This window comes from Morchella importuna (genome assembly GCF_003444635.1).
Source record: "Morchella importuna strain M04M26 chromosome Unknown Morimp01GS006, whole genome shotgun sequence".
Classification (NCBI taxonomy): Eukaryota; Fungi; Ascomycota; class Pezizomycetes; order Pezizales; family Morchellaceae; genus Morchella; species Morchella importuna.
The window spans coordinates 259,486-401,626 of NW_025763403.1; the positions used below are offsets into that span (position 1 = coordinate 259,486).

General features: G+C 47.5%; 21 protein-coding genes across 21 annotated transcripts; 7 read left to right on the top strand and 14 right to left on the bottom strand.

Moving 5' to 3' along the window:
* Positions 1-4,073: 4,073 nt before the first annotated feature.
* Positions 4,074-5,402, bottom strand: LAJ45_02975 (uncharacterized protein; the record flags this gene model as incomplete). The annotated part of the gene is made up of 1 exon (XM_046112566.1): positions 4,074-5,402. One exon carries the CDS (start codon positions 5,400-5,402, stop codon positions 4,074-4,076), a length of 1,329 nt encoding a protein of 442 aa, XP_045974055.1.
* Positions 5,403-5,414: 12 nt separating this feature from the next.
* LAJ45_02976 (uncharacterized protein) lies at positions 5,415-7,078 on the bottom strand (the record flags this gene model as incomplete). Its single annotated transcript, XM_046112567.1, has 2 exons — positions 5,415-6,141; positions 6,330-7,078. The coding sequence occupies 2 exons, from the start codon at positions 7,076-7,078 to the stop codon at positions 5,415-5,417; spliced, it is 1,476 nt and encodes a 491-aa protein (XP_045974056.1).
* A 2,076-nt stretch (positions 7,079-9,154) lies between these two features.
* LAJ45_02977 (uncharacterized protein) lies at positions 9,155-10,501 on the top strand (the record flags this gene model as incomplete). Its single annotated transcript, XM_046112568.1, has 2 exons — positions 9,155-9,229; positions 9,413-10,501. The coding sequence occupies 2 exons, from the start codon at positions 9,155-9,157 to the stop codon at positions 10,499-10,501; spliced, it is 1,164 nt and encodes a 387-aa protein (XP_045974057.1).
* A 601-nt stretch (positions 10,502-11,102) lies between these two features.
* LAJ45_02978 (uncharacterized protein) lies at positions 11,103-11,696 on the top strand (the record flags this gene model as incomplete). Its single annotated transcript, XM_046112569.1, has 2 exons — positions 11,103-11,203; positions 11,270-11,696. The coding sequence occupies 2 exons, from the start codon at positions 11,103-11,105 to the stop codon at positions 11,694-11,696; spliced, it is 528 nt and encodes a 175-aa protein (XP_045974058.1).
* A 1,230-nt stretch (positions 11,697-12,926) lies between these two features.
* Positions 12,927-13,627, top strand: LAJ45_02979 (uncharacterized protein; the record flags this gene model as incomplete). The annotated part of the gene is made up of 3 exons (XM_046112570.1): positions 12,927-13,080; positions 13,196-13,290; positions 13,358-13,627. 3 exons carry the CDS (start codon positions 12,927-12,929, stop codon positions 13,625-13,627), a joined length of 519 nt encoding a protein of 172 aa, XP_045974059.1.
* Positions 13,628-35,118: 21,491 nt separating this feature from the next.
* On the bottom strand, positions 35,119-36,195 carry LAJ45_02980 (uncharacterized protein; the record flags this gene model as incomplete). Its single annotated transcript, XM_046112571.1, has 2 exons — positions 35,119-36,002; positions 36,075-36,195. 2 exons carry the CDS (start codon positions 36,193-36,195, stop codon positions 35,119-35,121), a joined length of 1,005 nt encoding a protein of 334 aa, XP_045974060.1.
* Positions 36,196-40,619: 4,424 nt separating this feature from the next.
* Positions 40,620-41,576, bottom strand: LAJ45_02981 (uncharacterized protein; the record flags this gene model as incomplete). The annotated part of the gene is made up of 1 exon (XM_046112572.1): positions 40,620-41,576. The coding sequence occupies one exon, from the start codon at positions 41,574-41,576 to the stop codon at positions 40,620-40,622; it is 957 nt and encodes a 318-aa protein (XP_045974061.1).
* A 1,354-nt stretch (positions 41,577-42,930) lies between these two features.
* On the bottom strand, positions 42,931-44,148 carry LAJ45_02982 (uncharacterized protein; the record flags this gene model as incomplete). The annotated part of the gene is made up of 2 exons (XM_046112573.1): positions 42,931-43,569; positions 43,630-44,148. The coding sequence occupies 2 exons, from the start codon at positions 44,146-44,148 to the stop codon at positions 42,931-42,933; spliced, it is 1,158 nt and encodes a 385-aa protein (XP_045974062.1).
* Positions 44,149-50,088: 5,940 nt separating this feature from the next.
* Positions 50,089-51,718, bottom strand: LAJ45_02983 (uncharacterized protein; the record flags this gene model as incomplete). The annotated part of the gene is made up of 7 exons (XM_046112574.1): positions 50,089-50,234; positions 50,317-50,351; positions 50,578-50,644; positions 50,700-50,836; positions 50,901-51,123; positions 51,196-51,329; positions 51,387-51,718. The coding sequence occupies 7 exons, from the start codon at positions 51,716-51,718 to the stop codon at positions 50,089-50,091; spliced, it is 1,074 nt and encodes a 357-aa protein (XP_045974063.1).
* Positions 51,719-64,409: 12,691 nt separating this feature from the next.
* On the bottom strand, positions 64,410-65,231 carry LAJ45_02984 (uncharacterized protein; the record flags this gene model as incomplete). Its single annotated transcript, XM_046112575.1, has 1 exon — positions 64,410-65,231. The coding sequence occupies one exon, from the start codon at positions 65,229-65,231 to the stop codon at positions 64,410-64,412; it is 822 nt and encodes a 273-aa protein (XP_045974064.1).
* Positions 65,232-84,044: 18,813 nt separating this feature from the next.
* LAJ45_02986 (uncharacterized protein) lies at positions 84,045-84,674 on the bottom strand (the record flags this gene model as incomplete). The annotated part of the gene is made up of 1 exon (XM_046112576.1): positions 84,045-84,674. The coding sequence occupies one exon, from the start codon at positions 84,672-84,674 to the stop codon at positions 84,045-84,047; it is 630 nt and encodes a 209-aa protein (XP_045974065.1).
* Positions 84,675-84,718: 44 nt separating this feature from the next.
* LAJ45_02987 (uncharacterized protein) lies at positions 84,719-85,960 on the top strand (the record flags this gene model as incomplete). Its single annotated transcript, XM_046112577.1, has 4 exons — positions 84,719-84,744; positions 84,882-84,903; positions 85,020-85,048; positions 85,126-85,960. The coding sequence occupies 4 exons, from the start codon at positions 84,719-84,721 to the stop codon at positions 85,958-85,960; spliced, it is 912 nt and encodes a 303-aa protein (XP_045974066.1).
* A 2,565-nt stretch (positions 85,961-88,525) lies between these two features.
* LAJ45_02988 (uncharacterized protein) lies at positions 88,526-89,729 on the bottom strand (the record flags this gene model as incomplete). Its single annotated transcript, XM_046112578.1, has 2 exons — positions 88,526-89,535; positions 89,591-89,729. 2 exons carry the CDS (start codon positions 89,727-89,729, stop codon positions 88,526-88,528), a joined length of 1,149 nt encoding a protein of 382 aa, XP_045974067.1.
* Positions 89,730-90,675: 946 nt separating this feature from the next.
* Positions 90,676-91,876, bottom strand: LAJ45_02989 (uncharacterized protein; the record flags this gene model as incomplete). The annotated part of the gene is made up of 5 exons (XM_046112579.1): positions 90,676-90,859; positions 90,916-91,467; positions 91,521-91,565; positions 91,624-91,733; positions 91,787-91,876. The coding sequence occupies 5 exons, from the start codon at positions 91,874-91,876 to the stop codon at positions 90,676-90,678; spliced, it is 981 nt and encodes a 326-aa protein (XP_045974068.1).
* Positions 91,877-100,509: 8,633 nt separating this feature from the next.
* LAJ45_02990 (uncharacterized protein) lies at positions 100,510-101,469 on the bottom strand (the record flags this gene model as incomplete). Its single annotated transcript, XM_046112580.1, has 1 exon — positions 100,510-101,469. The coding sequence occupies one exon, from the start codon at positions 101,467-101,469 to the stop codon at positions 100,510-100,512; it is 960 nt and encodes a 319-aa protein (XP_045974069.1).
* A 610-nt stretch (positions 101,470-102,079) lies between these two features.
* On the top strand, positions 102,080-106,423 carry LAJ45_02991 (uncharacterized protein; the record flags this gene model as incomplete). The annotated part of the gene is made up of 4 exons (XM_046112581.1): positions 102,080-102,268; positions 102,328-102,363; positions 102,419-105,235; positions 105,299-106,423. The coding sequence occupies 4 exons, from the start codon at positions 102,080-102,082 to the stop codon at positions 106,421-106,423; spliced, it is 4,167 nt and encodes a 1,388-aa protein (XP_045974070.1).
* Positions 106,424-112,422: 5,999 nt separating this feature from the next.
* LAJ45_02992 (uncharacterized protein) lies at positions 112,423-115,528 on the bottom strand (the record flags this gene model as incomplete). Its single annotated transcript, XM_046112582.1, has 14 exons — positions 112,423-112,741; positions 112,813-113,371; positions 113,451-113,463; positions 113,519-113,558; positions 113,611-113,656; positions 113,709-113,883; positions 113,949-114,004; positions 114,062-114,143; positions 114,198-114,269; positions 114,317-114,597; positions 114,665-114,831; positions 114,900-115,014; positions 115,077-115,359; positions 115,418-115,528. The coding sequence occupies 14 exons, from the start codon at positions 115,526-115,528 to the stop codon at positions 112,423-112,425; spliced, it is 2,319 nt and encodes a 772-aa protein (XP_045974071.1).
* A 3,382-nt stretch (positions 115,529-118,910) lies between these two features.
* On the top strand, positions 118,911-120,527 carry LAJ45_02993 (uncharacterized protein; the record flags this gene model as incomplete). Its single annotated transcript, XM_046112583.1, has 8 exons — positions 118,911-119,180; positions 119,245-119,326; positions 119,389-119,600; positions 119,656-119,848; positions 119,906-120,055; positions 120,130-120,213; positions 120,271-120,413; positions 120,468-120,527. The coding sequence occupies 8 exons, from the start codon at positions 118,911-118,913 to the stop codon at positions 120,525-120,527; spliced, it is 1,194 nt and encodes a 397-aa protein (XP_045974072.1).
* Positions 120,528-126,625: 6,098 nt separating this feature from the next.
* LAJ45_02994 (uncharacterized protein) lies at positions 126,626-128,887 on the top strand (the record flags this gene model as incomplete). Its single annotated transcript, XM_046112584.1, has 1 exon — positions 126,626-128,887. One exon carries the CDS (start codon positions 126,626-126,628, stop codon positions 128,885-128,887), a length of 2,262 nt encoding a protein of 753 aa, XP_045974073.1.
* Positions 128,888-135,613: 6,726 nt separating this feature from the next.
* On the bottom strand, positions 135,614-137,146 carry LAJ45_02995 (uncharacterized protein; the record flags this gene model as incomplete). Its single annotated transcript, XM_046112585.1, has 1 exon — positions 135,614-137,146. One exon carries the CDS (start codon positions 137,144-137,146, stop codon positions 135,614-135,616), a length of 1,533 nt encoding a protein of 510 aa, XP_045974074.1.
* Positions 137,147-140,147: 3,001 nt separating this feature from the next.
* LAJ45_02996 (uncharacterized protein) lies at positions 140,148-140,429 on the bottom strand (the record flags this gene model as incomplete). Its single annotated transcript, XM_046112586.1, has 1 exon — positions 140,148-140,429. The coding sequence occupies one exon, from the start codon at positions 140,427-140,429 to the stop codon at positions 140,148-140,150; it is 282 nt and encodes a 93-aa protein (XP_045974075.1).
* Positions 140,430-142,141: the final 1,712 nt, after the last annotated feature.

Sequence of the window (142,141 nt, forward strand, 5' to 3'; positions counted from 1 at the left end):
AAATTTTCCCATGTCCCGATGCTGGGATCAACCGATAATCGTTCCACGAAGTTTCGCCAGAATTTTGCCGCACTCCCGGTAAGTTCCAGGGATGCCCACAGGATCTTGGTCTGGTCGTCCCACCGGACTTTCCTCTGAAGTTCAATTAAGACTTCCATTTGGTCGATCCAGTGTCGCACATCTTCGTCGGCTTTTCCGGAGAAGGGGATTTTTGCCTGTTTTGGCGTATCACCCAGGGTGGCGCGAGGGGGGTGCATGAGGTCTACCTCTTGCTGCCTGTTACGGCGCCTTCGCTCCTCCCGTCTTCTCTGCCTTCGTTCGCGTGCTCGACGATCGTCCTCTGAATCGGAGGAGCTGGATGAGTCTGAGGGGGATGGGCCTCGTGGTCTTGCGCGGTTTCCGCCGTTGCCGTTATTGCCGTTGCCTCCCCTGCCTCCCTGCTCACTTTGCTGGCTTCCCCTTGCCTCGGAGCGAGGGGGCACGGGGGGTTGGCTCCCTGATCCTTCCGGTCTTTCTCCGGAATTGCTAGGGGGGTTCTGTGGAGGTTGGGGGGGTACTACGCCTCCGCCTCCTGAGCCTTCTGGGGCTGCTGCCGTTCTATTGGCTGCCACCCGCATTTGCTCGATTATCTCCTCCAGGTTCTTCTTCGTGCCTGCGAACTGATCTTCCATCGCAGCTTGTCTGTCCCGTTCCATCCTCTCGAGGGCAGCCATAACCTCCGCGGGTATCTGTACAGGGCCATCTTTGGGGAGTTGCTGAACGAAGTTGGTCAGCGCATTTATGTGCTGATCCTGTCGCTCCTGCCTTTCCTGATGCGCCCTAGTAGCTTCCACGATCTGCCCAAGGACTTGACCGAGGTTGCTGGTAGCGGCGGTGGATTCCGCTCGTAGCTGAGCCATGACCTGGTTGAGCTGATTGTCGCGCTCGGCTCTGTCCCCAGCGAACTTGGCGTGGAGGTCCTCGACGATCTTGTTGGTGTACTCCTGCTGCTGACGGGTGAGTTCCCTGAGGATGGGAATATCCCGCACGTGCATGCTGAGTTCCTCGATCCCGCGGCTGAGCTGTTGTACCACGGGGGCCCCTTGTCGCTGGACTTCTTGCCCAATAAGATCGCCAAAAGGGTTCTCCACCCGCCGTTCCTCTACGTCCATGTTGGTATCCTCGTCGTCGTCCATTACCCGAGGCACCGAGGGCCTCTGAGTAGAGGATCTTTCTCTGATTGGGGTGACGTATGGGGAGAATTCCCGGTGGTCTACCTGCCGCCTCCTCGCCTGCCCATAGGATTCTTCCTGCCTCGTCGATGCGAAGAGGGAGCCTATCGGCACATCTCTCTCTTTCCTGTGGCGCCTCTTCGCCTGGGTTTCCAATATACCTCGATCTCTCAAGGCGATTGACCTCTCCATGTTGTAGTCTTCCTCCGACCGTTGCTGATGAGCCCTTGACATTGCTAAGTTGCTCGAGTTTGAGCTGTGGATGCCTTCTGCACCAGGGTTGGGCAATGAACCAGGGGGCTGGATGAGCAAGTCCGAAAGATCGTTGGGAGAGAGTGATCTTGATTGGGAAGAGTTCTGGGTAGTTGAGGATTTCGGGGTCGTGTTCCTCGAAAGTAGCGGTAGTTCCTGCTTCTGCGAAAAAACCTGTGTAGTGAAGATATCCGCAGTATAGATGTTCGGCGCTTCCTCTTCGAACGATGAAGGATGTAGCGCAAAGGTAGTTATCGATGGCTGCTGTTGCCACTCGGGGGTGCATATAGTACCTTGGTCTTTTCTAATAGACTAAGCGCTTATTCTTCTACCGAGAGCACGGTGACTATCCGCCACTAAGCAAAATACTCAGAGTATTGGTTTAAGCGAGTAGTTGTCTTATCGAGACTTTGGTAGTGTATGCGATAGGTAAAGAGTAAAGTTAGGGATAAGGTACAATATAGTGTTTAATTCCTATAAGCCATACATTTGAAAAAATTACCGCCGATTACAACAGTAACTATGTAAAGCGTACTTAAGAAATAAAATCTGGCTTTGCTCTTCAAGTATTTCAAGGATCTCTAGTGTTTCCAATAGCGTAGAGTAGGTAGTAAATACCTCGCTAAGAAACCCGCCAGGTCCAACTTGCAACTCATCAAACGGATGTTACTCAGAAATCGGCGGTCTCTACAGGTCTTAGCGAGTCGCTGTTCTGTAGTCCCCTATTCCTTTCGGATTCCTGACTTGATGGTTGATGATACCCTCAAGTCTTCGCAGAATCGAGCCCTATTTATACATGTTGGAACCTATGCCAAGGCCCGCTTTCTAATACTAACTGATACAACGATAATAGAATAAGATAACGCTCCCGAAGATAACCCAGATAGAAAAGCGCCCCCGCATAGTTCCGTCCTCCATTCTAATTCCGACACGTAACCATGAACCTTGCAATTGCCAGTCATCGGGTTGTACCATACTATTATCCTAGACCTACTTCCCTAAGTAGAACAGCCTACAGCCGTAAGCCCCACTTCCTATTCTATTCCGGGTGAGGCACCCAACAGTAAGTGTGCCGTCATAATAGTATAACACTAGTGTGGTAACACCGCGTGCTCCCACACTACCCGATACCTTTCTATGCTTGTCCTTTCGTTACCCGACCGTCCTTGCATCACAACCCGTCACTCGTATTCCTCATTGTCCTAAGCCTCTTAGAACAGTGCTCCGTAGTTCCCGTAACAGTGCCAGACGATACATTCCCGCGCCCGACGCCTCCTGAGCACTATTTTCCCTCTCTGGCAGCACCAGGGCGCATAATCGTCTATATACTCCGCCAGGGACTCGCTCCAAGCAGAGCACTCGCTTCATGCAGAGCACTTGCCACAAGCAGAGCCCTCCAACAAAGCAATCGCTCCTAGCAGAGCACTCGCCCAAGCAGAGCACTCGCTCCAAACAGAGCACTCGCTCCAAGCAGTACCGGAGAGTCCTCCTAATGAGCTTTTTTTTTACGCTCGCTAATGCTGCTGTCCACAGAGTGCTCCTAGCGATATCACCTACATCTCCAGAGCACCCAGCAATGCTCTCTCCACGATCTTCTCTAGGCGCATTGCGCACCTTCACGCATCAGGAACGTCCAGGCAATGTGGTGCACGTCCTAAGAGCACCCGGCAATGCTCTCCCCGCCATGACATGCCCGGGGTATGCCTCCTACGTCTGGATAACGATCAACGAATGAGTCTCCGCCCAGTGACTGGCAATGAATCACGGACGCGTCGGGGGTCGCCAGGAGACAGCGTCAGCGCCCTGACAGCACTCATCAGTGCTATCTGCGCCAGGAGAGCATTCTCACCGAGCTGCTCGCCAGACACCGCCGGAGCATATCGCTCACGCCAAGACAGTCTTCGTCAACATGGTTTTCCAGGCACTGCTAAGCCCACGTCTGGAGAGCACTGACCAATGCTCGTAGAGCTACCAAAACATCTTTGATAATACTATTCAAGGTGGGACATCCCCTACTTAGACCCATATGAATCGATACGCTTTCTTCAAAGGCAAGGTAGGCATCGCCATTCTCTCAAACAATATCTCACGTGGGTATTCTTCACGCCGCTGAACGGTCAGTCGCGGAATACTGATACGAGCACTGTCGTGTATACTGGAGATGGCTACCAAACCTTTGATGAACGTGTATGTATCTGTTGATTCGTGAAAGGCATAAGCCTTGAGGTTGAGGCCATGGTACGGCTCGTCTGAAAAGCTCAATGTCCATGCCTAATCAGCAACATGGAATGGAAAAAGGTGCAGGATGACTTTACTGGTCGGAAGACCAATGCCTGCCTACCGCGTCCTCCTGGGGCGAGCTTGCAGGATAGCCAGACTCAGATACTGAGCGGCCGAAACTTACCTCCCTCTTCCAATCCGCATGCTTAGCAGAACGACACGAATTTTGAATTAGAGGGTCCAATTGGGTCTAACATTCCACTCGTAGAGCACTCGCCACTGCCCTCAGAGCATTCACTGAATAGCACCCGGTATTCCTCTCATATCACTGGATAGCACTCGGTAATCCTCTCATATCACTGCATAGCACTCGGGAATGCTTTACAGCATTCAACTGAATTCATTCCACGTACGCAAATCTATCCTAGTATTTACCAGCCAATTGCCAGCATCCACCTCGAACAAATGGGCCATTCCTAATATACTCCGAATATTCACGACCCACATCCTCTTCCTCCTCCTCCTACAGACTTTCAGCAGCCCATGTGAGCTATCAGCGATACCACGATCCTTCGCCTCAAGCAGCTCAACTACACATAGTCTATGTGCGCGCCCTGTGCTATCCCGTACCTTGAACAGAGCCTCCACTCGTCCTGGTAAGCGTCCCCGAAACACTCCCCACTGCTCTGAGGAACCTACCGATACCCATGCCCAATCCTTTCTTATTTTCCCCTTCCTAAAAGATAATGTTCCTGTACACCTGATGTTGTGAACCTCGTATACGTCAGGTCTTTGGAATATTGGTATCGGAACTTGCAAGCATGTGAAAACCTCCACTCGACGCTCCAAAATGCTCTCAGAGCTTCTGGCAAAGCTCTGAGAGCATCCCGCATCCTCAGTATACTCCTTTATCAGGCGATACAGCGTGATATGGCTCATTTGCAGTCTATCTGCCACGTTGAAAAGTCTTTCCGATTTCGAGGAGGGATTGCAAAGACGCTTCAGGGGCAGTCCGCTTTCTACTATTGAGCGTTCATTCGGCGTTTTCCTGCGGTCCTCGATTTTGAAAATGTCGAGCAACTCCTTGAGGTTATCCCGATGGCTCCAGAGGATGTCGTCAGTGCTCTCAGGACCTCCGACGATATCTTTCAGATTTAGAATTCGGATCTCTAACGCCAATCGCCTTCCTCCATAGTCCAGTATCTGCATCGCAGCATCAACCTTATTGGACGCTCTGTAACCTTCTTTTACTTGCCGTACATGGGCAAGCTCACTGACGTCCATGGAGTATTGAGGAATGCTCCCAAAGCGCTCAACGTGCTCCCGGTAGTGCATAAAGATGTGCAATTTGATGAAGTTGAAGTGCGATCTTTCCCGAATCTCCCGGATCTCCTCCAAGCCTCGTTGGGTGCTCTGGGAGCGTTGCTGGGTGCTCTGGGAGGTAGTTACTGCTTTCGTTCGATCTCTCGCATCCTTTAACGTCTTCTTGTACGCCCTGAATTCTAAAAAGATATCCTTGTGTTTATGGAAATCCTCGAGATAGTTCTCCATATAGTTCAGCGTGCTCGTTGTATGACTCCCATATTGCGCCATTAAGTGGAAGTCTATTAGGCTTCGAACACATTTCAACGCTTTTGCGAAGTCGCTCCTGGCAGCCACTCCCGGGTTTCTCAGAGCAGCCGCGAGTGCTCCAAGAACGACCCGCCCCAGATTGCGCATCTCTTTCCCTTGTCATTGGGTGGTAGAACGATATGCTTTGTTTGGTACTGCCAGCCCAGGGTAAGGCGCAATCGAAGCCCAAGCGCTGTCGAACTCCTTCAATCGGTGATGCTTCTTCAAGAAGCCCTGAATCCACTCCATCATGTGCTTCAACATCCCCAGGTAGATATTGTGCAATATGTCCGGTTTATTGAGATCGTACAGATTAACCCTCGGCATACCCCAGAAAGCATTGAAGAGTGTCTTTACTGATCTCGCGACAAGGTATTCCACCGGTCCCAGGTTTCCCGGTTTCTCCCTGAATAGCTTTACCCTCTCCCGGTAATCCTCGTGATCGCGCGTAGGGCTCCGGCGAGTGCTCCCAAGACTGTGGAATTCCACCTCGCATCTTGGGCAAGCACTAGTGCTAATGTTTTGCAAGTTTGAATGCTCGGGTTGGTCAGCGATCCAGCCCGAGAGCACCGGAAAGCATAGTCGTTCGTAGCCATCGGCGCATTTGATTAACTCGCCCTTCTGAGAGCACTCGCGAATGCTTTGAAAGATCTCCCCAAGAGCGCGGTGCAGCGCCATTTGACTCTGACGTCGTAAAACGGAGTTAGCGAGTGTTGTATTCTTCCCGAGCTTCGGTGCCACAGGTAGAAGCCCTAGGAGAATGAATGAATGCCCTATGGGCTTGTTGCGCACCGACGAGTTGATGTTCCCGATGGTAAGATAGATTGGCCAGGCTTTCTTGTCCCCGCTAAAATTTGTCAGATGTGTGCCATCCGATGCTCAGATAATTGGTACGACAGTGGACCCCTCCGGTAACGTATTCTATCGAGAAAGCATTAGCGACATCTCCTGGAGTACTCGGAGTTCAAGTTGAGAGGGCGACGCCTACGGACCTGTATCTCCCACCACCAATCTCCTGTATGCATTTCCCCGTACATTCGCTCGCCGAATTCATTATGCTCCACCACCGGCGAGTACACCAATGACTCCCGGAAGGCACGTTGCCCCAAAAGATATCGGACGACTACCATTGGATCCCGGTAGTAGTAAGAGATCTTCTCCCCCCCAATATTCACCTCCGAATGATTCCAGCTCGACTTTCCCAATATGTCGTTCATTTCCTCCAGCCTCTTGATAAAACCTCGCCCAGTGCTGTAGGAGCACTCGTCACTGCTTGGCGGAGCGTGTAGAAAGAAGCTGTCGATGTTTCCCTGGGAGGCTTTGGACAGTACGAAATACCTTGCCATTCTGAACTCGTATGCTGACCTGAATGGGTGCCATGGGTATCGGAGAAGGCTCTGTGAGCATTCGTCGTAGTCCTCCGAGCGGTAAAGTGGTTCCCCAGCACCCTCATAAACTGTTGTAGATGCCTTATGTCCATTTAAATCGCCGTCTGCCTCTTCCATCACGAAATATGATCCAGATTCTAGGTCCGAATTGTTACCGGAATCTTGGTCAAAACTATCCGACTCCGAAGCGTAATGCGTGTCTGAATAGCAGTCGGGGATGCTCTCTGGGCTTTCATCAGTGTCGTCGGGAGTCTCCGCAGGTTGATCGTGCTCCAGGAGCGAATATTGGTTTCCCAACCATTCATCTGCTTCCAGAGGATGGATCGTTCGAAGATGTCTGTCAAAGTTGGCTGAGGAGCTGTACTTCTTGCTGCAAAAAGGGCAAGACGATTTCATTGAATTCGAGAATTTGCAGTCTGCCAAGGCTGAGGAGGCTCTTTCCTGCAGTGCAGAGTGCTCTAATAGCAATTAGTCACCACATGAGGCTCTCGCTGCCAAGCGGTTGTGCAGAGTGCTCTACAAGCGATTTGTCACCCCATGCGGAGTGCTCGCTATAGAGCGCTCGCCAAATGATTGTGAGCCTTGCGCTCGCACCTCCACCATAGCGAGGCAAATCTTGACGTCATACATCTCCAACCGAATAATGCAAACACAAACCCCAACACAAATACAACAGGAAGAAACAACAATCACCACAATCAGGCCGCCAGCGATGCTACGTTCTACCCTCTGAGCACTCGCACACTCTCTGTGAGCACTCGCGGATGCTATTCAGATCGAGAGACTATTCTCAGCGCCAAATTCAACACCAATATCGACTACGATCTCAAAGGATAGATTCTCTCCGACTCAGCTTCCTAGCGCACAGAGCACCGATACCAACAAGAACACAAACAACAACCCAACACCGGAATGCTGCCGACACCACTATCGATGCTACCATCAGAGCATCCTCGAGTACGCCTAGAGCATTCATCTACGTCATTTCAAATTGAATCAAACCACCAGAGCATTTTCGAGTGCGCCTAGAGCATTCATCTACGTCATCTATGGGAGCAAACATTCAGCACGGTAGGAGCACCCGAGGGTGCTCATACAGCACCCTCGAGTGCTCCTATAGCAATCTCGAGTGCTCGTATAGCATATGGTGGTGCTCTGGGAAGGACGATGATGAGTCTGGTAAAGCTGATTGTACTCGGTATAAGAGCACCCTTCTCCTCCTTCCAGTTCGTGAGATATTCCTAACCATCTTGAATTTCAAGTCCAGCACTACCTATCACTTCAAGCGCTCTGCTATCTAAGCTTTCAAGATTACCTCTTGAAAGCGCATTCAAGTCTCGTTTCAAGTTCAAGCTTTCAAGTTTCGTTTCAAGTTCAAGCTTTCAAGCTATACACTTTGCAATCATATATAAGATGGTATATCTTCCTTAACCCGATTGCTTTCTGAACCATATTCATCACACATTTACAATAGACTCCAAACTCCTCTCAGAGCACTCCCAAGCGCTCACAGAATATCGAAAAACCTCACAAAAGTCGAAAGAGGCGCCATCGAGATCAAGATTCAGACGAATCCAGTATTGATAATATTGGCAGTAGTAGCAGCAGTAGCAGTAGTACCTACAAACGCTCCCGCCGAAAACACAAGAAGCATAGATCTTCCCGTTCCTCACGTCGAAAGTCGCGGAAAACTCTAGAGGCTATCCCGGAAGAGATAGCAGAGACATCCTCGGAGCACTCGCCAGTGCTTTCAAGTCCCCCGCAGCTCCCACCACCTCCCCCTCAGCACTCGCAAGCGCCTCCTAGCGTTGCCCCCCTCAGCCAGAGCCCTAAAAACGCTGAAGGACTCTTCCCAAAGCAGTGGATATCATTGCAATCTGATTCTGACTCCAACGGCGAAGGCTCAGCAGCAGGCCCAGCAACACACTCAGCAAAGCGCCAAGCAGCACGCCCAGCAGCAGGCCCAGCAGGCCCAGCAGCACGCCCAGCAGCACGCTCAGCAACACGCCCAGCAGCAAGCCCAGCAGGCCCATCAGCAAGCCCAGCAGCAAGCCCAGCAGCAAGCCCAGCAGCAAGCCTGGCAGCAAGCTCGGCACCCCGAAGAAGAAGAAGACGGGCACTTTTACGAGTCCCCAGTGATTCCCCAGAACTCGGGAGCTCACCGCCACCACCACCAGCCCCTGTCCGTAGAGCCGTGCTTCCAGTTCGTTCCACTGCTCCAGCAGCAACCGTCAGTGCTTCACAGAGAGCACCAAAGACAGCAACCCGACCCCCTCGCCGGCTACCAATACAGAGTTCAGTTGCTGGCCCCTCCAGAGCATTAGACACTCCTTCACCGGTAGAGCAGAGACGAAGCAGCAGAGCCCGTGCCCCAGAAACACCCCGAGTGCTCAGGTAGGATACACGAGTGCTCCGGAAGCATCTCCCACCGCTCAAGGTCAATTCAGAATGACTCAGGCGAATAAAGCAAAAATGACTTTAGGTTTGCTCAACCTACCTAAAGTGTACACTAACATCCGCAACAGCCTCAAAGCGCAGATACAGAACGTCAGTTGGGTTAATAAAAGCGTTTCCGGGGCAGCAGCGTTCGATGCTCTATGCCTGTATTTGATGAACTTACGCTCCCTCCGCGCTTTCCTGCCTATTTGGACAGGAGTCGATTCCGAAGCCCGTAGAGCACTCGCAGACGCTTTGAAGTGGCTGATTGGTGATGTTGGACAGAAGGAATAGCTATCGAGAGGGCAGGGAAATCGCGAGTACAGAGAAGCTGCCGGCGATAGTGATGATGATGACGACGGTGGACAGCCCGCCCAACGCTCTAGGAAGCGTAAACGGGATCCAGTGTCCGCAGATCTCGATAGACCTTCCATAATGGTCACGGTGGTAGACCCCGATGCTCTAGGAGCATTCTTCAGCGTTGTCCCGCCTCCTACCTATGACTGGAACGATCCGCAAAATGAGCCTTCGTTCATTGGAATTCTGACAAAGATAACGTTTCCAGAGCTCTGCAATTTGATCCTGAAGCACACCGCACCTGGCAGAGCAATCAGGAGTATCTGGGGAGCACTGGATAACGTTCCACCGGCATCCAATCCACCTGTTCGGCCAATGGAGGTCCAAATCACTGATTCGGAAGAGGTCGAAGGTTGGTTGAAGAATAGCGTTGGCAGGCCTAGGAGAATACTGGCGGTGCTCCACAGAGCAGGCGCGGGTGCTAATTTGGGTGGCGCTGAATCACCCCCGCTGAACCGGGCATTCCCTCATATCAAAGAAGACGATTATACCATGATCGATATTCCTGCAGAGGACTCTGATTACGAGGAGGGAAGCCACCGCATCAATGCTAAAGGACTGAGGGTATATTTACCCAGAACTGATGCCAGTAATCAAAGGCTAATCCAGACTCTTGTTAGACGTCGAGATAGACAGCAGGATGCTATCGACGACTTAGACCCCAAATACCTGAGGAAATATCCTTTGGGTGTTGGGGTTGCTGACCCGAACTTTGTACAGGGAGTAATCTGGACGCCTGCCGGGATAGCAGCCAAGAGGGCTGCTGACGCACTCGCGGCTGCTGGTGGTGGAGGCGGTGGTGGAGGCGGTGGTGGTGGTGGAGGCGGTGGTGGTGGTGGAGGCGGTGGTGGTGGTGGAGGCGGTGGCGGTGGTGGTGGTAATCCTTCTCCGGGCGGACCTCCGGGCGGTGCTAATCCTCCTCCGGGCGGACCTCCGGGCGGTGGTAATCCTCCTCCGGGCGGACCTCCGGGCGGTGGTGGTGGTGGTGGTGGTGGCGGCGGTGGTGGTGATGGCGGGCATCATTAGTTTTCTTTGGTATAATCTCGCGTCTGTCTTTCTGCTCAACGAATGCTTACCTCTGGATAGGGGTTTGTATTGTTTTCTGAGCACTTGCGAGTGCTATTGGCATCATTACTCTTCTTTGGTATAATCTCTCGTCTCTCTTTCTGCTCAACGATCGCTTACCTCTGAATAGCGGTATGTCTTGTTTTCTGAGCACTGGCCAGTGCTCCTGGGATTTGGTTCGGTGCTATTTGATGTCTGGATCTCTTTATATGAATAGATGGGTTTCATCGTTTTATATTTTCTTATATTAGATTAGATTAGATTAGATTTGATTACGTTCTTCCATTTCTTCTTAATTGAATTGCAATCGGCTCAAACTTCTACATTGCTATCAGAGCACTCGTTATCGCTTTAGAAAGTGCAGTAAAACGAGTGATTAGAAATGACTCGGATGCGGGTGAGCGGACCGGGATGCGGTGGAGCGGATCGATACCATAGGAGGTTAGCGGTGAAAATTCTTCTCGCTTGGCGACGAAAACTCTGTCGCCAAGCGTTCATTTCTGATCAAAACACGCAGAAGAATGCTCATAGAGCACATTGGATACTCCTGCCAGCAAGCAGAATGCCTCTCAACAAGCGATCCGCAGGTTCTACACCTCTTTCCACAAAGCGACCACGACTCCCAGTACCACCCGAAGAGCATGATGATTCACAGACTGACGGGTCTGAAATACCATTCCGAGCATTGACCGCACTGTCAACTAACACTCGGAGTAGTTAATCGACCAGAACTCGGAGCAGTCAGTCGACCACCGCCCCAATAGTGCGTAAAGGGCTTCTCCGTTCTACCGACACATCGACTGGAAGAAGCAGCCCTAGAAGGGTAGAATTCCATCTCCCCGATGGCAATACTGGCAGCGTTGAAGTGCAAGAGGTGGAGGAAACCGCCGATACCAGCCACTCGGAGTACGACGACTCCTCAGAGAACGCCCAGGAGAGCTCTGAAGAGAATCTGGATGACGTGGAAGAAGAATCTCAAGCTTCCACCCAGCAGAGATCCCAGAGTACGGGGAAGAGGCCTCGTACAGTACAGCCGACTACTGCCAGAGCACTGGGCAATGCTCGGAGGAGACCAACCGGAGCGGTAGCGGAGGTTATTGCTTCCTCCGACGTGTCGGTGGATGTGGTACAGGTTCGACTCCATCCCAGTCATTAATGTTAAGGTCAAAACGCTAACGTTTCAGAGGGGAGCACGTCCGGGTGCAAATGTAGTACGGAGAGCAGCTCCCACTTCGGCACCCAGACAGAACGCATCCCAGTGGGCGCCCACCACATCCTACAAACCCACTCCGGCACCCAGCCAGGAAGCATCTCAAAGATCATCCCCGGCATCTCAGGGGGCATTCTCGGCATCTCAGAGAGCACATCCGATATCCTCACAGCCCATGCCTTCTTCTATACCTGTTTATTCTCGCGATATTGACTACAGCTCTTCTTCACGGCACATCGATTTTTCCTCGATTCGTTCGAGGTACGGCGATTCCTCACCCATTTACCGCCCTTATCGTGCCTCCCCGCCTCTTGAGGGCGTTGGCGAGAGCTCTATGAGCAGTCCCCGGATTCCCTCAAGCCCTCAGGTATATTTACCAGAAGCGCAACCAAGAGTCTACGATATTGCACAGCTTTCGTCGTCAATTAGGGAAGGAAATGCTCCTATAGCAGAAAGCGAGGTTAGTAGTATTCCCGATAGCACTGACGACCGCTTTGAGAGCACAGTTAACATTCATGCGAGCAACCTATCACAGAGATCCCTATTACCTAGCTCGAGGAGTGCAAACGTTCTCTCAATGCAAGCCCAGAGGATTGAGAAGGAGTGCAGCACGCTAATCGGGGACCACACTCTTCTACATGAGCCTTTTCCACCTGCAGCGAGGCTTTCGGTCCTGGTAGTAAACATGTGGGCAGCTGCCAGTCGCAGGGTGGGATGTACGGTAGATCTCGACGAGGTTGTTATCAAACAGGTGAATGCTCTTGAAACGTTGACGAGTGCTCTGGAAGCATAATTGACAACGATAGGTCAGAAGGCTACACTCCCGAGTGCGTTCGCACTTGATGCACGAGGTTAAAGGGCGCCTGGCGGATTCGACCATCTATGGGCTTGGAAAGCTCTCGAGTCCTGAGGCGAAGGCTACTCAAGTAGAGTATCTTTTGAAGAATGATCGCTTCTTGAGTCCTGCGCAGCATTATGAGGTATGATCAATCCCCAGAGAGCATCCGGGGGTGCTAATAGAGCACTCGGGTGTTAATGCTCGGAGAGCACCCGGACACCCGGAATGCTTGGAGAGCATTCGCGAACGCTGCTAACAGATACTAGACCTACCGTCTACGGTTTCTTGCACCAGAGATTATCGACATATTGTACTATAAATACTTTGATGGGGTCAGGATGCGAGGGGTAAAAGACCCCGAGTTCCTTGAGCGGATTACCCCTACCTTTATTTGCCTGATATCGACTGCTATTTGGCATGGCATTCGGGCATGGTCAGCTGGAACATACGTGAAGCCTGACCATTTCCAGTCACAGAATGAGAGTGTTGTTAGTAAGCATCCCCGATCCTCTCACATCCCCTTACAGCTATAGCGAGTGCTTTGAGAGCAGTGACGGGCGCTCCCAGGGCTATAGTGTATCTCCACGCTGACATTGAATACGAGTAGAAACGTTCAACAGGATGAGCAACACATGGAAGGGGAGGAGTAGGCAGAACCAGGAGGCAACGTTGGAGGTGATCAAGGATAACCTCCGGGAAAAGGTGTGCTATAAGGATGGATGCTACAATGGTGGGGTGCTTTTCTACAAACGGAGGCTAACCTTGATAGATCCGAGAGAAGAAGGGCATCACTATCGAGGTGATACCCGAAGATCGATTCAGCGAGGACGATGAAGCGTTAGCGGCGGATCTTGCAGCATTCCGGAATGCTCGAAGAGCACCCCCGAATGCTCCAGGGGATATCTCTGGTTCCGACAACGGTAACGGCCAGGAAGAGGTGGTTCACGCTCAACTTCGGGGCATTGAAGCGGAAGATGAAGGCGAGGGGAGGGATGAAGAGGAGGATCGCGAGGAAGGCGAGGAGGAAGATGATCTATAGCGCACTGGCGAGTGCTTTGGAGAGCAGCGGCGAGTGCTTTGGGGAGATACCTATATACCTGTGTTATATCCGATTGGCGATTTCTAGACGTTTGTAGTGTTAGTATTTAGTAATAGAATTATGGTTCTGGATGCTCTGCAAAGCAGTGCCTACTAAAGCAAACAGTAATATGCCTGATAAAAACAGGGCGCTGAAAGGTAAAATGCGGTGCGTCGGGCGTCGCGGGAGCAGTCGGGAGTGCTCCAGAAACATTAGCGATATGCCCAGGAGTCGTCAGAGAGCTCCAGGAGCGCCCAGGAGATAGGTAGTAGTCTCAGGCGAGAGAGCATTCCGTCGCGTGAGAGTCAGGCGAGAGAGCATTCCGTCGGGAGAGAGTCACGCAAGAGAGCCTTTAGTCGGGATAGCGTCAGGCGAGAGAGCATTCTGTCGGGATAGCGTCAGGAGTAAAAGCATTCCGTCGCGAGAGCGTCCGGGAAGGAGTACACCTCCTGGATAGCGTCAGGCGCGAGCTCACCCCGTCAGGGTGAGCGTATTGCTCTCGGGACGCACTAGCTGCACTAGTGCGCGCCTGGGCGCGCAGGGTAAACTGGTGCTCGCCAAAGCGGAACGCTATGCGCCAGGAGGCGCCAGGAACGTTCCTTGCTTCTCTGGAGAGGCAGTTTGTCTACCGAGCGCCCAGTGCGCCTGGAGCGTCCAGAGCGTCTGGCGGAGGTTACGGGTTTGCTGATGTCAGCGTAAAACAGTTTGTCAGAAAATCACGGACCAGCGTAGAAACTGGGTCCGAAGTGATTGGCAACCCCGAAGAGGAATGGAATCAGTTGGATCAGTGGTACGACATACCGAGCGTAGAGCTGCCTCAGCCACTACAGGGTTGGTATGAACAGGAAAGACGATGGGTTCGGAGGATGGTTCCGGATGAACACCTCCCTGACTCAAACCTTGAGATCTTTGGACCACCGGAGGCTGCTGTCGTAAAAGTAGAGCCTGCCGCGGAATGGAGTCCCGATTCGAATGACCCCACCCACGATGGTCGATGGGTAGTACCGGGCTACGCGGTCAAGCAGGTCATTGAGGAACATCAAGATCGACCCGTAGCGGGGCATCTAGGAAGGGATAAAACCCTTGAGTTGATCGATAGGAACTACTGGTGGCCAGGAATGTCCACGGATGTAGCCAACTTCGTCAAGACTTGCGATGTATGCCAGAGAGCCAAGCAACGTTGGAGACACTTGTCACTCCCTCAACCCCTAGAGTTAGCCACCACACCTTGGACTGATATCTCGATGGATTTCGTAGTGGAAATGCCTAAGGAGAAATCAGGATTCCGCAACGTATTGGTAGTTGTGGACCGTTTTACGAAGATGGCCCACTTCATTCCAATGACGGGAATCAATGCGGAACAGACCGCTAGCGTGTTTGTCAAGGACATTTGGCGTTTCCACGGACTTCCTAGGAGCATCGTCTCAGATAGAGGAACGCAGTTCGTGTCAGCATTCTGGACGGCAATCACGGAAAGATTGGGGATTCGCAGGAGACTCTCCACCTCATTCCATCCACAGACCGATTGCCAAACAGAACGAACCAACCAGCACATGGAAGGTTATATCCGGGCATATACGGCAGGAACAGGCAAGAAATGGAAGGATCTGTTACCTATCTGCGAATACGCCTACAATAATGCGAAGCACATGTCGACGGGACAATCGCCGTTCTACTGCAATTATGGCTTCCACCCCCGAACGGACTGGCCTACGGATGCAGAGATCGAACGATTAGATGCCACGGGAAACAACTACTTGGACGAGATCATCACGGCTCACGAGTTAGTGAGAGACACGCTACAGAAGACTTTCGACAGGATGGCGTCAAAGCCAGGACCAGCAGCACAGCGGTTCACTATCGGTCAGAAGGTCTTGCTGGATACTCGGAACCTAGGAGGATACTCCAAGTGGTCAGACAAGTTCACAGGACCATTTACAGTTTCAGCAGTGGTGGGCAATCGGGCTTACCGTCTCGAACTTCCGGTAGAATGGAAGGTTCACGACGTTTGTCACGAGATGCTGCTGCGACCCTATCGCGAGGACCCAGATCCCACCAGAAAACAGAATACACGAAAGCGACTGGCTACACCCGAGCCACAGGAGGCATTGGCAGATGAGAATTTCCAGCCAACCTCGAACATACGACCCCATACTCGAAGCCAAGGCCCAGCGATCGATAATGACCGGGCTCACAAGCGACAACGGAACAGGCGGGACTAAGCTCGATACCTTTCCCTACTCTATGACTTTTCCCACAGGGTTTTTATCATAGAAGGGTTTTAACGGTCGAGGGCGACGTCTAGGAAGGGGGAGTAGTGTTACAGGAATTACGGAACACTGTTCTAAAAGGCTTAGGACAGTGAGGAATACGAGTGACGGGTTGTGATGCGGGGACGGTCGGGTAACGGAAGGACAAGCATAGAAAGGTATCGGGTAGTGTGGGGGCACGCGGTGTTACCACACTAGCACTATACTATTATGACGGCACGCTTACTATTGGGTGTCTCACCCGGAATAGAATAGGAAGTGGGGCTTACGGCTGTGGGCTGTTCTACTTAGGGAAGTAGGTCTAGGATAATAGTATGGTACAGCCCGATGACTGGCAATTGCAAGGTTCATGGTTACGTGTCGGGATTAGAATGGAGGACGGAACTACGAGGGGGCGCTTTTCTATCTGGGTTATCTTTGGGAGCATTATCTTATTCTATTATCGTCGTATCAGTTAGTATTAGAAAGCGGGCCTTGGCATAGGTTCCAACATGTATAAATAGGGCAGGATTCTGCGAAGACTTGAGGGTATCATCAACCACCAAGTCAAGGGAATCCGGTTTACAATATCATCAGTTTAAACGCTACAGAATTGTCGCTTAGCACTGGCCATTTCCCCAAACAAGTATGCTCCCAGAGCCACGATAATATCAAGTGGCTCCTTATCCTTAGCTACGATACACATTTTAGATTTGTCTGGTGAAGCTGGCGACGACTGGCCTAATGCGCCTTGGAGGCACGCTTCACTACCGAGGGCTAGTTTAATACGGGCTTGGAGACAGAATGCGAGATGATTTCCGCCGAGATGGTTTCGAGATATGGACAAGTGTTCTCCGCTTTTACACTGTTACTTTCCTCACTCAAGGTCACTTAGTTAAAAAAGTGACACTCACCTTCGATTCTGTTTTTTGCAAAGCTCCCGATGAATTATCCTGGAGATCCCGCAGCTTCTAGAGGTCATAAGACTCCAAGGTACTTTTCTAATTCCTTTTCTCTTTTAAGAATACTTCGGCGATGTCCTGCACCCATTGGGTTGTCCGACCTGTAAAACTATGCATCCTGGCTAATCGCTGCAATGCTTTACGCATCGTCCTTTTCTGTGATGGTGTTGACACCTGTTGTCCACGCGATAGGCCTGACCCTTTTTGTATACATGCTCGCCACTTTGGTTCATAGTTGCGACCCAGGGACATAGACTGGTTTACCAGTTGCTGCTTGGCTGTATCGCCCGGCGTATCTTCTACCATTCTCCCCGGTTCATATAGTGGAGACAACGGAGGCGCTGTGGACAGTGCGGACGACTCAGATGAAGACGGCACAGGCGTTGCGAGCGGTAAAGAAGACGCGGGCTCTGTGGGAGCTGCGGGCGCTGCGGGCGGTGGAGACAATCTTACCCCATGTGCCTGCGCATGCAGGATGCAGGGCGGTATGCATTTCACGGAAACAAGACTCGCTAACCTCGGGGCTGTTCTGACGGAGCCAAAAAAGCGCCCTATCCACAAAGGATACGATTCGGGTGACCCAGTGAAAAGAGCACGGGCGGACTTATGGATCGGGTGATCCACTCATAAGTGGGAGCGGAAGATAACTATAGCACCCAGTTCAGAAGAAGTTTTTTTATGTCTGTCCTATTCAGAAGAATACTATCATAACGTATATATGACCCTAGCTAATAAGACTACTGAAGGGCCCCAATACAGGCTAACCTTACTGTTTAGACATCGTTTGAGAGCGTATTCTTTTACTTCTCTGCATGCTCTCATATATTTCTTCGTATGCAACCCACCTTCCATATTCCATTCCATTTTGACTCTGTAGGACTACCCGTGCTGCCGCCTTTGTGATCTCCAAGTCCTCCTTGATAAATTCTACAATTACAGCCAGAGCTATAACTTTAACTCCTAGAGCATAAAAGACTCTGCTATCGTCGCCTTCCTCCTCCATTTGAGTTTCAAGCGTTCTTCTGTGGTTGCCAGCGAAGCCTTCAAAGATAAGTGCGGCAAGGCTTGCGCTGGCTGTATCTACATCAGTAACTAATTCTTTTGAATGTTCTATAGATTCCAGAAAAACTATACCCTCCGCATAATACCCAGTAGGGGCAGAATCCACCTGTCTATTGAGCTGTTCACGCACAACATTCACTCTTCTTCCACTTCTCCTGCTGGTCTTGCCAGGCCTTCTAAAGGATGCCAATAGCGGGTTCTGTCCATAGTTTGAGATAATTTCCCGAATTCTGTTTCTATATCTGTCCTGCTCAATCCGCTCACTTACTGTATCTTCATCTATCTTTGACTTTAGCTCTGCTAATATAGGCCAACCATTCGAACAAGCTTCTCTCAATACTAGCAATTGATCATCCGACATCCAAATTCTACCCTGTGACTGGTAACATTCCTCCTCTGTTATATTCTCTGGAGATCCTAGGAGTAACGGTAAGTAAAAGAATAGTAGTACAAATGATTATTGGAGCCACCTTACGAGCTCCCTGAAACAATGGGTAGGGCGTGAATTATCTCACTCGTTTCAGTGAGCTGTGACTCCTCTTCCAGTTCCAATTCTTCCTCAATAACGTATTTCACCATGTACCCGTAGATCCCTAGATATCCGTGCGCGATTAGTAAAGTGAAACATGACCTTTCGTTATAGTAGTTGATATTCTCATTACCCATTCGCGATCCTCAAACCCTCAACTCTCAACCAAACAAGATCCCACAAGGTCCTACCAGCAACAGAGCTAAGAGCAAGCAGGAGGAGGATTTTGAGAGAAGAATAAGTGATGCGAAAAAAGACCTTTCTTCAGGAAAGTGTCTTTCACTGTCAGAGGCTGCGGAAACTCATAGGGTTGCAGAAAGTACTCTTAGAGATAGGTTGAGTGGTGGGAAGAATCGGAAACAATCACACGCCGACCAACAAAAGCTTACTCTAATAGAGGAAAATGCGATCAAAGCTTGGATTAACAAGCTTGACGTTTGGGGCTTTCCTCCTTGCCAGCAATATCTGAAAGATATGGCGTTGGATTTCATGAGATGTCATGGAGTACCAGAGTGTGACCTAAAACATGGCAAGAACTGGATTACAAGATTTCTATCCCGCCACCCTGACCTAGCTTCCATGTTCTCAACGAGACTTGATAAGCAAAGATCATTTGCTGACAACCGGCTATCCTAAAGGACTTCTACGGAAGGGTAGGACAAACTATTCTTTTGTTGACTTAGCGGTATAATAGGTTTCGTACTGATTATTCTCAACGGTGTGTGTTTACTAGCTTAGGGAGATACTACGGATATTCGTGCTTCTGTCTGAGGATATATATAATATGGATGAGAAAGGCTTCTTGATGGGACGTTCGGCAAGAGTTAAAGTTATTGTTCGCCGGGGCAAGCGCAGCTTTAAAATCGAAGTCGGGAACCGGAAACTTATTACTGTAATTGAGGCAGTATCCGCTGCTGGTGCAGTAATTCCTCCTATGATAATCTACCAAGATGAGGCAAAGTACGCGGGTTGGCATGCTTTGGTCAAAACGGGCGATCAAACCTAATTTAGCCGATCAACAACGGGTTGGACCAATAGCATTATTGGACTCAGCTGGATCAATGATGTTTTTGATGCGTATACTACCCCTAGCTAATATCGGCTTGGTATAATGTCATGCTACCTATCGCTAACCTATGGTGCAACACGCCTGGTCGGAAACGACTATTGATAATAGACGGACATGTCTCCCACTGTACGTGGCAGTTCTTTGCTTATTGCCTGTCCCATGAAATAATAACTTTATGCCTGCTCGCACACTCTATACACCTTCTACAACTGCTTGATGTAGGGCTTTTTGGACCCTTACAGAGACATTATTCCAATTGTCAAGATAATGGGCTTCAAAACGGGAATATCGGCATACACAAATGAACCTTCTATCCACTAATTGTTCAAGCGCGCAAATTGACATTCACCAAAGCCAAAATCCTCGCTGCATTTGAAGCAACCGGCCTTCACCCACTCACCGCAAGAAAAACTATCAAGCCTGCTATATCAAACAAAAAAAGCCGAAATGTTGAGAGATTTGATAGTTCAGCACCTCGAACAACTCGTCATGGGAAAAGTATCTTTATTCATACCCGTCGCACTCTGTCATTAATGAATGACGCTACACCAGGTCGGAGACGTACCAAACTTATGGTAGAAAAGGTTGGTACCAGCGCTGCCAAATCAGCAGCTCAAGTAGTTGTACTAGAGCAGGAACTCAATTACCTCCGGCGGGAAGCAAAAGCAGCTACTGATTCCTTAAAAGTCCATAGCCCCAAATCTTATCAAAAGCATTAGTAGTGTCCAAGCTTTCCAATTGTTGGAACCGGTTGTGATATAAGACAAAACTGCACCGACCACCAAACCAAGCAGCTCAAACTGTACCAACTATACCAACTGTTTATCTTAACAGGTTGAACCGGTTTAACTGCCTAAACTGGGGTTTTATGTCTTGGTATACTCAACATGATAACAGTCCCAAAAATAGCTATACATGTCCTTAAACAGGGGGTTCGAGCTCAGGAACTATGGTGTTCCAGTTCATGAACATGAGTTATATGAACCGTTTAAACCGTCGGTATAACCGGTTTTACAGAATTCTAAACAGTTCAAACCATTTATTACCGGCGATAAAAACTGCACCAACTCTCAAGTTAAATGGTTCAGTTAAACCGGTTTGAACCAGGTAACCGGTAAACCACTGAAAACCTTGGTAGTGTCTGCCGATGATGTAGTTCGACTACGGGAGGATTGGGAACAAAAAGAGAATCTCAAAACCATCAAGCAAGCGGCAAGGTCCCTCAAATCTAGCAGTACCTGTCCGGAACTGTTCTGATCCGTTGACCAAGACGTCGATTTGGTCAAGTGCGCGCACAATTCCCCAAGATTGATGGATAGGGCGATCCTTCCAAAAGGCCCATATTTTGATGAATAGGGCGCTCCATTAAGCAAGCTCGCCTAATCGCTCTATTCCAGTCATCAAGTACACAGATATTACGGATGTCCCGAACTCTATCAGCGCCTATCCATTAAGCTGTCCTGAAAAGGCAACGACTTAAACATAAGAAAGCTTGTAAAAGATATATATCTGGGGTGAGTTTACTAATATATCTCTTTATCCCTCTTATCAAATAATAATTGTGTAAAAATATAATCGCCTATATTAGGATATCAGCGTCGACAGCTTAGGGATATAATACGTATACGTTTCAGGAAAGAGTTGAAATTATTTAAATAAGCGCTGTCTTTGGAATATTAAGTTAGCGGAACTATTTCGCACACCAACTAAGGTTTACAGGCAGGCATGCAATCCTGGCTGGTTCCCAAACGTAGTACTTATTAAACAGCAAACAATCACTATGTAACGTAGTGTTAAACGCATGAGATGTGTCCGATGGTGTTCATTATTTCGAGAGAGGGGCAAAGGGTGGCAAGATTACACAGGTTGGACATTGTAAAATAGCTGCTGTTGCTGTTGGTGCGTACTCTGATGCTATGTCGTTGGCTTGTAATAGTGATGTTTTTGCAAGCCGGAAGACAATTTGCAAAGTGCTTCCACTAACTCTAACACAGTAATCTCCTTGAACGGACTAGCCAGCGAAGAAGTCACATCCTCACTTACTGGCGTGGGCAATTCGCTGATATCAGTGATCGGACGACACTATTCAGTGATATCACTGAGCGGACGAACTCACTGGTTTGACTAGAGCATCAGAACACGGCCAAAGCTGGTAGTAGGATGTCTTTAAGATTACGTACACTTTCATAGTTTTTTCCTATGTCCCTACTATTGTAGTATTCGTATTCGAGTTCTAATGAATCTGATATTTGTTTTTTGTCTCAGCCACTGTATTTCAGCGCACGGGTAGAGGGTGAAATACGTTAGTTCCTGTCCCGAGTTCAAAATTTTCACAGCTTGACTTCCCCCCCGACTTGGAGTGATGACATTTGGCTGTACAGTTCCGCTTTGCCGCCCGACAGCTACACCTATTCCTATTACACTTCCCTCTACAATCACAAATAATACCATTCCCTGCTCATGTCTCTCTTATCCACCGGCTTACAGCTGTTGCCAAAGCGACTACCGCTTTAGGTGAGTCAGAGTTGACTCCTGACGGGATTGTAGATTGAACAGGCTCCAGCTCTCGCGTTGGGTAGTGACGTTTTAGAACCCCATAGGGTGATTGTAATTGATAGCGATCGGGATGAGGCTTTTTCACAATAACACAAAAGAGAGGTGTTGGATCTGTACAAAGTCTGTCTTTGCGGGGTATTTTGACGGCCAGGGTTTCATCAACGTTAAAGCGTACCGCCTTTCTAACTCGATCGGTCATTTTTGACATTGAATCCCTTACCTTTGCCGTATTCTCTTGCACTTCCGTAACCAATTGTCAAACGTCATGCAACTCGTCAGTGGAATCCCAGGTTGATACAAGTGGACTCTGATGGGCCTCAACAGGCTGACCATCAATCATTTCCATATCAATCGATTGGTTTGGGGGACACAAAAACACGGAGCTACTTGAGACTATAGCTGTGAGGGTAGATTGGGTTTCCATTAACTGGTCGTATTGAATTAGAGCATGCTCAATTGGGACTAGAAATGAAAATATTAGTAACTATATCAGCGGAATTCTAAAGCTGAACCTGCTACTTCCCTCGATCCTACAATCCATATTATTTGCTTCCATATGTGCAGAACCTATAGCACTCGCAAAGATTGGATTCTCAGCTTCTTCATAATCAGATATCTGAGGCTCGTCTTATACACAATTACTTAAACGGTCTTGTGGTAGAAAGCCCTCATGCTGAATTCGCTGCTCAAAGACAACCTGAAACGGTGTTTTTTTCGTAGTTGTATGTCGTTGATTATTCATTCCCGAGATACATTCGGGAATTGCCTGCCGCCATGTGTGGGAGCCGTTGTCAATTCCCCAGGCAGCAATCTCCGATCCCAGGAAACTGTTTGCTTGTTCAGTCAAGCCTTGACTTGGTGGATTACGCGCTCAACCATTGATAATTTTGATGCCATGTAAGCGTGCTATATCGATTAGACATCCCTTGAATTCAGTACCATTATCTCATTGCAGTATATGTGGAGGACCGAAATGCGAGATCCATAAAACCAGTACATCCTTCATCTCTTCACCCGTTTTATTCCGAAGAACATATGCAACTGAACACTTGCTGAAATGATACCTCAAATGACAAATCCATCTTTAACCGTCATCTGTATTCCCCCGCATATCAATCAAATCAATCTGAACTCTTTCAAATAGTATTGTCACTTTGATCAGTTGTAGAGGTGGTATAGTCTTTGATATCGCTCGCATTTTGTAGGTCTGGTAGTGCTGGAGTAGGAACTCAACATCGACTCTCTTGACTCCATAAACCGTTGAGTAATTTCCTAGTAAGTATTCGAAACGCCCTTTTGTCCTCCTTGACAGTGTATTAAACAGATTTTATCAAGGTTTTCATGTTCGGGCACTACATGGCTGTAATCCCCTTTACTACTTTCCTCTTTGAAGTACAGCTGACCTTCTCTGATACTAAATGTCTTGCGTGCTCGAGTTCGAAGGTTGTCATGCTCTGATGAAGGTGCAGGAAGTGCTGGATTGAGACAATACAATCAATTTTCTGCATCTCCGTCCGTATACCAACCAGCGAGATGATTTTGTCCTTTAAAAATAACAAGCGGTGTGACACTGAAGCCGCCAGTTGCTGCAATCGATTCGATAACTGTACAAGACTCTCTATTTTTGAATTCTTTGAAGACTGAATCTGATCTTATATTCTGTCATATATGCTTAATATCTTCACCCATGCCTAAAATAAAGATGATCTCATCGAGATTGTAGGTATTGTTTGGTAAAATATTGTAATTTGACATCGAAGCTTTAAACGATTTCCAGAGAGAACCAAATTAGTACTCTGAGAATAGTTTGCTTATTCAAGCTTACCTTGACGAAAAAATCATCCATCATATCCCAACTGACTGCATTTGCACGGCTAGTACATATAGATTTTACTAACAAATACCTGCACTCTTCCTGACGGTCCGAGTCAAGGAATTGGTAGCACCAATCTTTACCAATTATCTTATCAGGGTCACTAGCACGTTGACGTAGTATTGCGTGTGCCAATTTATAAAACTGTTCAACGCTGGCAGGAATATTAAAGTCGTCCAAGAAGAGAAGACGTATAACCAAAACCTGTTCGTCCCCCAGTGTCAATAGTTGTTTATCAATATCGATATCTTTTCTTGTTTTTTGCCCAGGGTTCTTGCAATGTTGCCTCAAAGTCGGCTCGGATATTCCATAAATTTTCGCTAATGAGAGGACAACCGGTTTGTGAAAAGTGGAAGTTTCCAAATGTCTCGTAAAATCTGCATGATAGTGACTCAAAGCTAGAACAAGTCATTCATACTTTGAGTAGCTGCAATTATTATCGACAATCGGTAGTTTACTGGCTAGGCTTGACTCCATTGCAAGATGCCAGTGTATTGATGATCAAGAGGTTACATGCGAAATCTTTGTGTACTAAACGCGTGAATAGTAGTTCTTTCAAAACGTTAATAGTTCTTTGCACTTTCCATAATTTTATTCAATCGCTATGGCCCTTTTTGATTTATTTGTTGCCACAACCGCCACACTCATATCCCTGTTAGTCGTTCAACCCATTTCGTCGTTGCTCTAAAACCGACTGTAGCCTAGTGTGGTAATTGTTGGAAATTCTTGATTGGATTTGTTCTTGCTCTTTACCATAAAAAGCGATACAATTCCTTTACTAAGTGATGCACGGTCCAGGTCGCGAATTTGACAACTTTCATCCGTCCAAGGGATACCCCCTGAAGAGTGAATTGCGGCAAAGTGGCTACGAATAAGCCCTCTTATTGGCCTTTGAATTCACGATTATTCCACTTCCAGATACCGCCGTGTCACCTTTAAGAGTGTCTGCACAGTACGTAGAATAGAGTACCTCGAGTACTAACTCTCCACGATACGTTTACCACTCAATTTAGTGCTCTGTTTTCTAGAAATGGTAAATTTACACGAGTTTAGGACACCACACACCTCGGTTAAGCACAACCGCACCCCGTTATGTAAATTACATATTACCGAAAATTGGCCATCTCCGCCCAGGGATTATCTATCTCTAAAAGGATTGGCTGAAAGGTACCGATCAGCCTCAGAAGTATCCGTTCTTAGCAAGTTTGATCTTGTATGCATAGCCAATATTTCGAGTTTTGGCGGTATCCCTTCGTCTGTCGGAATTAATATGTTGCCCACCCAACAAGAAGGGAATCTGGTGTGGCTTTACTAACAGATCTCGTTATCTCTCTTATCAAATAACAGATCTCTCACACTTCTCAATTATATATCCCGGCAACCAAACCCCGGCATGATGCCATTGTTCTTTGTTTTGTCTTTCTTTTGTGTTACCCGGAATTTTTTTCCATTTTTTCTTAGGCGGGGGTTTCCTTGGGCGTCAACACTGTAAGAGTGCGGTTGGTGGCACACCACAGCCACTATACCTGGGGGAGCTGGAATATATTGGGGATAGGTTTGTAGGCCATAGTTTTTAACGGCATGCCACATTTTGTACTAGAATCAATGAGACTTGGATTATAAAACAAAAAAGCCCTAGAAGGGCAGTACTCTACATGTCCCGCAAAATCGTACAAGACAGCAAGAGATCTGAGATATCTAATTACAAGACAGAGGGACAAGAGTGGAGGCGGGGCTGCATATGCATGCAGATAATCACGCACACGAGCTGAAACACGACGACCGACAAGCCAAATCAAAAGGAAAGAAAAAACACCTATGTATTACCGCTCACGCGCAGGGAAACTCAGTAAAGATGACGATCAAAGTGGGAACAACAATGAGCATGAGTGGTATGTAACATGTGCGAGTTGTTAGCTACAGCTGCCAACAGACAAAGAATTTATTCAACCAGTACCTGGATCGTGTGCACTAAGGGATGCAGTGCCATGATTCGGCCGTAGTACCTAGTCTCTATCCCTTCGTCTGGCACGAAATGCTGACCACCTTTTGTGGGGGCCAAAAGGGTGGCTGGTGCTAACAAATTCTTATCAACTATTACCACTGAATCAATCTCTAGCCAATCTCTCTTTTTTTTATTTCTTTTTTTTGTTGTTTAGTTCATTACTCATTCTGGCCAATCTCTCCTCGGTATTCTCTGCGGCGTTTTTGGTCCCCACAAAAAATGGTCAGCTTGTAAGACGAAGGGATATATATAGCTATGAGCTCTATTACTCTCCTAGCACTCCGTCAACACTCGGAACACTTATCCATTGATCAAGATTACCAGTATCCTACTCCCGCGTTGGGGCCCAACGCAACGATACGTCTACGTCTACGTCTCGGCCATCGCACCTCCACCACCACCTCCACCAGCGCAACCGCCGCCTGCACCAGTTTAAGCACCAAGTCCTCGGGTAATTTCAGGTGATTGCATCTCCGCCATCAACACCCCCGCCGAGGATCCGAGTCATACTACACGACTCGGGATGCGAGTGATATTCTGTGACTAATGGGCGTTTTTTTCTTTTTTTGACTAATGGTCGTATGCCAGCATAAATCCCCCGGACTGAACCTTAGCGGCGACAACCACCACCAGAAAGAACCACCACCAGCAGCGAAAACACCACCTTCACCGGCCACCGCCGCCAATACCATAAGCAGCACCACTACATCGCTAGCAATCGCCACATATGCACACTCCAAAGCCAAGATCACATAAACAACAGCACGCTCACTAGCACCAATGACTGCCAGGTGTGGATAATATACACTAGCACAGCGCAAACACCCAATTGAACAGCCACAGTCGCCACCGCCATGAGGTACACCAGTACGATCCAGCCATCCACCCCACTGTGCCCCCTTAAAGGCGGGCGGCTCATATGGCTGCCCACCACCCACTAGGGCTTTCAACGGTACAAACCGGTTTTTTTTTTTTTTAAACTCATTAATTGCATGCAGACCGCAGTCTATGGCAATATCGCAACCCCAGAACTACCTACATCCACCGCCACTGCCTAACCAAAAAGGAAAAGAAGAACTAGCGTCCTTAAATTACAATTTGTGTCTTCTTGTCCCCGGGTCCCACCAGACATTTTCCGTTGTACCTAGCTATCTCGTTTCTATCTTGTGGCCGTATTTCCTCCGCTTCGATAATTTTGGTTTCTCCTTTTTCTACGCCCTTTATCATGTAGCATTCTTTCGACCTCTCTCTCCCGACCAATCCCCTTTCCCGGGCACCGTACCACATCCATCCCCTGAGCGTCACCTCTTCTTCGTTGTTCTGGTTGTGTATACTCGCGTTCATTATACCCAACTATGCCTTCATGCTTTTTTTACCCATGATTTCAAACTGTATTTCTCGCTCATCCAGGTGTGTTTCTGCTGGTATGGGAGTCTCCGTCGGGGGAGCTTGATCCGATCGGGTGGGGTTTGGTTAAGTGTTTTTTTGTGCCGGTTCATTCTCTTTGCATTTGGGTCTTTCCGGTGTTGGCTCTGGCGATGTTTCTGGCGTCGGTAGCACTGTCTTTGGTGGGAGTGGTGGTATTGGTGGTGGGGGTGGGGGTGTGGGCGCTTCAGGTTGTGGGAGTATGTCGTACTGTATGTTCGGGAGCAGTATGTTTGAGCTCATTATTGATTTGGGCTGGAACAGGCTGTAATAGTCGTTATCTCCAGTTGTTTTAAGCTCTGTGGTATCTTCCATCTCGACGTCTTCTTTTATTTTGATCTCGGGAGTCTTTGTAACTTCGCCTTGGTTTGTTGGTCTAGTTTCTTCTAGTACTCTCGGGGAGGGTACTGCTGTGATTTTGATACTAGCTCATGGACTTGGCGCGTGAGTCCATGGTTTTTCTTCGCTGAGCTGCTGGCGTTCCGCTGTAGTCTCGTAATTTCTTCAGCTTGCTTGAGGTGCAAGTCTGCTGTGGCAGCCATGAGTTTTTGAGTGCTCATGGCTTCTCTCTCTCTCCAGTTGGGTGACATTTGTGCCCGCTATAAACCGGCTGAAAATGAAGACAAAACCGTACCAACTGTTAAATCTCTATCCCCAAGCCGTACCAACTCAACCAACTGTTTACCCTGACAGTTACGAACCGACTTTCCCGATAAACCGCGGTCCTATGTCTTGATAGCTAAATATACGCATATGCATAATGGGTGTTCGAGATCGGGAACTGGGTGTTCGAGATGAGGAACTACATTTCCCAGCTGACTAAGGGCGGTGTTCGAGCTCATGAACAGGGTTCGTGCAAACCGTTTAAACCGCCGGTCTAACTGGTTTTCTAGATTGATACTGGTTCAGTTCAACCGGTTGAAACCGGATAACTGGTAAACCACTGGAAACCCTGCCACCCACCAGCCACCTGTCTCCAACTACGCAGCTAGCTACGCGCCACACACAGTACTGCCGCCGCCGGCACCACAATGACTATAGCAATGGACATCGGGATAAATTGCGTGGGAGGGAGGTATTTCTTTTTTTCTTTGTCTAATTCATTAATTCACGGTGAGGGAGGTAAAATGGGCGGGAGATAAATGAAATGCGCCGGAGAACAATAAAATCGCGTGTGATAAAATTTCAACAGAAGTTCTGTGACGCTCACAAAGACGTACTAACGCTTGCGCCTGGGTACCGGAGCTATATGTACACTCCCACCAGCACCATCCTTTTAGATATTGGCCCAATCTGACCCGGGCCCGTGGGTAACACTCGAGCCCGCTTATCTCTTACCCAACAGTACCCGAATACTAGTTCAGTGGCACAGAAAGTTTAAGGTTTGCGGGGGGGTGGTATAATTAAGGTTTGATCCTGTCCCACACCATCAAGTTCCCGGACATAAAGACAGCTATTGCTACCTAGTGTATTAGTTTAAACATCTGACATATGTCGGAGTGTCTGGGGTTCAACTCCGACCTGTAACGGGTCAGCGGCACACGATATATAATTGAGGGCCTCACGGTGCGTCATATTGTCTACACAGAATGGATAGACGCCATGCCATAAGAGGAAGCGGGTTGTCCGATTACTGTACCATGAACTTATTCCTCTGGAGGTAAGGCGTAAGACTCCAGCTGTTTACCCAAATTAGCCCAACCCCACACTACACATGAGTGGGGTCGCGAAAAGGATAAACGGCTAGCGTAAGTCGATGCAGGTTTTTTGGTACGAACCGAGTGATACCTGGTGATGCTGCTGTGCCGAGCAGGACTTTTTTTTTTTTTTAATTACAGGAGTACCGCCAAAGCTCGAGTAATTGGCTATGCATGCAAGATCAGGATTACTACTAATGGACAGTTCTGATGCTGAGCGTCACTGCCTTGACTGACAAAGACCCCTGTTCGTCGTTCAACCAGCTCCGTCGTTGCCCCCAAGCCGACTGTACCGCAAACAACAGGATCTTGAATGTGGCGGTGGATGTAGGGTAGTTCTGGGGTAATGCGTGTCGCCATAACCGAAAGGTTGCATGCGATCGATGAATTAAACAAAAATGAAAAAATGAAAACCGCCTATGCCAGGAGTACCCCGAGTGCCACTGCCAATACCACAACCATCACACTCCGCGACCACCTCCGCCATCCCTAACAATATATAATATAACCCCCCAAAATGAGCAGGGAGAAATAAAGTACGTTGGATAAAATGAAACTTGCTGCGGAAAGATAAACAAACTGCGGGGAGGGAAATAAGGTGCGCTGCATAAAATTAAACACATTTCCCCCGGGGGGGGGGGGGGGGGGGGAGAAACGAAGTGAGCAGGAGAAAAATAAAAATGCGCGCGAGATAAAGTGGCTTGGATAAAATGAAGTAATTGCGGGGAAATATACGGAAGAAGGATAAAGTGCGCGCGAGTGAAATAAACCAGGGCCTCTGTGTGAATCTTATCACTGAATATGTGAGATCCTCAGGTATCATTACCACAAGATGTGGAGCGTAAAGCCCGGGCGTTAGATAAGAGCCTAGTATCGAACTGTGGCGAATCCTTCAGTTTTTTTTGTGGGCGAAACTTACCGGTCTCTTATTTAACACCTGGATGCGAAACTCCGGCTTTTGCGGTACACCACCACCGCCGACACCAACACCACCACAGCTACTACCCCCATTCCGGCACTACCACCACCAGCACGAACAATACCGCCACCGGTATCAACATTACGGCACCACCACGACCCTGCTACCGCACATTTCCCAGACCACCACCACGATGAACACCACTCCTGCTAGCTACCACTACCATCACCATCTCGCCGCCAACACCCAGCTACCAACACGACAACAGAAATATGTAACAGCTATAGGTTAATGCGATGGGCGGCACCATCTCTACACTTTTTTACGTCTCGATGGAAGTCCAGTGGCGCCTCTTCCCACACCACAGCCCCCGTACCCATCATGTCCACACTTTGTTCACCCCCTCCGATTTCTTCTAGACGCTGCTTCGCCATCCACCACCGACGCCCTCACCTCGGACTATGTCACCGCCAACACCCCTTCCCCACACTATCACTGGGCTGACACCTGCCTCTCCTCCACGCCGTCAAGTCCTGGGACATCCTCGACTATCTCCGCCGCTTTCGCGATGCGGGCCTGTTGGCAAGCTCACCAACTCTTGGATGAAGGATCTGTGACGTTACCGACGAAGAGGGGAAAGGCTGCAGATCTGTAAAGTGACGATCTGTGCCGGGCGACTCGCAAATACCCCGGATTCGCCAATGGACTCCTTGCTCCATACATTGGTGGCGGGACCGGTCCATTGGCGAATGGACTGGATAAATGGTGATGAAATTGAGACTTTAAATTAACTCGAGAATGATCTGGGCTCTGCTAGAGCTCATATGGCCCCAATAAGTGGCTGTAGGGGTCGCTGAAGCTGATAGGGACCACAGGATATCACATATCAGGCGTCAATTATTAATACCGAGCTCTTAAGCTCGCTAAAGATCTTGAAGATGCTAATTCTTTTTGTAAATTTGGTCTTTATGGTCGAGAGGTTTCTAATAATTGTAGAGACCGTTCGGGATTGATATAAATCATTATTAGTTGTGAGTAATGAACTGTTTGTCCTACTAAAACCAGGCCATTCGCGAATAGACTGGTCCAGCCACAGATGTATGAGCCTAGAAGCCCATTCGCGAATACCTCAAGCCCATTCGCGAATTTCTCAAGTCCATTCGCGAATCCGTCATATCCGCCAACGGCCCGGAACAGATCTCTTGACCCCACAGGGTCTCAAGTTACCCGTGCATGCGGGACTTCTAAGTTAACTCTTTGCCCGTGCCGGAGGCCACCCTACGCGAGGGGCGAAGTGCAGTTGAGCGTCTCTAGCCGTGCGGGGGAAGCCACCGCCGATTGCGAAGGGAGCAGGTTTGAACGCGGGGACAGCTGATCTGATCACACACCCAATCCTATTACCCTCCGATGCCTCTCTACTGCCCTCGGGTGGGAAAGCGCCCCGTCGCTCTGGGTCGCATAATCTCTCCGAGTCACCACCGCTAATATAAGTAATCCTGGAAGCATGAAAGATCACTCGCATCGGCAGGTAATGAAATTTCACTCGGCGGCCAGGTCGCCCACCAACTCTCCATTGCGCCCGGAATTCGGTGCAGGCGCAGACAGGTACAGGCAAATGCAGGGAGGTGCAGGAGGTGGTGGTGGTGGTGGAGGTCGTGGGTCATGGGTCGGGGGTAGCCGTTTGGATGGGGTAGCCATTTGTATAGGAACACATACAAATTTAAAAAGACGCTTCGTAAATTCATTAGAATTGAATTAAAAATTCTGTAACTCATTTATCATGATCTCGAGATAAGTTCTGAGCTTCTGCCCACAGGTGGAATTTTTGAGTTGTTTGTTCGGGTCGCTAAGAGTGTAGGTACGGAGCCAAGACTGACGGGAGCAATTTACTGGGATGTCTTATCGATAAGCTAGCGCGTGTTCCTGCATGATAAAGTGCGGGGTTGCGGGATCCCTAACCCTGTCGGGATAGAATCGTTGCTAGCGAGGATCACCCTCACCCACTTCCGCCAACGGGTAGCCTACTCTACATGCATCTCTCTCTACAGCTCCCTCTCCCAGGTACGGCGAGACACGATCAAGGCAACATGTTTGGCACCGAGCGATGGTGCTACCCTTACTGAACGCCAACACCCTTTGTTAGATACTGTGCTGTGTTGGGATATATATACATCTATACTAATACTGACGATGTGCTGTGCTAGCGGCTATAGAGATATGCTACACTCATACCTATTCCGCCTTCTATACCCTACCGCTCTGCGCCATCTGTCAATACTCATAAAAACCGATCTCATCACCGTACCCGGTGGGTAGTCTCGGGGGCCCTGTTGTGCACTGACTGTTTGGAAGATACGGGGGCCGGAGAGACACCCCCCCGCCGGTAGACCTTACGGGAGTAAGAGAGCATTGTATGTATCCTAACCCACAATAGTACCACCACCCGTGAAACATGATAGAAAGTCTCCACCTCGTACACATAGGTAGCCCACTCGCAGTTGGCGTTCGTCGCGCCGTTGGTAAGGACGAGGCCATCCACCACCTTAGCGGGGTCGTTAGCATTGTAGATGTGGATGTCACGTCCAAGCGCGCGATCGCTTGGGTGAGTGTTGGTGTTGGCTGTTGTCCTTCGGGTGTGTGGGGGGTTGGGGGGACGACCTCCTAGCTGCGGCCTGTGGGGGAAGCGGGTGCTTGGGTGGTCGATGGCGAGTGCCAAGCTGGTTGCAGGTTAGTGTGTTGGTCCCAAGGGTAAGGGTTTAGAACGGTATGTACCGGAAAGTGATGCAACGTTTAACCTAGAAACGCGGAAAGGCACTCGGAATTTCAGTTTTTAACATAACACAATGCTTAGGCAGGATGGATGTTTTAGCTATACATATGATATATGAGTCTCTAGAATAGAGTCTGCATTTTTTCAGGTCATTGATTTGGGGTTTTTAGCCTGAAAAAGGACAACTTGTGACAAGAGACAGTAATAAAAGAGAAGCAATAGCGATTCATATTAACTCTTACCATAACTATCATCCCTAGCTCCTAATTTACTATAGATTCGCTCCACATTCTGTTAGCTAGTCTGGTTGTTGAGGAATACGGACTATTTGATCGTTGCATCACTTTCCGGCACCCCCGGGTACATCGCGAGGCTTCGCAAAAAAATACCAGAACATATTAAATTCGGTTCACGAAAAAATCCATGATTGGTGGACGTAGTCCATGGCCACTACTGGGCATCATTCCCGATGAGGGACATCTTTGACTCCACAAGGCCGGTAATTGAATTCTAACTCTGCCCCTCGACGTTCAATAGCTCAAGAAAAGGAACTGTGTGTTTCGATTCCTGGATTTATAGAGCACTTTTGTCTCAGTGAGGAAGACCTCCTGTCAATCACCCCCACTTAAACCACCTTTCTGGAATCGCACCTCATCCTGAATTCAATTCTAAAATCTCGTTGCGAAACATCTCTAATGGTTCCACAATTCTTACATACAAAGTTGATATCCGCAGGCGTATCTCTTAGGCTAGCTACAGGTGCCAGGAAACTACTATGGAATCATATAGGGTCCTCCGGACCCCTACGCAACTTTGCTCACAAATGTTCGGAAACTTGCTTGGTCACTTCACTCCCGCGCTCGTTCTTCAATCCCAAGTATTCGTGTGTCTCACCGTGAACGTGATCGTACCGAGAAGTCTGAGTGGCTGGCGGAATGAGACAAAGTGGCTTGAGCAGTAGGTTGGAACGAAAAAAATGGAGCTGGCGCGAGACGTGTCATGACGAGTTCTGTAGCCCGGCGGCGGCGGTGCTGGGGGCCGCCTATGTGGCCCGGCCGAATACTGGTGATTGCCGATTTATTGCAATTAGCTGATTATTAGGCGCTCAATTGGGCCCTGATTCAGGCGTCGGTTGGTTGACGGTTCGGAGTCTAATTTCTCGAAATAGTACGCACGGCACGATTTCATCGTATTAGATAATTCTCATTTGTAATCATATGACTCCGGCGTGAGTCATTGGAATTAGGTATTAGTCATGGCTATGACTCGGGGATTCTGTACTACCTCTCTTTTGTATAAATACTGGGCATTCCCCCATCAGTTAGTTTCATTATCACGATAAATAAACTCTATTCTCCTCATACATTTCTCTATAATTATCCGTCGATTTGGCGCCGGCGGAGGTGCCAGCGGAGGCGCTGATTTAGTACAGGCACTGGTGCTGGTGGTGGCGGAGGCGGCGGAGGCGGCGGTGGGAGGTGGGGCTTGCGCGCGGTTGCGGATTTGTATGGTTGCGGGCGCAACATTAGTGTATGTACCTATATATCTTAATCTTGGTATTGTGACTTTTGAGTCGAGTAATTGGTATTTGTTTAAATTTGTTTCACTGGCTAGAGTAAAGCGCTAAGGTATTTCTCGCTAGTAGGGCGTCGTATCCCTTAAACTGTCGGAATTTTCACTGCTTTTGAGCGCTATCGATCGCCCCAAGCAGGAAATCAGGACTCCCGGAAGAGGTTGATTCAGGTCACAATGCTTCACGGCTAGATCCAGAGAGGTGCTGATGTACCCAGAGCGGCATCAAATCTTGATGTAGTAATACTGTTGCCCACCATGGCTGAACATTCGTACCTTGAAAACAGAGGAAGGGATACAAGAATTGATTGGCTTAAACAAGGCAGTAACTTGCGAAGTTTACGGCACACCTTTGTATTCTGTGCATATATATATATAGCGAACCCATTTCCCGGACTCTTTTACAGCAAATTCGAAACACTAGCTATAGTGCATAAGTGCACGAGAGAGATTCCCCATTATCAGAAACGCCCAAGACACAGTCATGGTGGATTTACTATACACTCAATACGATATTCACCTTATTATGGCAACGTACCAGCTATATACTGTATTATCCCACCGACCAATCTTAACATACAGGAATCCACCGGACGTAACCCTTTGACTCGCGGTTATTTATTTTTGTGACCTCAAGGCTGGAGAGATGCAACCTTGAGGGCCCCCTATATATATATTCGCCTCGTACGCGCTCACTACAAACAGTACACCTTACGACGTGCGGGGCGGTCCAGCTGCTGCGACTCTCCGGGCGATTGCCAGTACTACTGCCGGGCGGGGACAGAAAACGCGTTTCCCGGAGCTCTGGAGAATGCGGGGTTACTGCCGACAGAGAGCGCCTGTGCGGCGGTGATAAAGGAGCGGGCGGTGGGCCGCTTCCTACCACGGCCCTTCGAACCTCGGAGGTTATTGACCGCGGGCACGAAGGGTGGGTGTACAGCCCCGATACTATGTCCCTGTGCGTGAGGCCCATGTGAAGTATGAGCACTGGACCTCCACCCCATATTCTGAGCGGCCATTTGCATGCCCTGCGAGATCAAACCAAACATTTCGCCAACCCGCCGTTGGTTCTGCTCGTCCGCCTGGCGTTGTCTCCGTTTTTGTTCACGCTGCTTCTGACGTTTCCTTCCCTCCTTGCGTTTCCTCTCAACTTTGTCCATCCTAGTGTTGGCGCCCGCCAAGGCGTTCCCTTGATTCTCGAGTACACCTAGCACTTGGTTCATCCTGGTGTTGGCGTCCATCAAGGCATTCCCGTGATCGTCGAGCATACCCCGCAACTGCTCATGGCGCTGTTGAGCGGTCCAGGCCTTCGCCTCGCGTTGACTCTGGAATTGGTCCATCCTGTTGGTGACGTCCGCCCAGCCATTCCTGTTATCGTTGAGCAAACCAACCACTTGGTCATGCCGCCGTTGATTGTTCTGCTCGTGCTCGGCGTGTTGGCCCTCAGCTAGATGCAGCCTGCTCGACAAGCCGGTAACGGATCCGTAAACGTCCGTCAAGGCACTCTCGCGATCCCTATCACGCTCCTCGAGCCGTGATAGCCTTCTGTTGAAATCCGCCATGCTAGGATCAGTCCCAGGTCCTGATTGTTGAGGGGACTGTTCCGTGTGATGGACGGCGGGTTCTGGCGCCTGGTTGGCTGTGCCGCCTATAACTGGGTGAGTCGGTGTCCCCTAACTGGGAGCGTTGAGCTCCAGTGTGAATTCACTACGGGACCTACCGTTGAGTGGGGGATGAAAGGGAATCTGTCGTCTGAGCTCCAGCTGGGTCAGATTGGGATTGTCGGAGGCAGGGTTTCTTCCGGAGGATGTCGTTTGTCCTAGTAGGCGGTTGAAAGCCATGGCTAGATAATCGTCAAAATTTCAGGTCTGTTGATACTTTTTTGTAGTCAGGATAGGTAAATACACAAAGCACAGATATCAGAAACTTAAAACACTCGCGGGTACTCTCTCCCACAGAAGCACAGTGCCAGCGCAGATTTCCCTTGGCGAACCTAGCTACCCGCCTGAATGTAGGGCTCGGCTCGAAAAGTCATGAAGCCTGACCGGCGAAGCTATGATGCAGGAGCAATACGGGTCAAGAAGGCATAGAGGGCGACACTGTCAACCTTGCCCACACAGTCCAGCGGAACCCCCAACTACCTGTACAGAGTCGAGTACTTCAATATCTAGATTCTAGAGCCGATTAAAGCATTGATTCAGTGTACACAGGCTGTTAAAGTCGCCTCAACTGCCAAAAGTCGAAAGATTGACCAGGATTATCTCGGAAACGACCAACTAAAAGGCATCGATCAGGTTCGATCGTTGATGCGTAGCCAATTCCTCGTATTGCCTTGGTCAAACTGCAAGTTTTTCCGAGATATTCTCACCCTCATTGGCCGCAATACCTATCCGCCAGATGAGTGTACTCTAGGCATTGAGGAATTCGTTGCGGCTCAGCTGGGTCGTAGCCAACCAGAGGCTTTATGCAAATTTTGTCATATACCGCGTTATTCGCCAAATGCCTATGACTCTACCATACATGCAAATGCATCTCTTGATGCATCTGTTTTCAAGTACGGTAGTGCGTAAGTATCTAATATGCGTAAATGCATCAAAGAATGAATCAATCGGAAGACGTCCCGTGGGTGTTCTGAAATATTGTATGCACGTATGGCGCGCCCACTCCTAAAGGTGACAAAAATCGGGCGAAAAGTCAAAGGCTTATAACTTTGCCAAAAAAGAGATTTGAAAAATCGGTAAATAAAAAGTGTAGTACTAGTGATGAACTTTAGCTTTTATTTCCAGATTTTTGATATCTACTTTAGTTAAAAAGTTATAAGAGTTTGAAGTTGCGGATTTTTGTATGTAAAAGGCGCCAAGACTGAGCAAAGTGGAACAGTATTATACCCATTTATACCTCCTCAAAAGTGAATCATCCCCGCGCTCCTCAACCCACTTCTAAAAAGCGGCTACCACTCCCTCTCCCTCAAAAGGGCAAACGGAGTTATTCTGGCAAAACCGAACAAAGCCGACTACTCCCTCCCCACCTCCTACAGAATAATCGTCCTCCTCCAAACCTTCTCCAAAATACTCGAGAAGATCGTCACCCTTCGCCTCGCATCTATCGCCAAGGCGGTAGGTCTCATCCAGCCCCACCAATGCGGATCAGTAGCCGGCCTCTCCACAGCCGATGCAGTCACTACCCTCCTCCACGAGACCAAAGCCATGCAACATGCCAAACCAAAAGTCTCCACTGTAACGGGGGCAGCCTATCTATGTATCGCTAGAATCCAATAGAATAGATGCGGCCGTGCAAGATAGAAATCAGGTGCAGATTTATTCAAAGATACTATCGCTAGAACTCAATAATCTTTAAGGGCTCTGCTACCGATAATGATCTTTCCGAAGATGAGGATCAGGTCAGTTTGGGCGGGAATGATCCTGAGTACTTATACTCCAAAGGATTCTATTCTCTGCTCCTACTTCCTTACTAAGTTCCGGTGCTGCCTCCTAGTGGAAGGGAAGCAATACCATCGCTACCCCGCTTCTCTCTAAGCGTCAGCGAGTGCTTCCGATTCCGAAGGCAATCACCCTTAGTCAAAGCCTTTGTAACACCTGCAGCCTTTGTTGCCACACAACTAGGGGCCTGCATGAATGAGCTGCCGCTCAGGTGTAAGCTTAATCATTGCTGTAGAGCTTCCGCTTATTGTAGACTTCCCAGGCATAGTCTCTTCCACTGCTGGCGGACTTCCAATGCTCAGAGGATGTGGAGGATCGCTGAGCACTCAGAGCTTCACTCTGGCTAGCCTTCTAATCATTGGCGAGGCACAGACTCGTCAGTCATTGCTCCCATGAGTAGATCCTCTTCCTAGCGCTCAGAATGTAGTTACTCTGACAGTTGGTAGCTAACCACACTGCCGGTACTTGCATGTCACTGTGCAACTGGCTTCTAACAATAACTCTCAGCATGTAACCGGGCCCTGTGTGTACTCATACACCAGACAGTTGAAATGGCTCCGTTACATCCACCCTCTTCCTCGACATCAAGGGAGGCTTCGATAATGTCGTCAAACATACCCTTGCCTCCACCCTCGCGGCCAAAGCCACCCCCCCCTACATCATTAACTGGGTCCTCTCGTTTCTCTCAGACAGGCACATCACCCTCCTCTACAAAGGCTCTCCAAGAATCCCAACCCCCGTCCAAGTCGGAGTTCCCCAAGGCTCCCCCATATCGCCTCTACTCTTCGTCATATATATGAACATCCTCCACCTCCACGATCCCTCCTCGGGGCTCACCCTTTCTTACGTTGATGATTTCGCAATAACTGTGGGCTCCCCCAGTTACCAACAGAACATCCACATCCTCGAAGAACACTTCAAGGCGATCACGACTATTACGGCCGCCCAGAACACCACCTTCTCAATCCCCAAGACCGAACTCATGCACTGGCGTACCCCCAAAGACAAGGCGCCGATCTGCACACTCCCCATCACTCTCGATAATCAGGCCTTCCACCCAGGACACCAAGTCAGATGGGTTGGCTTCTGGCTATCCCCAAACTTCAACCCTAACACCCACTTCATCCGCCGGCTAGCCTTTGCCCAGGCCAGCTTCGGAATCCTTCAGAGATTCTCCTCCCCCGCCAAAGGCCTCTCCTCATCCAACTGTAGGAAAATTGCCCTTCTAGCCATACGCCCAATGCTCACATACAGGGCATCTGTCCTAACCCCCACCAGCTCCCTCAAGGACATGAATAAATTCTGGAATTCGGTACTAAGATGGGCCACCGGCTGCTTTAGAGCAACCAACCAGCGTGTCCTCTGGGCCGAAGCACACTGCCCCCCACTCATCAACTACATCCACTACCTGAAAACAAAGTACGCTATTCGCATCCTACTCGCCCACCCCCTCAACAACCCTGTGACAGGACGCTGCCACCCCTCTTTCCCCACCCTGACCCCCGACAGGGTTCCCTCCCACACACGCCTCCTCCGCGGCCGCCCTAACTCACCCAAAAAGTGGAACTCAACGGCAACAAAGGGGGTGGCCCACCTCCCCATCGAAGATCTTTGCCACCTCCTCCAACACCCAGTCACAAGAGGAACAGATCACAAGCTCCTCCCAAAGCTAGCAAAACAACAAATGCTAGACAATTGGGCACACGACTTCCCAACACCCACCTACTACTCCTTCCCCCTCACCACAAGCCCCGAGTTCTTCATGGACTTACATAAATTCACGGCTACCCGAATCCACCAAATGAGAGCCCAAAAAAGCTACCTCAGAGGCCACAAATCCTGGCTCAACCTCCACCTCTCCGATAAGTGTGACAGATGCGGCGAAGGCCCTGAAACCACCGAACATGCCATCCTCCTCTGCCGAGTAAAGGCAACCCAACGCGCCCAACTTCTCCCAGGAATCAAAACCCTTGAAGAGATCTGGAACGACCGCACCAACTCACTAGCTCTAGGAGCTTTCATCACCACCACCAAAACGAACTTCCCCAGAAAGGAACATATCTCCCCCCTCTTGTCCGGATCCGAGATGTCAAGCACGCTCAGCTCCCCCCCCTCCACCACCTAGCCACCGCAAAACCCAACCCAAATCAGGGTACTCCGCACCCACAAAAGACCCTCAAGGGGCAACAGGTTATTTGAAACCAGCAGGAAGATTTCTTATGTCGGACATGGGCCGCCAAAGCGTCGGTTTTTCCTTGCAACCAACCAGTCAGATTGTTAATGTTTTGCTTCTTTTCATTGTTTTCCTTTGTTCATCTGGGGTTGTGGAATTTAGTTTCTAAGTCGGGGAGAGGTATTTTTATGCCATAGTCTAAGACTGCATGCAGAGTTTTGTACCTAGAATCAATTAAAACTACATGATATAAAAAAAAAAAAAAAAAAACCTCCTCAAAACTGAATTGCGGCAGGAATGCAGCAAAGTGGCTAGGAATAAGCCCTCTCATTGGCCTTGGAGTTCATCTTGCAGCCACGATTGTTCCACTTCCAGATACCGCCGTGTCACCTTTAAGAGTACCATACTACTGCAACGGCCCGCCCCGCTCGGCTCAGGCCCCGGGGTGCATCAAAAAGTCGATTGATTGGTTGAATGGCATCATCTGCACCAGAGGCTTTTTTTGTTTTTGTTTTTGTTTAATTCATTAATTGCATGCAGACCGTAGTCTATGGCAATATCACGACTCCAGAACTGCCCTGCTGACCTCTGGCCACACCCACTGCCTAACTAAAAAGAAAAGAAAGAAAAAAATAACAACCAAGCCAACCCGTCACACATTCTCTACTACAATTTGTATTTTATCTCTTTCTTCAAGCCCCATGAATCCGACCAAGTATTTTCCGTTGTACTTTGCTATCTCGTTTCTGTCTTCTGGCCTTAGTTCTTCCGCGTCAATAACACATATGTTGTTCTTCTTCACCGCCCTAATGCCGTATTCCGCGGCCGATTTCTCTCTTCCAACCAGTGTGTTTCCTCCACTATGGCGGAACCAAGTCCATCCTCTCAGCGTCATTATTGTCGTCTCGCTATAATCTCGCCGTTCGTTGTACCCATCTACCTCTCTCTTGTTTTCCTTGATCCGCCAGCATTCCTGGGCTGCGATGTGGATGTGCATGCAACCTGCCTTATCCGAGGGTGTTACGACCGGTATGGGAGTCTCAGTTGGGGTGTTTGTTCCAATTGTGGGGGGACCCGCCCTCTTTTTCAGGGCTTCAGGTGGTACTTCTGGCGTTTGTTTTGGTTCTGGTGTCGCTGTTGAGTCGATGGTGTTGGTGGTGTTGATGGTGGTGGTGGTGGTTGTGGTATCAGTGGTGGTGAGGGTATGGGTTTGAGTTCTTTTGGCTCTGGTAGTATGTCGTATTCCATGTCTGGCTGCGGTGTTGTTTTTGTTAACTTGGGTTGGAACAAGCTGTAGTAGCTGTCGTCCTCGTTCGTTTGTAGCTCTGTAACGTCTTCCATTTCGGTGTCTTCCTTGGTCGTAGTGGTGGGGGGTTTTTGTATATCTTCGTCTTGATTTGTTGGTCTGCTCTCTTCTGGTATCCTCGGGGGAGGGTACTGTAGTAGTTTTGACACTAGTTCCAGGACTTGACACATGAGTCCATGGTTCTTTTTTGCCAAGCTGCTGACGTTTCGCCGTAATCGTATAATCTCTTCGTCCTACTTGAGTTACAGGCCTGCAGTGGCAGCTATGAGTTTCTGGGTACTCATGGCTTCTTTCTCTCTTCATTTGGCTGACGTTTGTGCTCGTGGTTGTTGATATCTCATGGTTGACGCCGAAGAGATACTAGGGGGAGGATTCTGGCCGGCCGGAACCCTAAAGAGGGGTATCCTCGTGGTGTTGTGAAAAATATGTAGCGATCGCTGATTGGTCGCTTCGTCCAGCACGTCGGTTGTCGAGGTGAGAGTTTTTTGCTTCCATACAAGTAATTGTAATCTCTGAATATAGAGATGCATGGGGAAACACACTACGATGTCGTTATTCATCCAAAATGAATACAAAAGCCGTATTTGGTAAACACAGAGCTCCACCAACCATGGAAATGAATCATTCGATTCGTGTCCCACCAAGCTAATTTCGGGCAACGAATCAATTGATTCATTTCCCGAGGACGCTTGTGGGGGAGGCACAAAAGATTCGTTTCCATTGATGTCTTTTCTTGACGCCTTTCCTTGATGCTTTTCTTGATGCCTTTTCTTGATGCTTCTCTTGATGCCTTTTTCGCTGCCATTTTTGGTGCTCTTTCCGCTGCTGGACCGGGGAATGGAAATATATTCTCTCAGAGCCAATGTCATATTTCAAATGTGCAGCGCGTGATATATCAATCAGCGGGGTAGCTATAGGCGATAAGAGATGCCCCCAGGTTCAACCCCGACCCTTGTATTCTTTTTATTTGTTAATATAAAGTTATATAGTAATGTGTTTATTAAAGTAGCAAGTGGAACTTAAGATTCGTTTCCGGATTCGTTTCCCCATAGTAAAAAAGATTCATTTCCATGTTAAAGGATATTTCATCTCACAAACACATTCCCGATGGTTCATTTCACACTGAATCTTTACTTGCATAAATGATAGGTACCTATAGTTCTATGGGCTACCCAAATGCTGAATTCTTCCTGTGGGCCATGGCGGATGTCTTCAACGTGTTCCTTCTCCTAAAGAAAGCGAATATCCCATCGGGAATGCAGTTGACAATTATAAGGAGAAAAAGGCATCAGGGTGGATGTATGTAGCAGAGCCTTGGCGTTCCGATTATGGGGAATCTGATGAGTATGAGTCTCAGGATGAACTGTAAAATATAGATTAAAAATTCTTTTATTGTTCACCCTACTCTATACAACTATATTGTATTATTTGATATATTTCGATCGGTTTTTTTTTTCTTACTGCGGCCGTTTGCGCCATGGGGCGGCGCGGTGCCTCGCCGTTGCACTCCCCCCCCCCCCCCCGCGGGCGAAGTGGTCTCTGAAAGGGTCGTAGGTTGATGACATCTGCCCAACGCTATATAATACCCACCCCCCCCCCCCCGGATCCAGTCCGGAAAGCCAGCACCCCCCCCCTTCCACACTCACAAGGTACCTAATCAATCAAACACCCCCCGCGACAGGGCCCCACGCATCGTCACCCCCCTTGTGGCGCGCGCAGGTGTACTCTCATCCGCCCAGCTGCTGCCATCACTCTCCTCGCTCTCACCGGCATGGTTCCCCGCCAGCGGCGGCACAGGGGAGAAGAACCTACTCGCATAGCGAGCGGTCCCTGTCGGCGCCGAGGCACCGAAAACGGCAGGGGAAGTGGGGGCGCCGAACGCGCCCCCCGGCGACATGGGCGGCGTGCTCCCCGGTGTTCCCGCGAACGTGCTCGCCTGCGAGGCGGTGTCGCGGGTGGGGGCGCGGGCCGAGGTGCGGCCGCGGGTGCTCGAGCTCTGGGGCTTCTTGCGGCGGCCGCGGGCGTCGCGGTGGGGGTCGTATGCGGGGCGCGGGGAGGTGCCAGTGAAGAAGGCCCTCGTGGCGTTGGGGGTCACGGCCCTGCCGCTGGGGCCCGCCGCCGAGGCGCGGGGGCGGCCCGGCACGGCGGGCGGGGTGCTGTACTGCCGCCAGCCCATGTTCTTGACGATAGTGCGCATGCCGCCCTCGAGGAAGGTGTATAGCTGCTGCTGCTGCCTGCGGTCCTCCTCGCGCTGCTCCTCGTGGCGCTGGCGGGCCTCCTCGCGCTGCCTCTCGCCCTGGTCCATCCGCTCCGTGAGCCCTGTCATGACGTCCACCTGCCTGTTGAGCAGGCCAACCACCTCGGTGTGGCGCTGCCGGTTGCTCTCCTCGTCCCGGTCGCTCCTGCTCGACAGGTCGGCAAGGGATACGTAGACGCCGTCCAATGCAGCCTCGTGGGTCCTCTGGCCCTCCTCCACCCGTGATAGCCTCCGGAGGATGTGTGCCAGGTTGGGAGCAGGATTCTCCGCCAATGCCGGTGCCGATGGCGATGCTGATGCCTGCCCGGAAGGCTCCACGCGGTGGCACTGGACGAGGGGTTCCTGGGCCTCGTCGATGGTCAGGTCGATGACTATGCGGGTCGACGAGCCCTGGCTGGAGTCGATGTCCATGGGCGTGAAGGCGACACGGGACGGGGGCTGCGGCGTGGGGGACCCGGCCTTGACCTTTGGCTCGACACCGCGGTTGTTGGGGACTGGACGGGGGGCTTGGGCGGGGGCGGTGACGGGGACGGGGATGGGGGCGGGGGCGGGGGCGGGGACGCCCCTCTGTCTCTGCGATGGTGCCCTGCTGTACTCGGGTCTGCGGGTGGGCGCCATGTGTCTGTGGTGTTTGCTACTTGTGTGTTCAGCGTGGTCGGGACGGGCGGGCACTCCCCGTATATACGTGTGAAGTAGCACTGGTACAGTTCAGCTAGCTGGCAGTTCAGCCCTGCCTTGGCTGCCCGCCTGAAAGTGTTAGGCTGCCACCATCAATCATCCCATCCCCCGTGGGGCAATGCCGGCGCAGACTCGATGCAGGATGTAACATCACCTGTCGCTGCCCACCAATGAGAGAGTGGCTGGTCTGCTCGCCTCCTGCCCGTTGCGGACGTCCCAAAAATATCCACCGCCTCGCCGCAGCGTGTCCTAATTTGGGACTAGAGTATGCAGGTATGTACCGGGCGTTCAGCATAAGTCTGAAGAACTCGATCGGCCGGTTTTGCTTTAGAACGGAGGGTATTTATCTTATCAGATTCTTCAGACTTTAGGTGGGCACCCCGGTACCTACATAATTTAATTTATGCGCAGAACCTGATTCCGGGGCCTGTTCCTTGCTGTGAATAAAGCATCAAAGGGCCACTAGCTGGGACCTGTGCTGTGCTCTACACACATACATACTAGCTAGGCACACATCGATAGGTAGGTAGGTAGACCACCAGCCCTACGGCTCGAGATGAATCCAGAGAACGAACCCAGCCCCAGCACAGCCTACCGTTTAGAAGATCTCTATTCCCGAGCGATGGGAAGAAGCCAAACAACTACCCCCCGTACAAAAGCTATGTTTCCCATCTGGGAGCCCTCGCTTAATCCCGTCCCGACCCGCAGCGGGTAATGAGCTGGGCCGCGCGGGTAAGTAAGCCCTGGCACATGGGTATGGTTGGGGACACCCTGAAATACAATAGAAACGCTCATGAATAATAATGTGACAGGCGGCGATTTAGTTTAATCATTATGGTGGCAATGCTGTATCCCTAATTTACTTGGGGTGATTTGCGTGAGAGTTACAAGAAATGCCACTACAGAACCTTCCTCCATGTGGCCCTTCGTCTGTAATGGACACCTAACGCTAGTAAGTAGACTTCAGTCATATAGGAAGATTTTCTTGAAAACCCCCCTCAATTAGACCTAACCCAGATTCCGCGGGGCGTAAAGTAACGCTCGTCACCCCTCCTCTCGCGTTACATTCCCAACCACAGCTATTTCTCTGAACAGCACACCACAACATCAGCGCCAAGAGGTGGTGAATTTCGGGTACAGACGAAGGGATCGGGATAGATATATGCTTACTAATTGCGGTATATTACTGTATTAGGAAATCACGCGCCTAAGTCTCTACCATCCATTTCGATTTATCCGCCCCTGCCGATGACCCGCGTAAACCCCGCCCCCCTAGACTCTGCGGTAACATAGTCCAAGCCAGATGCATACGCCTCCAAAATTCCCACGCAATGAACGTAATACCTAGGAATGAGATGAGCCAAATTTGATGATTATGTTTTTTATAACGAGTTTTATTACCTACTAATTGATTAAGCTGTTGAAACCAAATCCAAAGCTAAAGGTGTAGTTCCGCGAAGCGCCTCAAAAGAGTATTGACAGTTGGCCGAGCACCACTACCTCTCGATAAAATTTAATTCAGAGTGAAATTCAGAATAGAATATTACCAATTGATTCAACGACCCCAGCCCTTCCTGCAGACGACATTTTGTGTTCACGTGCACCAAAATCACGTTCCGCCGACAAAACAGATCTAGCACATGCATCCACCATCAATTGGTATGCAACCAGGTCTATATATCATGTGTTGTCGAGCACTGCAGCAGGAAAGTAAAACAATCAGTCCCTCCTATTACCCCTGAATCCTCGCTCCAAAAAGAGCTTGTTGGAGTTGCTTTGGTTTTCCGCACAACTCCACAATTTGATTACTTTTGTGAGAACACCATAGATTGCGGTAAGCCTTTAGGGTACGGTGTCGGACAGCCAAAACCAGCCGGCCAGAGCAACCGCCGACTCCCCTTCACCCCATCGACTTTCAACAACGCAACACTTGTCCAAAAATAATGTTCTTTTGTAAAATGAGTCTAATCATGGTTGTAGACATACCCATAAAAGGAGATTTAAAATAATTAAGAACTGGCTGCACTATGACCTCTCAAACATTTGATGCAATCCGCCCGAAAAAAACATAGGTGTGAAATAATAACTTTAATAGCTTTATGCCAAGGCAGCCACATTAATTGGGATAATTCTTACCCTATTCGGATGATTCGATGATTATTATTACCTGATTGGGACTAGTTTCTGGCTTGAAAAGAACATGAGGGTTGATTTTGACTGTCTGGCGCTGTACCTGTACGGATGAGTAGTGTACGCACGGTTGTGCGTGCAACCCATAAAAACCCGCAATCCCTGCCCAGGACTCACCTCGTACAGATGCCTCCACCACCATGATCACCTCCACCAGTGCCTGCGGCAGCACCTCAACGCAGCACATCTGCTAGTAGTGAATCGAGCACCAAGTCGGCATCAAATCGAGTACCTGAAACACCTCCCCCGCCGTCTGTACCAAAATCAAGCATTAAATCCGCAGGTAATTGTGGGTATTTGGACCTCCGTCACCAGCAACCCCCCCCCTGTGTCGAGAATACAAGTGATATTATATGACTAATGATATGGATTACTATTAATTAGGGCGTTTTTTTTTTTTTGTTTAATTCATTAATTGTCGCCACTGCCTAACATAAAGAAAAGAAATGAAGTAACCCAATTTAACTAACAACTTTCTTTTGTGCTATCCTCATTCTCTCTCTCTCCCTTATCGCGTGATCTTCTATCTCTTCGTCTGTATAAAAAACAATATATACCAAATCCCTAACCCCCATAGTATCACCTCTTTGACCGAGCGGATTCTTCCCAGCACAGTCCTTTCTTATTGTCAAGTAGTCTTCTTTCTTCCACCATAATGACGCTGGTCTTTTTCCTTTCTCCAATATCGTGCATGTGATATGATCCTTCTCAAAGTGCTTAGTACTAGTATGGTTGTAATGGTGAATCAGCAAAAAACAGATTTCACCAGGACAAATCCGCGCGCCCAAATGTTCAAATTTGTCTCCCACGCTCAATACCTCGTCTATTGCACACAAAACCTCATCCCGCTCCCATCAAAATGTAACATGTTTTCTTTTGCCGACTAGTAAACATGCAAAATATGATAGATCATCTTTTACCACCTATTAGGCGTCTGAAATATTACCTCTCACCTTTCAACGCCTAGTAGGCATCCCAAATATGACACCTCACCTCTTCATGCCCTACTGCCTCCCAAAACATGACCCACTATGACGAATCTGCCGAAGTCCTATCGCTAGCCCTGATTTCGCTAGCGAATAACGTCAGGTTTGATATTTCGAGGATCCCTACCTACTTATCTATCTATTTAGCACTCCACCTGATGTATTCCTGTCTATCTGCCTACCTTCCTCTTTACACCTACCTCAATACCTACCTCCTACCTACATCGAGAGATACCTCCTACTTACTTTGACGCGTATCTTCTACCAACAGCAATGCCTACCTGCTACTAGCAGTGACACCTACCTCCTACCTGCAGCAATGCCTGGATAGGTATTTACCTACCTGTATTTTAATGCCTGTACTGATACCGATACAGATTGCTAAATAGCAACAAATCGATGCCCAAATCAACACCAGATTACATCAAATTGGCAGGAAATTGACACCCAAATTGACAACCAAAATGACATCAAAACGTCGACTAATTGCACCAAATCGATACCTAAATCAGCATCAAATCTACGCTCAAATTGACGATTGACGGTGCACGAAATCAACATTAATTAAACTCCTAATATGTAGGTAGATAAGCAAACAGATTTGGAGTTATCAAGTCAGTACGCAGACAGTCGGAAATGGAGATAGGGAAATTGGGAGACAGGAAGTATACACAGAGGTAGGTAGTAGATCGCTAGTAAATATCATGATTTGCATATAATTAGATAGTAGATAGATAAATGGATATATTTGGCAGTTGAATAGAAACCATGTCCTATGTTGTGTAACTGTTGCCGAGTAGTCATATACTGTCAGCAAAAACTACGAGCAAAACCTGTTAACTGGGCCGAACATACTAGTGTCGAGACGGTGTTGGACAGCATTTGGCGAACTTCTCTCTATACATGTCATTACGACATCATTGACAAAGTAATTCAAAGTTCTCGTGACAGAGCACCCACATATCAGTATTCAGTTGAGTAATTGCTTTGTAAAGTCTGAAGCGTCTGAGGTAGCTGCAGCGCCCAGGCGTCAGAAAATTAAACTTCATTTTTTGTTGATTTTGGCAGCGAGTGATTTCATATGATTCTGAATTGTCATTTTGTTTCGGGAAATGGTCAGTATTAAGTTATAATTCTGTAATATTTAAACTTGTATTATTGTAGGCCCGATTCCTTTACCTTGATTTTTGATGCTACGCTCAAGTCGAAACAGAATCCCAAATTTTGGATCCTATTCTATTACCCCCCTTCTAATACAAACTAGTAGCTTGAGTATGATTATTGAAAAATATAACCACTGAAAAATACCTCATCCTCAGATAGAAACCCTCCTTGTATAGTCTCTTATGCTTCCTCAAGCTTCATTCTAATTCTGACACCTATCCAACTCCGTGAACCTTGCAATTGCAAATCATTATGTTGTATTATAGTATTGTTTTAGTTAATAGACTCAGAAGAGACTGCAGCTACAAGCCGTACTTTCATTCTATTCCAGATGAGATATTTAGGAGTAAAAGTACCGTCATAAGAGCCTAATACTTGTGTGGTAGAACCGTACTACTGTAACGGACTCATTTTAACTGTTCAGTATATGATTACATATAGGGCCCAATTACATGCTGAGAGATATTGGTACAGGTGGAAGGCAGTTGAATAGTGACATGCAAGCACTAGCAGTATGGTTACCTACCAGGGGTAACAGCAACTAAATCCTGAACGTTAGGAAGTGGATCCATTCATTGGAGTAACGACTGATGAGTTAATGCTTTGCGAACGATTAGAAAGCCGACCAGAGTGAAGCTCTGAATGCTTGAAGATCCTCTAAATTCTGTAAGTATTGAAAGTTTGTCAGTAGTGGCAAGGAGCATGCCTGGGAAGTTTACAATAAGTGAGAGCTCTACAGCAATTGTTAAGCTTATACTTGAATGGCAGTTCATTCATGCAGGCCCTGTATGAGTGGCAACATAGGCTGCAGGTGTTACAAAGGTTTCGACTAAGGTTGGTTGCTTTTAGAATCAAAAGCATTCACTAACGCTTAAAGAGAAGCGAGGTAGCGATAGTATTGCTTCCCTTCCGCTAGGAGGCATCGTCGGAATTTAGTAAAGAAATAAGTGCAGAGAATTAAGTACACTAGAGTATAAGTACTCACGACCCTTCCAAAGCAACTATCTGATTTTTCTGGTCTTTAGAAAAGTTATCAAGTATTCTACTCGGTAGCAAAGTCCTTAAATATTATCGACTCCTAGCGATAGTATCTTTGAATAATCTGCAACCTGATTTCTATCTTGCACGGTCACATCTTTCTATTTGATTCTAGCAATACATAGAAAGACCATTGTCATTACAATCCCCACACACTACACAATACCTTTCTATACTTATCATTCCATTACTCGACCGTCCTCGCATCACCCCCCATCACTCATTTTCTACACTGTCCTTTGGTTTTAGAACTGTGTTCCGTGATTCCTGTAACACATTCCCTCAACAATTCTAACACATTTTTCTTCTTGGTTCTAACTTTTGTGTACCTAGGTCTACTATTCCCGACCGAGGTCAAGCCTGGGTAAAAGGCCTTGGGTTGGATCCTCACTTTTGCTTTAGCGGGTTGGGCTAGGTCCTCCGATATTTTGGACACGGGTGGACCCATTGCGAACCCTGCTATATAGGTCCCTACATCATTATAGTCCGATCGTTTTGATGTCTAGATTTGATATCCACCACCTAAAACCCAGGCCATGGCTTTAGGCGCTACACCAAGAGTGCCGCTTCTCATATGGTCACGAGTTGAAGGCAGATATATACATCCAAAGAGGCGGACCTCACCAGCGAGCTCGAACTGAGCGAGAGCTTAACTATAAGTTAGTGAATCCCCACCAGACAGCGTGCAGTACGACAGAGGAGCCTGCGAGAAAAGCACCGGGGCATCAACCTTCGCTTCCAGGGAGACGACAGGTTGGTTCGGCCCTACATGACCGGATGAGGAATATCTCCGGCGAAACACAAAGCTTTTGAGCAGTGACCAAAATATACCATCGCGTACCGCTCCACGCAAAATTTAATTTTGGTGACAACAAGTGCGGTACCGTTGGTATAAACCTCTAAGATATGCTTCACCGGGACTACCTATAAAAACCATTCCGGATTTGGCTCGATCACCCTTAACAGAGGAACGCCCACAAAGGCCTCAAACCGTTCCCTACAGCCATCCGGCTTTACATCCTGCCCATACTGCCCTAGAAAATACAACACATCCCTCCCTTCATCTGTCAGCCCAGCCCACCCCCCGCGCCCAACGCCATGATGAATACTCACGATGCGGCCGAAAAAACCACTGCCACTCCCTGGGAAACCCTGGAACCGCCAGATTCCGCTCACAGTGGATCGGCATGATATCGTAGTCGCTGCAGTCCGCCCCTGCGTTATGTCTGCGCGCCTCGTTATTATGAAAGCTATTCCGAGATTGGCGTTAGTGCTTGTTCAAAGCGGGGGTTTCGTCAAGGGAGTTCTATTTACGCCGCCGCCAGCCTCGTGCTCGCCGTTGGGGCGCCGGCTGCCTCGATCTCGATTACTCGTCTTCTGCGGCACATCACACGGTGGGTGGCCAGGTCCTTCCCTGGGATCTCGTACTGACAGATGCTCGATATCAGCTCCTTTTTGAAACCGCAGAACTTCTGGAATGCGTTCAACTCGTTTGCCAGTCCAAAGGCGCTACAGAGAAGATTTTCGGCAGCGAAGTCTAAATCCCATCAGCCAGGCCCGCAGCAGTTTGTGAGAGAGAGAGCGGGGGGGGGGGGGGGGTGGTGCAAACCGAGACGGGCGAGGTCGCCGAGCGTCGTGGGAAAGCCAAACACAGGTTTATTCCGAGCGTTGTGAAGCGGCGCAATAAATTCGCTGTGGTGCCGGAGTTCACTGTTGTAGCGGCGGGCGAGCTCGTTGTGTTCCCTTCAGTCCCTTCAGTAAGCTGCTCAAGCAGGGGAACCACGAGTGCTATGTATGTACTCTGCCGTCGAGGACTGGAGGAAGAAACTGTGTTCGTCCTCCAGTTCCATGAGATCTACCAAGTTGGTCTCAGCGGTGATCCCCGACCGTGCCTCTTCCCTCCCGGAATCCATCCTTGTCTTGATGAGGTCAAGATCAGCGCGAATGCTTGCGATGTCTAAGGTGATGTTCTTGAGCTGGCGTAGGACCTCGTCGTTGCTGTTTGTAGTGGGTTGTGGCGCCGCGTTCTGGGTGCTGGCACGGGCAAGCTCGGCAAGGAGGTTGGCGACATTGGCGGAGATGGCCTGGGTGTAGCTTGCAACCTTTTTGGCGTTGGTCCCTTGGGCGGACATGGCGGGTTGTGAGGCAGGGCGGGGCGGAGCGGGGGGGGGGGGGGCAATGGTTTAGTATGAGGTGCGGTGATTTGGGGGGAGGGGGTGGATGCTGTGCTGTGCTGCGGGGTTGCAAATTGGAAACGGTTGGAGTTGTGAATACATATCGATGGGCGATTGACTAAGCGGAACGTCGTACAAACATATTGGCCAATGAGGAAGAGGTTGCGCTCCGTACTATATACTCTAGCTCTGCATGATACGAGCCCTCCCACCAAATTTAAAAGACCATCATGTATACATACATATCCTTTCTTATATAAAGTCTCAAGACTTGGCAAACTTAATCAAGTGCGAAATATGCTCCTTGCGGCGTTATATTAACTATCTACACCTTCTCACAAATATCACATCGTTTGTCCATTCCTTACGAGGCTGCCAGAAATCACGTTACCTCACCTAACCCACCGCAATCCCGTTCCCGACCAGACCGCCTTCTCCAGCTCCCAACGCCAAGCCTAAAATATTCCCGCCTTCTGCCTTCTGCCCGTAATCCACCCCAACTACTACCCACAACCCAACCCTCTCCTCCCCAATTGAAGTAAGACGACCCCCACACCATGCACCGATCCACGCAATCACAATGAATTAAACAAAAAAAAAATTCCACGCAATCACAGCTCATCACTCGACCACCACGCACCGCACCCCCGCTTCCGCCCGCTCATCCCCTCTGCCCGCTCTCCATTCCATCAGTCTGACACTCGATTCCTATCTCAGATACCGGCCCCCGTTCAACTACACACATACCGGGTCCAATCATACACTCTCACTCGCTAGTCCAAGAGCCTTACATTTTCAAGAAAGATATAGGATATTAACTAGCACTATCATATCTCAATTACCTCCCTTCTTTATCCTCTTGATGTTCCTGAGTTCATCTTGCAACAGTAGTACACACGGCTAATTTGTTCCCCCCCGCTCTTCCAACCTACAGGGTTAGGGTTACAATCTAACGACCAAGGGATAATATCTATCGAGGCCGCCTATGCCAGGTAAACCAGTACAGTGTCAGGACGGTTTTGTGCATTTATAGCAAACATCTACCGGACTTCACACGATCGAAACTTCGCTTGGTAGTCACCACATAAGCGTACGAGCATTACCTTTTCACCTGCAGTAATTGTACAGCGTGGTCTCCTAGTAATACTTTGGGTGTCGGCAGTCATTAGGGACTGATGATGTTGCGGAGAACAGCTTGGGAGTGTGATTGATTCTCCAGTTAGAATACTCAGGTTTTGATCAATGGAGAGAGCTGCATATGCAGAGCCAAATACGCGCTGCACTGACTGTTGTAAGGGAGTAAGGTTCTGTTCCATATTGTTTCTCTTTGTCCGTCAGGTATGATGGCGATCGCGTTGTTGTTGTCCTGTTGGTTGCGACCGTGAACGCAGTTAATACTACTCAATTGACTATCAAAACCACTACTAGGACATTTATTTGTTTGAATCCCATTCCACTGGCACTATTTTCTCCTCAAACAATTTGTTTAACTTTTGCTCTGAAAACTCTCCCAAACGCTTCAAATTTCTCTCAATTTTCAGGTTTATTGCAAATTTAGCTGAAGCCCGCTTAGCTTTCTTTGGATTCCTAGATCTCCATCCTGCAGGACTAATTCTCTCTTGATATTTTTTTCCCTCCGCTTTTTGGCTCCCAGTTATCAGATATAGCAGATATTAGTAATAGATGTAGAGAGAGTACATATCCGAAGGCTTCTGATCCTTTATTTTCTTAAGTGCGTCATGAACTTCTTGATGTTTTGGATCTTTAGTAGCCAAATGGAGGAGATGTTGCCAAACAGCGATGTGGGAATCAGGCCGGTGACTGCAGTCTTTAAAACACGCTGGGCACTCCTGGAACTTTGTACTGTTGTCCCTCTATTTCTCATAAGGGTTTTGATTTTGAACTGGAAGTGGGACTGAGGATTTCAAAGGCTTCTTCCTGATTCTGCCTGTAGCTGTATAGACATTAGGGGTAGCCTGGGTATTTGGCTTTGGGGTCGGCATTGTGAGGTTGAGTTGAGATGAGTGAGTGAAAGTGAACATGATCCACATTATAAAGGGTAGTTAACGTGAACATGATTCACATACAAAAGTGGCGGACGCCAACATGATTCGCGACAACAGCACGACCACCAGCACCCCCAGCGCGACCACACCAAAACGGTTTTGGGGTGCTCGGCGCAGCCCTCTGCGCAGCCCTCGGCACATAAGCGGATGCAGGCGCTCAAAACCTTTACTTTCTCATTCTCGCCCTCATGGACAACTTACTTGCAGCATGCAAACGCACTCGATATCGGACGGCCACAGCAAAGCCTCTCTAGTACTGCATATACGCGAAAATCGCCAATATGCAGTCGACAGACCCAGCCCAGTGTGGGAAAGAATGAGTATTAGAAAATCCGTGCCCGGTAACAAGGTGGTATCTGACGATATATATAGATTTTGCAATAGCATATCAAATAAGTGTGTTCGGTACAATGAGATACAAATGAGTGTGTTCGGTAAAAGGACTGTGAGGAATACGAGTGACGGATTGTGTTGCAAGGATGGTCGGGTAACAGAAGGACAAGCATAGAAATGTATTGGGTAGTGTGGGTGCACGCGGTGCTACCACACTAGTTGTAACGGGGGTCTATGGGCGTAGGGACTATAGTGCCAAGGAATACAACCGAGGCAAGGACGTAGCAATAGGTATTCTTGGCTATGGACTATGGGATGGTTCTACCTGGTATGACAGACCAGTCGAACCCTATGAGGAGGCGTAGGACAAACGTAGTATTCGTGGAGTAAATACAAAGGTTCCGTGAAGAGAAAAGGAAAGGAAAGGAAACATGAAAAGGCACGAGGCAACGCCCCCTTATATATCCAACCCCTAGTCCATTGATGACTAATCCTCCGCGTAACGGAAACCGAAAGAACATAACAGAAACCCCATTACAAATCATAGTTCAACTGCGCAATGCTTCCTCTTCACGATCCAATCCATCATTCTAGCCGGAATATAATATTGCCGTTACAGACTACGCCCCCCTCTAAGGCCTACCTCCTGGTAGGCTTAGGCTTTCGTGGATAACGTTCGTGGAATCGTCGAATAATATCAGGTGAATGCTCAAGGTCCGATAGCGGTTGCCAGGAAGCATCGTCATACCCTCTATATCGTACCAAATACTCAAATCTTCCCCTTCGCTTCCTAGAGTCCAAAATATCCTCGACTTCCCATTCTTCTTCTCCTTCGATCTCAACCGGAGGTGGTGGTGACTGCTGTTGTCCAGGCAACGGATTGTCTACTGCAGGCGACAATAGTGAAACATGGAATACTGGATGGATCCTCATAGAACGGGGAAGTTCTAATTCATAGGCATAGGGGTTGATAATTCGCTTAATACTGTAAGGTCCAATACGTTTCCAATCGAATTTCTTGGAGGGTCGCTTTGTCAAAACATGGCGGGTCGATAAGAAAACTTTATCTCCTATATTATAACGAGGGGCGGGAGAACGATTCAGGTTGGCTGATTCTTCTTGGATCTTTTGCGCTCGGAACATTTCGCTTTTTAGTAACTCCACTATATCCTTCATTTCTCTTGCAATACTGTTGGCCTGATCTTCCGCCGTTGTTCTACCATGTTCCAAGGGCCCAAAAGTCATCCTGGGATTTCTTCCCGAGTTGGCGTAGAAAGGAGAGACCTTTGTTGTTTCCGAAGCATGATTATTTGTTGCAAACTCAGCCATTGCTAATAGTCGAGCCCAATCGTCCTGTTGATACGAGACATAACTTCGAAGATACTGTTCCATTACGGCATTGATCCTTTCAGTTTGTCCATCAGTTTGAGGGTGGAAGGCGGTGGAGAATCGTGGGGATATTTCCAGGCGTTTGCAAAGCGACTTCCAAAATTCTGCGACAAATTGTGTTCCTCTATCGGACACGACAGTATCAGGTAGTCCATGTAGCTTCCACACATTATCGATATACAGCCTCGCTACTTCTTTCGAATCCACCTCTTTAGTCGTTGGTATCAAATGTCGCATTTTAGTTAGTCTATCAACAACAACTAGGATCGCAGTATATCCATCACTCTCAGGGAGGTCAGTAACAAAATCCATCGAAATATCCGTCCACGGTCCATCAGGTATTGGCATTGGGCGAAGTATTCCATAAGGCGCATTGCGTGGTGCCTTGCTACGGGTACACACATTGCAATTCCGAACGTATCGATCGACATACTTCCGCATTTGTGGCCAATAATACTCTCGACTTAAGAGTTCCAATGTCTTTGCTCTACCCGGATGGCCTGCTGATAGTTTATCATGGTATTCTTGTAGGAGCCTCAGCCGGAGGTCATTATCATTTGGTACATAGAGTGCGCCTCGATAAAGTAGCCGACCATTACTGTCTTCCGTACATTCGGCAAGTGAAATTTTATTAGAACGGCGAACATCACTCCGAAGCATCGCGAGGATTTCGTTTGGGAAACTATCAACTTGGTAAGCTTTTGAAAATAACTCCTCCACAGTGGACATTCCTTCAGCGGATTCATTTGATAAAGAACCCGCGAACAAACTTAGCTTTGAATCCAAATTTTTTCTCTTCAGAACCACTTGGCTCTGATGCGTCAACCGTTCATCCCCCTCTTTAGGTAGGTCACCTGACCTTCTAGTCAATGCATCTGGTTTTGCTCCTTGTTTTCCCGGTCGAAATTGTATGACGAAATCGAAACGTGAAAGAAATTCAGACCAACGAGCTTGCCGGCGATTTAACAATTTTGTCGTCATGAAATATTCCAGGTTTCGGTGATCGCTGAGAACTTCAATAGGGAATTGTGCTCCCTCTAGATGATGTCGCCACTCTTCGAAACATCGTACAATTGCTAGAAGTTCCTTATCGTAGATTTCATAGTTACATTCCGCAGGGGAATGTTTCTTGGAAAAGAAAGCCACCGGATGTAAAACTCCCTCATCATCTCGTTGTGATAGAATTCCTGCTGAAACATAGTCGGATGCATCGGTTTCCACCACAATCTTTCGATCCGGATCGAAATGAACTAGTATGGGCGCTGTTGTAAACATCTTTTTCAAAGCTTGAAATGCTTCCTCCCTTTCATCTGTCCATTCGAATTTTACATTTTTCTTCGTTAGAGCTGTAAGCGGGGCAACAATTTTCGAATATCCTAGAATAAACCGTCGATAAAAATTTGCGAATCCCAAAAATACTTGAACATCATGGAGGTTCATCGGTGTAGACCATTCTAGAACATCGATAACCTTCTTTGGGTCCATTCGATTGCCATTTGGGGTGAGGATTAAGCCGAGATATTTCGTCTCTTGAACCATAAATTCGCATTTTTCAGGTTTGAGATGAACGTGATTCTCATCAAGTACTTTTAGAACCTTTTGGATATGATCCTTATGTTCTGCAAGGGATTCGGAATAGATGAGAATGTCATCTAAATATGCTGTCACAAATTGATCGAGATAGGGGCGTAGGATATCGTTGATCCAATGTTGGAATGTAGCTGGAGCATTCGCTAATCCAAAGGGCATTACCGTATATTCAAAATGTCCATATCGAGTTCGGAATGCTGTTTTCCATTCGTCTCCCTCCGCGATCCTGATCTGATTATATCCCCAGCGTAAATCCAACTTGGTATAATATTTTGCTTTTGACAATTTAGTTAGGGTTTCCTTCAATAATGGCAATGGATAACGATTTTTAATCGTAATTGCATTGAGGCCCCTATAATCGACACATAAACGGAGAGTTCCATCGGCTTTCTTGACAAATAGTATAGGTGCTCCCGCTGGCGATTCACTATGATGGATGATTCCCTTGGGTAGATTCTCTTGAAGATAGTCCCAGAGTGCTTTCAACTCGGTTTGGGATAGGGCATATATTGGTCCCCATGGTGGTTGTTTGCCTTCTTCCAATACTATCTTCATATCGTGGAACGGTCGATGTGGTGGGAGGATTGAAGCATCATATTCTTCAAACATATGGATATAGCGATGGAATTCTTTCGGTATCAGTTGTTTAATATCGATGGTGGATTTTTCAGTCGCTGAAACGGTAACGGTATGAGTTTCTGGTAGGGGAATCGATATACCATGAACCGTAATTGCAGTCCTACTAAGCGAACAATATTGACAGCAGTTTCGAGAGTCGAAAATAAGCAAATTTTCCTTTCGCCGGAGGGTAACATCATGACGTCGCATCCAAGGTATCCCCATCACAATTGGATAATGTCCTAACTTTGTCACAAAACATGGTGCGGTTTCTCGATGACCATGAATGTCTAGCGAGACATCGACAATATGGGTAATTTTTCCCGATTTGATAGGTCTGCCGTCTATAACGTCTACGTGGCGAGGTATTTTGAGGGGGGTCATGGTAAGATGGTTGTGGCGTGCAAAAGATTCATCAATAAAAGCATATCCTGATGCTCCGGTATCAATAAGGGCGTAGGTGGGTATAAAAGAATTTTTATTCTGTGAAATCGAACAAGTTACTGCAAATTGGTTCCCATCCATTTCCTCCTCTGATACCGAAAAGCCAGAAATACACATTCTAGGAAAATCTTTAAATGGTCCCTGGGCTAAGCCACTTAGTGCAGGGACAAATCTTTTGCCGACTCATTATCGCTCCCATCGTTTTCCTCCACTTTCAATGCCGCTCCCCTCATCACCGGTCTCCTTGGCTGATTTCCAGTTGCCCTTGCTTGAGGGCAATCTCTAACCATGTGTCCAACTCCCCCACAGTAGAAACATCGGCCCTCAGCTAACCGGGCGTTTCTTTCGGTGGGGGTGGGGCGACGACGTCCCCCAGACAGATCCATTGGTACATCACCTCCCGGGCGAAATGAGGGATGATTCTCAGTATTAGGTACATTGACAACCGGGGCAACGGCACGAGGGGTAGGGGCAGGGTTCGCTGGCGGGGGACGTGGGGTCGGAGCTGCAGTAGTATTCCAAGGCTTTTTACTTCCTCGCTTAGCTTCTGCCGCCCGACGGCGGTTATCCAACCGTTGCAAGAGCGTCGCACATGCATCTACCGTCGCAGGAGTTTCATGGTGTATCATTGATTCATCGAGTTCCGCATTAATACCTTCCATCAAAGCCTCAATCCGAGAGACTTCATCCATCCCTGATTCGGCAGCATATCGTTGAAACTCGGCGAAATAATCAGCAAAGGTTCGGTTTCGTTGACGGATGTTCCTAAGATTCCTCCTGGCTGTGCGCATTCGATCAGGGTCCCCAAAAGCAGTATCCAAGATCTCATAAAACCGTAACATGGAAGGCAAAGCGATGCCTTCTTCCCCGACGTATTGTAAAAACTGGTTGGCAGCGACTCCTTCCAGTCGACTAAACGCATAAGATAGTTTAGACTGTAGTGTGGGGAAGCGGTCGGCATTTCCCAGTAGCTTAATCCTCATCTGTTGTTTGAATAGGTGTAATCTCTCTCGATCGCGATCTCCCCTAAACACCTCAGGATCTGGGAGCTTCTCCGACCGTTGGGTAGTAGCTACAACGGGTGGTACTGGAGGCGCAGGTGGGGCATCATCACCACCAATCGGTTCTTCATCAGGGGCAACTACTTCAACAGCGACCCGTTGAGTTCGAGCAGCAGCGAGGTCTCGTTCGAACATTTCCCTTGCATTTCCAGCCTCTCTCTCCACTTCCTGTAAATCCGTTGCATATTGAGCAAGGCCGTGTTGGGCACGTTGAAGAAGTGCGTAAGCTTCTATTCCGACATCATTATCGACCTGGGGGTGCTCTTGGAAAAAGGTTTGAAGGGCATCGCTTAGTTGCTGATAATCAACAGGAACGTGTTCCGACATTATAGACTATGGTGTTGTATTGGTTGGCGATAGAGGACGGAACCTTAGTGTAACGGGGGTCTATGGGCGTAGGGACTATAGTGCCAAGGAATACAACCGAGGCAAGGACGTAGCAATAGGTATTCTTGGCTATGGACTATGGGATGGTTCTACCTGGTATGACAGACCAGTCGAACCCTATGAGGAGGCGTAGGACAAACGTAGTATTCGTGGAGTAAATACAAAGGTTCCGTGAAGAGAAAAGGAAAGGAAAGGAAACATGAAAAGGCACGAGGCAACGCCCCCTTATATATCCAACCCCTAGTCCATTGATGACTAATCCTCCGCGTAACGGAAACCGAAAGAACATAACAGAAACCCCATTACAAATCATAGTTCAACTGCGCAATGCTTCCTCTTCACGATCCAATCCATCATTCTAGCCGGAATATAATATTGCCGTTACACTAGTATTAGGCTATTGTGATGGCATGCTTACTATTGGGTGTCTCACTCAGAGCAGAATAGAAGTGGGGCTTACAGCTGCAGGCTGTTTTACTTAGGAAAGTTGTTCTAGGACAATAATATGATAGAGCCCGATGACTGCCAATTGCAAGGTTCAAGGTTACGTGTCGGAATGAGAATGAAGGGTGGGACTATCATGATGCGGGGGCGCTTTTCTATCTGGGCTATCTTCAGGGCATTAGGTTATTCTATTATCGTAGTTCTAGATAGTATGAGGGAGCGGGCCTTGGCATAGGTTCCAACATTTATACATAGGGCAGGATTCTCTGAAGATTTAGAGGTATCATCAGCCAACAAGTCAAGGGAATCCGGTTTAAAATATCATCAGTTTAAACGCTACAGAATTATCGCTTAGCACTAGCCATTTCCCCAAACAAAACGAGGTATCAAATGAGTGTGTGTTCAGTACAACGAGATGACTACAAGTACTCTGCCGTCGTAGACAATAAAGAAAAGCGATTTTCGCACAACAAAGAAAACAGGGGCGATAAGCGGTGTAAAGTATAAAAGGAATAGGAAAACCATGGCAAAAGTACATTTAAAATCGCTCCTACTATCAACTCAACATTGCGTCTTGACTCCGCAGATTCAGTGTTTTACTACTGTTCTACCCTGCCATCGCCTCTGCGACACTCCGGTGGTTGCCACGCCTGGCCGCACCGCTCGAGGCTCTCCCGCTGAGAGCTGAGCGAACCCCTTTTCTTTCCGGTGTGAATCAGGCTCCTCCCGTTCTCCAGTCCCCTCCTTTTCTATAACGGGGATAGTCTTTCCACGTATCGCTAGAATCTGATAGAAAGATATGGCCGTGGAAGATAGAAATCAGGTTTAGATTATTCAAAGATTTATCGCTAAGAACTCAATAATCTTTAAGGACTCTGCTACCGAGTAGAAAATTACTTAATAGCTCCGATGAAGACTTGGGAGAAACGGATAGTTGAGCGGGAACGATCCTGAGTACTTATACTCCAAAGGATTCTGTTCCGCTGCTCTTACTTCCTTACTAAGTTCCGGTAGTACCTTCTAGAGGAAAGGAAACAATACCACTGCTACCCCGCTTCTCTCTAAGCGGTAACGGGTGTTTCCAGTTCCGAAGGTAACCACTCTTAGTCAAAGCCTTTGTAACACCTACAGTCTGGGTTGTCGCACAACCGGGACATGCATGAATTAGTTACCGCTCAAGTGTAAGCTTAATCGTTGCTGTAGAACTCTTCGCTTATTTTAGCTTCCCAGGCAAGGTCTCTGCCCCTACTGGCAGACTTATCATGCTCAGAGGATGTAGAGGATCGCTGAGCACTCAGAGCTTCACTCTGGCTGGCCTTCTAATCCTTGACGATGTATAGACTCGTCAGTCGTTACTCCCATGAATAGATCCTCTTCCTAACGCTCAGAATGTAGTTGCTCTGACAGTTGGTAGCTAACCACACTGCCGGTACTTGGATGTCACTGTGCAACTGGTTTCTAACAATAACTCCCCGCATGTAACCGGGCCCTGTATGTACTCTTACACCAGACAGTTGAAATGGCTCCGTTACACTTTCGATCTTATCAACTTTCCTCTTCGTCCTTCTTTTCGAAGTGTTTGTGGAAGTGGCAGGGGGTGGTATCTGAGACTGGTTGCGAGTCCCCACCACACCATCGTGTTGGCGACTTTTTATCCAGATTTTCTATTTTCTCTCCTGAACATTCTTTGGTTGGAGGATTTTGATCAGTGGCCAGATTTACTTTGATATTCACTGTCTTATAATTGCTCTCTGATTCTGTCTTCTCGTTACTATCCCATACCGAAGGACTAAGAGAGCTTCTCCAGTCCTCAACTAGCTCTTCTGTCCCAAATTGCGGTACTGCCATCAATTTGTACCATAAACTATCAAATTCTAGTGGCTCTCCTCCTGTTAAATCATAGTCCCCACCATATCCGTACAAACTCTCCATATCGCTCTCATCGCTCTCTTACAGCAGTTATCCCGCGCCGGCCTTCAAATACATGATACATGAAAAGATGCTGTGAAGCTGCCGGAGTAGTGGATGCATTAGTGGTAGCTTCCGCGGGTTGTGTTTTGTGAATGTAATGAGATGACAATTGGAGATTGTGGAGCAGAGCACTATCCTGTTGCCCACAACTCGAACTCTAGTAAACAGGCCAAGATCCTTGTTAGGATTCTCTTTTCCGAAGATGCCGACGTGAGCGTTGTACTAGGAGATTGAAAAAAAGTTAGCAGTGATCGTGGAAATATATAAATATTACACACGCTAGGTACGAATGTATAGAATGTAGAAATAGGGCATTGTGACATCGGTTATGTATGGAATTACTCATGTATAAAGGATGACTCATAGAAGGAATACGGGATTCAGACATGGCTTAGTGTGAGGGATTATGTAATCAGGAGATCACGTGGTATTAGATTGTCTGTCTATATAGAGTCCTCAAACGCCCACATTGTCGCTGGAACTTCAGCTGCATAACAGTATCTTCTTCGCACTTCAAAACAAATTCTCCCTCAAGGTCATGTATTCAAATCATACCCAAGTCATTTTCTCCCACACTCCAAACTTCATAGAATAGGTTGGGTGAGTAAGTAATGTCGACTTCAACCCAAACACCTACTTTATCCAACATCTGGCCTCTGCACAAGCCAGCTTCAAGATCCTCCAAAAATTCTCCTCCCCCGGGAAAGGCCTCTCCTCATACAACTGTAGAAAAATTGCCCTACTGGCGATCCACCCAATGCTTACATATGGGGCCTCCGTCCAAACCTCCACCAGCTCCTTTAAGGCTATGAACAATTTTTGGAACTCAGTCCTCAGATGGACTACCAGCTGATTCAGAGCAACGAACCAATCTGTTGTCTGTGCTGAAGCTCACTATCCCCCCTTCGTTAACTACATCCACTACCTAAAAACAAAGTTCGCCATCCACGTCCTATTCGCACACCCCCTCAACAACCCAGTGACAGGATGCTGCCACCCTCTTTCTCTACCCTGACCCCTAACGGGGTCCCCTCCCACACCTGACTCCTACGCACCTGACCGAACCTATACAAGAAATGGAACTCAACGGCAACAAAAGGAGTTGCCTACCTCCTCATCGAAGACCTCCGCTCCCTACTCTGCAACTCAATTGCGCATGGAACCGACCACAAACTCCTCCCAAAACAAGCCAAAGAAAAGATGCCGAAAAATTGGGCATCTGACATCCCAACACCCCCCTACGACTCCCTCCCCCTTCAAGTTACCACAAGCCCTGAGCCCTTGATGGACTTACACAAATTCACAGCTACTCGAATCCATCAAATGAGAGCCCAAAAAAACTACCTCAGAGGCCACAAATCCTGACTCAACCTCCACCTCCCCGATACGTGCGACAAATGTAGTGAAGGCCCAGAAACCACCGAAATGCCATCCTCATATCCCAAGCAAAGGCAACCCAATGCTCCCAGCCCCTCCCCAGAATAAACATCTTCGAAGAAATCTTGAGCAACCCTATCAATACTCTGGCTCTAGAAGCCTTCATCGCAGCCACGAAGATGAACTTCCCGAGGAAGAACAGCATCTCTCCCCTCCTGTCTGGATCTGAGTCATCAAGCTATTTCAGCTCCCCCCCCTCCTCCACCGAGCCAACGCAGAACCCTCCATAACATGGGACCAAACACCCATAAGACCCCCAAGGGCAACAGGTCACTGAAAGCCGGCGGGAAGGATCTCTTATGTCTGATATGGACCGCCAAGGATTATTGAATTTCTTAGTCATCACTTAGTACGTCAGCGCAGTAACTATTTCATCATTTCCTTTGTTCTTCAGGGGACGTGTCATTTGTTGTTCTTCAAGCTGGGGAAAGCAATTTTTATGCCATAGTCTATGACTGCATGCAGAGTTTTGTAACTAGAATCAATTAAAACTACATGATTTAAAAAAAAAAAAAAAAAAAAAAAGTAAGTAATGTTGCGAGTATTCCAAGCTTAAGTTGCCAACAATATTCCGGAGCGCCGTACATTAGTGAAAAACCTGGTTCTGGTACAGATCCACAGAATATACAGTCGAATCGATATGCAGGATTGTCAAGATTCGAAGGATTTCACACGGGATAGCAAATTAATTTTGCAGTAATAAAATTAAAATCTCAGATGATTTCGTACAGGACAGCAAGGGATTTGGCGTATTGAGATCTGGCATATCGAGTTGTGGCTGTATAAATTGTGTGGATATATATACCTGGGAGTCCTGTATCGCAAAGGATGGGAAGAAATCTGACTAGTAGTCAAAAGAAAGGCGATGTTTGAAATACCTTCGTTCGTATCTTTGCATCATAGGACGTGTTAATCTCCATTTCTGGGACAAGTTCCCACTTGTGTGTCAAAGGCGCGATGCTCCGAGGCATCCAATAACATCAAATTCTTCAAGTTATCTATACTATCTTCTGGCCCTAACAGACCTCTCTCTAACATGGCCGCCACATCCTCCTTCGAAAACATTCTTACGAGCGCACAGAAATGATTAATCTTATCCCCTCGTACCGAGTGCGGAATTATATGCACCACCTCCAGCGATGCAGTTGCCTGAGACAGTACTGATATATTTCTATCACGTTGGTGACACAGTCCCTTTAGGGCTTGACGGTGTGAGTTCTGTCTGTGTTGACTTTTGACATAATCCCTTGAGGAGGCTAATGTGAAAGATGTCAAGGGTGTTTGGCTGCGACCACTATGGGCCGCGAATGCCCTTAGGCCATCTCGAACCTGTTGATAGTGGTCTTGGATGTCCTGGAGGTTTATATCTTCCTTCGTGAGTTTATCCAGTAGCAGGCAGATGGTTGCGGTATCGGCCTGGTGAGTCTGTAGAACTCTAACTGCATAGTCTAGGGTAACCTTGGTACGCTTATCTTCGATGGTGCTGCAGTGATTTTCCCATGACTCAATAAGCATTTTCATAGGCGGGGATAGCTCCTCAATGCGAGCTTTGAGGTAGTTGGCTAGAGGTGTATCATTATTATCATCATTGAGCTGAATGTTGTAGAAATTATTGACATTAAGAGGTGTTAGCGGTGGGATCAAGACGGTACTCGTTCTTTTAGTTTTTGGGTGTTTGTTAGAGCCGTTAGTAGGTGTAGGAGTTCGGGGGGGCTTGGCGTGGGACAACATCCAGCTTGCTAATGGTGACAAATGTACAGTGTCATATCGTAAATGATCGTACGGCGTGAGGTCGCAACGCCCCAACGCCTGACTACAATGCCTGACCACAAATTTTTTCCACAGCCACCGATGGCGCCCAGAGACAGTACACCCCGTGTTCTTACAACTATTAGGTTTGGAAAGGTATACACCACAACCCTTATAACTCAGCGGTTGGAGGAGTGTGGGGTAGAGGTTCTGGAGGACTAGCTTGCCTATTCCCTTGACTTAAATCGCATTGAACATGTTTGAGTACATCTCAAGAAGCTTTACCATCAACACTACCCCTATTTGGGATATGATACTAGATTACCTTAAGTATTGAAGACCCTCATGGAGGAAGGTCTAATTCAATGCTGGGAACTGTTCCCTGATGATTTATTCTCTAGAGATTTGGTAGCTAGTTGAGAGCATGCCTAGGAGAATAGAGGTGTTATAAAGGCAAGGGGTTGGTATAGAAGATATTAAATGTCTAATTATTTTATTCAGCTACTATTTAACAACTATACAAAAAACCAGCTCTCCAAAGAGTCAATTGTGGTTGCTGGGTGGGTAGTCATGATGGGGCGTGAGGTGTCGAAACCCGTTGCTACGCCGCCCCATACGATGATTTACGACCCAGAACTATACCTAGTGTAAGCGTAGCTAGAAACCCTAACCCACATGGCAACCAGCGTACCCCATCAAAATCAACATATGCTATAGATATAGCAACGAAAGCCTACGGCGCACATCTTACTGGGGTAGTTGGATGGGGGACCTTCGGCCCCCATTAATGCACCCTCATATATATTAAAGTTAGAGTACTCTACTTTCAACTCGGGGTCGCGAGGTGGTCCCCCCAGTCGAGTAGGTACACACACCCGGTAGTAAAGTACTAGAGCCACTTCAACTGGCCATGGCCAGTAGTTACTACTAGTACAATTACAAATGTCCTCGTTCTACTGCTCGACGCAGTCCAGCCTGCTCAGTATGAAGACCACGATTCCTCCACCTGAACACCGACACCGCTGCCCACTAAGTCCTCGATGCTCCCACCTCTAGCACTATTGTCGGGACTACCCCTATTTGCACAGGTCTCCCTTACGATCTTACACCAACCAATTGTTATGTTATACCAACCTCCGTCGAGAAATCAATATCTTCACTGGCTCAGGGCTTCTGTACACGGTGGACCATCCTTTAGCTCTATTCCTATCATATAAGCTAAAAAAAAAAAAGCACACCGGTTTCCTGCAAGAAGATAATTTTATCACTTCTATTTACACTAGTGGCTCGTGCGTTTGTAATAGGGCGCTGTGGGCGATAGAACCTAAAGAGAACGATATGAATCCCATTGGAACAATCGAATCTTAATGATAGAAGTCAGGTTTTGATTTGCATCCGTTGAAATGTTGGATAGAACCTAAATGAGACAGAACGCCTTCTATTCCTCAAGGGTGAAGCCTTCCACGATCTTGAGCTCGAAAAGTATATCGGCCCCTGATGCTCCCGCTCACCACCACTGAGTTTAACCCCCGACCAATAACAAGACCCTGTGTCCTCTTAGTGCCTTAACAATCAAAGGTCTCCTCAGTATAAAAATTCCAAATCCCTCATCCGGAAAACCCCTAAGGTCCGAAGTGAAAGATACCGCGCTCTCGCTTACCGATTTCTCGCCGCTTTCCCAGATTCCGCCCGAACCATGACGTTTACATTTTAGTACTCTCACATAACATTCCACGATTCCACTACGATCTAGCTTGTTTTTTTTTTACTAGTCACTCATTTTCTTCTTTTCCTTTCTATTATTGTCCGTACTAGTCTATGGTATTCTCTGTATTTTCTTGGCCTGTAGTATTTAATTAAGGGACCGAATTCGGCTCCCAAGGTGAATCAAATAATTCTACGCCCAATCGTACAGCGCTGCGATGACCATTTTCTCCGCGATCGGACCACACCTCACTCCAAGAAAATAGACCAAAGATCAACTACGACCAAATGATATGCCATTCACTATCCCATGGTCCGTTAATGCTGGCCCCGGGTTGAGTTTGGATTTATGGGAGATCTATTATTTGATAAGAGAATAACAAGATCTATTAGTAAAGCCACACAAAACTTCTTTTTTCTGGGGTCAACATTTCACTGATGGACATGGGATATTTCACTAAAATACCCCTACCATGAAATACGGCAATCTCATTTGGCTATAAGGGTATCTCTATATACGGCTAAATAGTAGAGTTAAGGCCCTACATACAACGGTCTAATCGTATCCCATATCCTCTCCGGCGCGTTCAATTAATCAATGAAAAAAAATGAATCAACGTCTAAATCTTCAATAATATGTTGGATGCACTGCTCAGGCATATATCCCCAGATACCGCATAAATAAGCGTTATAATAAAGTCCACTGAAACAATAGTTCTATAGACGGATTAGCGTTAGCATCATCGGAGATCACTCGCACTGATAACATCGAGAGCTCGCTCATCAAGAAACATCCGGATTTCGCAATTCCCTAGCACAGACAACCCGGTTAAAAAAGAAAAACATCCGCCCTGACCTAGGACTTTTGGTGGTATGTATGTATATCAAGGTCTTATCGCCTAGATGCATAATACTTCGAATGTTTTATTACCATCATCCTCCTGTGATGCAGTACTCTAGAGTAGCTTGGTCCTCCTACAGCCTTTAGAACACACATTACCCTACATTAGTACCTGCGATACCTGCACTGTGTGTGTCACCCTACTTCGTTCTTGTTCTTTCTCTTTCTTCGCGTTGATGTTGTCTGTACATTCCGCGGTGGGGATACGATTGGCGACCTCTTCAGTTATGCGCTGTTCTTTTTAGCACTGTACAAAAAAACATGGTGCCGATAACCTCTGGACCGGCCTCCCTAACTGGTCAATCTTCGGGTGGTCTTATCGCCGCGGGTGGTGGCATCAAGTCAAATACCACGCAAATGTATATTTTTCAAACTCAGTTTGCGGCCTATGCTGCATTTCTACTATAGACTTTTGTTTCTTCGTGTGGCTGGCTCCCAATGGTGCATCGAATATAATTGAAGTAATACGAAACTGCGATGGTCAGCCTGCGGTACCCCGAGATGAGGAGAAATACTCATCGAGGCTTCAAATTGGGTCATAGAAAGTCACACACGTAATACCCGTTGGTATTCTCCTGTTTGGTCGATCATCGGGTTTGAACTTATGCTTTGATCATAAGATGCTGCCTGAGTTATGACCCTTGGCGCCGCCAAGAGATATTTCTGGGTACGAGAGGCGGGTTAGGATTATTACCTTGCCTTTCTCAAATGTAACGAATTTCCATCCCTTGTATGTAACTTCACCGCCGTAAAAGCCATGAAACTTCTCCAAAAGAAAAAGAATAAAAAGCTAAAAGCAATGATAAGATATTTAGTTAATAGATCCTCGATCGCTGTCATGGCTATGAAGTTACAAGAGATTGAAAATGACTATTTTTTGTATTCAAAATGTGAACAGAGTAGGACAGCTCAGTGGTACCCGTTTATACCCCTGGGGGAGCAGAATCTTCTGAGCTGTTACGGACCAAAATTTGCGGAACTGGACCCTCTGATTGCCCTCGGAGTCACATTGCAGCTACCTGTATACCGCCGTGTCAACTTTAAGGCTAGACGTAATATATCCAGTTATAAGCTCAGGCTCTGGTTTTTTACTTGTATAAAATGCTCTCGTTGGGCATTATAGAACAGGTTAGGGAATTTTAGACGTCAGCTGATAACATAATTTTTATTATCCATGTCGTCATTACGAAGTACCAACCACCGCAATACAGGCTCCGGCAAAGCCAGGACCACTCCGAGAGAACCAGGGAAAGCAGTCATGTTAAGCAGTCTCAAGTTTCGGTAACTTTTTGGTTCAGTCATTGGTATTTGGGACTCAGTAGTTGAGCCTTTACGGGGAGACTCCAGCTCAATTTTCCGGTAACCTGATTGGTATAGATTTTCAAATCGACGAATCAAATAATTAAGGTTTCGAGCCGGAGTCTTTTCGCATGGGTTCAAATAAAAGATCGAAAGTGCTGAATGCGAATGCGGCAAAGGGGAGCAAAGTGTGACCCATATACTCACCGAATGCGATGCGATGGCCGAAACCCGCAAAACCTTCAAAGAGCATAATACGGTTGTCAAACTCCTCTGGAAGGCAAGTGGTATCGAAGCGGCTACAAAAATTTGGAAATAATTTGTTAAGTGGAGTTTTGAGAGAAACGGACAAGACGAGAACGAAGAAGAGGAGAGAAGAGAACTAGGGTACGGGTGGGGGATGCTGAAAGATGCAGGGAACGAAGAATAGAATAAGAAAAGGGCTTGTGGGCGTTGTTTTCCTATGTCAGAAATATGTGAGAGGAGGCGGAGGAGAAGGGGCAGTTCAGGGGTATTGCCATAACTGTAAAGTTGCATGCAATTAATGAATTAAACAAAAAAAAAAAAAAATGGGTTCAAATAAAGATTTCACAATGTATCACTCGGTCATGAATCGTCACTCTAAGCTTAGCGTAGCTTGGCATAGCTTGGCATAGCTTGGCGTACCTTGGCGTACCTTGGCGTACCTTGGCAACGCGAACACGGCGAAGTGTAAATTGTCGGCTTTAATAATCGGTGAATACTCTCTTTCTGTGTCTTCACTACTTTGTAGTCTAGCGGTCCTTTTATCTACTAGTTCTCTTTCCGTTATTCTTCCACCCCCTCCGCTATTCTACGTATTATTCTCTCTATTTCTTGGGCTTGTAATATTTAGACTTTTCCAGCTCCTGGATAAAATAAAGTCGCTCTACACCCAATCGCATCCCTGAGGAACTCAGTCCAAATCAAAATTGTGATCGAGCCAGCCTTAGTAGCTGTGCTCTGCTAGGCTAGTTCTGTCTATTCTGTCCTCGAGTTTCTTCTCACACGCTAGAAACTCCAGCTATCTCACCACAGAGCAGGAATAAGCAGTAACTGCGTTCAAGCACACATTCACATGATATATAATATCTGATCCGGTCGCAATTTCTCTGCCTAATACTACATGTCGTTGCATCTTGGCTTGACCCTACATAATTATCACACATTACTGCTTAACCCTACACAACCCCCCCCCCCCCCACCCGAGCACGCCATCGCACCCCACGCCCCACATTCCACGTTCGATCATCACCCCTACGCCAATCAATTGGTGCCGGTAATGGCGGGAGAGGTGCACCGTTGGGACGACCCGGTAGCGAGGCCGGGGATGTCCGGGCCAAGGGTAGGGCGTGGGAGGAGTGGTGTGGGGGCGAACTTATTAATTAATTGCTGTCTGCAGATTGACAAATGAACACTAGAGGGTTGAATCATCCCTGGAGACGGGGGCGTCGCGAAGTGGGTTGTGTATGTAAAGCTCACCCGCTCGGCGAGAGCGCAAGAGAGTAGCTCGCGGGAGTCGGGCGCTGAGGCTGAAGCTGAGCATGTGCATGGGGAGACTCTTACGTGGAGGAGAGCTTCGGGAGTGTTGGTGGTGAGCCCTACGGTACAATTATTCGGATGTAGACAGGTAAATTATCTGCTCCCGCCGGTTAACCAGGGGTGAAACATGGTAATATAGACCTCTTTGAAGGTTTCCTGTTTATCCATCCTCAGAGGAAGGTAAAGCTGATACCGCCAGCTCAAGCTTCCCAATCAGGTTAGATACAGAGGTAACTTTCCCCTGCACTCCCACTAAATAGCTCTTCTAATAGCGGTTACATCCCAGATTATAGTGTAGTGGATAGGACCTGTATAAGCGCTTATATGCATGCAGGTTCAATCCATACTGCGTGCTTATTTTTAATTCCTCAACACATTAGATATTACCTCTATCAGAGGGTAACATATTACTTATGGTAATTCATCCCTCCTGGCACACTATTCTTTTGTAGCCATCTCTTATAGAGGATGAAAAGAGCTCGATATCAGGATAGTCCAATCCCTGGTCGTTACCTCCTAAGACAGGTAAACTATCTTGCGCAAATTGTACTGTAGGGTGAGGGGGGGGGGGGGAGGTGGTTTTGATTGTTGAGGGTTCTCCAGATACGGTGCGGGCAGGCGGGAATTGGAGAGCCAGAGAATAGAGGACAATGGAGGATGTCACGAAGAAGAGCGTCGGGGGGTGTGTGGCTTCTGAGTGGACGAAATGAACCGGAGGATGTGGCGCGTGAGGGCGGAGAAGGACAAAGCCATCGCTTACGGCGAGTACGAGGGGTTAAGCGCGGTGCTATTGCATGTTTTTGGGGTTTGGGTGGATGAGCATGGAAGCGGTCGAGTCGGTGTGCAAACCCACACCACCATCGACAGCAGTCAGCACAAGTTTTTGCGAGTGCCCAGCCAAAATACTCTTGGCGCCAAGGTTTGTACTCCACGCAGCTTCTCCCTTTGACGTTCCGTTAGTAAATCACCACTCGCCAAGGAATGTAGTTAAATTAAGCTTTTCGCCCATGCCATTAATCTCTTTAAAGTTTAGTCAATGATCATCTATACATATGCAGGACAAGATCGCCGAACATACAAAGTTGCAAACACTTCCGTATCAACTAGCCCGTGCACACTAGCTAGCTCAGCATTGGAGTCACTTACATATTATAAACCGGGCCGCTAAGATACGCTAATGCCACACGGGAGACAGAAACCACAGCCTCGACCCGACCAACCGGTACCTCTAGCACTGCCCGCTCGATGCCCGGGGTGGAAAGGGTAGGTACATGTAGTAGAGAGTTTTCATTTTGTGCGTTGTAGACAAAGTACTGTCGCACAGTATACGTGACAGTAGGTTACGTATGTTACAACTGTGGACTTATGGCAACGGATAGGTGGCTTGACAACTTGAGGGTATGACTGGAACCAGCGTTCAATCCATCATGGTTACTGAATGTGGTTAGGAGCTGCCATTTCAATTTGGCCTGACGGTTTAGGGGATAAAGATAGATGCTCTGGTGGTACTATCAATACATCATCGTTCGTCACTTCTCTCGACCAGTCGTTACTTGAGCGTTTTGTGATAGACATCAGAACACGCACGGCCTTACAGTATTCACTATCTAGGGGAACAAACAAACAGGTGGGGAGTAGAGGTGGGGCTTCGCTTATTTCTGTTCTCCTTTGCATCCGACAATAGCCCATGTATGAGTAGAGCGATTTTCCTGGAGGTTTTGCAGGTATAGGTATACGCATTACCTGATACAACCCTTAGGCTCTCACATCCGCTTATGGCGTCTAGAAACCTGACCTACTCTGGAGAACTCTGCATACCTACTCTAGAGTACTTGCGCATATAGAGCTATTTGCGTGGCTTTATGCACCCCCACTGTGTGAAAACTCCGTTGTCGGACGCTGCGAAACCTCTCTATTGTAGCTGGCAGCAGTAAAAGTTAAAGCCCTGGGCGTAAAGCCTCTTCGGATGCTGCTGACTGCCGGCCGCCTCTTATCTTTGTAGCTACAGAGCTTTCTGGCGTTGCCTGCAAGACTTCTACACCATCAATGTATCCCACCGTGTCTTGGGGGTAAAGCCTTGAGTTGTCTCAACGTATTCCGGCCACCAACTAGCTGTCAAACTCGATCGTGAGCGAATCACCGGTTACCACTCTCTCCATGAGATTCGACCGAATCACAGGTTATCACTCGTTTCATGAGATTGGCAGGATTTTTTTTTTACTTACATAGATTGGTGATCGCTCGCCTTGGTACTAGCGATGCCAGATATTTCATTAACAATGCTACCTATTACTCTCATAATCTAAGATTCAAACCAGTACGGCAGTCCCATGATTAATAATCTTTTCGGCGTTACCTGTAGGACTTGCAGCCTTGCAACTAGTGGTAATGACTACGGAATTTTATAACCTTTCCTTGAGTATTCATAGTCAGGGCGCAGAAGCGGATCGATATTTTACCTTTCTTTGTTGAAATATGGCTTTCGGACCTAGGATCGAGTGTGTGTGGTCGTTGCCATGAACCATCATATGTCATGGTGGTGCCAACACTAAACTAAGTCAATATATAGCTAGAGAGTCCGGTATATATGTGAGCAGCCAAGAAAACGGCCAACACCTGTCCGCATTTCCAATATCCATCTTCTCACCCTTGGCGAGTGATAGTTTGTGCATCACTCTCCAAAGTGCCCCTGCCGAGACTACCAGGCTTTCGGTGGGGGCCTGTGTCTTGTCTCGCCCTCAGTTTAGTCTCGGGGGTCTCCAGAGATATCTAAAGGGTTCAATTTTCGTTTGTCCTGTTTTTCTATAAGCCTAATCCAACTCGACGTGATACCAGGGCTTTCAGTAACAAACCATACCCCGTTCTCCACGGAACCTAATCTCCGGATCTGGCGATGGGCACGAGAAGCAATGTGGCCAAAGTCGATCTCGTCTCTCGTTTTGATCCCTTAATTAAACTGAATTTTGAAAATCTCTAGTTAAAGGAGGACTTCCCATAAGGGATAGAAGGTGTTCTATCGCTATTTGAGCATATTCATTTTTCTTGGGCCATATATTGAGATTGACAAATTCTGTGTAATCCAATTAACCGTTGAAAATCCAGAGGTGGCCCGGGTTACACGTGTTCAATATCCGCACTCATGAGCAACCATCTCACCAACATCCTTCGGTACCCTTTTCTTATCTACCTCCAAAGCCACTAATACGGAGCTTTCAACTCTTTTTCAATGAACCCTACCTATCACTATCGCGATCTCTTTTCTTTTTTCTGTAAGTCGTAGACCTTTAAGCCGACAGAGAAGAAAGACGGGCAAAGAAGAAGTCGGCAAAAGAAAAGATTGGCAAAAATAAGATCAATCTACTAGCTGAAGGCAGTAGGTATGATATTTTCAACCCAGCTCACAGAGGCCACCTTAATAGTATCAAAAGTGCAACCGATCGTGATCGAGAGCACGGCTATCAACCGTATACCTGATCTCATACACCAAGCTTATCTCATGCACCAAGCTTATCTCAAGCTGTATCTAGTGGAGGATGCTTCGTTCATTGCGTATTTTCTTACGACGGCGCGCGATGGCTTAAAAGGTCCAATGCCTACTACTGTGTATTCCTCCAGGACCTTCCTTTGTGGCCCAAATAGTATTGATGTACTGGGCTGTTTATCCTCACTCTCTATGCATTGCCTTTTTGAAGAATACAAAAAAACAAAAGATTTACAACTGGAAGCCATAGAGGAGTAGGAAAAGTAATCGTTGGTACCATAGTGCCGGAAAAGTTTCTTAGTTTCTAAACAACCCTTTGCATTCAATTAAATGAAGCAACCAATCAATCAATTCTAACCAACCCTAACCCTAATTAATGAATTCTTTAGGGGCATTGGAATTTAACTACAGCACATACACTATCAATTACATATGTTAGCAGGACCCTTGTTTCCCCACGTATGGTGTTTCCTTGCCAATCTTTGCCACTCCTCCTCTTTCTGCATTGTCACATTTTGTACGGCGTGCCTTTGCTCCCTTCGGTCACTCGTTATCGTAATCACCACGTTGTGGTCTAGGTTATAATAGGTAGGTGTGTAAAACGACTCAGTGGTTACGTGGCTGAACTCAGTTAGGAATGTTGTTAGTTTTCCATACTCTATTCCATAATCTGGTGCTTAGATGCTGTCTATTTGACAGAATATTATAATTACTAAAAGAGGAAGGGTGGCAACCGAATATGTGTGTGATCCAGACACAAGCCACAGCTGAAAATACGCCGCTCGAATCAATAGGTAGCTTTAACGGACTATGGGACAGAACTACATCCTGCACCGACCGACTCAATACAACCATCCTCACTCCTTCATACAGCCACTCATCAAAAGTGTTCGTAATATAGTTTTAATGTCAGTGCGCAATGTGGTGCATCCGTAATACTGACGTTATTAAATTAAGGTTGAGATTCAAAACAACGAAAAATATTTATATAGTTTGTGACTACAGTCGTTTCTAGGTCAACGGCGAACCCGGCTCGATGACGAATGGCGACTTTTCGGGCTGATAATCAGTCAAGGCAAAGGGGTCGGCACACTTTTGTTGGCTTTTGTTGACTTTGATTGGCCCATTCGCCATCGAACCGAGTTCGCCGTTCACCCAGAAACGACTGTATATATAAAAAGAAAATAGGTCATTGATTTTATTCTTCATTAATTCGGACGTCATTAGTCACTGGGAAAGTCTTCTCTTGGGGGGTTCTTGATGGTCCGCCGCGGTTACATATATATAGAGAAATGTCTCACTCCGAAATCGGAATCACGAACACTTTTGCAGAGTAGCTGTACATACTCACATCCGAATAAAACCTCTGATAGCAAGATCTCAATCACCAACAGCCCGGAATCGTCGATAATACATGACTCGATATTTGTGTTGATACAAAATCCGAGCTAGACCTTCAAGTTGCTGTGAAATATTACGATCTCTCAAAACTCTCTGATACTCTATCTTTCTAGTTTAAAGGTTCGAGAACGAACTAAAGAACATGGGATTGCCAACGTCCGATATAAGTAATTTGGGCTGGCTGACCAGGTGATTAAGTCTTGTCGCGTAAGGATGGAGGGAAAATAATGCAGAGAGGTCTATTATTTGTGATTTGTCGATTTTAGCGAGCGGGTAGTTACAGTTAACTTCCAAAACAATGCACAGTCCAGCCAGTTGTCTAAGCGTTTAGCGCGCCAATGAATGTACTTCGGTATCAACGCAACCTCCATCCCCTCTTTTCCACTGATGTGCTTTCCGAACTCCACGAAAAACATGTTTGAAAGTTTAGCATTGCTATTAAGGTGAAGGAAATATTTAGATTTTTGAGTGAGTATATATGAAGTGTCTTCATACTTTTTTCCCCTATGCAAATTTCAAGGCCAAGACCAAAATTCATTGGCTGCTTTTTGGTTGCCATGGGCGGTTCCCATACAAAATCCAAGGCGTCTCGGTATTTAAGGTGAACCCCCAGTACTTAAGTGGAGCTAACCTATTACTCGAGGGCTGCAGTTCAATTTCCAAAGTGGGTGTTTAGTCCGATTCGTTGTCGGCTTGCTTTGTTTCGTACTGGCTGCTCTCCAGATCTCGCCTTACACGCCAGATTGGGAGAACATGGTATGTATGTATTCAAATCTGGGCTGCAGAATGTGCGCAACTCGGCTGAGTGGATTCTTCAGCGCTAAAAAACATATATACTTCTCCTCTGACCCACACAATTTATTTTCGACTAACTTCAGATATACAAAACACCCAGCGCACGACCTACACATCGTTCCTTTCATACATACTCTGCCTATTAATATATTCTGAGAATGCTTTCTCTCTTGATAACATACCTCGCACCCGGTTTTGCGCAAGATCAAAAAGCCAAACCTCTACCAAAAAGACCAATTTGTTGGAGAATCGGAGGTATCCCACTCGAATGGTCAAGGGATGATCTGGTCAGGCATCTTCAGGCATTCGATGAATCATTACAGAAACTTGAGGGGCACTGGCTATCTCTTTTCCCCGCATATTCAGGGAACACTCAAACGGCGTTGTTAAATCTAGAGCTACCTTTACAATACTTTCAAAATCTCAATTCAGATGAAACAACAGCAATTACTATTAGACACCTATCAAAAGAAGGAGAGAAAATTGAAGTGGATCTGAGTATTGATTGTCATTTTCATGGATTGACGCCTGTGAATACACCTACGGGAGATAATATCATTGAGTAAGTATGAAGTTCCGGAGAGTGATAATAAGATGTAAGCATTTCTCTGACTCTGATTCTTCTTTGGCGTTTAGTGTTGTCGCAGTCACAGGTTTCAGCGGGCATGGTTATGGGTCTTGGAAGAATCGGCAAAGCCACCGTATGTGGCTGAAGGATTTCCTTCCTCGTGACCTGCCGAAAAATGTTCGCATTTTAACATACGGCTATAATTCAAGCCTATTACAGGAGGGAAGACGCGGGCTGTTGGAGTTTAGAAGGACCTTTGTTAAAAATCTGTCAACCGCAAGAAATTCGTTAGAGGTTAGTTTCCGGAACACCAAGACAAGCCTTATCAATAACAATATTCTAGGAGAGAACAAGACCTCTTGTTATGTTGGGCCACAGTCTGGGCTGCATCCTTATTACACAGGTAAGGAATCTCCATGAAAAACCTGATCTATGTCTTTTGCGCTCACAGTAATATTTTTTTAGGCCTTACTTCAAGCGCAGAGCAATCCAGACGATAAGCATATCCTCGATGCAACACGCGCCGTATTCTTTTTTGGTGCTCCACATTCTGGATTTAAGGTTGATGCATTTGTGGCTATGGTAGAAGATCTCACATCTTCAAATAAACAATCAACTAGGCTCCGACTTCTTGAGCAACTGCGGGAAGATTCCGAATATTTGGAAGAACAGAGGGAGAGACTTATTCATATCTGGTCGAATATGAGGATATATAGTTTCTACGAGTTGAAAGATACACCAACTGTCCAGAAGGTGTGTACCTTACGAATCCTTGATTTTGGTTTATATTTCTAAAGCAATATCTAGGGGGCTTCTGGGGAGTGGAAAAGAGAGGGTGAAGCAGTTCTTATGATCAGGAACATTTCTGCATTATTATTTTTACCACAGGAAAATCGATATGCTATAAACGAGGACAATACGAACATGGTCAAATTTCGAACTCGTGATGACGAGAACTATAAGGTTGTGGTCCGTCACATAAAAGAATGCCTTGATCAGTACCTCGCGTTTCGCTGTAAGTATTGCCAGATTATCTGATGGATATCAATTTCATTAGGGATGTTAACATTGTTTAATTGTTAATAGCACAAAGAAATCTGGAGCAAATGCGCCATTGTAAGTAAGGCCACTAAGATGTTAATATCAGGTACCATCTGTGGCTAAGAAGGAAACATGTATATTCGGGAGCGAAAAATTGAATGAATTCCTTCGTACCCTTGAGGCATTTTCCTGCCAGCACTTCCGTGATGATCTATTTGATAAATGCCACGCGAAGACATGCCGCTGGTTTTTCGACTTGAAGAGTATAAGGACTGGGTTGGGGTAGCAACATCCCCTGATCTGCTTTGGGTATCCGGTGATCCCGGTAGCGGAAAGAGTGTTCTTCTATCTTATGTGATCAAGCAGCTTGCAAATCACCGCAGAGAAGATAATAGAGAAAACACTGCTCTAGTAACCTATTTCTTCTGCGACGATAAGCGGGAGGAGCAAAATACGGCTATCTCTATTCTCCGAAGTCTTATATATCAGATCCTATCTCAAGCGCCATCTCTCTACCAATACATTCCGCGCGAATATCTTCCTGACTCGGAGTCAAAGTTCACGTGGGGATTCGGGAGCTTACGGCAGGTATTCGAAAGCCTGGTTAAGAATAAAGACGGGTTGGAAATATTCTGTGTGGTGGACGCCCTTGATGAATGTGAAGAAGTGACTCGGGATCGATTTTTACAAAACTTGAGGAGGCTGTTCGAGGAAGGCCCCGCCATTGATATCGGGAAACCTTCCGCGAATCAAAACTTAAAAATGATCATTACCAGCCGGCCGGAACTTCCATCAACAAGGGACCTTCCAATCCTTACAACGATCCTACTCGAGGATAGAAACAAAAACGACATTCTACAATATATCAACGACCATGTTAGTCGACTTGCCAAGCGAAAGAAGCATCCCAGTAATTTGGAGAATGATATACAGCGGGCTCTTCTCGACGGTGCGGGCGGAATGTTTCTTTGGGTTTCCCTCACTTTGTATCGGTTGGAAAGATCTCCCGGTACTAGTGCAAGCAGCATCCGCGCCCAATTAAAGGAACTACCGAAGGATATCCCTGCGATCTACGCGAGTATTTTGGAGGAAATTGACTTCGCACTAAGAGAACAAGCCAAACGCATCCTAGAATGGGTCAATTCATCGAAACGGCCATTGAGCGTTGAAGAGCTGAAAACTGTAATCGCTCTAAAGGTTCAGCGGGAGCATACATCAATAGCCATAATGCAGGAACACGTTGAAAACAACCTGGACCACTTCTTTGGCTCGCTCTTCGGCCCTCTTCTCAAAATCGAACGCGATACCGTCCGTTTTGTGCATCAGTCGGTCAAAGACTTTCTCGGTAACCTTGAATTGATCAGAAAGTTTGATTCTCGTGAAGGAGCTGTTAGTGTTCGTACCGGTGTTATGGCATCCGAACAATATCCCGTTTCTGCGTTCCACAGTACATACAGGGAGGCCAATCTTCATCTTACAATCGATTGCCTCACTTTTCTTTCGTCTAAAGAGTTTGAGATGAGAGAGTCACAAGATGCCCTAGAATACCACTCCCGACTGAGTGAATATCCGTTTCTCGAGTATGCTGCAACAAGATGGCCGGAGCATGTCAAGGAGACTGATAGAAGGGGTGATCAGGAGTTAGTGGAAGCATCTCTTAGGCTTGCTCATTCAGATAGCAAAATGAACTCGGCATACCAGATATACCACGAGTATGAGGAACATGGCAAGTCAGGCGTGAGCAGAGCGTTGCAATTCCAACAGACTCCACCGCTACAGGTCTGTGCGTCTCTTGGGTTTACCGACTTTGTCAAAGCCCTGGTCGAAGATGGCGCCAGCACCAATGATCAAGGTGGAGTTCATGGTAGCGCCTTAATGGCTGCAATCTGGAGTCGTAGTGAAGCAGTAATTAAGCTGTTACTCAACGAACAAAATAAAAACATCAACACATCCGAGACCATGCTAGCGGAGGTGTCCGCCTGGTGTAAAACTACAGAACCTATGGAGTTACTTCTAAGTAGAGGGGTTAAAGTGACAGAAGCAGCAATGATCGCGGCAGCTAAGAATTGGCATGGACCAGAGGCTCTCAGATGCTTATTAGCAGCAGGCGGTCAACCGACAGAGCCAGTTTTATCAACAGCGGTAACATTCTATCAACGCAAGGAACCTCTAGATTTACTGCTGGACGAAGGCGGAAAGGTCACCCAAACAGTCGTTCTCGCAGCGATTGAGGGTTGGAAGCCTGATGAAACAAATAAAACCTTGCTATCTCGAGGCGATGTCGAAATCACGGAGGCAATGATAGTGGCTATTGTGGGGAAAGGTGCAGTCAACACGGAGCTGCTAGAGCTAATGCTGTGCAAAAACGGTACAATTCAAATAACGGATCAAATCATGGCAACCTCCGCACGAACATCAAAGGAAAGGGATGTTTTAAAATTCCTTCTCAGCAAAGGTGGCAAGGTCACAGAAGATGTTTTGGTAGCAGCAGCTGAGAACCACAACGGCCCACAGACGCTAAAATTCCTGTTATCGAAGGATCGAGAGATGCAAATGACAGAGTCGATGCTTTTGGCTGCTACAAGAAACACCCCCGCCAAAAAATACATGGACCCACTATTGCACCGCGGTGCAAAGGTGACCGAGGCGGTAATGATTGCGGCAGCACAAAGCTGGAGCGGAAGCAAAGAATTGCTAGAGATGCTACTGGACAAAGGCGGACAGGTGACAGGGGCAGTCCTATTAGCTGCAGCCCGTAACCGGGACGGTTTCGAAGCTCTGGAGTTTCTCCTAATAAGTAGAGGCACTAAAGTGATCATGAGCGAAACCATGATGTTGGACGCAGTGGGCGGCCCTAGCGCAAAGCAAACGATGGAATTGCTATTGAGTGTGGGTGGTCAAGTAAGCAAGGCGGTGATGGTGACAGCAACAAGAGGCCAATATGCGAGCAAAGAACTTCTTGAGTTACTATTAGACAAAGGCGGCGAGGTAACGGAGGAAGTGATGGTGGAAGCGGCAAGCAATCGATGGGGTAATTTCGACACCGATGTTCTAGACTTGCTGATCGGTCGAGGTGGTCAAGTCACAAAGCGAGTGATAGAGGCTGCAGGATGGAGCGCTTCGAAGAAATTTGTTGAGCACCTTTTGAGTATTGATGGTACCATCCCAATCGCGGAAGAGATGTTGGTCGAAGCTGCACGACACACAGAAGGCCTGGAGGTTTTGAAATTCCTCTTGACAAAGCCAGATCACAAAATTCCGATCACGGAAGCAATGCTTGTAGCCGCGGCGAAGAACAAGCATGCTACTAAATACTTGGTATTACTACTGAAAAGAGGCGGCGAGAGTATGATCACCGAAAATGTACTGGTGGCTGCGGCCGGTAACTGGAGCGGTAAAGGAGCATTAGAATTCTTGCTCAGCGTTGACGATACCGTTCTCATCACTGAACCCGTATTGGTAGCGGCAGCGGGTAACTCGAATGGTAGGCAGCTGCTGGAGTTTATATTTGTGATGGAGGAGCACAAAGTCACCGAGGCGATGCTGCTTGCGGCAGCGGGTAATATGTCAGATAGTGGGGCGCTCGAATATCTTCTAAGCCTTGACAATACTCTCCCGATCACCGAACCAATAATGGTCGCAGCGGTGCGGCATGGTCACGGAGGTGACTTTGTACGATCATTACTGAGCAGAGGGGGTCAGGTCACGGAGAAAGTATTGGTGACTGCAGCAGGGAATTGGGAAAACGGCAAAGAATATTTAGAAACTCTTTTGACAAGCAATGACAGTTCAAAATCTTCTCTTGTGACCGAAGCCGTCCTTTTGGCAGCAGCTGGAGATACCACAGGCAGAGATGCATTGCAATATCTTTTAGATATTGGTAGTATTACCCCAACCAACCCCGTCACCGAAGCATTGATGGTTGCTGCAGCAAATAACGGGGATGGCGATGCTTATCTGCAGCTTCTGATAAATCAAGGCGGTCAAGTCACCGAGGCCGTATTGCTGGCCGCAGCAGGAAGTTGGAAGGATGAAAAGGCGCTAGAGTTTCTTCTGAAGCAGAAGCTGGATTTTCCAATCACCAAAGAGATGCTGCTAGCGGCAGCAAAGAATACTCAAACCGGAAAGAGAGGACTGGAGTTACTCTGGGGCGCGGACGATACTATCCCGGTCACCGAAGAGCTGCTTGAAGTTGCTGCAAAAACATCGCACGAAGTGTTTACATTTGTCTTCAATAGAGCTCGGGATATCCGGATGACAGAAAAGATGCTAATGGAGGCGGCAGTAAGCTGGAGAGGCAGAGAGATCTTGGACTTGATGTTCAGTACCGTCAAAACTTTGCCGCCTATTACCGAAAATGTGATTGCAGCAGCGGCAGGGAATTCTGGGTTTAGTAATCCTCCTCTCGAATTTCTATTTAATCAGACAGATAAACCGCCAGCGATCACTGAGAAGGTTCTGATAACAGCGGCAAACAACATTCACGGCGACCGGTCGTTGAAGTTTCTCTACTCTGGTCATGGTGAGATAATCCCTCCCACCGAAGCAACCCTTGTGTCAGCAGCATGGAATCCAAAGGGCACTCAGAATCTAGAGTTTCTGTTAGAAAAAGGCGGGGAGATCAATGAGACCTTGATGCTCGCGGCGGCACTGAACCCAGGAGAGTCTACGCCAACAAACCTAGACTTTTTGTTAGACAGAGGTGGAATAATCACGGAGAGAGTAATGCTTGCAGCAGCGTGGAACCCGAGCAATAAGAAAACAGTTAATCTAAAAGCCCTATTAGCTCGGGGTGGTCAGATCACGGAGCAGGTAATGATGGGGGCTGCGATGAACCCTGGCGGGAAACAGAACCTTGAGATCCTCCTCAGCAGAGGGGGCAGACTTACGGATCCTGTGTTTAAAGCTAGAGACGAAAGCCCAACCAGAGAGGAAGCCATAGACTTCCTGTTGCATAGTATCAGCCAAGCATCGGAAAAAACCCTTCTACGAGCAGCAAGTGGTAGAGCGAAGGGGGGACCGGAATTATTTGAACTGTATTATGAGGTTGAAGGTGGAGCCATTGCGGCAAAGATCCTAGAAGCCGCTGTAGAGAATGAGTCAATTGAGTCATATGCTCCACCAAGTCGTGCCCAAACAGCTTCGGAGTATGTGGATGCACTGTCGGAGATCCCTAGTACACAAGTCAAGGGGAAATCTACCCCCGGAGGTAAGGTAGCTCCCTTAGAGATTATATGATTTAAGTACTCGTGTACATGATGCGTATGCTTTGACATAGGCATAAAATACAATGCTAATAAATGGCGCATAGAAGACCCTCCTATCGAACTCATCACCGACCGACTTCAGGCGCAAAGGTTATACGATATCATCTTTTACCTCATGAAGGTTACCGATATAATCATTTATTGCCTTCTCATTTACGGCCTTTATTCGTTTGTACAACCGGCGGCCATGACACGATTTGATGTCGTACATCTTCTGAACAGCTGTTCTACGTGGGCTTGGAAAGTGCGCATGATGGATATCCCTGATGTGAAGGAGAAGCTTCGTCTCTGAAGCGTAACTTTGAATTTTTGATCCTGTTCAGACTGTACACTGATTTCTTGGTTTTATGATCATTTCTGTACATGTTCGCTTATTGTAAATATTTTTATTTTTTATTTTTTTCGTCATTTCCTTTTAATTAGAACGTTCTATTTCAACAGATGAAACTGCAACGAATTTGTTGGTTCGGATCCCACGATTCGGCTCAATATCAAGAGCATTGAAAGAAATCCTTGCCCTGGGTTGGCACTTGGTGATCCAACATAGCGAACCTACCAGCACAGGTCTCGCCATACCGACCTAGCCTGCTCATAATCACCAGTGACGCGGTCTATTGGCGGGTCAGGGCTCTCCCCCATGAGGTAGTCTATGAATTACGCTAAAATGAGACGTTTACAGATGTGTCTCTTAGAGACTTATCACATTAACTCGCAATGCCGCGGCCGTAGAGTACAATCCCGCAATAATTAACATGTCTGATACATATTGAAATAAGGTTTACTCAGCGCCCTCATCGTCTAGGCGTTCTAAAAGTAAATCAAGCTCCTCTTCAATCTCGTCCCCAGCTTCCTCCCGCTGCCTCCATATCTCCTCGGCCGCGTCCAGGGCTTTATCAAACCTCTTTAGGGTAATTTTCATTGATTTCTCCAGAAACAACGAAAGCCGTTTCGTCATTTGTTCCCAGTACTCAGTGGCTGCCAAGTGCTCGCCGGCGTCGAGGCTCTTGATGTAAAGTATAGCTTCCTGAGACATGCTATCCGTGATCCCATGAATCTTGAGCTTCAATGCATCAATAGCGTGCTGCACCTTAGCCTCTCGCTCCTGGATACTTGGGAGTGAGCCAATCGCTTCCCATACCGGGTCCAAGTACTCTTGTATCGCGGATTGTTGTTGATAAACCGCTCTAGCGATGATCTGGTTGAGTGCGGTAACATTCTGGGGTTTGAGGTATGTGGGATCCTTGAGGGCGCCCTCGAGCCCGCCGAGTATGCGCAGGACAACAACCGGGGTAGCCCAAGGAAAGAAATTCTGGAATCCGACTTCGAGTCGAGTTGTGTTTGAGGGGTGCTGGGACTCGGACAGAGCTGATTTCCCAGCCAAGATTATTTTCTCAAAGGGGTCCGACATGATTGAACTTGGGTTATCAAGGGGAACTCCGCGGGAAACTAGAGATGGCGAGGAATGTTGGTGAGGAGAAGTATGATCATTCTTACAGTGAGCGTCGTAGCAGGATTATATTCCCCAGAGAGTTGCACGTGCAAAGCTCTTCCTTGCTCAGCTGAAATGTGATATGATATGCATATTGGACGCCTAACTGATCGACATGATGTGAAGTAGGGCGAGAATGCCAAGGATTGTTAGCTGGGCTTTGCATAAATACTTGACTCCGATGCTTAACTATCATTCATCCAACACCACGCGGAAGAAGCTTTAAAATTTATCCCCCAAACCACAATCTTCCAAAGTCTTCAGGCAATCACGTTTACCGCTCTACTTACCTGGTACGGGTCCCCTTGCCAATACTGCAGTTTTATACTTCATCCCTCTCCGTTCAAGGGTCTAATTACTTGGGTTGCAGCGCGATGTCTCTCTCGAGCGACTTTTGGAGTAAACGGCTAGAGAAAAAGCTGGAGTCATTGAACGCGCCACCCGCGGAAAGGCGCCCCCAAGCCCCTGCTGGATTGGAGGTTACTGAGGAAGATGCACCACCGGTGTATCTTGAATCTATTCCAGAGATGCCACCAGATTATCGCGAAATTTTTCTCGAGCTAGAGGGAGCACTGGTCACCGAGGGAGCACTGGCCGCCGGGGGAACACCCGCTGCGGAAGGAACACAGGCCGCTGAGGGAACACCGGACCCGGAAGAAACACCAGTGACCGAGGAAACATCAGCCACCGAGGGAGCACCGTCCGCTGGGGGGCCGCCGGCCGCCGGCGGGCCTCCTGAGTCCTTTCTACGTTTTTTGGTTCGCCTCGGAAAGAAAATTCTTAGTAGCGTCTGGGGCTCGATCCGTGATTTCTTATCCTTTATTGGAATATTGGCGAAGAAGGTTGAAGAGCAGCCTGACTCAGCTCCCTTCGACCTTGAAAAGGAGATTTTTGACATGAGTGAAAAGCAAAAGGCAAGAGATGCCGCGAGCATTGACGAGGCGGGCAAAGCGTTGAAGGAGAACCTTCAAAATCGGTCCCCGCAGGAGCAGCGCAGAGGATTGACAGCATGGGGGAAGATGCTGGGGTGGGTGGGGGATGCCTGGGATGCCTTCAAGGGATGGCTTCCGGATCTGTCTGTTGGGGCTCTGAAGAGGCGGGGAGAACAACTCTCCAGCGGCATCCGCGGTATGATGATAAAGGTTGGCGATGTTTTTCTCAAGGCATGGAGGTGGCTATCAGGTGGTGCTGGACCTTCGCTCTGAAGAAAACGAATTTGAATACATCATGTCGCAGAAGGTTTCATTCTTAAGAATTAAGTATCCACAATCTGTAGTGAGAATATACACACTCTAGGAGGTATGGAAATGCATCTGTAAATGCATCAAATTTTTGTATGGGTAAAGTCGTTAGTAAAGTCGTCGGGAAATGGAGATCGAAGTGAGTATCAAGGAAAGTCGTCGGGAAAGTCGTGGGGAAATAGACTTCGAGTTAGCGAGCGAGAATAGAAAGGGAATATCGTCGGGAAAGACGTAGGGAAATAGAGATCGGGTTGAATACTGGGAAAGATGAAGGGAAAGTCTTTTGGAAAAGTATCATGGGATGCATTTACAAACAACGTCCCGTGTTAATGCATCTTATTGTCTTTCCCCAAAACATTTGTATGGGTAATTTGTGTATCCATGCATTAACACACCTATTAGAGACAGTGTCAATTAGATTGATCTGGTAGCCAAGTAATTAAGCACACTCTATCCGAGAAGTAATACCCACCGTTGAGTAACTAGTGTTCTACAGAAGACAGAAGGCCTGTCATATAAAGCTTTGGTCCGTCTCAACTACAGCCATCATCTCTGTAAACCATCAAGTTTTCAAATGTGAATATTATCCGTATGACTGGTCAGAATATAAATAGTTCCGTAGATATATGTTTGGACTGATTAAGAAGCTTTGGCTCGGGGGAGTACTACTGATAGGACAGTCTAAGCGCCTGCAGGACGGGACCCCGAGCATTAGCAATCAGAGACAGCTGTGAATACACGAGTGGATTATCAAATCGACTAATCATTTATATACGAAGCGTCCAATATGCGCCAACATCAACACTTGAAAAAGCCCGAGGGAGAACTCTGTTAAATAACATCGTTAAACATCAAGTGACGGGCACAATATGTGAAGTCTCGGTTATTTCTCCCAAGATACGCGACAAGACAGTACAGAAGGCAACACAAAACAAAACAAAAAACACCGGTGTTGCGAAACTCCGAAACACACGAGTGATTGTCTAGTGTGACCTGAACATCCCATCAAAAACCTACTTCTTCTGATCGAGTGATTACATCAACGGTTATGAAGGAGCACCAATTGCCATAACTATAAGGCTGCATGCAATTAATGAAGAAAAAAAGAGCACACATAACCCTAACCCTATTTCAATCTACTACGCCGACAGGATAATTAACTTCCCCTAATTAAACTACATGTTTCGAGGCACAATACATGGCTCAAGTGTTAGCAATTACGAGAACCCCTCCGCAACATCTCAATTATCGTCTTGTTTTTCATTGTGCCCATTAGTACCTATAACACCGCTATAGTCTCATATTTCTGCTTTTCTTCCCTGGTAGTGGGGACGGGGCAAAGTATCTCAACAATTTATTTTCTTAGACGATACACGAGAAGACGGGACCTAGAGACGGGCAAGACAATTTTTCTCAATACAAACCACTTTAAGTACCACAGTAATTCGTCTCAGCGGACGATTACACAGACGTCGAAGTTACCTTCTACAGCGCGGATGAGGGAAGATTAGGGGATGGTTGAGTGGATGAGCGTCTTGCCCTAGTGCAGGTGGTAGACCGGCAGCGAGAACTAGTACCGCTTGTATCTCCACAGCTTAGACGCGAAAGTCATCTACCAAAAGAAAAAAGAGAGCAGCATTTGGTCAGCTATTCCCGTTTCAAAATACTCCACAACTTCATATAGATGCAATTCAGGATGATGCGCCAAGAGTTGAATAAAACAAAAAACAAAAACAAAAACGAAAAAACGATGCGCCAAGAGCCAGATCACACACTATCACTCGATTAGTTTACTGCCAAGACTGTTGGGGTTGTCTTCCGAGCCTAGGAGCAAAGTCCTAATACTCATAGGACTGTCAGTATATATGTCAATATGTACTCATATATACACTGTTCTAGGCACATTATTCTTGTATAAATAAGGGCTTTATATGCCCCCTGTATTATAGTCAAGCAAGTCCATTGGGAAAGTCTTTATTATTCTTCATTACTATTTATTTTCAACAAAGACAGGTGAGGTTACCTACGTACAGTATCTGGTAAAACTATTGCGAAAGTGGGTTCTCCGTGACCCGATAGTCCTATTGGCCCTTAAAAGGTTTTTTGCTGCGAGCACAGACCAACAAATCCACTCTTTTAGCTCTGACTTTTGCAATAATTCTACCGGATACTGTATATATGTGTCGATCGACTGGTTATTCTAGTGAGCGCATGCATCTGAAATGATTACATGTATCGGTGTGGTGGGAGGTCTCTAGGTGGAGCAGCCTCTCGTGTTGGGATGTTCTATGTACAAGTACTGAGCAAGGCTGAACACTGGAAGAAGAAGACATGGAAAAGCCTCTTGGTGAAAGTCGCCGAATCTGGCAGCAAAGGCTAGCTCAGGACTAGACACACATATAGCGGATAGCCGATCTACACTTTTGGGTGATTCGTAAAGCCCCCAGGCCATGACCACACGCCGCGCCCCGCACATCACCCCCGCAGCACAATTAAGCCTTAGGACTCCACCCCTGCCTAACCCAACTCCTACGCGCCCCCGCCCCCGCCCCCGCCCCCGCGTCCCTTCCTCTTCTTCCCCGCCCCCTCACCCCCGCCACCCCCCCACCCCACCGCACTCCCCCTATGCACCGAACCCTCCAAATGATCCTTCAACCGATGCTCCGTCTCAAAGCTCCTCTCACACAACGGACACGCCCTCGCCTCCCTCTTGCCCTTCCCCGCGCCGGCCCGCTTCGCAATCTCATGCACCTCCAGCGTTCCCGACTTCCCGAACGGCAGCAGCTCGACCGGGTAGAAGACCTTCTGCTTCTGCGGCCGTGCCGGGTACTTCTTGGATGGTGGGCGCGGGCCTTTGTCTGCGCGGCGGACGTAGCCTTTCTTTTTTGGCTGTGGGGCGGGGGTCGGGGGTTGTGGCTGCGGCTGTGGCTGTGGCTGCGGCTGGTGCTGGAATGGCCCGGCGGCGAAGGCGGAAAAGGTGGCAGGTGTTTGCGGGGCGCGGAGCGTGGGCATGGTGAACGGCGCGGAGCGTGTGGGGAGGGGGAAGCTGCTGGTAGAGGTAGTAGACGTTGCGGTGGTGTGACTCGGGAGCGTGAAGTGGCCTGTATATGTACTGTACGTTCCGGGTCGGTAGGGGTAGAGCTGGTTAGTATATTGCGGGGAGGCAATCGAGGCATTAGAGGATGCCGAGGGGGCCCGAGTCTCGTATCCGTACGCGGGTGGGCCACCGGGTTGTTGTGGTTGGTAGGACCGTCTCATTCCCGGTCGGAATATTGTGCCGTATGATCGGCTGTGGTTTGTTGCCTCCCGGGAGCTCGTGTCTGCGGGCGCTGGTCTGGGAGGAGGAGGAGGAGGAGGAGGAGGCTCGTTCGAGGGCCGGTGTTCTAAAGGAACGCCCTTGTTGCTTTGGTGCGCTTCGGCTTTCGGATGATCCCCCGAGTCCGCCGCGGTTTCCCCTTCATCGCTGCTGTGTGTGTCTTTACTTGGGCTTTGGCTTTGCCGCTGGTAGCTGGCCTCGTCGTCATCCTCATCCTCATCATCTGCCGACCGTTAGAAGCTCGGTAGTGGTTTCCTGGGTTCTCGAAGGGTATATACCTGTATCCGACGCATCTAGTCCATCAGAGCTGGAGTCGCCTGCAAACTCCAGGCCTCCAAGGTGTGCAAGCACCGCCGAGAAGATGTCGCTGTCGTTGTCGATTGATGAGCCCGCATATTCAGCGTGGCTTGTCGACATGTTGTGCAAAGATGCCGGGGGACGTGAAGCCATGCAGTATGTAAATACCTATGTGGAGTGCGGAATAATATTGTATTGGCCGGTCGATACATATACATTGGCGGCCTGAAACTCGGCGCTTACTTAACCGCGCAGGGTGGGCTAGGGTTCGTCCTAATTGAAGCGTCAGGGAATATCACTCGCACGGGGAATTAAGCTATCTCTTTTATTTTTTTATTTTTCCCTTTTCCTCGCGGAATAAAACCGGGGTTTTCTGGCCCATATCCTGGCACGTAACATCAAAATAAAATTTACTTGTGAGAGCAGAACTGCAATCGAAATGGGGGAATTAGAACTACATCAAGTGATAAGCCCGAGAAGAGACGAGACGAGAGTTCACTAGGTCTCGTCTCGTCCTGTATTATTTAGACTGAGTCTTGAAATCTCGAGACAATGGTCTAGTCTCGTCAATGTCTCAGACTTTTCGTCATGCGACCATGGGAAAGCATTGAGATTATGCTAATCAATGCAAATGAAGATCAAACCTTTTTTAATTTCTCTCATTTTCATTTTTTTCATTTTCATTGATTTTTGGGCCGAGGTTGGAGAATTTGTTTAGGTGAGGGAAAAAGAGTCAGGAAGGTCTCGAGCCTTATCTCGAGACCTCCGGACCTGGACTTGTCTTGTTTGCTAAAGATCTCGAGACTCGAGACAACTTGTTTTGCGCCCAACACTAGTTATGGTTGTTTATACCGGAAGATCAAAGCCTCCGGGGGTCAATTTATCTATTGAAGAAAGTTCGAGGAATTGTAGCCATACAGCAATTCCTTTCGGCTATTTACATCACGAATACAGATTCTCAGCTTTAAATTGACATTTACCATAAGTTAAACTCTACGGCAAAGCTAAATAGCTTTCACGGTAACCATACTTATTCCCACTCCATGTTATATATCTAGAAGCTAAACTACACTACTTTCTCGTAATCCTCCACATTCATTAGCTTCAGCAGCTTCTGACAATTGCGACACGGAGGTACCATAACCTCTTCCACCTTCTCAAGCGTGATTGATCGTTTCCACTGGACCGGCCGGTTACCCTCCCACTTTACTGCCGTGCCCCACACCGTTTCCGACTTGGAATCAAGTTCCCTACAAACATATCAGCTATGATCCGCCGCTACCCGAGACCAAACCAGGCAACAAACCTCAAAAGACTAGCAAAGGGCAAGCTCTCCGCACAATTTCCCCAATTCTGCCCGCCCAGAGATTTCGTGAGGGGTGCCACCATCTTCGTATCTAACCCTAGAAGCTTTGACATTTCTATCCACCGAGCTCCGGCAAGTTTGGATTTTAATCCTGGATCCCAGTATCTATCATCGGGTTTGAACCTGCCGAGGCTAGCTCCTAGGAGCCATTGAATCTTGTCCCCGCTTTTCAGCGTGACAATGCACATCACCTTCGGGCACGCGTTTTGGTTGGGGTGCAGGAAGTAGAGAAATTGCGCGAATTTGCCTAGTAGAGGCAGGAAAAACAACTCTGGTGTGAGTGCAACGCCTTCCGGAGGGTCGGCGATGGAAAATATATACGCAATAGCGTCCATGGCGGTAAACAGTTTGGTATCAGTGTTATGGAATTGGACCTCGAGGTAATAAATTGCAGTAATCTCCCCAGACCCTGCTCCCATTTTGATCTTTTTGAAATGAGGAAGTGCTTGGAATGGGACAAACTCCGATATTGCCCTTCTTTCCTGGCGGTTCCTGAGGTTCGCGGTTAGCCACCATACTTTAGGGAACACGTGGAGAAACCATACTTCGACGCGACCCAACCATCCACGAGCATATCCACGGTTCTCATACTAGGGAGAGACAGTCAGCTTACAGGCTCAGAAGAACGACAGGAAATATGTGCAATACGTCATAGAGGGAAAGAAATTTGCTTGGATTCTCTTCAAGTCATTATGATATTGCTCGGGAATTCCATATCCTCCCGGGTCCTGAAACAGGCCGGCAAGAAACCTGCATGGCTGTTTTCCCGAATAATCAGCAGGAGAACGTGAGAGCGTTACATCCTACATACCATCTCCCACGAGGGCGCCTGGCCATCTACGAAGAGAAGCGACTCATGCGGGAGTTTCCCGTTAAAGTACCCAGTGCAATCAAAGGACATAGTAGCTATTGGAGATGTGTTCGGGGAAGGTAGAGTTTGAAAGAGAGGAGTAAAGGATCACGTATAGGGAGGTAGGAAATGAAACTAGTAAACAAAGGGTATTATTATTATTATTCGCGGTCGATATTAATTGGCGGCCTGAAAATCAGTGCTTACTTCACAGCGCAGGGGTGGGTTAGGGCCGCGGCGTCATAGTATATCACTCGAACCGAAATTAAGCTATCTCTTGTCTTTTTTCTTTTTCCCTTCTCTTCGCGGCGTGAAAACGGGGATTTCTAATCCATATCCTGGCACGTAAGACATAAAGTATTTGTGAGTAGAATTGCGATCGAAATGGGGAACTAGAACTGCCTTATCAAAAGTTTACCTAGAAAATCAATGGTTCAACATGTACACACACTTTTGCCAGAGGCTTTCATGGGCCGGCCCAAGTGGATGCCAACCCATTGCAAAGCCTGATCCTGCACGACCTGGTAGCCGCCACCTGCGTTCAGAACATGTATCTAGTACCGAAAATATAATGGCCGAAAGTGCCCACATTACCCGCAGACACCTTCTATTCATTTATATCTCCAAGTGTCTTTCAGGCGGTTAGGATGCTTCACATTGCTGGCCATTAGCAAATCGGGGGGGCCGTTAGCTAGTACGATGAGGGTGCGGGACGCCTACCTTACCGTCGAAACGCATACAATTTTGAACCTTATTACAAGCGGGAACCCAAAAGTGAGTGGACAAAAGGCTCGGCGCTCTTCGCTGATGACCTCGAGGCGAATTAACCCACAATGAGCTGTAGAATAGATAAATTGAAAAGTAGGAAAGAAAATAGAGTTATTCTAAATACATTTACCATCAAGTATGGCCCCCATGTGCTCTTATAACCTGCAATATGCGCAAGGGCATAGAATCAATCAATCTATCTATCATCTTTTGTCCCACTCCTCCTGTGCAGCCTTAATCAATTCCGCCTGGTTATGGGGGTGCCTCTGAACGTCCCTCATGCGCAACCTGAGTTTTCTTTTGAGTGATCTCCAAACATTCTCAATGGGATTGAGGTCAGGGCTGTAGCTAACCCAGTCACTGGCACCTACAACAATGCCGGCCTGCAACTTCCAGGCCCTACTATGACCAGATCTGCAGAAGAATATACCCTAGATGCGTCCTCAACTAAAGAATAGCCATTCTCGGCGCCTCCTGCCTCTCTATACATAAGTAAAAAACCCGTTGCCAATACTTTATCACAATACTGTACTGAATTCATGCCACCCCTATCATTTCTCTTGATATACTCATATGGCCCCCTCTTCCGTACATAGACAAGAGTGGACCGCCTCTGATATCCTATAGCTCCCTAGAACATGGCTGAAGTCCGTTCACCTGGAAAAGATGGCTGCAAGTATCGGTTTTCTAGCTCTGTCCCCGGTTTCCGCCATACTTTGAATTATGACCCTCCAACACCAGCCACCACCTTGCATTCATCTGCAAAAAACCTCATTCTCCAATCTGCCCTTGTCCAGTGCCTAAGCTCTCGAGCTCAGAAAAGACGTTTACATTTTGTCTCTCTGCTGAGGAACGGTTTTTTTCGTGGTACCCGGAGGTGGTAGTCAAATCCGCGTAGCGCTTTGGCGACTGTTTTAGGTGCGCAGTTTAGATGAGAATCTGCAGTAATTTCTCCAAGTGTTACATAAGGATTATTGTTGGTGATCCGGTCTAAGCATTTCATAACTTGTTCATCGATTATTCGTGGTCTACCGGGTCTGGGGGCTTTGTTTAAGGACCCAGTCTCCTTACATCGCTTAATGATTTTGGACACATCGGACTAGAGCGGCTAAAGGATCTACGAGCTCTACCAATATGATTGTACCGCCTTCCCCGTTGAACAAAAGAAGAAGGGAGACTACTGAAGCCCAGCGGGCGAAGATCAATACTCTCCACGAAGTCGGTTTGACCTACAACGAGATTGAGGGACGAACAGGAATGAAGAGAAGTACCTGTTGAAACATAGTTAAGAGAGATAAAAATAAATGGAAACCAGGAAGCCTTACCCCATATACTGCTAGCGCACCTCGGTCAGGCAGGCCTGAGAAATTGAATAAGCGAGAGAAGAGACATCTCATATTCTTAGCTAAATGAAGTCAGCATATGCACCTCGACGTCCTTACCAAAAGCATCACCAAAAAGGTTTCCATGAAGACCGTCCGCAAATATCTGAAACAATGAGGCCTGCAGAAGAGATGTGCAAAACGGAAGCTATTTCTCACAAAATTATATAAGCTCAAGCGTATCTTGTCGTGCAAGGAACGCAGAGATTGAACCATGGAGGAGTGGGGTGAAGTAATTTGGACTGATGAATCACGGTTTGAAGTGGTGTTTCATGGCGGTACTTGTTGGGTTTACCCCTCTGTAGATTAGGTCGATAGTGAAGAGAGTCTCCTACCTTCGTTCAAGAGTGGGAGAACGTCAACAATGATTTGGGGAAGTATTCAGCTAGGAAATAAAGAGCCTATGGTAATCCTCCCAAATGGTGAGTAAAAAGGTATATACTGAACAGATATATATCATTAGTAGATGATTACTACCTCAAGTTAGGTAAAGACTATCTGGAATTGGTTATTGAGCCCGCTCTCAAACCATTTTATCAAAGCCGGTACTGTACCACCCACGAGGCAATAGTAATGGAGGATGGAGCACCACCCCACAAGTCAAAACTTGCATCAGCGGCCAGAAACAAATACAATATCCAGAAAATGCCCTGGCCGGCACAATCACCAGACCTCAACCCCATTGAAAACCTCTGTCGGATCATGAAGTCTCGTATCAACAAAAGACAACCAAGAGCCTGAGTGACAGCACATGAAGGTATTAGTAAGGCTTTGCAGGAATAGTGGGACCGGTTTGTAGCTGAAGACTTCTAGAAATTGATAGAAAGTATGCCCAAAAGGGTTAAGATGTGTCTTAGGAACAGAGGAGGGTCAATTCCGTACTGATACTGTTTTTTTTGTGGTTTTCTTGAAGTAATGCTTGGCGCCGAAACCCGATGATCCTGCTCTGTAGATACTATTACTCTTATTGTAATTTTCCATCATCTCTTACCTTATATATGTTATTACCTATATTCTACTCGTCATTTTATACTATTATGAATGGATTTAGTTGACTTCTTATGATTCTATCAATATAATAAAGACATCTCGCAGTGTAGTCATTACCCCCTTAACTACGGGGCGAACTCCAAAAAGTGGTCTCTGAGTTCCCAAACTCTTCCCCCTCCAAACACTCAATTTTGAAGAACCCGAACTCATAATCAATTTGTCGGTTTCCCCAATCATTTCCGTTCATTTTCTATAATTCTGTGCGTTGAAGGCCTCTCCTTCGGATTCAGATGAGGCGTCCAAATCGAGACATGTCACTGATACGTCCCACAACTTATTACCTATCAGTGTACATCCTTCGGTATATAATATAAGTATCTCAATCCGCTTTAAATCTGTTATCTCCCTCCTCTTTCCGATGCTGTCTTTGGGCATTTTTGTTTAGACGTTGAGGTGGGTTGTTTCTGGCAGTGGTTGCACCTGTTACGAGATTATCCACTCACTTCTGGGTGCCCGCTTGTACATATAGAGAGTTTTGGTTAAGAATGTTAATATATTATTTACCAAAAGAGGGTAAATTATACGTTTATTTGGATTAGTAATATTAGCTGCTATTGCATTTCCCAAAATTGTTAGGGTCAATTTGATGCTTTTAATTCGATAATGCTGTGCTTTAGTTTAGGGTTACCAGAAAAAACCAATTCTAATTCGTCAACGAGACGTAATCTCTGAGTTACGCATGATTCTTGATGAATCTTATTCATGGATAAGCAATATGCGTAGATTGAGGCTTATTTGGTGCTGTTATTGATGATTAGGTGTAGTTACCGGTACGCTTCAGCATCAAATGACCAATATTGGGCGTAAATTCTGAAATACCAATACTTCTATACACTTTGAATTATCGATTTTTCACAAGTAGTATTATGATGGTTACCATGAGGAGCATACAGTATTCATTTATTTATAAATGGTACAATGAAGCCGGGTCTGGCTAGCTCTGAAATCCCATGTTTTAGGCTTGTGTAGGTATGTATGGAGTGAGTAACTGCAAAGATGAGGAAATTATTTCGTATTGTGGTCGTGTTGGAGAGAACTGAAATATTATATCTGATTTGTTAATGGGAGTCAATTATAGGCGGTGTAACTCTCCTCGTCGAAAGCACTGGAGATGAATACATAATCATCGTTTCAAAGATCGCCCTACATATGCAATGTAACAATAAAGATTCGATTACAAGTAGTGATCTATGATCAACGCGAACCCACATTGCTCCTCCACCTGTCACCATTTCCAAGTCTAGGGGTCCATGAAGAACTCAGGAGTTTCAAACTAAGTTACTGACAGACAGTTTTAAACTGGTTAAAAACTGGTTTGAGGAAACCTGGGTGTCATGGTTATGAACTAATCACTGGTGTAAACCGAATTTTTGTATGGGCTAGGGTAATTCGAGGTGTAAAACTGGACCATGGACAGAAACTTGGGGTTGATTAGGGTAATCTTGGGGTAAATTTTGAGTGGACATCAGGTTAGTTCATGACACTGTTTTGACTCGAGCTCTGAGTTCGTTACGGGGCGCTAACCATTTCCAAACCCTCCCGCAATACATGGTCCGTGCACACTAGAGTAGTACTAGCGTGCGAGTCGGCCGCCAAGACACACTAATGCTATCCGGAAACTACCACAGCCCTAGCCCATCCCCGAATGTGGAGCAGTTAGTGCGATCTGGTAGCAGGAAAGATTCGATCTGTACTTGATTGGCTGATGATTACGTATGTCTATTGATGATGATTCCTCCGAGGGAAGAAGAGTCCTAGCTGCCCCTCTTATCCTAACTCGATCCTGCCACGATGTAACGGTCAAGACTTGTGTACACTACATGTAGTGTCATCTCTTTCCTGTACCCAACGTCACCTTAACTGCACACCCTCTCAATACCACACAGTACATGCTCCCGCTCAATACCTGTTCTACCATAAATCGAAAAGTACATACCATCAAAGAATAACCTCCCTTCAGGCCGCTTTTCACATCTACCATCTACCATCATGTCTAGCGATTCCAGCATGAGTCCCCCTCCACCCCCACCCCCCACACACTCCTCACACAAACGGTACACCCATCCGACCGGCACAATGCTTACATCCCCAGACCACATCCTCCACCAGCGACTGCGTTGACATGGAGCTAGCCGCAACTACGTAGACCACGCGCTTTGGAGAGAGGCTTGAGCGGTGTGTGTCTGTATGAACTACGCAATGTGAAGCTAGTGGTTTGCGAACATAGGTTTCTATCAGTAATATGGTATCTTGAAGACGAACAAAGGGATGGTTGTGTTTCTTGGCGGTTGTCTCCTACCCATGTAGTACTAGCTCTCGTGTGCGCGGATCATTTATCACAGCAGGGTTTGGAAACGCAGGTTTGGGCGGATCGTAGATCAGTGATCCGACTTTATTCTTGAATATTGAAGTGTACCTACAATTAAAAACATAATCAAGTACTCTACTCCTCTACTCGAGTCTTCTTGACATTTGTAAAGGGAACCACTATTGCACGCCATACAAATACACGCCAACTCCGCGGTTTGGTATAGTGTGTAGTAAGTATGTAGTCGTTACTTTTATGGGCACCGTTTTTCTTTGCCCTTCCCAGTCCAGCTTGCGCAATCCCAGGCTTTTCCAATCCCAGGCTTTTCCAATCGTAGGCGGTTCCTACCAAGCCCTAAGCGAGCTCACCTCTGCACTGCAGCGGCCCGATCCGCCCGGAGATCCCCTTATCTAGATAGCTTTATTCGGACTAGTTCCAAAGCCAGCTGATACCCGCATATACAATTGCAAACCAACGCTGCGTGGGATTAAGAAGCAGGGTTAGCAACGTTACCCCATGAGCATAGCCATTTGTTTCACTCCAGGCATACCTAGCGTCTTGTCGCATGTGAGGAAACCCCGTTTTTACTCTCTATTATTAGAATTAGCAATACAGAGGTGGGATCCTAACATGTCCAGAGCGCGTCGGATCTGAGGTCATTTGCTAGATTATGAAAATATCACATGTTGGCGACGACAAAAGACGACGTGCCACATTTAGCCAGGCGGAACAGGGCTTCGGCGCAAAAGACGAGGCTTCGGCTACCCCGATGAATGGGCGCTGCGCGCTTTTGGGGTCGAACTAGAGCTCGGCTTGAAGAAATCCACGAAGCTTGGTATCCCACGAGCTGACTCCTTGGGGTGCAATCTTGTAAAGCCTGTTCACACTGTTTAAAGGTGAGACACCTTCCCGGAGCCAGTGAAAGAATTGCCAATGGGTCATGAATTGGTGTGTACAGGTAAGTCAAGAATGGCCGATCGCGACACGGTCTAATTTTTAGTTTGGCTAAAGTGGTATGTACTACGTTATCCACGGCCCGTAAGTTAGTGGAACCCGGCGGTCGAAAAGTCCAACTTGGGTCACACCGCCACGTTCTACTTACCTACCTTTGGTATTGACTACCTCAATAAAGGATGTATGATAGTGCAGCGATAACCTCCATTTGCGATACGACATGATACGATAAGATATATTCAATTTACAATAAACATGTCGCAAGCAGAGCATGGTCTCTGTAAGCCTATGGCTGCTGAGTCTGCGAAGATCACCAAAGGAATTTAAGGCCACCTATCCCGAAAGCGGAAAACGTATAATTCACATCGCCAGGCGGGCAATAAAATCGAGGGCCATGACAACTTTGCACGCAGATAGCTCTGAGGAATAAGGCCGCGATCTGGCCCTCGAAGATACAGCCCCTCCTACATATTTCTCGTATATCAGTCGTTCCTGCAAACACCATGACTACCGCGAGAGATGGCCACCTACATCGAACCTTAATCACGCAATCTCACTCGCCAGTCGTGGCTGGCAGGGTTAGGGTTATGTTAAAACAAAGATTGATCAATCATTTCCGCCTAACGGAACCGGAACCTCCCCCGTTTGGTAGAGGAAGGGTGAGGTTACTGGGGCGCAAGCACCGGCGTGCATGGCAGAGAACTGCTGAAGTCATGCGCGCGGCGGTTGTGTAAGATGATGGCACTCGGATGTTTTGCTTTGGGTTTTCTGTTTTCTTTTTTTTTGCTTTTCTTTTCTTTCGTTCTGGGTCTTTTGTGGAGTAATATATTGAGACCTTGGGCTTTCGTTGGAGGTACATACCATGGAGGAAGATGGTGGTGGAGGTGCGGGTACTTTGTGGGTGTCGTGGAGGGACCAGGGTTTGAGCATGCCGCTAATATATCTTGGCACACAACTTATCACTCGGTTACCAGTAGCTTGTTGATCCCCCTCAATCCTGAAACCCCAAGCTCTCGCGAAGTACAAAAACGGAATATAAACCGAGATTAGTCAAAGTCCAACATTTAATAAGCTAGTCCCGAGGGTTTGAGCCACAAAGCCCAAAACATTACGCGACGAGGCGAGTGATAGACCATGATCCCGCTCAAAGCCGGCAACGCGTGACGAAGATATATGTTCTCAAGTCAGGCCTTTTTACACATCCAATCCGAGTTCTTGGCCATGGGTACCGCCGTTGTCGACTCTCCTCAGTTTCCAGAAGCTGGAAATTGAATTCTGAGCAGATCGGCGCACACGCCGTATGAAGTAACCAAGAGAGGTAGATTATAAGCACTTGTATTGATAATGAGAGGAGAGAGCAATTGTTCTCTCTCTCAGCTCATATACTATCTATCTACATGACACGTTCTCTAATGGCAACTATACTGCCCAAATTGCCCTACGCCTCCTTACGTATCCTCCCTAAGCCGAGGCCGCGCGGAAATCCACCCCCCTTTCTCTACACATACACTCCCCACTACAAAAGCCGCACTTAGAAGTAAGGTTACGGATAAGTAAGGTAAGAGACTTGATGGATTGGGGGGGTTGGAGGGGTTGGAAGGATTGGAAGGATGAAATTACCCTGTATAAATACGTCAGCGATCTGTAGAGAGATTCCGCTAGGTGGGGGCCATGGATTGCCGTTTATATTGGATTAATATAATATAGAAAATACCGCAATCGCCGAGTAAACGCAATGAAAAAGCTAGTGATGGGCTTAAGAGGGACGCTTTGTCCCTAGGTAAGAGAAGGAAAGACTACATATCTAGCCAAAAATAGAGAATATAAGGTAAGATAAGGCAAGACTAAAAGTGAGATAGTCTCAAGATCCTTGGATCACGCGAGTGATCGCCTATAATCTAGATTCCGAAACCCTAACCCTGGAGAATCATACCGGCGAACCGGGGTGAGTGGTAGGTTCCAGTCCCCACCGTAATTAATTGGCTTTGCACATTACATGGGTCAAGCATCGGGAATTAAGGGAATCCCCTCCGCACTTTACGGGAGGGGACGAAACAACCTCAAGTATCGTCTTTGCATCAGCCCATATCACTAAAAATTGCTAGTGGAATTGTCATCACGAGAAAAAGAGATCTATATATATATATAGAAAAGAGAGTATATGTTATGACCATTTAGTGACATGAAACAAAAGACCTTTACCACATCAAACGGTTCAGAATTTAGATCCTCGGCCGCTTAGGCGTTTCCTCTTCAGCATCCTGGCTCCATTTCCGTTTCACTCTGTGGCTTGTGGTTGCCGGATCCTGCTCAGTGACTGGGCAGGGTGAACGTGATGCCGGCTCATTGATCCCACTCATGTCCTCATCACTTTTGTTTACTTCCTCTAAGATATCCATGTCTTCTACACCTGTGAGGGTTGCGTCTAGTATATCCTCGTCCTCATCTTCGTCCTCGTCCTCGTCTCCCCTCCACTTGAAATCAGACTTCCATCGAGTTCCCTCCTCAAGGAACAGATTGTTGACCTTTCGGCTCTGAAACCATTTGTGTTGAACCTTGCGGTACCGCACAGCAATGATGTGGTCGCCGGGCATATCAAAGACACTCATTTGACCATAGGCAGCCTCGTTCGAAAATTGAACACCGGAGGTAAGGCTTATCAGAGTAGTTATACTTACCATCCCGCCGGTAGGTAGAGGATTGGCCAATACCTCTGCGCCCATCCCACCTTTGGTCCTCGAAACCAGCGTTCTGGACAGCTGGGCATCTTTGACGATAAGAAATCCGACAACAAGGTATATATTGCGGTTTTCGTTGATGGTCTCCTCGATCCACTCTTGTGTTTCAGGGTTTTTACATGCATCTTTGAACCACTTTCCGGAGTTCTTGAGCTCATAGGTCGTGGCTTCTGGGGTCATTAGGCTGGTGGCGGCGGTACTTCGTGTCTCGCGAAAGGAGGAGAGCGCATCACTGAGGTATGACCGAAACTTTGAGGTATTTGAAGAGTTTTGACTTGCGCGGAGGTTTTTGTGGGAAACAACGTCGAATTCATCGTCCGTTGGGCGAGATTCGAACGGGTTGTGCAAATCTTGTTGGGGATTTTTGGCGCTTTGAACGAGGCACCCTAACTGGAGAGATCCGAGAGACAAGAACTTTCCGAGAGGGTGGGATCTAAGGGACATTCGGAAGTGTAAGGCCGAGACGATAATGAAATCCTGAAAGGGTTTGTGATGGGAAGGAATAGGAAGGAGGCGTGAAAAGGTGGATGAGAGGGCTCACGCCAGAGTTACGGATCTCTCAATCTCTGCGCTGGCATTTCGAGTGCAAGCCATAACCGAGATCGATTTCCAACCAATCGTCTTGATTTGACTACCAAAGTGGGTTCTCATTTCTGATTGCGCGTTGCGACCGTGAGTATTGCTTAGCAATTTCTACTATTGCCATCTGGTAGTGAGCTTTGAGAATACATTCTCCGAACTTATTATGCTTCTAGCTTGGGTCGCTGGGAGAGTTCAGTATCAAATTCATGGACCGTAATGGTTGTGGGGCGGCCGCACTGGTGAAGAAAATGATCATCACCAGCTTTGTCCTGCGCACAGCAGCCTCTTAACCAAGTTTTTTTATTTTCTTATTTATTATGTATCCCTTTTAACTACTGCGTTTCGTTATATATTCAAAATACCCAAGTCTCCCCGATCAATTGCGTACGCAATTTTCAAATTCCTCGGTACCACGAGCCGCCATACCAGTTGCCAAGTTACTCGTGGTGAGCTGGCTTTGCTGACGAGTAAAATGCTGCAGAGGGGAATTGCGGGTCTCCGAGCAGAGCTCCTGAACGCGAAGGATCTAAAGACAACTCATACTGGCACTACCAACATTCACTCACTCGCTGTCAAACATTACACAAAACAAGCAGGCAAAACGGGACGAAATAAAAGAAAACGGGAGAACGTCGCTCGGGGTATTGTATTGATCAACACCGTATGGCACCTCCAGCAAAAAGTCTGAAACAATAACCGAAAACTAACTCCGCTCCCAAGAGCTATTATGGAAACGGTGACGGAGAGCGGCGAATCGTCCCAGAATTCAAAAGTTACACCAAGCCCCCAGGAGACCGAACAGAATGCTCAGATCTTGCCTGGAACGCTTCTGGCAGGGGATGTGGTCGGCTCCATTGACGATCCCATCGAGAAAACTGAAGAGATGGCTGTGACTATCAAGTCCGCGTGGATGAACCTTGAGGGGGTAGTGACGATGCTTCAGGAGATTAAGGAGACAACACAGGATCCTCTGGACCTGCCTGGAACGCGTCAGGCCACGGATGAGACCGGCTCCATTGATGATTCCATAGAACAGGCGAGAGGGATTGCTGCCACCACTAAGTCTGTGTGGATGAATCTTGAGGGAGTAGCAATAACGCTCCGGGAGACCAAGTCAGCTGGGCTTGTCACTGTCAACGATACCAATGGGGATCCCCAAGCATGGGCAGCGAGGAGCAGAGATCTTGTCAAAGAGTTAACCCCCGCATTGACAACGATGAGCGACTTCATAAGCTTGATCTACGCGCGATATGGGCGGGGAGAAGATCTCGAGCAGGCTATTAAGATTACCGAACTGTTACTGGAGGTAACCCCAATCGGTACGCCCAGCCGCGTATCCGTGCTGAGCAGCCTGAGCACGTTGTTTGGACATAGATACGACAGGTTACGGGAGCCAGAGGATCTTGGAAAACTCATCAAGTACGCCGAAGACACCTTGGATGAGGCTGCGGAAGATTCTGTCCATACACGAATCTTTTCAAGCAAGCTCAGCAATAAACTTTTTGCTAGGTACGCGCGCTTCGGTAACTTGGAAGACCTTACAAAAGCCATCGACCGAGCAGAAAGGGCACTACCAGTAACGAACGCATTTGACCTAAAAACGTTGAATAACTTGAGCAATTACTTTGCGGCTCGCTTCGAGCGACTAGGGGCCGTAGAGGATCTCGAAAGTGCCATCTGTCGAGCTGAATTGGGACTCACGATAGCCGCCAAAGGCAGCAGTGTTCGATTATTTCTACTGAGTAGCATGAGTGTGTACCTACATACAAGATACGAGCGATTTGGAAGCTTGGATGACCTTGAGAAATCTATTCATCAAAGCCAAGAGGTAGTAACAGCAACCCTAACCAACGATCCAAACAGGGCAAGCAGGCTGAGCAGCCTCAGCAACCACCTTTCTAGCAGGTACGAGCGCCTGGGAAACCTGGAGGACATTGAGAACGCAATCGATACAGGACAACAGGCGGTAGCAGCAACCCCGGACGGCCATCCGGACCTAGCAAGCATGCTCAACAGTCTCAGCATCCAGTTTTTCCGCAGATATGAGCGACTGGGAGCCTTGGAAGACCTTGATAAGGCAATCGATCGAGCCCAGGGGGCGGTAGCAGCGGCCCCAATCGATCACCCTGACCGGGCAGAAAATCTGAACAGCCTCAGCTGCTTCCTTTCTAGCAGACATGAGCGGCTTGGAACCTTAGAGGCCCTTGAGAAAGCAATTGATGGATCTCATGAGGCAGTGGTAGCAACACCGATCAATCACCCTAGTCGGCCACACAGACTCATGAACCTCAGTTGCCACCTCTCCAGAAGGTACGAGCGCCTGGGAAACCTGGAGGACCTTGAGAAATCAATCGATCAAGCACAACAGGCGATAGCAGCAACCCCAGATGGCCACCCGAACCTAGCATTCATGCTTAGTAGGCTCAGCGGCGCACTTTATAGCAGGTACGAACGCCTGGGAAACTGGGAGGATCTTGAGAAATCAACCAATCAAGCGCAGCAGGCGGTAGCAGCAACTCCAGATGGCCACCCGGACCTAGCAATCCCGCTTACCAGGCTCAGCAGCTCTCTTTATAGCAGGTACGAGCGGCTAGAAACCTTAAGGGACCTTGATAAAGCAATTGAGTTAGCTCGTGAGGTGGTAGCAGCAACTCCAGATGGCCACCCTGACCGGTTGCAGAGACTGAACAACCTCAACATCTATGTTTCTAGGAGGTACAAGCGAGTAGGAACGTTTGAAGGTTTTGGAGAAGCGATCGATGGACCCCAGAAGGCGGTAGCAGTCATCCCAGATGATCACCCTGCCCGAGCAACTATCCTCAGTAGCCTAAGCGATTTGATTTATATCAGGCACGAGCGGGAGGGCACAGTGGAAGATCTCGATAAAGCAATTGAGCTAGCCCATGAGTCTCTATCCGTAACCCCAGCCAACCACCCTGATAGGTCACTCAGACTGAACTATCTCAGCATCAGGCTTTTCCGAAGGTTCAAAGAACTGGGAACATCAGAAGATCTCGACGCCGCAATCGACCGGTCCCAGGAGGCTGTTGCATCAACTCCTGCAGAGCACCCCTGGAAGGGAACCATGTTGTTTGCCCTTGGCGCTTTATTCATTGCTAGATACATCAGAACGGATAACCTTGAGGATCTGGAGTCCTCTCTGAGTGCCAATCAAGGCTCTTGGAACCGTAAAAACGCACCCCCAAGCCAAAGAATCGACGCAGCACACAGTGCTGCCCTCATCCTTTCTTATCAAAACCGGTGGCATGAAGCGAATTCTATTCTGGAGGAAGCTGTCCAACTTCTCCCGCAAGTAAGCTTACGATCGATAAGCCGAGACGACCAGCAGTTTCAACTATCTAGATTCTCTCAACTCGCCACTGATACTCTATTCGCAGGTCTTCAAGCAGGAAAGGGTGTACATCACTGCCTGAAGTTACTCGAACTTTCTCGCGGAATTATTCTCGCCCTCGTTATGGATTGCAGGAGCGACGTGTCAGACCTTCGGGTGGAATATCCGGCCCTTTTTGAGAGATTCACCAGTCTTCGCAGTGAGGTTGACGTTCCGTTTGAATTGAACAAACTTGGACCTCCTAGTGAACTGGAATGGAAGCGTCGTGTGCAAGCGGTGAGTGAACTAGACGAGACTTTGAATGCTATCCGAGGATTACCTGGCTTTGAAGGCTTTCAGCTTCCACCTGAGGCAGAGGACCTCATGGCGATGGCCCGGCAAGGTCCAATCGTTATTCCCTATAGCTCGAAGTTTGGGAGTGGTGCAATAATTATTTCAAAGTCTACCATCAAATCATTACCACTACCAGATTTAGAATATGAGGAGATCATGGAGCGCATGAGACAGTTACGTGAAGACCTCTTTCGTGGCAGCCGTTCCACGTACCCGGCAAGGAACCAGCAACTGCTAGACATCCTTCTCTGGTTGTGGGATACTATGGTGGGGCCAGTTCTCGAAGAATTGGAGTTTCGCCCCTGTTTAGACGAGACCAGCCTCCCCCGGATTTGGTGGATTGGTGTAGGTGCCCTAGCCACATTACCTTTCCATGCGGCTGGTGATCATTCACCTGGTTCCACACACAACACGTTTAGTCGAGCCATTTCATCGTACATTCCAACCATCAAAGCGCTCTCATACGTTCGTGAGGGCAAATTGGAGCTATTAGGTCGACAGGACTCCAAACTACTCCTAGTTACGATGCCTACAACCCCTAACAAACCCCGTCTAACCAAGGTTGCGGGTGAGGCTAGCAAAATCGCCAGCGTGGTCAGTGAAACAACGAACACACTACTTTTAGAGAGTCCTAGTGCTGCCCACGTCCTTGAGGAGCTTTCTTCCTGCCAAGCTGTGCATTTTGCATGTCATGGCATCTCCGATGCCAAAAACCCTTCAAATAGCCATCTCCTTCTATTTAAGAACGACGGTTCAGAGAGGGGAGCGATCGACCCGCTGACTGCCGGTGCAATATCGGGTACGAATATGAGAAAGATGAACGCTCAGATAGCGTACCTCTCGGCTTGCCACAGTGCCTCCAATCAAGCTCAAAACCTTGCAAACGAATCGATTCATATTGCCAGCGGATTCCAGCTTGCCGGGTTCAGTCACGTGCTTGCAACCCTCTGGAAGTCTCAAGACTCTGCCGCTGAGGAGGTTGCGGTTGAGTTTTACCGGTCTCTGTTTGATGGCCATGGAGACGGGCACTCCAAAGTCAGCCTTTCCCTCCACCGTGCTGTGAAGAGATTACGCGACAGAATCCCAAGGCAACCAATTGTATGGGCATCCTACATCCATACGGGAGCTTGAATGCGAGATATGGAGACGATACAGCTACAGTTATTTTCTTGGAGCTTAGACTTGTCTTTTCCCTTTTAGGGGATCTTGAGGAAGATGTTATGGTATTAGTGGTACTCGGTTGTGGGTTTCGTTCGTGAAAACCTATGTATCTTATATTGCTTTTTGGCAGAAATTCCTTAAGATCCTTTTTTTTTTTTGGTTTCCCTCAGTAATTATGTGGGTTGACAGTGGGCGGACCCCGCAATGAGTCATGAGTTATTTGGGTGTACCCGGGTTAGCAACAGTGGTTTGGGTCATGTGAGAGGTAAAACTTCTGTGTGTTGGGTTCGGTGGAAGGGAAGATTTACCTAGGTGAATGGGTTGAGCAAAAAAAAAAAGAAATTTACTTAGGTAACCGATGGGCCGAGTGATCTTCTATGAAGATATATGTATGGTGCGCCCACGCTTAAAGATAGCGGATCGCGACGAAATGTCAATGGCTTATAACTTTGCGACGAAAAACCGTAAAAAAAAAGCGTAATGATAGAACTCTAGTACTAGTGATGAAGTTTAGTTCTATCATTGCAGAATCTTAATATCTGTCTGGGTTGTAAAGCCTTAGGAAGTTGAAATTGTGTATTTTTGTATGTAAAATGCGCCAAGACTGAACAAAGTGGAACAGTATTATACCCATTTATACCCCAGAAAAGCAAACCTGACTGATCCGTGGCAGTAATGCAGCAGAATTGCTAGAAATGGGCCCTCTTATTGGCCCATGAGGCCCTATTGCAGCCACAATTGTTCCACTTCGGTATGCCACCATATCACCTTTAAGAGTGTGCGCACCATATCTGCTGTATAATTCTAGCGGGTAGGTCCGAGAAGATGCAACAGTTATAGGCGTAGTTGCTTTGCAGAAAAAGCCGTTGTAAAGAGAAATTCAAACAGGGTAGATGCCTACAAAGAGTTGATCAAAGATCTTGTACGAAACGTTACCTATATTTTCTCTACGCGCTAGTGCGCGTGTGCACGCTAGCATGAAGTACATGTAGTCTTGTCTATGAGACGGGTGGGATCTGGTCGTGCCACCCTCACGAGTCGATTTTAGCTCAGCCTTTCGGATGTTATCTTAACCACTGCAAAAACACCAACATAAAATGTTGCATCAGAAAACCCTAACCCTAGGACATATATCCCAACGAAGATATCTAAAATAATCTTAGGGATGGCTAGTATCTAAGCGTATGAAAAGGCAACTTGATCGAACCGAGCCGAGCAGCTCTTGTTACCAGCCGGTTCGAGCTTTCCCTCTTTCTCGTCTCGAGCTGGCTCGTGGACCACAAGTGCGGGTTGTGGCATGCCTAACCCTGTCAAGCGAGGATCGACTTCGCCTGCGATGAATTAGGGGTAATCAAGGTTGGGTGACTTCGCCGGATGAAGTGGCGGATGAAGTTTTTTAGTGGGCGAAAAGCAAAAGCAGTAGAGTGCGGACTAAGAGGTTCACCCATGAGCGTTGAAGGTGGTTGAGTGGTTGGGTTTTGGTTTAGCTATCCAAGATAGGTATAGGGATGGTGAAAGGCAAGGGTTAGGACCCGATCTCTTTCATTTTCCAACGTTGTTCAAAGGTTTGGTGGGTTGCCGTGAGGCCAGTGATCGTTGCGCGAGATTTAATTACCATGCCATAGAACTTAGAGAAGAAAAGGCTTGTGAACCAGCTGCAGTTATTCAAGGATGCTAGCGAGCGCCTTGGGGTTATGGGAGGGGGGCTGTTCAATTTTGGGGTAGAGGTTGTACTAGGTGCTTTGACAGGTTGACCGGCGCTGAGATTTTCTTTTGTTAATTTGTAACCTGGCTCTTGAAGACGGATATATATATGTCTACCGCTATTTTTTTATTTCTTCTTGGCTTTTTTGCTTCAGTAAGCTCATACAATTAATGAATCAATTGCTCTAATTAGCTTGTAAGGAGTGTTTCTAAGCCGGCTTTTCCGACGATTTGCGCACGTGACAACGTTCTCATCTCTGTGGCCAGAGGTTTAGCGTATGTAGTGGGTTTACTTCGTCGGTTTCGACATCCAATATCTATCTGCTAATCGCCCGTGAACGGAAGTCACGATACTCAAGACCTCCGCCCGCCCTCCACCGCTTCTATCGGCGATAGCCCCCCCCGCGCGCCCCTTTTTTTTTCCCCGCAAGGCGGTTGCTACAGTGGTACGGTATCTCATGCCCAGTCCGGCTATCAATTGGTACAGTGATCATTGGGGCAACGATGAACAGACAGAAAGATATATCCCTGATACCTGACCATCTGATTTGCGGAAAAGTGCGTTCTCCGGTCGCTGCTGTATCAGTAACCATTCTATTTTTTCATGCTCCTTCCGACGACTAGGGATGCTGAATGCTACTTGATTCGGGAAATAACAAAGTTCGGTCCTCCAATCAATAAACCGTCCGGAGATGTGCCTGAGATTGTTTGGGGAAATGGCCAGTGCTAAGCGATAATTCTGTAGCGTTTAAACTGATGATATTGTAAACCGGATTCCCTTGACTTGATGGTTGAAGATACCCTCAAGTCTTCGCAGAATCCTGCCCTATTTATACATGTTGGGACCTATGCCAAGGCCCGCTTTCTAATACTAACTGATACACGATAATAGAATAAGATAATGTTCCCGAAGATAATCCAGATAGAAAAGCGCCCCCGCATAGTTCCGCCCCTTCATTCTAATTCCGACACGTAACCATGAACCTTGCAATTTCCAGTCATCGGGCTGTACCATACTACTATCCTAGACCTACTTCCCTAAGTAGAACAGCCTTCCGCCGTAAGCCCCGCTTCCTATTCTATTCCGGGTGAGACACCCAATAGTAAGCGTGCTGTCATAATAGTATGATACTAGTGTGGTAACACCGCGTGCCCCCACACTACCCGATACCTTTCGATGCTTGTCCTTCCGTTACCCGACCGTCCTCGCATCACAACCCGTCACTCGTATTCCTCACTGTTCTAAGCCTCTAGAACAGTGCTCCGTAGTTCCTGTAACAGAGATCTTGAGGTACGGGAGTGGATCTTGTATTGTACTGACCTTGTTCTGTGGTCCCAACCAACTCCACGCCGTTCAAGAGAAGGTCCGCATAGACTGAACTTGAGAGAACTCCGAACGAACCCGATCTACACACTCAGATGATATCAAAGAACCCCACCCCCGCCGGCTAGAAAATCTCGCGGGCGGCGAGCTTAAAGAAGCATATCATCACCCCCGAACCGACCTTCCGTATTAGTGCAACCCTCCTCCTCAAAGCTAACAGTGTCCTCTGTTCCCAAAGCCGACCCCCGGAGTTTCAGTTCTATTTCCCGTTGCAAAAGGGGGTTCGGTTCTTAGCCCACAGTTTGTTGCGCGCACGCGCGGTGCGGACTCGGGAAGGCCGGGCATGTACCGGATTGATGGAAGGTAGTAACAATCTACACACACCGCACCTCAACCGTCAGTCGTCATTAACCGCTCGCCAGTCGCTACCGATAGATGACACCCTTTCGGTGGGTCAGTACCCTGCGATAGCAGTGCCCGCATCATCATCGCACCCGCTTTACCACAACCCGGAGCGCATCGCAGGGGAGGTGTTCGGGGAGCAGATCCTGTGGAGCTACATGTCGGGGTTGAACTCATGCTGTTGTTGTGTAACGGAGACACGGTCCGCGACCCACCACCTTTCATCCATGGCAATGCGGGGAGGTCAGGGGTGGGTGGTGTTAGCGGGGTGCCGGTGGGGAACGATGACGCGGAAGTGCCTTTCGTGGAGTATCCATTTTCATCTTCAATTCAGGCCACCACGTATAGCTACTTGACACTACGCTACTGTCTCTCAACGCAAACACGCCAGCTGTCAATGCCCTGCAGAACCCATGCCTGATTAGCTTGATACGACGCCGATCGCCAACACCAACATCGCCGCCGTGATCGGCTCCGGCACTCCAGCATATCGCTGAGCGGGCGGCATCTCGATGGCTGAGCATGTGGCGGCCTGCGGGAGCGGGGTAGTAGTGTATGACGGCGTTGTGCAGCGAACCCGGGAGTTTCAAACTGAGTTACTAACAGACAGTTTTAAACTGGTTAGAAACTGGCTTGAGGAAAGCTGGGTGTTATGGTTATGAACTAATCACTGGTGTAAACCAAATTTTTGTATGGGTTAGGGTAATTCGAGGTGTAAAATCAGATTAGAAATTAAATTTGGGGTGGATTAGGGTAATCTTGGGGTGGAAATCAAGGTTAGTTCATGACATCTGACAGTTAAAAACTGCTGTGTATGACAGGCTGAGTTCGTGACGCTGTTTTTGACTCGAGCTCTGAGTTCGTTACGGGGCACTAGTAAATACATACAGTACGATGCCAGTCGTGAGGGTCAGGCGCAGCGTCGCAACGCCCCCCGAACCATCACGGGTACCAGCACAGCAACCACAATTGATCCTTTGGAGAGCTGAATTTTTGTATAGTTGTTAAATAGTAGATAAATAACAATAATTTCACATTTAATATCTTGTGTACCAACCTGCCGTGAAAAGGTTGTGGAAATCTGGTTGCGCGCGCGGCGTTGCGACGCCGCGCCTGACCCTCACGACTGGCATCGTACTGTACATATGCCATCCTTCATGCAGGTACGCGATCTCCAACCAGGATGGTGGAGAAGAAAGCCTGGGCATATGCAAGTGCATGTGCGACCTCGGGCCGTCCCGGGCCAGCCCGCGCAAAGGTGACAAAAACAATGTTAGGGCAGGGTCCCGTGAAATATTCACGAGTAAGATACTGGGAGTAAGAAACATGGTTATAAACCAGGCCCGGTCGAGAGGGAGTAAGACACTGTGGCAGGGTTAGGGTTATTTAAGCACAAATTTAGCAGAAAACAATCCGTAAAGAGTGAGGCAGATACAACTAGCTGGACCGTTGAAGAGGAATTCCGCATTTTTGTCTTATCTCATCGGCCACCCCAAGCATCATGCATTTATAAACACCAGTTTCCAACAGCTCGAGTGCTTCACCCTGTTTTAAACACGTCCTCGAGTATCTCACGGGACCCTGGTTAGGGGCCCGTGACGAACCTAGAAGTTCAAAACCGAGTTACTGATAGATAGTTTTAAATTGGTTAAAAACCGGCTTGAGGGAAGATGGGTGGCATGGTCATGAACTAGTCAGTGGTGAAAAATGGAACTTGGGGTGGGTTAGGGTAATTTTGTGGTTAGCTCATGACATTAACAGTTAAAACTACTATTTATGACAGACTGAGTTGACACACCCACCCTCTATGCCTTCTCGCGCCATAGATACCACAAAAAAGGCTATCTCCGGTCAAGGATTGTTTCCTTAGCGATTGGTTGAAGTGTGTGATTTTGATATCATATGCACAGCCAATTTTTCGAGTTATAGCGGTACGAGATGAATCATCTTCGACTGACAAGATCGAGGCATGTATTGATGATGATAGTGACAAGACGGCACCAAGAACTAGAGGTAGTCGTGATGCGGACACCTGCACATGATACTACCAATCACTACGTTCCCCTTGGCGCCTATTTCGGCTATCATCCGCATCTCTGTATTTCAAACCGTTTACAACGAGTGCGCCCAACAATGTGCATGCTCAGAGCCTCAAGACTTGGCAAGCGTGTACTTGGCACTAGCTGCCAAGGTTATTTCCTCCACAGCTGCACGAAATATCACTCGCGGGCGGCGGTGATCAATACCGAGACTTTCTGTCCTGATACAATTGCACTTGCTTGGTTTCATTCGTTTCTGGGCCGGCCGTCACCCAACAATACATTTGCTTCTTAAAGCATCTGAGGTTTAAATCAATCACTACACCATTAAGAATTTCCTAGCACTGAAAATTAGTGGGAGGAATGATGGTTGCAACGTGCATAAAACTATTCCTGATAAACAAGGTCTTGGTGTAGGTATATTGAAACTTAAGAACACAAAAATCTGAGACCACCAAAGAACAGGTCAAACCCCGACAAACCCCGAAAAACCTCCCAACCTATCTCCTGGATACCTCACAATTCACTTCAAAACGGATGCCGCTCACTCCCTCCAAGTTCACTGCGTCATCTAGCACATTGACATTCCATGTTGTAAACAGCGCTGGTCGACTATACTGGTCGGCATCAATGTACACCCCATCCGTCACAATCCGTTCACCGTTCGCTTCATACTCAAAGGATCTTGGTGCGGTTTCCCCGACAAACTCAATGGCCTCGTACGGCGGGGCAATATCGATATCCCTGAAGCGAGATGCGGAGCTGATCTCTAGATCAATTGTTGAACCGCCGGTGGTTGTGGCGCCTGTAAGGTAACACCTACGGCGGTATTAGTGAAACGCCCACAATCAAAATCCCACGGCGATGGAGGTGGGGTGGAGGTAACATACCTAACACGTGACACGCGAACACGAGCAAACCTCGAGAACATTGCGTTCGTGATGTCAACAGTGAACGATATAGCTCTGTCTCCCTTCAATCGACTCTTCCAGTCGGCTCCACACGATTCTTCTGTAAATTTGAACGTTCGTTCTTGGCTCCTAAGCTCTGCGCGCACCGATGCAACGGCGCCCTGAAGCCTTGCCGCATCGTCGACATAATACGGCGCTGGCTTCGTGGCCGCTATCTTAATGGGTGGGGTGCGATTGAGAGAGAAATATGTGTACGCTGCGAGATACCCGTGGAAGTCCACAGCCACCCATGTCCGAGCTGACAAGAGGCGCTCAAACATTGCTCTCTGTACGATAGACAGAACATGCTCATCGGCGGCGATATTGGTGATAGCTGACCTAAGGCGGCCAGTATGGCGGTTAGCCACCCGCTGTTGAAGTACCACACGAGTGAGGGTATCTCCGGTGGTGATGTAGGCTGTCTGAGCTGCAAGGATTGCTTTGCCTAAGATGGGAAGTTTCTGCAGAGCAGAGTAGTATTCGACATAGCCCTCGATGTCTACGAAAGTTAGTTTAAGTGAAAATTATGGGGAGATTGAGGACTGGGAGAGGGATAAATGTTTCCGGGCCGCAATTACCGTTCTCAGCCATCTGCGAGAATAGTGATTAGTTAACTATCAGTAGAGTGAAAGGAATGGGGTCCCACAGGATCAAAAACCATCTTGACATCTACCGCGTATGAGTCCCTGAAGAACGGATCAGTATTGATTAAGCAGACTCAAAGGGTTAGAGCCATACCACTCAGCTGCAACGTTGATCACATCGTCCGTCTTGCTCGATGGAACTGGGTAGAAGCTGTCAGCATGTTATGTCAAAGGTTCGGCGTCGATATGTACCTTCTGGGATCTTAGGCCCGGTCTCAACCTTTGAGGAAAGTGCCTTCACGATGGCTGCTGTACTATCAACAATAGTCTTGATCTTCTCAAGGGCCTCATGTAGCTTTTCAATAAGCTCTGCAATCTTTTTGATGCCTTGGATGAGTTTCTGAAATTTGCTGGTCCCTTCAGCGATCTGTAACCACGGATGTTAGTCAAGAGTGTAATGTACAACTAGGTGATGTGGACACAAAAACGGACGTTTTTGATTGCGTTTGCTGCGGCCCCTGCGCCTGCTGCTGCTCCGGCGGCGCCCGCTGTTCATGAAACTATAATCAGCACTCAATCTTTGACACACGAGATCACTCACATACCTGGTGGGACTACAACGGCGACAACAAGACTCGCCGTTACTGTCACCAATGACATGATGGCCTCGCCAATAAGTTTGTTCTTCTACAATGCTAGTCAGCATTAATCCACGCATTGAGCTTCATGGTATGGACTTGCCTCACTCTGCTTCCACTTTTCTACACCTGCATTAAATGCCTTCGCCAGGCCATCAAGCTCACTTTGCAGTTTCTGTCTCCTGTTAGAGCCTGGTATTAGAAGTGGGGCATTTTACCCACATTAAATCTCTTCTTCGCGGTCTCATACGCCTCCTCCGCATCCTTATACCTCTTTTTTGCAAGCCCCTCCAAAAACAGGTACTGAGACTCTACATCTGCAGAGTGGCCGAGTGCAATTTCCGCTGTAGTCTTTGCGTCTTCCTTCCTCACAGTCTCAGACACAAAACGATGGTAGCTATTCTCAAATGCGAGCACCGCCGCCAGGCGCGCTTTAAGCACGCTCTTGCAGGCGCCGAGATCGAGAGAGGGGACATAGACGGAGAAGCCGTCACCCATGGTGCCTATTTGTTGCCTTCGGTCAGTAACAGCGATCTTATTTGTATCCATGGGGAACGGAGGAGCACTGACTGAGACGTGCTGCAAGTGCATTAGCTTGTAAATTGAGTTCCAGTGCTGCAGCATTCCCTTGAGTTGCGCCAGCGATAAAGGACAGGATGCTATAAGTTGTTGGTATATCGGTCTGGATCCATGTCGACGCTAGAATGAACTGGTACTGAAGAAGCCGGGGAAGGTTACTGAAATATATGTTAGCACTTGGGTGACAGATTATTAAAGAATTTTACTTGAGGGCATGGAGCTTTACTCATTACGACGACCAAGGGTTTTGACACTTTTCCCATCCGGTGTCAGTTCAGCCCAGTAGTCCAGCGTATCGAGCTCGTCAGCTGGCTGCTCAGCATCATATGTCTTGATTCCATCTTCCTCCACGGATAGGATTACCCCCATGAATCTGGTTTGGGCTTGAGGGTTTGCTTGGCACCGTTGATAACGACCACAAAGTTCGGCGGAAGTGCACTGGTTCGGAAGGCGATACTGCTATCGAGTGGAAGCTTCACTTCCAACGGCTTAGTCGCCGAGGGGAACCAGAGTCGCGCTGTGAGAAGGATATGGGTTTCCGTGGTAAGTGAGATCTCCGGGGTTTCCGTAGCGCTATCGATACAATCGCCATAGATGCGGATGGTGGAGGCCGTTTTGCCCTCGAACTTGCTAAGGTGTGTGACAGCGGCGCCGATGTCGGGCCAGCATGGGCGACGGGCACTGACCTGTGTAAAACCTGTTAATAGTGAAAGTCGGGGGCGGTAGTATGTGCAATCAATGTACCTGTGACCCACTAATCCATTCGGCCTCAACCACGTTAAATTCTGTGCCAGTGAGACTCAACTGCTGGATGGCTGCGTCGTAGTCTTCCGAGGTTTTCTTGACAAGAGCCATGAGGAGGAAGGAAATATAGAACTCAGTGATAGCTTAAGGTACTGCGTTTATGCTGGATCTTGGGGTGAATGGGGATTGCAAATGCTGTCGCCTGGGAGAACAGTCACCTTTATACCTATATATTGGTCAATTGCGGATGGCAATCATGGGTTCATCGCGGGGAGTTTCTTTAGCTCTGTGATCTCCTCTGAAGCGAACATTGAAAGTTCTGGGTATTCCAAATCACCTCTGATGATAACCACGCGGAAAGGCAATGGAAAGATGAATGAACGAATGATCGATCTCGATACCCTCCGAATACTATTTCAGAAACTACCCCGCTTTCCACTCACTATGGAATCCGAAATATGCTGCAGTTGGCTAAAGCAGATCAATTCTTCCCTGTCTCAAGTTTGAGCCCGCATCCCTTAGACGGATGAAACTCCGAAACACGGGACAAGGACCGTGCACGCACTTAGTGAGGTAATTATGTTTCTTTTTATGTGTGACAGTAACAATGCAGCCCATCCAAAATCAGCCAAAGGTACCATATAAGGCTAGTGATAGCTGAAAGAGGATATCGCGAACCTGAGAGATCCACCAGTCCAAGGGATAGGATGTATGCACTGATCCCGAAGCTTAACACCATGCACGCCCAAATAAATATGGTCCAGAGCGATCTCAGATCTACAGATACCTCGTGCGTGGGGTAGATATCATATGGATTCGTAAATTTTCTGAACCATCCACGGCATCATGTAATAGTTTACAATCAAATCGGGTTGGTTTGGGGCTTTGTGCAGCTACATGATGATGATGAAATGTCTGTATTTACCTCATTCACGGTCGCCGAGCACAGGTCGGGGGATAGGCAGGCCTGACATCGGTACTGTCTCTCCAATGTGTTCCGCGCTTGTCGAGATAGTGTAGAGTAGATCTATCTCTCAAGTGATAGAAACCGGCTCCGTTCGATTACATCACACATCATCAAGATGCTGCATCAGTCTTAGGGCCAATCTTTCTGAAAATAAAAAGAAATATCAACAAAAGGAATATCACTTACAATGTTGGAGTTCCAAAGCCATAGCTTGTAGAGTAGTTGCTCCGCGACATACACGCACTTACATACGTACTTTCAGCTCGGTTAATCCCGTAGGTCCGATTGCTATGCAGCCTAGTGCAGGTGCACCGTGCACCTAGCTCGTTATGTCATTAGCGTATTCTTGGAGCCAAGCCCGCGCTAGAATATTCTACCCGAAAACGTACATGTAGCTATTGTGGGTTGTCAAAAATAATGGGACGCAACAGGGCAACGAATACAGCAACGACAACCCAACCCCGCCACCAACGAATGACAATACTAATGAAAATACATTTTAGGTCTCCAATAATTCTTCTTATCACTTATCCTGTTTGTGGTCTCTTTGTGGTCGGTCGTGGTTGAGAGATTATTACGTTACAATGAAGCCTGTTGCGTCCCAATATTTTTGACAACTCATAATACGTATGCATATGGGGTAGGTGTGTCAACTTCAAAGGAACTTTTTTTGTATGGAAATTAGAGAAAATTCCACTATCAGACTAGGCACTAGCAACCTTATGGGAGTAGATCTCCTAATTCCTATACATTGATTAGCTGAAAACGCCGAAGTTTACACACCTACCCACCATAGCTTCTCGAGCCATACATTGCTTTCACGTTCAACCCAATAGTAATCGCGTCTCAGCTGCAGTACTTGCGCATTCGGGTACGTCTTACCTACTGCAAGTATAATTTTTCACTGTTGGTTTATATCCGTAGTTACCGCTTCAACCCCATGGATGCCATGAAAACACTAATAATTAGTACCTGTTCATCAACAGACATTGAAACCTGCCCCCGCACTTGTACTATAGCCTCCAAACTCTTAATTCCTTTTCCCCGTCAGAGTTTCTTACGCTCAAGCTCTTTATAATTGTAGTCGAGAGAAATTCCAACCATTTCGTAGCCAATTTTCTGAGTCTACAATTCCTCATAAAGCCTATAATAGCGTTGAGTACGTCCTACCCCCACTACCATGCTTCATTACTGTCCCGATTTATAAAGGACATAAGACGGCAGTCTGTTGATATTCGATGAATATATACTCGTTTACCATGAAAGGGCCGGGGGATGCAAGTGACGGGACCGGGATAGTTTTTAGGAGGGATCATGCCTTACCCTCAGCAACTGCATTTTCTGGTTCTATTAACGAAACGAGTACACAACGCCTCGTTCACGTGAGAAATGATCGCCAAGTGTTTTTTTATAGAACTGGGTGAAAATATTAAGAAAATATTAAGTAAGCGGCATTTTAATTCTGGCAGACTAGTGAGTACACAACTTAGCCAACATGAAACGACTAAGCCAAACGCTTCTCCCGTTCGTGATCGCCGCGTGACCCTACTGAATCAGTTGTTCTGTTCAACAGGTTAGCCGCATCGTCGATCGCTTCCTTTCAAGATTAGTTATTATATGTGCGGAGGTTTATTCCTGCCATGATACTTCGCTAGTGTGATAGTTAGTTCTAAGACTCTGGAACCTGATTGTATTCATTCAAGGCCTACCGGAAAACAGCTCAGTATATCTGATTCGATTCGGATCTTCTCAAGGACCATGAATTACTCGCGCGGCTGAGTTTCGACTTACTCACGTGACGCTATTTAACATGTTTTTTACGTTACCCATAGGTCATGTGATTAAGTTGAAACTCGGCCGCGCGAGTAGGTCAGAGGTAGTGTACTTCGGTATCAGAGGTAAGTGAGTAGAACGCGGCGGTTCATATGCGCGAGCAAAACAGGAAAACTACAGCTTTAGCCACGCTGCCACGATCTACTCACTTACCCTTGATACCGAAGTACACTAAGTTTACTCCCTCGAGTTGAGTCTAGGCCAAGGATCGTCAGCTTGGTGTCGATAAACCCTCATCATTTTGAGCTGAATATCTCCGCTGAATGCAGGAAGAAAAACGTGAGAGGAATCATTCACGCAGCCGATAAACTCTCAGCTGAATGAAGACGTCAGAGGAATCATGCAGGTAGCCGATAAACTCTCATCCCTTTGAGCTGAATATCTCAGCTGAATGCAGGAAGGAAGACGTGAGCCAGATCGGCAAAAAGAGAGAGCCCTTTTCGTGAAATTGAACACGTGATTGTCTCACGGAGTGAACCCCTCCCCCCGCAATTGAAACACTCCAAACAGTTCTGAGAGCTGGTACGCACAGGCATTCTTTGCTAACTTCAATCCAGCAGGATAAATACGGCCGAAGACCGCTCGGCGATATTGTAGCAACATACCCAAGCTATCCAGACTTCCCATTCTAGCCTCGAGTTCTTTCAAGCTTCAAACCTCACCCAAAACTCTTGTACCCATCCTCTCACCAAAATGACAGAGGTCGCCAAACCAGTTGATTTCCTAGCCCACGCTACGGCGTTCCTCTATGACTGTTCTGCTCGTGCACGCGCGGCTGGCGTTACAACCGCCACGCCTACCGAGCGATTCGTCTTTCATACTGCCGAAGGGGTTCAGCTACAGGCCTACCTCCGTCAGGGCATGATGTTGCCCGCTACGAAGGAGGCCTACGAGACCAAATATCCGCGCAAAGATGTAGAAACATTTCTCAACGAGCTGGACAAAAAGTTCAACCTGTACCAGGTAAGTGGTCCATCGAGAATTGCACAGTCGACCCTGACTGACTGTTTGGCTCTGTACACTGAAGGCTGCTCAAGACAATGCTCTCAGCATCTTCAAGCACACAACGGATTTCCACAACAACACTTTCAACGAAATGTTTACCCTAAGTATGCCTGGACTTGGAGCACTACCAATACCAATTTATCTGCTAAGTACTGATCTGTAACAGCGGGCAAGATCAGAAACTTTGCCGAGGAGGCCAAGGACAAATGCGAATACTTGCGGGAACAGTTTGTGATTATTACAGCAGATGGCTCAAAAGTCACCGATCCCGCGGTCAAAGAGGCGATCGGTACGTCTCAGGCCATTGCACAAATCCTAGGTGGAAAGGCAAAGGCCGCAGGTGAAGAATGTGCAGTGATGCACAAAGCTCTCCTGAAGGTATTCCTCTCATATTCTCTCACCGTATGTGAGGGGTGTCTAACAGCCAGTGCAGTTCAAAAACGACACTGAAATCGATCGTAACAATGTGATGGACTGCAACAAAAAATTCACGGCTGTACTGCCGGGTATCAACGCGAGACTCGAAAAGCTAAAAAAAGACATCAAGGACCTCAAAGACAAAACTCAAGGGCTAGAGGATGAGTACCACCACCAGGTTGTTATCGCGGCGACCACTCCTAGTTATGGTATGTCTTACAAAGGTTCATGCGTACTAGTGACAAACGGTTATTAACCACATTCAGCCTGGCTTGGCCCAATTGGGCTTATCGCTGCCATCACGGTGGCAAGTATCCATGGGCCAAAGGCAGTGGCTGCAAAAGACGCATGGGACAGCAACCTAGCCAGCATTATTAGTGAGGAGGGGAAAGAAGGGAACCTGATCAAGATCAAAGGTGGGTTAACTTCGGCGGAGGGATCCGCATATCATCTCGGTGAAAATGACCTTACTGACAGGAGGGACCAATAGACGCCATCAACATGCAGGATGATTCTATGAAAGGCGTCAGAGAAACTATCGATGCTGCCCTAGCGGCTACGGAAAAGATGCGAGGTATATACTCTTGACTCGTTTTATCTTACAAAGGGGGATTATTGATATCGGTCTCAGGTGCTTTCAGCTTAATGCAAGGTGACTTCGATGGTATTTACACCAAGCTGACCGATTTTGAGACCAATATTGGAAAGACCGAATTATTCTACCGAAAGATCGGTGGACGTGACCTCAAACAGGCTGAGGGCAAGTGGGCAGAGGTACATAAAGCTTCGTGCTATATTCCGGTAGATTCCAGGTGCTAACTCTCACAGATTATGGAACAAACCAAGATCTTTCAAACTTCAGGCAAGGCTGAGTTCAAGACGATGTAGAATGGAGCGGGGGGAGAGGTAGTGTTGATTATCTGATTGGCTCAAGAATATCTGCTTTCAATTCAAGTATAACCAGGGTCGCATTCGTTTCAACGTAACAATAAAATATTTGAAGCGCGTCTCGTGAAGGCTGCATAAGCACCTTAGCTTCAGTCGGTGATAATTACTAACATGAGGGGCTTGAGTTGACAAAAAGAAGCACAAATATGGTCGGGATAAAGGGCCACATTGTGTGTACTTGTGAGGCGTGAAATCATTAGGTATTCATAAGATTCACTCAAAATACCTACATCTCAAAATGTGTCACTGCATTCTAGGCCCAACAATTCATGTGGCATGTTTCATTGTATTAGTACATCCCATCCAACAAATATCTTGGCGTAATCCTCTGTTTTATTACAGTTATGCCTTAATATACTATTGCCCTGGGCGGTGCTACTGCAGGGCAGTCGCCCGTGCCGTCATGTAAGGTCACTCGCAGGGCCTTCATCAGTTATCACTCGGTTCTATCATAGAGTATCACTCGACCCTCCGATCATTGTTGTTGATTGATTCATGCAGCCCGTACGCAATGGCAAAAGCTCAGACCCCCATACCATGGGTAGCGTAAAATCCCCCACCTCAAAAATAAGAGATAAAGAAATAAGAAAATAATATAAAACCCCGCCTCTCAATTATTAAACAATCTGGCCTAACACTTCTCCTTTGGGGAAAAGGTCAACTATAATTCTGAGGATGTCCCTCCATCCTTTTTCTCTTTTTACCCCAGATAAGGTCGAACCCATTCTATCTTTTGTACCAGTTACCAGTTTTCTATGTACCTCGATGCTTCCCGTTTTCTCTGTGATGTTGAAGATAACCCACGAACTTTCACCCTGTTTTAGGCAACTTTGACGGCCCATCAGTAGTTTCTCCTGGTCTTCCCTATGTTAGAACCGTCAATGACCCCTGTTCCCTTATCAAACCTTCCTACAGATTAATCTTGCATCATTTAGAAGACAATAAATACTCGATTGTAGTGTTGACATAACTAAAGCGAATAGAAGCCAAGTAAAACGGGCTCACGTGGCGGAAGTCATACTATTAATTCTCTGCAAGATCGCTACCGTCCTCACCATTGCCATAAACCACGGCTTGCATGCAATTAATGAATTAAACAAAAAAGAAAAAAAGCTACAGTCCTCACCTACTTTCATTTCTCTTGTATACAGCATTATGATACCCCGAATCGGAGAAATACAAGGGTAGACAACAGAACCCCTTATTGAGCTCCATAAAACAGGTTATCCATACTCCGTATTTATATGTGCTCTGCCCCATCTTGGATCCAGCCGGTAAGGAGGAAAATAATAACGTAGGGGAGCGCGAGAGTAAGGTAAGCAAATAACGCGAAGGTTAAACCGTATTTCGTCTGCAGTGGTAAGCCAGCCCTGTGCTAGTTCACTTCAATTTCGTTGGTAGGGTGCCTGGCACTGCTAATTATGTAGCCTAGTGATGAGACAAGTTAACTTGGGAACTCCTCGAAACATTTGACGGACAAGGCGGGACAAGACAAGACTTGTCCTAGAGGTCTCGAGACTAGTCTCAAGACTTTTTTGACTTCTTTGCACCACATTGCAAACTCTTAACTCAGGGTTAGGGCTACTATTCGCTGTATTTCTCGTTTTTCTGACAACGAGATCTCGAGACTTTGTCGAGACAGGGCCCTTGCCTCAAGGCTTTCGAGACCAGAATGAAAAGGTACAAGCCGAGACAAGATCTATCCAAGTCTCGTTTTATCTTATCCCATGCCCATCACTATCAGCTTAGAGATGGGGGGAGGTTCGCGTACAACAATCTTATTAGTTTTACGGATACCATATATATGTCGGCCCACCAGCGCCACAGAGTTCCTTGGCCTTATCAATCAATGCTATCTACTCTTCAGTTAGATCTCCCGGTGCTGGATGGAGCCTACTTTTCAGGTGCCCTATGATTGCTCCATGCAGGTCTATGAGGCGTGGTACGGCCAACACCTCCTACAGGTAAATACATCCTCACTAGGGGTGTGCCACCTCGCGACCGCGAGGTCTTGCTCCTGCTCAAGAAACTCTCCCACCTCCGTGTAGTACTTCGCACCTCCAGTGCACCCATAGCTGGCCACCGGTCCAGTAGTTAATTAATATTGCCCTTAGCCATTCCGTGGCCAGCTCCCAGTACCGTTGGCCAGCTCCCACTGTTGGCCATAGCCAGCTCTCATTAGTGCTCATTGCCAGCTCCCGCAAATATCCACCTCCTCCATAGTGATCCAGTTGTTAATAATAAGGTATCTCAACTCATGCCACTCCAATACCGCCTCCAACTAATTCCAGCTCCAGTTGATGCCACCTCCAGTTAATTCCAACCTGTTAATGAGTTCGGCATGCCAGTGTCACTGCTCGCTCCCAATCTTTGGTGGGTGGGCTGGTTGCCATGGGGGTTAGGGTTTCTAGCTCTCGACCAATCAGATGCCAGAGAGTTCGCAAAACCTTTAATCCAGTACATAACAGATTACCACTTCATATTTCCAGCGTTCCTCTTTCTTGGCTTGTGCCGCTTTGCCCAGATGATCTCAAAAGTCGTTCTTTAATTGTACTACCCAGAGTGCCTGTCCCGTAATATGTCCGCTTACTTGTGACATGAGCGAGCAGTGCATATTGCCCTGGCATGTACTTTGAGGCGGTCCGACCACTACATTGTCTCACCAAATCGCTTGATATCATGTCGAATACTCCTCCACGACATATGAAATAGTTCTGTGCGATCAAAAACTATTTCCTATGTTTTTCTGGCTTATACATAAGTATTGGTGCCTTTTTATTTTCACGCGCCGTTTGGACGGTTTCTGGTGACGGTCGGTTACATACTAAGTGAAATACATTAACGTCATCGCCATCATCGTCATAAAATTTGCTATATAAATATAAAATAGATAAGAAGAAGAAAGCCTCAGTTTGCTGTTTGGTTTTGTTCCAGTTGCCTTTTCTAAACCGTAATTTGAATCATTCCGGCGTTAGGATCACTTCTAAGCGACATGTAACACACTACCTACATATGTTACGTCCGGAAAAATATCCCTCTCCTAATTCATTTTTTATCCTAGCGTTAGTAGACTCTACATGTAGTACTACGAGAATTAATGAATCATGCAAATACCTAGGCAAAATTTTTGTTAAAAAGAACCACCTAGTGGCAAATGATCTGGATTCTGGACATGTGCCGCTATTGCATCCAAAAACGGATGAAATAATTTATGTCAATGTATGCTAGAATGTACGCTGCAAGGTCAGAGGTCGGCGTGGGGCAACGCCTGCTACCATCACGACGCATAACGACACTCAACCCCACGACCACAATTGATACTGTATTCATTCGAGCTTTTATATAGGTATTGCATACTATCCAGTAAACAGTTATATACAATTTAATACTTGGTGTACTACCCTCTTGCCTTTATTACAGCCTCAATTCTCCTTGGTATACTCTGTACTAAACCCTCAAACAAATGATCTAGAATTAGCTCCGAGTCCCAACAGTGGATAAGTGCTGCCTCCATTAAAGGTTATAAATCTACTGATCCTTTACTATCATTAGATATGTGGAGATAGTGCCAATGGTAGGTCTTTTTCATGTGTACCCGGATGTGCTCAATAGGGTTGAGCCTGGTGAGTATGGAGGCCAATCCAACTGCACCTCATTTTGACTAAACCATGTTTTACAAACTTTTGCTGTATGAATCTTTGCATTGTCCTGAATGAATATAGGCTTTATACTTCTGTCTCATAGCTCTTGAAGAAAATCAAGAATATCAAAATTCAAAGTCCTTATATATGCCTCTGGATTGACCGTACTGCCCCCCACCCCCCCCTTTCTATTAACATGCCATTACAGGTGCCCTTCAAACCACCAGCAAAACAGGCCCATATCATCTGCTTTACTCCTCCTGATTTCCTCTTGCCCCTAATACATTCGCGAACAATTTTTCCTTTGGCATCCTAAAGACCCACTGTACAGCTGAATCTGCGTACCTTTCAACGCTACACTCATCACTCCAGACCAATATTCTCTACCGCTCAACCCCCCAGTGCCTATGCCTACAGCACCAAGCCAGCCTTCACCTAGCATCATAATCCTCTAGCAAAGGTCTATTCACCTTGTATGCTTGCTGATTCCGTGTTCGCATAGTCGTCGCCTAATTGTTGATTTTGAGAGGGAAGCAGCAAATTCTGCACGAACCTATAGATAGGATTTTCGCGATCCATTTTAGAGGTGATAACTAGTCTCCTGTCGTCTACACTAGTTGTCTTACGTGGTCTGCCAGGTCTGGAGGGGACATGGCTGTTCCAGTGAATGATCTATGGAAAAGCATGGGAATGAAAGACAGGCTACGAGACCGGAGCTGCATTGGTTGGGAGAACATACTTCTAGGAAAGATGGGCATAGGCGCGAGCTCAAGCAAACAGAAACTGAGGCAAACGGAAACTGAGGCCAACGAAAATTGAAGGGCACGTTGACTTAGTTTTTATATAATTGTATCTACAACTTGAACATGACCTATACTCTAAGCTTACAGTTTACCTGGTGACGTTCTTATCTTTAACAAGATGGATATTCATCTACTTTTAAATGGTGTTCCAGGAGCGAGTGCCGAGCCAAATGCACCTGCCAGTAGTAAGACCACTGAAGCCAGGTATAAAACCTATTGCATGATACATGCACTACGCTTCAATGCCAAATGGACCTATGAAGCTATTGTCCAAGAGGTTAAAATGACTCCTAGTGGTATTTGGAAAATCTGTCAAGCACTTGCGACAACATGGAAAAATAAAACTGGCCGTCTTCCAATTATCAATGCCCTAACACCGAAGCTACCAGTCCAAACAGCTACTATCAACGCTGAGAACCGCAGGAAAACTCGCCGAGAAATTGCTTGGATGTCCGGAATAAATGCTTGTTACAAAACTCCACCAACAGTATTTGCAAAAAAAGGATATGATCGTCGGTCGGCTCGAGCGAAACCGTTTTTGAACGAAATCCAAAAATGAAAGCGACTGCATTTTGCTCTTTCGGTTCAACATTGGGGCAAGGAGGAATGACGGGGAATTATCTGGTCAGATGAATGTTATATTTGGATTACAGGTCCGGCTGGGTGGAGAGATATATGTTGCTGAAGATGGAGCACCCGCACACACTGCAGCATATACTCAAAATTTCCGGCAGCAATATAATATGCCAACATTTCAATGGCCTCCCTCATCACCTGATTTGAACCCTATAGAAAATATTTGATGTATATTCAAGAAGAGGCTTAACGAGAGGCTACCAAGGCCTAAGGGAAAAGCGGAAATGCGGGCTGCTATTGGGGAAGAATGGGCCCGGATTTCTGAGGAGGATATTCTCAAACATGTAGATAGTATGGCTGAAAGGATACAGGCCGTCATTGCTGCACAGGGGGGCCACACCCGCTGGTAGAACACTTTCCTAATAATCTAGAACTCGATTCATTATTTATATTTTTTGGCCCCCACCACCCCCCTGTACGTACAGGCTTGAGGCAAATCCATCGACCCCTAGCAACTCAACCATAAAGATATAAGATATAAAAACAGCATATTCGAAATCAGCAGCCTCAGGGCTATCTCCCTGTCCCAGAAAAATTCACAACCTTTGACTTTTGCAAAACTTCACTACTTTTTAACCGGGTTTTTTGGCTTTTTGGGCGGATTTCAGGCCCAAAAATCCCGATTTTCAGGTTTTTCAACAATAACTCAACAACCAAGCCAGCTACAGAGAATCTGAAAATATACCTGTAATCAGGGAAGTATTCTCTATCAGTCAAGCTAATTATTTTTGATAGTAGGGATAAAACTCACCCCTACCATCCCCAACCCTTTGGATCCCTCCCCCCCCAGAGGAGGACACTACTGCCAGCGGATTATTGTCTTGGCAGGCTTGGCGCTATCAGGAAGGTTACATGAAGACGATAAGACAATAGTATTATGAAAGACAAAGGCATTGTTTAGGAAAAGAACAGGGAGCGACCGCTATAACAACCAATAAGATAGCAAAACCAATTCAATATGCCACCCCCACAGATTGTGTATGTGGTAACAGGGCTCGGCAAACGAGCAATGGGCTTAGTCGAAAATCTCAAAGGCAAGGGACTCAGAATCCTAATTGACGATGAGGAAATCGATAAAATAAGCACGGTATACCTAAGACGAGCAAGGGGCCAGTATGACCCAGTGCAAGTCAAATATATGAATGGAGACCTCCATACCTCGAAAGCGATCCGCGAACAGTATGAGGCAGAGGCGGCAACGATGCGACACATCGATGAATTCTCCGACTTCGAGGGTACACCAAAGCCGGAGGAAGAAGAGCAGGCGGAGGTAAAAAAAGAAGAGGAAGAAGACGAGAAAATGGCTGATGAAGAGGAGGAAGAAAATGACCACCCAGAAGAAGTCAGATCAATCAAAAAAGGAAAGGAAAAGGCAATCGAGAGTGATGTAAGCCAAGCCGTTGAGGAATCAGAGATGGAATGGACGAAGCTCGACTTGTACGACAGAATCGAGCTTGCGGTAGAAGCCATCCGGGAATATAGGGTCAGCATTATTAATGAGACGGCGTATGAAAACCCGGACGTCGACATGGAAATTGCAAAGGATATGGTAGATGTTCCGGGAGATCAGGATGCAGCTATGATGTATGAGGCAGCGATGGATGTTATGGAAGAAGGAAAGGGGAAAAAGAGGAAGAGGCATGAAGAGGATCAAAGCCATAGAGAGGAGTTCTGGGACGCATGGATGAACCCAAGAAAGATCATACAACCGGGGAAGAAACATATTATCGAGAAGCTGGTCACGGGACTAAGCTCAAGCAAATGGGCCACTATAGCCAGGAAAGAAATTCGTCAGGGCCTGATGGCATCCAAACATGCACCAATATGCACCAAAGAAGGGCGAGACCAAAGAGGAACAAGACAGCTAACGCCCATCACAATAAGCAGCCAGAGCTCGAGAAGAAGCACCCCGGCACTGGAGGAGCTCAAGAAAGAGAAATTGCCTGACTGGGCAAAGGTAATGATCGATACCATCAAAGTGTTACAAAAGAAAGTAGCCAGACTAGAAGGTGAAAAGCTTGCGGCAGCACGAGTAAAGGAGCGAAGAGGAATGGGGACCGAGGAACCTACCAGGGGGGGAAGGAAGAGGCCAGACAGCAACAGGAGAAAAGAAGCCGAAAGCATAAACGAGAATAGGAGCGAACCCAAAAGCACTATCGGCGAAGTTAAAGGGTGGGCTGCGAGTGGAGCAAATCTCACCCCCATCGGGGGGAAGAAATTTGAACCGAATACTTCAGCAGGGGTCGAGGAGGACTGGAAGAAAATAGGAGAAGACCGGAGGAAAAAGCAGCTGGAGCGCATTGCAGAACGAAGAGAGAAAGCGAGAAAGAAAGAAATTATTGTGGAGGTTAGAAAGGGCGACTCAAATCAAGCAAGTAGCGAACAGCAACCCCTAAAAACAGCGGAGGAGTTTATCCAGAAACTGGGATTAGATAAAGAACAGGTGGAAAAAACCATGATAATCTCGGATGAAGCGGGAACTCCAAAACCATTGAGAGTGGTCTTCAAGAGTGAGGAAGCGGCGGAAAAGGCACTAAAGGAAAAGAAAGAGGATGTGGAACTGGGAAAGAGGCTCGAAATAAAAAGGAAGGAAGAAGACTGGGCAGGTATTGTCGTATATGGAGTAGATACACAGTGGGAAGGCAAACTCGAGGAACTGAAAACCCATATCGAGAAAGAGAATAATATTACTCTTATGAAAAATCCCCATTGGATGACCAAAAACGATACAAGGAAAACAGGAAAGAAGGATCTAGTAATCCACGTGGCGACAAGAAAGGCGAGCGAAGCGATAAGAGGCATCAAACTGGCAGACGGATACACGTATAACACCAAAGATATCAAAGAACACCATACCAGAGAATACATCGCCAGAGGAGCGGCGAAGGAACTCCAGTGTACAACATGTTGCAAGTTTGGGCACTGGTGGGCAATGTGCCGAGCTAGGAGGGCAAGATGCGGTATATGTGGAAAGGAGGGCCACCGGACGGACCAACATAAGTGCGATGATGAAACGTGTATTTCAAAGGGATGGTGCAAGAACCACAGGCAATTTTTGAAGTGCGCAAATTGCAAGGGACTCCATGGAGCCCGATCCAAGTGGTGCAGGGAGCGCGAGAACTGGTTTATGATGTCAATAGGAATGGAGCCGGAGAAGAAGGAAAATAAGGGAGGTGAATCTAGTGCCGCGAAGGTGGTCAAAAAGACCGAGAATGCTTAAATCTTTCGTCATCATACAGCATAACTGCAATGCATCCACCAATGTAATACAGGGGCTGATGGAAAGTGGTGGAAGAGCGGATATAATAGCAATACAAGAGCCATACATTGGAAAGGCAAGATCGAAAAGGACAGTAGAGGGAGCAGTCGAGCTAGGAAATGGGGAAATCACCGTCGGAAACAGCAACCTAGATATAGTTTACAGACCCGGAAAAGACGGAGAAAAAAGCAGAGTTATGTGGATGGTGAGAAAAGATAAAGGCATTAGATATGCGGTGAGAGACGACCTGTGGAAGGATTGGGATGCAAGCGTTATCGATATATTAACAAAAGACAACCAAACGGCACTTCGAATTATAAATATCTATAACCAAACACACAGCAGCCGAGAAGGGTGGTGTGTAAGAAGAATACCGGCCAATATTTGCGAAGGACAACAAACGATTATTCTGGGCGATTTCAATGCGAAAGGAAAATTATGGGATTCAGTGTCAGACCCAGTTAGAGAAGATGAAGTTATGGATATGGTGGAAAACCACAGCCTTACGCTCCTCAACACACCAGATGTAATGATGTGGCAAAGAGGAAGCCAAAAATCTGTGTTGGACCTAGCATGGGGAAGTAATAGTATTCATCTTCTTACCAAATGGGAGCTGGTACAAATGGAAGATACGGGATCGGATCATGCGCTTATAAGATTGCGAATCGGAAAAGCAAACCTGGAAGAGACATACAACCCCCTCGAAAGCCAATACAATTTCAGAAAAGCGGACTGGAAAAAGGCAATAGACGTAGCCAGAGAGCAACGCTCAAGACTAAGGGAAGAATGGAAAAGGGCCCAAGATAATGAGGATGCGGACGATATGGCAAAAATTATAGAAACCATCATACTAGCGGCAATCGAAGAAGGAGTCCCACGGGCAAGAAGAAGCTGGAGGAGCAAAAAATGGTTCGACCAAGGAGTAAAAGAAAAAAGGAAAGCAATGGCGAAATGCCGAAGATGGTGCAGGACGGGGGAGAGGGAAAGTGAAGACGCGGAAATAAGGAGAGCTGAGTGGAGGTTGAAGAAAAACGACTACTTCCGAGAAATAAGAAAGAAAAAGAAAGAATGTTGGGATAAGTTTGTGGGCGAGGCACAAGGCAACGACCTATGGGGAGTGTGGAGACTAGTATGCAAAAAACGATATGCAAAAACGCCTACTATCGAGCATGAAAATAAAGTGGCGGTTACATTCAAAGAAAAAGAAGAGATTTTTATAGAACAACTTTTTCCTAAAGCGCCAAATGATACAGACACCGTTAGAACGGCACCCCAATATGACGAACAACTGAAGCACACCCTGACGAAGGAGGAGGTGGGGGCAGCGATCTGGAAACAAGGAGCCTATAAGGCACCCGGCCCGGACGGTATCTGCTTTATCGCGCTTAAAGAACTCTGGTCGGAAATCAGAGATTTAATAACGGAAGTATACCAACTAGCATTTAATCAAGACTACCATCCAATCGCGTGGAAGAAAGCAATAGGCGCAATTATCCCAAAACCAGGAAAGGCAGATTATTCGAAGGCCAAAGCACACAGACCGATCTCACTACTAAATACATTAGGAAAGGGACTGGAAAGACTATCTACAGATAAATTGGCGGAAATTGGAGAACAAGGAGGACTCAGCCCACATCAATGGGGCGGGCGAAAGGAAAGGTTAGCGGAAGAATGCGTAGGATATACACTAGACTGGGCAGAGAAGAGGAAAGAGGAGGGCGAAAAGGTCATACTTGTAGCGATGGATATTGCTCAAGCCTTCCCGAACGTAAGCAAAGCAAAATTATCAAATATCGTATACGAACAAGGAAACGATGAGAGACTAGCGAGATGGGTACACAGCTTCATGAGTGACAGAAGAGTCAACCTAAGGTTCGACGGAGAAATGGGGCAAGAGCATATGGTGGAGACAGGAATACCGCAAGGAAGTCCTGCATCACCGATCCTCTTCAACCTTTATATCGCCCCCCTTATTAAAGAAGTCAACAAACTGGTCGAACAGGAATTCGAAGGAAAAGCAATCACACCCACCTTCATAGATGATTTTACAATTGCGGTAGCGGGAAAAAATTGGGGACAAGTAATATCGAGGGCGGAGAGAATGATAGAAGTCGCCTATAAGTGGGCAGAAGAGAACCATGTCAGATTCGAGGAGGATAAAATGGAGTGGATCAGGCTAGGAAAGGATAACGAAGAAGAAGAGGAAATAGAAATGCCAGGAGGAGGGAGGAAAAGCGAGAAACAGGAACTAAAATGGCTAGGCGTCTGGATAGATAACAAACTGACGTTTAAAAACCATGTAAGGGAAAAAACGGCTAGGGCATTCAGAGCTGCACAGAGTGTGATAAGCTTAGGGAAAGGAACAAGAGGAATGGGGGTTGGAAATGCGAGAAAGTTCTATATTGAATGTTCTAGGCAAATCGCGGAATATGGCGGAAAAGTGTGGTGGAAGGGACAAAAGGGTCTAGCAGCAAAAATCGACAAAGTCAATACACAAGCAATGAGAAGAATCGGAGGACACTTTAAATCAGCCCCCATAGCCGCGATAGAGGTGGAAAACGACATGATACCCACGGAACATAGATTCAACCACAAAGAACGAATGCAGGCAATAAAAGGACTAAAGCGCGCACCAAACCACCCCACCTACAAGGCGGTCAAAAATGAGATCAGCGAACTCATCGAAGAAGAAGATACATGGCGTGCAGGGAGAAGAAGGGGGCAAGGAAGAAAACGGGGAATGAAAGGAGCAGTTAAAAATCTTGCAAAAATAGTAGGAAAAGACTGGAAGAAAATTGAAAACTGGAAAAGCTACTACGAGAGGGAAAGAACATGGGAAAGAAAGGCGAGGGAAGAAATTGAGATAGATATCAGACCATATGATGAAAAAGGAATGGAGAAAAAGAGGCAGGAGGAAAAAAGAGAACAGGAAGGGGAGATTGTTATGTATAGCGATGGGAGCAAGACAAAAGAAGGCGTAGCAGCGGGGATATTCAGGATAGGAAACGATGGAGGAGTACTGAGGAAGATAGGCTACAGACTGGGGAAAAAGATGGAAATCATGGATGCGGAAATGGTGGGGATTAAGAAAGCCATCGAAGTCGGACTGAAAGAGGCAGCAAAGGAAAGGAAAAAGACGATTACGATCAGATGCGACAGCCAGGAGGCGATGAGACGAGTAAAACGTAGACATCAGGCATCCGGAGAAATGATGGCCCATAATATACGCTACTGGTATGATTCGGGAAAGACACAGAAGATCCGAATAAGATTAGAATGGGTCAAGGGATATAGCAAGATAAAAGGAAATTTGGAAGCAGACAAAGCAGCCAAGGAGGCCATCAATAAAGGAAGAATCGATAACGAATGGTTTGTTTCTTTTGCGTTCCTAGAGAGAGAATCCCGAGAGGAAACAATAAGAGAATGGGAGGCGGAATGGGAGCCAAGGGCGAACAAGGAAAAGGCGGTTTTCAAACCATCGCAGCGAAATACTATCAAATTCGACGATACGGACCGGACGGATAGAGTCATTATCAGCCGGCTTAGGACAGGCCATATAGCCATCAACAGATACCTAAAAAGAATAGGAAAGATCGAAAGCGCCGAATGCGAATGCGGCAAAGGGGAGCAAAGTGTGACCCATATACTTACCGAATGCGATGCAACGACCGAAACCCGCAAAACCTTTAAAGAGCATAATACGGTTGTTAAACTCCTTTGGAAGGCAAGCGGTATTGAAGCAGCTACAAAAATTTGGAAGCAATTTGTCAAATGGAGGTGTGAGAGGAGCGGACAAGACGAGAATGGAGAAGAAGAGAGAAGGGAACTAGGGTATGGATGGGGGACGCTGAAAGACGCGGGTAACGAGGAATAGAATGAGAAAAGAGCTCGGGGCGTTTTTTTTCCTATGTCAGATATATGTGAGAGAAGGCGGAGGAGAAGGGATAGTTCAGGGGTATTGCCATAACTGTAAAGTTGCATGCAATTAATGAATTAAACAAAAAACAAAAACCCCCTGTACGTACCTACCATGTTTACGCCCCTGTTTTTCCATTGATCATTCCGGTCGCTGTACCCCACACTTCATGCAGGTACCGCCAGGGTTGTGGATGAGAAGGTCTTGGCATATGTACGCATGTGTGATCACGGATCGGCCCGCGCAACGGTTACAAAACATACAGTAGTGGCTTGGCACCCAAGAAGCGAAACACTTATCCGACGTAGGCTAGAAAACAAACAGGTGAGAGTAGAAACTGCAATATATGCCTTTAGCCTCTTTCGAAATATGTCCCGCGTGGCCGAATCTCTAGTCAGAATTGTTAATAGGCAGTAGCTAGGTGCAATGTCTCGTCTCGGAGACTTGTAGATGCTTCTGACCGGTTTATGTGTTCCCGTCCATATGTCTTCTAAGGAATTGACGCTGATCCAATTATACCGGGTCGTACCAGGTCGCGTCTGGAAGTGCTGATATTTCGTTTGTGTTTTAACCACGGTGACGATGTGTCTGATTTGCCAGAGATACCCGAAACAGATCCAGCATCTAAGGGGCTACTACCCAGTGTTCCGAATCCACCCCAAAGTACGCTCTGGCCATGCATGGGGGCTTCTCTAAGTGCAGTATTTATTTACATACAGACTTTGGGACATGGGATTGGATTTGATGGTACACGACCGACCCCCTGGCTCCAGGCAGATTGTAGGGCCACAGGTAGCTCTCGTCTATACCGCTTAGATAGTTAAGTACGGCCCGCGCAAGAGATGTGGGGGCCGGTCCTTGCTCTGTCCGGCCGGGGGTGTTGGGCTGGTTATGTATATAGAGTTGAATATAGTGGTATCTCAAGCAGTTTTCCAGCCTGGTTGACAGATACCCACATCATGAGTTTACGTCGGGCGCAGAGGTAAGTGAGAAGACACCTGCTTGCGGAGGCTGGGTGATGGTGTCTTCTCACTTACAGTCACTCACGGGGTGAAGGCGACATCGGTTATGTATGGTAACCAATCATGTTTAAAGGAATGACTCATAAGAGGAACAGGGGGGTGAGCGCTAGGATTATGTAATATGGGGATCATGTGGTATTTGAACTTGTAATAGATAAGGAGCAACAAACTCCTTAGGTGTGGAAGAAGAATAAATTGAATTTGGTTTGAACACATGATGTTGTGGAGAAATATGTTCTTCGAAGTCGAGAAGATATACTATTGTGCCACTGGAGTTTGTTGTTCCTTATCGACTATTACAAGTTCAAATACCACATGATCCCCATGTTATATAATTCTAGCTCTCATCCCCCTGTTCCTCTCATGAGTCATGCCCTTATATAACGCCTGGTCGGCCAAGACCTGGTTCTCTGCAGCCTTGGCAAGCTTGGAACAAAAATTACTGTTTGTGGGAGTTGCTTGTTGAAATCTCAACTACATCATTACCCTATATGGCAAGGCTAGCACCGGGTTTGCACAATATGCAGAGCACAAGGCGATCCATGATTCGCAACCATGCATAACCGATGTCGCAATGCACTATTTCTACATTCAATACCAACAACAGCGTAACTAACAGCATAACTTGATGTACATACCCCCCCCCCCGGGTACTATAGTAGAGATACGGTTGACACCGCTCCTGGCCGCACCACCATGATAGACGTACGTATACTGGGGTATAGTTACTATAAGGAGTCCAGACTTGGAATATCCGTTAAGGTTTGGCTTTCCGGCGTTTCTAGCTGCGGTGTCGCTCGGACAGGCCAACCTGCGCTCGTGAGACGAGGCAAGATTGGGAAAAGCTTATCTTGTGTTGTGCGGGAATCTTCGCTCCAGGGGCGTATCCGGGTCCAACGCGGGGGGTTGGGGTCTGAAGGGTGGTGGTGTAGTCATGGGGTGTCACTCGATCGTGGTGTATCACCCGGTAGATACACCCACACCCCTTTTTTTTTTTTTTTTTTTTTTACACACCCGCGGCGCTTATGCTAAAATTGCTAGGTGCGAGCCCGGTAGTCAGATTGATGCTGGTTATGCTTACGCTGGTTTGTCGATAGCTAGAATGGTTGGTGTAGAACTCCTATGTAGCTATATACATAATTACAATAGGACCGTTATCTGTACATCCTCTGCTTGCATCCTAGAAAGGTAAGTAGTTAAGCAGGCTGGCGGGCTATATCTCCGCTGTGGCATTATATATTTTATTCTTAACAGGGACGATTTCGTGCGCTGTACAGCGGTAGGTAATAAGTGCGATGGAACGGGCTGAGACACGGTTATACCGGTCCTGTTTTGGGTAAAACGCCCACCGATATGCGGCGTTTGCAGGTGTTTATAGATGTAGCTCGGGGCGCTCGATCTGTCACATTACCAATCGCTAAACTGGTACTGCGCCGTGCTGCATTTTTTTATTGTCAGTGTTTCTGTCTGTTGTCTGTACCCTAGGGCTGGCCATGGGCATGGGTATGGATATGGGTATGTTGAATTCTCTATAGATCTAGACCTCATGCCACTGAGGACTGGGCTCCTGAGCTAGCAGAAGGAAGAATCGCCCACAATTTTATTTCTCGGTTATGTATAATCCCCACCAGAGGTCTGTACGTTACTCATCTCCTATCTAGCAAAAATCCCCACGCAGCGGATAGAAACATCGATTGTCGCGTGCACGTGGCGGAGGTGTTAATCTATCAATACATGTACATGTACGTACTACAACTGCCATCCCTCACCATCAGATATAAGGGAATAGATATCCTCCTCCTCCTCCTCCTCCACATCCTCCTCTACAACCCACCACTCGTCGTCGTCCAGCGATGCCTCCCAGTGCACTTCCCCCTCCTCCTGCACGGGCGGGGCCCCCATATCCGCCTGCGTCGGAAGAGGGGGCGCCTCTGGTATGACAGGACGTGACCTCTGGATATCGTCCTGCCCTGGAAATAGCCACATGTCATTGCTGATCGTGTTCTGTCTCTCAGCGACCGCTTTAACAAGGTCGGGTCGGGTCCTCTGTGGCCGCCGCTCTGCTATGGCAGGGCGCGACCACCCAATATCCTCCGGGAATGGGAATGGCAACATGTTAATTTCGATCTTGTGATGTTTCTCGGCGATCACCTTCTCCAGGGCGGATAGGGTCCTCTGTGGCCGCTCCGGCCCCGACTTTGGCGCATCACAATCGGGGGGGACGGCGACGGGGTTCAACTGCCCAGGCCTCACCCTACGGCGCGCTATCTCAGATAGAATGCAAAAAGACAGTTCCTCTCCTTCTTCTTCTTCTCCTTCTTTTACTCCTCCTTCTCCCTCCACCGCCGCTATGCGAGCCCTCCTCTGGGCCCGGACCCTCGCCCGACGCCGCTGCTGTCTAAGACTCGGGTTCTCTGTCCTGAGTTTCTCCAACAGCGCATCTAGCGCCCCATCCCCGCCGCCACCGGAGATCCCCATGTCCACCTCTTCACCCCGGCCACCCACGTCCTCACCCTTGAGAGGAATATAGCTACCCGTCAACGGCGAGCGCAAACGACCCATCCACGGCGAGCGCATAGAACCCCCCTGCCTCTCCCTCTGCGACACCGTCCAATCCCACACCTCCCTCCACCTGCACCCGCCCTCCAGCACCGCCGCCCCCTCCACACTCTTCGCAAACACCGTCCGCAGCCGAACCTTCCGGTACAGCACCGCATACACCACCTCCCCCACCGCCTTCATCCCCACCTCCCCCTCGCCGCCCCACCGCCCCCCCACCGCTGCCTCCGGCGGCACCAGCGCCGTCCCTGGCACAACCGCTAGCACACCCATACTCCCGCCGCCCGCGCGCTCGGAGGTCAGCGTGGCGTTGCACGCGCTGCGGATGCCGACAACGAGGTACACGCTGTCGCCGCGCTTCGCGGCGGCCTGCATCCACCGCTGCGTCTCGGGCTGCGCACACGCCTCGGCGAACCACACGTCGGAGTTCTGTAGGTCGCTGGTGGTGGTCTGTGGCGCGGCGAGGGTGGCGGCGCCGGTGGAGGTGGTGGTGAAGCGGAGGGAGAGGAGGTCGGCGAGGCCGACGTTGAGGCGGGAGCGCTTGGTGAAGGTGCGGGTTTCGCGGAAGTTGGTGTGGTGGGCGGTGTGCATTTCGGTGGTGCTGGGGCGTGGCGGGAGGGGGTCGTGGAAGTTTTGGTGTGGGCGGTGCGCGCTGGTGGTAAGGCGGCCGAGCTTGGTGGAGGTGATGGGGAGGAGGTAGGTGAGGAGGTGGGCGGTGGTCATGGTTGTTGTGGGGGGGGGGGGTTATCCCGCCCGGGGGAGAGGGGGAGCGGGGGAGCGGGGGAGCGGGGAAGCGGGGGAGCGGGGAAGGGGGGGGATTGGTGGAATGGCGCCTCCTTTGTAGTTGGACCGTGGATGTAGTACCGCCTCGACTAGTAGGTGCAGTCTGTATACGGACGGCGGTTAAGCGAGTTCTAATGTATTCCCGGTCGTTCGCTGGCTCGCTATATATCTCATCTATCGTATACGAGAGCGCTGACAAATCTGCAGCACCGCCCCCCTCCTCTGGTTGGTTGGGTGACAGAGAGTGGGAGGTGGGGGTCTTGGCACATTAGGTAACATGATGGAGGATATCACGGGCTGTCACTCGATCGAGTCTTGACCTTGGCCCAACAGAGGCTGTAATCGTCTGTGCTGTTCCTGCCCGGATATGCAGCCAGTGCTGTACCGCATCCTGGAAGGGCGTCAGGGTCACAGGCTCTCAGGATCGATCCAGGTGAATCGGGCAACCAAGGGAAGGGGTACTATCCCCTAGACCGTGGCGACCGCCTCCCAACGATTCCACAACCACCAGACTATCATTACTCACCGAATTAATAAGAATAAGGATCTATAGATGGCAATTGAGAATTCTGTGGCGTCTCGAAAATTTCTTCATCCTTGAATAGATATATAACATATGGGAAAAGTGAACTGTTGAGATGAAGTTTTTATTGACTGTGTTCTCAAGATATCAGTAATATTTTACTTCCCATGGAAGGTAGAGCACTAAGACCGAGAAACCTGAATGTCAACTATAATGTCTCTCTACCCACTGTCCTGAAAGATGTCCTGCCATCTATTAGACATTCTCAAAAGCCATCTTCACCCTCCATCAAAATACCTCCCACCCACTCACTCCCAGCCTCAATCTCTACCCCAATAAAACCAAAACTTAGTATAAGAGGGCAGAAACCCCGGCAGGCGGTACCAAGGAGAGCCACAAAGATATTCAGCAGAATCAGTCTCCTTCAGTCACTTCTAAACCCGCCGCTAAGTCAAAAAAAAAGCCACATCACGAAAAATCACTCGGCCTCGGCGCTCCAATTATCGCTCCCTGAACTCCCAGATTTCGAGCTCCTAGAACATTCAGTTCCTTTACAGCGAGAGGTAAAATTATTGTAGAAACAGGGGTCTAAAAACAGGGTTTCTGTGGCTGGGCAAGCCAATAGGACTCCTCCCATATTTCTACAATAATCTTACCGCAAGCTGTACACGAAGCATACAATACACTGCCACGGGCCCTACATTCTCTCAGCTCCCTTAAACTGTTTGATATCTTCAATCTGTACTTTTCTGATGATATCATTGACGTCATAGTGACGAACACCAACCAGTATGCAGAGAGGCAAATGGAAATCAATGGGAATGGAAATATTGCCCGGAAAAGTAGATGGCAACCTGTATCAGCCGGCGAGATCTGTATTTTGCTTGGAATCATTATTCATATGGGTTGTTTGGGACTGTCGACAGCATATTACTGGAGGAGGGACGGCCGGCTACTTTCTCGTGACGGTTTACCAACTGCGGCCTGTATGAGTCAAATGAGATTTGAAGAGATCCGGCGTTATTTCCACATCTCAGATCCCGAGCATGAGACAGAATCCTGGCATGGTAAAATTGACCCACTCGTAAACCACGTCCGTCGAGTATCTCGGCGGAACTGTATTCCGTCATCCAACGTTACGGTTGACGAAGCAATGATCCTATTTACTACTAGTAGAAGATCAATTCACATAACTAAGATGCCAAATAAGCTAATTAGAATGGGATACAAATTCTTTGCGCTTGCTGATACTAGTAAAGGATTTGTGTGGGATTTTCACCCAAGCTTCAATACCGATGGTCTCGATCCAGTATCAATGGAATCCGCAAATTTATCTTCAGAAAAATTCTCTAATACAACTAAAATGGTTCACAATCTTGTGCGATGCCTATATCTCAAGCACCGCAGTAAAGCCTGGAATGTGTACATGGATAATTATTTCACCACTGTACCTCTGGTGGCGGAGCTAAGGCGAATGGGAGTCGGTGGTTGCGGTACAGCAAAGGCGAATTTAAAGGGGTATCCGGACGAGTTCAAAGCAGTCACAAAGAAATCAAAACTTGAGTATCAATTCCAATCTGGAGTAGTTAAGGATGGTGTAGGCTGTCTGCTTTGGATTGATAGCGCACTAGCCAGTATGATGTCTACGATCCATTCCTTAAAAGATAGAGCTTCGAAATCTCGATGGCATCCTGGTGCAAAAAGTACAAATTCAGCAGCAGCAAACGAAATATATCACGGCCGGCAGCAGCAAATTCAGCTCCTCATACCCCTAATAATACTTGCATACAATATCTACAAAGTTGGAGTTGATGTAGCTGATCAGTACCGTACCTCCTATGATACAACAGTTGCATGCAATTATTGCTACCTAGTGTAGCGGTAAACATCTGAGGTATAATCGATGGTACTAGGGTTCGATCCTAGGTGCCATCTGAAATAACCATGAGACTCGGTGTTTTAGTTCGAATATATTATTGATAACCTCAGCGGGTGTGGGCCTTGTGTCTGCTATTGCCCACTTAATGGGGAAGAGGTCTGTCCGCTTACTGTACCTATTGGCATAGCCTAATAGGAGGTAAGAGTGTAAGGACCCGGTTGTTTATCTCGCGCTTACCAAGCTATTGTATACCCTGTATTGAGATAGTGAGGAGAGCGCCGCATAGTTTATAGTCCAAAAGAGATAGATTTGCCAACGCCGTTTTTTTTTATGGTCCACTACAGTACCCACCCCAAAAAGCCTTGAATCAATCCCAATACTCTGGCACAGGCTCGCAGGTCTAGTATTCTCCTGGCAGCTCTCAATCGACACCAATGAAGTACACCAGCTCCTATGTGCCCCTAGCAGTCTAGCAACAGCCCGGGAGTTCTAATCTGCTCCTGCTCTCCCTAAATCGAGAACAGCGTTCTACCATAACACTAGGAGCGCTGGGTCAGCCGCAGGAGGTGGCCATAGCTCTGGATCGACCCCAACAGGTTGCCATAACTGTGACATGCTACCAGGAGCTCTGACTCGACCCGGAGGTTTGCCATACCTCTGACCATCAGGAGCTCTGAGTCGATCCTAGAACTGTACCAAAGCTCTAGCATGCCACCAGGAGCTCTGGCGCGACCCCAGCAGGTTGCCATAACTGTGGCACCCCACCAGGAGCTCTGACTCGACCCCAGCAGGTTGCTATAGCTCTGACTCGACCCCAGCATGTTGTCATAGCTCTGACTCTACCCCAGCAGGTTGCCATAGCTCTAGCACGCCACCAGGAGCTCTGACCCCACCGGCTGACCAATATCAGATTATTAATGGACGTGCCCGGCATCCACAAAGCCAGGGCTTGATTGAACAAGCCAATAGTGTATTGAAGGACAAGCTTGCAGCATGGATACAAGACAACCAATCGATCAATTGGCAAACCGCGCTTTCCGGAAATCGTATTGGCAATGAACAGTCAAAAGCACGCTGTTACTAAACGTGCACCCTACGAAATTGTATTTGGTCAACTAATGCGATCCACACCTATTTTATTCTATGATCGTGCGAATACATCTATTATTGATGAAGACTCACAACAAATGAGTAAGTCAAAAATTGGAATATATTGTCTTACGTTTATATCTGACAGATAATGATACAGCTCATGATGGGCCCTCGAATATGGCCAGCCCTGGTGATGATTCACTATCTATCGATTCGAAATACTTCTATTATCCGCAAATTATAACAATCCTCAATACATACTTGAACAAAGTAGCAGGAACGACATTGACCAAATCGTTCGTATTGAAACATCCAAGTCACGTCAAGCTATGGTAGACCGAGAAGCATCCAAAATTAACTTGCCCGTGTTCAATATCGGTTCTCTGTTGACTTTGAAGATGCCTGCAGGGAATCGTCTCACAACATTCAGCAAAAGGTTGATATGCAAAATTGTTGACACTGCAGGAAAGGACAGTTTTATCCTTTGGAGCGAATTTGTAATTATTTCCCGCCATTGTAGTAGGCAGGAAATGGGGCTCTTACCTTCGACGGTTGCCTTTTTACCTGACGAAACACGATCAGACGAAAAAATTACTATTCTCATGGCTGCCAAATTAACTTATGAGCGAAAAACAGGCAAGGTATACGTTGGCTCTACTCTCTTCAATAGGTGATTCTATAGCTGACGTAACTAGACCTCTTTACCCTGCACTTGTAAGGGGTCATGCAGCTCTCAACGTTGCCCGTGTATTAGAAGGAAGGTATCTTGCAGCGAAAATTGTCACAACACTGGGAAAGGGAAGGAAAAACAGTGCAGTAATATTGCTGTGTCGGAGACGGGGACAGACTTAGGAGGGCCTGCGGGTTCGGTATCAGATAGTAGGTAAATTGAATGGAAAATGTTTCGGGTATGATACTAATAATACACAGGCTCTACCACGACAGGAAATGCATCAATTGATGCATTTCCCATACGAAAGCGACTTGCAAATGCATCAGTTGATGCATAAGCTTGTCGAGGCCTCAATAAATGCATCAGGCTACACATTTGCTGGCGACTTTACCTACACCTTTACCTACTGTCGACAATTTAACCTATACTTTTTCCTACTGTCGACAATTTTACCTACACCTTTCCCTACTGTCGACGATTTTACCTACACCTTTCCTTACAACTTTCCTGGGGAACATTGTCAATCAGTAGGAAAAGGTATAGGTACTACTAGTAAGTAATGATGCAGGGAAAATCGTCGACAGTATGTACTTAGTAGGGAAAGGTGCTGGTAAAATCATCGACAGTAGGGAAAGGTGTAGGTAAAATCGTCGACAGTACTTCAAAGTAGGGAAAGGTGCTGGTAAAATCGTCGACAGTATGTACTTAGTAGGGAAAGGTGTAGGCAAAATCGTCGACAGTAGGTAAAGGTGTAGTAGGGAAAATCGT